The following is a 135814-nucleotide window of genomic DNA, read 5'->3' as shown; positions in this document are numbered from 1 at the left end:
GTGGCGACATCAGGTTGCTTCAGTCGCTCTAGGTCGTACCGCGGCGGTCGTCGGTACCGAACATTGTTGATGACGGATAGTTCTGGGCGCAGTTTAACCATCACCAGATAGTGGTCAGAGTCGATGTTAGCGCCACGATAAGTCCTGACGTCGATAATGTCGGAGAAGTGCCGTCCATCAATCAGAACGTGGTCGATTTGTGATTCTGTCTGCAGTGGCGATCTCCAGGTGTACCGATACGGGAGGCTGTGTTGGAAGTAGGTGCTGCGAATGGCCATATTCTTGGAGGCGGCGAAATCAATTAGTCGTAGGCCGTTTTCGTTCGTCAGCCGGTGAGCGCTGAACTTTCCAATAGTCGGTCTAAACTCCTCCTCTTGGCCAACCTGAGCGTTCAAATCTCCTATGATGATTTTGACGTCGTGGCTTGGGCAGCTGTCGTACTCACGTTCCAGCTGCGCGTAGAATGCGTCCTTATCATCATCAGTGCTTCCGGAGTGTGGGCTATGGACGTTGATTATGCTGAAGTTGAAGAACCGGCCTTTGATCCTCAACCTGCACATTCTCTCGTTGATCGGCCACCACCCGATCACGCGCCTTTGCATGTCGCCCATCACTATGAAAGCTGTTCCCAGCTCGTGTGTGCTGCCGCAGCTCTGGTAGATGGTATGATTACCTCTAAACGTTCGCACCATTGATCCCTTCCAACAAACCTCCTGCAGCGCTACGATGCCGAATCCACGGTCCTTGAGCACATCGGCGAGTATGCGTGTGCTCCCGATGAAGTTGGGAGATTTGCAGTTCCACGAACCGAGTTTCCAATCGCTAGTCCCTTTTCGTCGCAGTGGTCTTCGCCGATGGTTCCGGTCCGTACTCTCTTGTTGATTGTTCGTTGCTTATGATTTTTTAAAGGCTGGCTTGCAGGGCCTGACACCAAACCCCCTAAATTTCCGGAGGACCATTCCTCCTTATTTCCGGTGGACCATGGTGCACAGTTTCACTGAGTCCCTCGCTGGCACTCGGACGATGATCAGCCGCCCCTAACATGGAGAACAGACGCTGTTGTGAGCCGATCCTGACATGGAGAACAGACGCTCAATAAGATTTGCACCTCCGGAGAGGAGCAAACCCCCCCCTTCCCTGTCAGCATACGACCATAGTTCCCACCGGGGTTGGTTACCCGATCTTCCCTAAGGTTGCTCGTATCCCGGCCTGCACCACGGGGAGGTAGGGATAGGAGTTGCTGGGTAAGAGGCTAAGGACCGCGAGATGGGGTCTATTTTATTCCTTCAGGTACGCGAAGTACCAATGGTACGCTTTACCCAGCATTTGCCGTGCCATATTCGACTTTTATTCTAGTCTAATTAACCTTCCCCGTCATTTTTTTATTCCCTCAATCGATTCTTTATTTTATTTAAGGTTTTATTTAGGGGCCCTCCTTAGCCGTGCGGTAAGACGCGCGGCTACAAAGCAAGACCATGCTGAGGGTGGCTGGGTTCGATTCCCGGTGCCGGTCTAGGCAATTTTCGGATTGGAAATTGTCTCGACTTCCCTGGGCATAAAAGTATCATCGTGTTAGCCTCATGATATACGAATGCAAAAATGGGAAACCTGGCTTAGAAACCTCGCAGTTAATAACTGTGGAAGTGCTTAATAAACACTAAGCTGCGATGCGGCTCTGTCCCAGTGTGGGGATGTAATGCCAATAAGAAGAAGAAGAAGAAAAAGGTCAACTTTCCCTATAGGGAATATCGTATAGGAACCAATATTTTTTTTATATTTTTCAAGATTGGCCTAACATCCGCCAGATTTTGAACGAGCATCGGATGAATTTTTTAGACCGGTTCACATGTGCAGCACCTTTTCGGTCTTTGTCTTCGATTTTTCAAATAAAGGCATAACAAATATAAGTGTTTTTGGGAAAGTTGACCTTAAATAAGCCTAAGAATCAAGTTAGACAATGAAACGAGATACAATTTTTGAGGGGAAAGGTCAATTTAACATATTTACACAATTCGAAAAAAAAACAATATGATCTTTTCGACGTGTTTTTCAGCAAAAATCTTGTGATAAACAGTGCGCTATAAACAAACAACAACTCAGACTGTTGTTATACATTTTAAACATAGCGTTTTTTGTGTGGATTGTCTCCAAAATAAGTGAAAACCATATAAATTTGATTTTTTCAAGAATTTCGTAGTCTTACTTTATTTACGATTTCTGCATTACTCTCTTTACTTTTCGACTCACTGACAACTCTAATCACTAGGCGACATAAGTTTAAACCTATCGACTATAGTTCATGATTTCTGCGCTCGAAACATAACTCAGCTGCGCTTCTCCAACAGGAAATCACAACGATTTTGTATTACATACTCTACTCGCGAAATTGTACAAATATAAAACACGGTTGAATCATTGAAAAGAGGCTGTTTGGATTATGGTCGAACTAACTCGCTCGCTGATAACACGGCGAACCAAATCATGTGTTGCACGAATCATCTGCTTTGACTATTGTTTTGTAATTTAGGAATTCGATATCAGTCTTTTTTTTTTCAAATTCAAAAAAAAATGTTCCTATAGAATCTGTAACGTTGCTGAAAAGCTGCCAAATGATTTGAAAATGGATCGCTGCGTAGAAGGATCCGTAATCTAATTCGTACTGTTCAGCAAGTTGACATTTCTTGGACGTCTAAACTCGGAAAGAAAGGAAACTTGCTTCGATTCGTTGCTGCGGCATAGGTCGGAAACCAAAATAATATATATCTTTTGAATAAATTGTGGCAGTTTTGATAAACGCACTCAGAATGTGCGCTCCTGTGTTCGAGGGTTGCGTAGGTGTACTTCACTTATACTTATCAACATCTCATCCTACTAATCCAAAATCTAACAAAGATTGAAAGCTTACCGAACTAGGAAACAATAGAATTTACAAATGTTAAGGAAGGGAGCTGTACAAACTAGATCAAGGAACGTGTCGGCTACTCCCGGAAAATTCTCCGCATCTTCGGGTTGATTCGACGCACCCGACCGCGACTACTGACGCTGGTGAGAGCTTCGTTATCTTCGCTATTGGCATCGCTGTCCTCCTGACTTGCGGCGCCGCCGTTTCCATTGATCTGAGGATGGGCGGTAATTCTTGCGATACCGAACATGGTCGGGCGTTTGGGCGGGCGCTGCCGACTCGTTGGATCGTCATCGTCGCTTTCCTCGTTGTAATGCGGTCGCTTCAGGTTACGGGTGTTGCGCAGAGTGGATGGACCAGGACCCTGATATTAGAAAAAAAATATTATTAGCTCATCATAATATGTCAGAGATGTGTGATTATTTTCGGGAAAAGGGGGTACGATTGATTTTTCCATATAATTTCATAATTTCCAAGGAAAATCATAAGTCTTTATTTTCCTAATAAAAAATTTCCTGTTTTGCACAGAATGTATAATAGTTTGGAAAAAATAACTTGATGAAACTTACCCCTAGATCATCCTCGGAAGAGTAGCGATCCTTTTGTCGTGTTCGACTGCTTACACCGCCACCTCCCCTATCGTTTCTTGAAGTCTGAGGTCTACTGCTGTTGCTTCTGCTGCTGCCGCCACCGCCATTATTGCTAGAAGCGCCCATTTGAGATCTACTATTTTTGGACTTGGAAGTCGCAGCTAATGGGACGTTGTCAGAATCGTCATCCGTGCTGTCAACGGTGGCTTCTTCTTCTTCGGAATCCACTTCCTCCGGATCGTTGACAAACTCTTCATCGGAATCTTCCACTTGTTCGTCGTCATCGGACGTGGCTGAAGGTTTTTTCCGTTTTTCCGGCGAATTCGTTTTGCTGCGCAAACGGGAACTTATTTGAGTGCAAGCACGCGGTCTAAGTGGGGCGTCGTCATCGCTGAAGTCTTCATCATTGTCGTCACTGCGATCATCCGGCGTATGGTCCAGTTCATCTGCGTTTCTCTGATGGCGGGAGAGCTGTTGACGGTTCCGAGTTCTGCGTGATGACGGTTCTCCATAATTATGATCTACTGTGTGAGGAGGCGGTGTGACGGAAGGTTCACTCCGGGAGATGTTTCGAAGACGTCGATTGTTGTTGTTGGGACGAATTTCTGCTTTTCGAGTAGATTTGGTGGGTCCGTTGGTGGTGCGAATCATTCGGGCTCGCCCTGGAACGGAGGAACTTGTACTTGGTTGTTCAGGAGATTGCAATTGATGGTCATTTTCGCTTTCGCTGGCTATCCAATTTCGTGGACGGTTGCTGCTACTGCTGCTTGCTGACGGTGCGGTTCTTTGAGTCGAGCCTCGCTTGCTGATATTACTCGTTTCTTCTTGACTGTGCTCTTGGTCGGATATTCGATTTCGAGGTCGCATACTTCGACTAGACTGCTGAGATGTAGTTGGTTGTTCCTCTGCATCGGGAGGTTCCAGACTGTCTTCGCTTCTACCCCATTCCGCTTGGGCTCTTCGGATGCTACCTCGGGTGGACCGCGGCGACTCTTCTTCGTTGTCCGAATCGGAAAGAATTCGAGAATTTTTCGGACGTGCCATATGATAGCTGTGATCCGACTCGTATCTTTGATGCCGCTTCAGAGGTTTTCGCACATTACTTGGACCTTCTCCAGCATCATCACCTTCACTGTCACTTCCAGTATTGTTTCGGGCACTCCGGAGTGTCCGGCTGCTTCCCGCACTTGCACTACCGTTGCTCTTTGGTTTCTCAGTCTCCCGCTCCCTGTTGCGCTCATCCCGTGACTCTTCCTGGAGCACATGTGGCCTCACTCTAGATGGACCTGGAATCGGCAGGGTAGGGACATTGCCATTTCTCGGCCTTTGTGACTGTGCCTGTCGAGCCGGCATGAAATGTTCTCCTCTTGTTGCACTTGTACTGGGAGGTTTCTTTCTAGGCGTTGAAGAACTAACTGCACTCTTTGGAGGATTTTTCTTAGCTTTCTTCGGTTTAGCCCTCTTCCTTCGTTTCTTCTTGTACGGATCGTATATTTCACCGGAGTCATAATCTCTCTTATGGGACACCGGCACTCCAGTGCTGTCATCGCTACTATCACTAGAATCACTGGAACTCTCACTCTCACTGCTGCTGACCGTTGCCTCTTCATCGTCTGCTTCCTGAGATCGCCGCGTGGTGCGACTTGAACTAGCAGTTGGTACTCCTGCCGCTGTTGCTGTTCGACTGCGACTCGGTCCTGGTTGTGACTCCGAGGCGACTGCGTTGCTGCTAGACGAAACGCCATTTGTCGGCGGCACTCGTCTGGAAGCAACCGCTCCGTTTCGGGTAGGTCTCTTTGGAGGACTCGCTTCATCATCGTCGTCGTCGTCATCGTCATCATCTGATGGATGCGACCTGGCTGAGCTGGTGTTTTGGCTTTGATTCGATCGTCGGCTAGATGGCCCTGCCCCACCACTACGACCACTGCGATCATCTCTTCGATTCTTGGCTGCCCCACTACCACTGGGTCCACCACCAGCACTGCTTCCGCCTGCACCACCTCCTGCCCGCTTGGCAGCATTTGCTTTGCCACGCCTTCGGGCAGATTTCCAGTTATAGATGATCGGTTTAATGTGGGCCTCGAATAGCGTACTTAACCGCAGAGTCATCGAATAGATCTGGAAAAAATCAATGTTTAAATTGAATTGTTATAAAATTAACGCACCAGAACTTACTCTTGATCGCTTGTTTGTATTGTAGTTGCGAGAGTTCTGGAATATCAGTTTCATGTCTTTACAGAAGTCTAACGGTGATTCGTAGTTGCCACCCAATAGATCCTCTTTGATTGTCCTCAAGTCCATTGGAGTGTCCACTATTTGTAGGTAATCTGAAAATATGAACGAATTTAGTACGACATAGAAAACAAGAGCTTAACAACACGAATGATGCTTCCGGTTTTGACGTTGGACAACGTCTTTCTCGAAGGTACAGGGTGTCAAACCAGAATCTTAAATTGGGAACCGTCACGAAATCATGTAAGATTTTGAACGTGAATAGTAGAGCCTTTATCTTTCGACGGATTTTCGAGATTTATATATCAAACGACTCGGAAACTCTCCAGCAGTTTGTCAATTTCATTGAAACTTTTGATTATTTACGATAAACTATTGAAAACTTCAAACTTTGTCCTACACTCCTACCCAGTAAAAAATATCAGAACCAACCAATCCCGTTCATGCATTCCCAACACGGACATCAGAATGATGTAAGTTACGGGCCTTTTGACCCACCGTTTTATTTTCTCTGGGTATAAAAAGACCCATGTTTCGCGCTCGCACGTCATTTCTGTTCGATGAACCACGGTGAATGGTCACGGAGAGCCGACAGAACGATGGCGTTGGTAGCGGTCCCCAGCTTCGTTGACGGTGGTTTCTGTATCTGTAGCGGTTCAGCGGCAAACTATCGAATGGCTCTAGTCGACGTCAGCGGCACTCCATAGAAATTTTCGCATTATTGAAAATAAATCGGTTCTTTTCAGAACCTCAATTTTATAGAAGAAAAATTTGGGCCGAAACGAATTTTCATCATAGTGCAAATCATCATCGCATACATCGGCTTATTGAGTAGTTGCTGTTAGTGATTCGGAAGGTGCATTATTGGAAATAAATCGGTTCTTCTTAGGGCCAACATTCTATACAAGGGAAGGTTGAGCTTGGATGAATTTGGTTCAAAGTAAAAATTAATCGCTTGGCGACCGCAGAAAGTTGCATCGTTGTCCAACGTATGCCTTGCGATCGTGTCTTGTACACAACCCTTCTGATTTTTTTATATACAATGCATGCAAAAATTCGATACAAAGTTTGAAACATCAGTACGAATTATGCTCCAAGCAGAATGAAATCAACCAAAGCAAAATTACCTGGATGCTGAAGAGTATCTACCGGTTCCCGGAAAGGTTCTGAGTCATCGCACAGCCATATCATTTCTAACAGCTCACGACAATCGACACGCCAATCGCCTTCGGGAACCAATCTGCGGGACCTATAAAATAAGAGAATTGTTACACTCCTGATAAAACTGTTTCCTCTTGCCTAGCGCAAAAAACATACCTTCTAGAACCGGCAGGAGGCCGCCGATTACTGCTGCTGTTGTTGTTGTTGCTACTGCCAGAAGAAGGTCCCGGTCGATTACTATCACTGTCCGAATCGGACGAGATGTACGTGTCCACCAACTGATGGTACACGGCAGGAACATCCACGTCATTAATTTCTCTACAAGAAAATCAATATCAGTTTGAACCTTAAAAACCCGTTTTAAGTACTTCGTACTTACCCTAATATTCTCAAACACAAATCCGTTACAATCCTAGCGTGTTTCACGATATTGCTGTGCGATTCGTTAAACTTTTCCGCATTCGTCGCCAAGTAACGTACGTCAAACTGGGCCGACGTGATGCGCCGATAGAAATGATTTTCGAACCGCGCCTTGATTGTATTCAAATCGATCGGATATTCCACCACGAATGCATATTCTGGATATATATTCAGATCGACCGGCGCTAGAAACAGATCTGCAATCGCGAGACCCATCACCTGTTCCAGACCTCCAATGATCCGTCGACACGACGCATCTCGATCACCCCTTGGCCATTCTTCAGTCTTCGGTTGGTACAACGTAGCCCTCAACTCTTCCGGCAACACCGGAACGGCTCCTCCAACCTCGATCGGCAGGCGGCTCTCATCTACCGGTTCTAAATCCCAAGGGCTCATAAACTCATACTCGCCATTATCCCATCGGACGCGGAAACACATAAACAACGAATCTGGGAAGTCCGCCGACAGTTGATTGAGAGATTCGATTTGACCCAGCCACCAGACATCTTCGATCATGCAGCGGAACCGATCTCCCGGACCCCAGTTACGCCGCACGGAAGTATCAAAAGTTTGCTTCAGCACCAAGAAATCCAACACGTCCGGCATGTCGTGATACTTGATGACAAATGAACGACCCGAAGGGACATTGTCCTCGTTCAGGATGGCCAGTTTCAAGCAACACAACCGTGGAGGACGAATTTCGTATTTGATGCCAATCACTTTGCAGAATTCGTGATCTTCCAGCTCGATTGAACCCCAAGGTTCGCACTTGTTCCCAGGATTGTAAACGTTTTTCGTTCGCACAGCTTCAAGATATCGTGCATGGCCTTGACGGAAGTAAACCACTTCGTCACCCATTTGTGGATAGTAGGGAGCCTTCCTTGGGATAACTTCCGACAACCATTCCGGGGGTCTGTAGGGTTCTGGAATTTCTCCATCGCGAGTGATGGGAATTTTTCGTACCTTTGTCCGGCGATTGTTGCTCGGTCCTGGTTGATCTATCTCCGGCGGAGAATACGCTCTCCGTTGAACGTGCTTTCGCTTAGATCTTTTCGGTGGTTCCAGATTGCGCCCAGGTTCGTGTGACACCCAATCGGAATAGTCCGAACTATCAGTATCGGAACTACTAGAACCGGAGAGGTCCAACTCTTCTTCAATAGCGGTTGAATCATCGCTGTTGCTGCTTTCACTCGTAGAAGATTCCTGCTGCTCTGGAGGAACTTCTGGTTCTGGCTCATTATCACGTACAGCACGCGTGCGATACGCAGGCTGTCTCCCATTGACTTCCCCGTTAGGTTGAGAACGTCGTGATGGTCGGCTTGAATTGTTCCGCCCTCCAGAACGTCTATTCGCTTGATTGCTGTTTGAGCCACTGTTGTTCGATGTGTTGATCATAAGTGGACGCTTTCGCATCTCCCGTCGATATTTCTCATGTTCTTGTAATCCTGCGGCGTATATCCTTTGCTTGAGATTTTGAAGATTAGAATGCTCCATGGGACGTACGTACTGACGTCTATGAAACTTGAAAGCTCCTTCGCGGTGATGCCAATTTGCACCAAAACGTTGCACTCCTTGCTGGGGCCGCCCGTTGAGGCGGTTTGCATCGATTAGCTGATTTTCGTCGTTTCGATTGCGACCAGGATCATTATTCGAATCTGGAGCTTGTTCTGCCCCATCTGGTCCGGCTTGACGGTTTGCCAGGGCTTCGATCATTCGATCTATGTTGGAATAAGCATTGCCATCTGGTGCCAATTCTCCCTCTGCATGACCAATTCCAATGTTCGGAATCAACTGATCAGTAGGACAATTTTCTCGACCCGGAACCAATCGCTGCATGCCCGGTGGATATGGGTTGCCATCGATATCTACTAAAAATGGTGGCGGCATCAAATGTGGCATGGTTTGCGTTTGTTCGTCCATTACATGGTGAGACGAATCCCGTATAAGAGGACGGTAATCCGTATGGAAAAATAGCTCCTTTGGCAGAAGCGTTAACCTTTCATGACCGGTACCGTAGCCAAACATCAAAATATGACCATGAGAATCCGTAGCAGCTATCATGTTGCCATCCGGGGACCATTTTGCATCAAAGATGCCCCCATCGCCTTGACCATCAATGTGGTTCAGGAAATTAGCCAAAGATACTCCTTTCACAATGTCCCAAATAAACAATTGTCCGTCGTGTCCGGCAGATAGCAATACTCCGGAGTCTTTTTGATGCGATTCCAAGACGTAAATCTCGTTGGTATGGCCACGCAGCACCTTGTGTAGCTTTGCAGTGTGAGCATTCCAAATTTTGATGGTGAAGTCATTCACTGCCGTTATAACCCAGTCGTCCGTTTTGTCCCACGAAACCATCGTCACCTTCGGCTTCGTAGAACTCTCCTCCGGCGTCTGGGGTGGACAACTGGGCAAGCGTTCAACCATACTCAGGCGAGTTGATTTCCATTGCTGCGTTTCAAAGTGCCACAGAAGCGCCGTGCCGTCTTTGCTTCCGGAGATGAACCTCAAGCCATTGTGCGCCCACTGAATGGAATCCACTGTATCCGAGTGTGATTCAGTTTCCAGTATTCGCTTTGGTCCATCCTCCGACATTAAATACACTCGAACATGATGATCGGCTGATCCAGCCGCAAGGAATATTCCGCCGGGCGAGAACGATGCACAAATCATTTGCGCTTGACCAGGTCTGAGTTTCTCGTGATACATGACTGGCTTAGAATTGAAATTGGCCTTACCACCTCGTGTAGAATATTCCCAGAAAGCAACCGACCCATCTGTGCTGGTAGTTACGAGGTAACGCAAATCTGCCTTAGGTGAGGGGCAGAAATTGACCGATGTAATCATTCCTGTATGTCCGGACAGCACTGCAATTGGGCCACCATATTGCATATCCCATACTCGTAATATCCGATCCAGCGATCCTGCGGCCAACATTGTGTTGTCCAAATTTATGGCGATGTCGGTAATTTCAGCGGACGCGCCACGGAATGTTGCCAACAGGCGTCCATCTATCGCACTCCACAGTTTTACCAGCAAATCATCCGCACCAGTTATGATGTACTTTCCGGTTCGATCAAACAGGACACAATATACCGCGGAAAGGTGGCCCAAAGTTCGTCGTTGGAGTGTTTGCTTGGAGTAAAATGAGGTAGGGATCGCTTGTCTGCGAATAAGTGGACCGGCGCTTTCCCGACCGTATAGCACTTTGACTATGTTGTGAGTGTTGTTCCGGTGGACCGCATCTGCCAGTGGCATATGATGCAGCCGGGTATAATAGTCGGTTAATTGACGGGGGCGAGTCACACTTTCTTTGGTGCGCAGGCCGCTTTGACGACCTGCTCCAAGAAGTGAAAGTACACCAGGAACGGCGGGAGCCAGTTCCTTGTCCAATAGTGGTCCAATGCGGGCACATAGCTCTACCAAATGCTGCGGTCCGATGTGAGGGTATTTTCGTTCCTGAAATAGAAGAAAAAAGGCATCGTGTTAGATGCGAACTCAATTACATTGAAAAGAAACGAACAATGAGCATTTGAACGTGTAGGATGTGTTTTTGTAATCCTCGACGTTTTTTGTAAACAATGAAGACTGGATGAAGGAAAAGTAAAATTTCAATCGACTGTTCAAAGTAATTGATCGTGAGCGCAATACATGGGCGTAGCCAAGGGGGGGCAGGGGGGCGCCGTCGCCCCCCCCCCTAAATTGTGGAAAGATTGAACGGGTACTGAAATGAATTCCCTCAAACATATGCACTTTACGATCCAATCATATACAGAAATAGGTGGTTGAAATTCAAAAAAATCCCAAAACTTATTAGGGCATCCAGGATCCATAATATATGAAAGTTCAAAACAACTCGAAACATTTCGGGCTCAAAAATTCTCCTTGAAATCCTTCTAGAAGGGGGAACCTCTAAATTCCTCCGGAAAGTTATCCACAAATTCCTCTGAAAATCGTTCGAAAATCCTTCTCATGTAATTGTAATTCCTCCTTATCTAGAAACCCCCACTAATTTTTTTTTAGGAAATTCACGAGGGAATTCCTTGAAGATATCTTTTCTTCTCTTCAAGATTTACTTCTAGATATTTCTTCGGCTATTCTCTCTTCAGGAAGAATCCGGCATTTCCTTCAGGCATGCATTCGAGAGTTCCGTCAAGAATACATACGGAATTTCTTCCCAAAATTCTACCAGAAGTTTCTTCCAGGGTTACTGATCCCTACATAGCATCATCTTTCGCTTGAGATGCCGCTCAATTGGGAATGCTATAGCTTTCGTTCGTATGTCTTCGTCACACGTGTGAGCACGATACTCGATGAACCGATCCATAAATTTAGAGTTTCCCTTTTCATCCGTGCTTCAGCCAATCTCTGAGTTACCAGTTTCTGCTATTTGGAAACAAATGGCACTCACCAGTTATTCGCATCGGCACGGATTCATGCTTTGCGTATAAAGTGTTCATCGTATTCCTTTTTGATTGCATCACGAGTGATGCATCGACAAAACGAATCGCGAGTGATGATGATTGGGTATGATTGGAAGTATTTGGGATGTTGCAGTTTACATATATGTTTAGTGTCAAATTTTGCTTACCACTCGTTAAAAAAATTACACACTAGGTCAAATTGTTCAAAATAATAGCAGTTGTTTTGGAAACAACTGAGAAAAAAAAATTGGGCAAAACCTGAGCATATGCGAAATTGTTAGATCCTTATATAAAAATGTAAGCTCACAAATAAATATTGTAAGAAAAGTTTGCAAATTGTAAGGTCTCATACAATATTTTATAACAATTTCGCATATGCCCACTTCTTATACAGGTTTTGGAAGGTTCTTATACGGAACTGTTAGAAAAGCTAACAATCACCGCTTGGATGTAATGATAAACTGATTTGATGTAATTTTCAACCTTGGCTTGCATTTTAATTCAAATTTGTTTTAATTTTAATTTCAAATAGATATTGAATTACTGCACGTTCGTTTCTTCTTGCGTCTATTTTCAATCTCCAAATATGTATGAGCAACAAAATAAACGTAAAATTAAATTGCATTTCTGGCTGTGTACTGATGCGTTTGGTTTTCAAACTGTACTTCCATCACAATTTTGATCACACGAACAACTTTAGTAGAAGACGGACACTTACTGAATCTTACAGATTACGAGACATGCAACCTAAAAAATTGCCTTGTACGATAAGAACAATCACGACAGAGTCCAAAATGTTTGCCACAATTGCCGTCCTAGCCTTCACCTCGCGTTTATCCTTGAACAATCTACAATATAGAAATAATAAGCACATCTGAAATCCATTTTTTCGTGTGTGCTGCAAGAGAGCATAGGTAAAAAACTGCTTCTCGCTACTGCCTATCTCTTGCTTTTGGAGTTACGTTCCCCTGAAAGCGCTATTTGGTTTTGAAATATGATTTCAACGCAATTCGACACTTTAATGCCACTAAGCGGTTGAAGTTCAAACTAATCTTGCCTTAATAGAAATTGTATTTATATAATAAACAACTTTGCAGAAGAAGACTTTTTTCTTAATCTAACAGGCTGCGGGATATAAATTTCTTAAGAAAACACATTTGGAGATACATTCTTTCGGAAATTTCTTTGGAGAACCCGTCCGACAGTATTCTGAAACTCAAAATTGGCGGAACATCTTTGTTTTTCAGAATGCTTAACTACTGTTCTATGCTTAACTGTACCATCCCAAGTAACAATCTCAATGCTTCGAAGATTTATGCTAGTTTTATAGAGGTTTTATTACGGTATGTAGAAATGCTTAAAGTTTTATTTTGGTTTTATTCAGTTGTCATTTAATTAGATCCGCAAGAGTACTTGAGAACTACGTTTTGAATTCCAATATAAAACCACAGCTCTTTAGGTTTTATAATGCTCCTGTGTTCCTCCTTAGAGCTAAAAAATGGAACTGACATAAAGCCAGCAGTTAAGTTATATGTTGGTTTTGATCAAGACTTATAAAAGCTGCCAAGCTTCGTAGAGTCCTGTATAAAACCCACATATAACCTTTACTCCTGAAGAAGACCTGCATAGGAATACGAAGCTTGAAACTACTAACTACTATGGATAGAAACTAAATTTTTGGCACAAATTGTTTTACCCACGGAAGTTTTTTCATTTCGCTTTTAGTCGAAATTGAAAAAAAAAAACATTAGCAGTTTTTCTATGTCGCGAATTATGTAGGGGAACTGTTCCGATCTCCATCTCACTCACTGAAAATACATTCATCTTATCGGGAAGTAAAGAAATATGGCACCAATTTCTTCGCTTCTTTTTGTCAACATGCGAACTCCTGCTGAAAAAAATCACAAATCAAATACCTTTCCATTGCTCTGCTTTCAATGGAATGAACATCGGAGCCATGAGTTGAAATCCAGGAGCAGTTCCCTTATATATTTAAGTCGTTGAAAAAACTGTTCAAACAGCATTTGCTCATGAGGGGTATGAAAATATGTATTTAATCCATACATGCTTTGCCAATTTAACACGAGTAAAACACTTTTATGGTACAAAATATACCATTTAACAATTGCCACTAATATGCTTTTTAATTGAAATACTTATTTTTAAAAGTACTTGCATTCGATGCCGAGGGCAGAAAAAGTTTGTTTATGATTTTTTTTATATCTGTCTACATTGTCATGTTGTCATTATATATAAAACTACCAAGCTTTAGGTTTGACCAAGATAAAACTTGCTAGTCGTAACATGGTCTTGAAAAAGGCCAAGATAAAACCTCTAGGTGTTTGAAATGCCCAGATAGGGCCATTTCAAGAGTGATGGTTATATAGAGGCATTTTTTATGCAATCAAAGTTTTATTCGAAAAAATGTCGCCGATATGAAAAAAATAATGAATTTCATAATCGAAATATCATGCAAATTTCTGTTTCACCTTTTAAACGGTAAAATTGGACATCCTAATAAGTTTTAGGAACAATGCTTTGATTATTTGATCAACCAAAGTGGTTATTCATTGAAATTATTTTTAAAGTAATTAACTAAGGAAATTAACTAAATTTGAAAAATTCTAAATAATAACAAATTAACGAAGTGCATTGTTAAAATACTGATTATTTATCATGGTTTCACCATGAAAAATCCCTGGCATGCCTTCAAACATGCATAGAACACTCAAAGCCAGATATTAACTTTTATTGAACTGGCTGATAATAATTCTTTTATTTTTGTTGTTGACATGTAATCCATGTATTGCAGGAAGAAAAGCATATTTTTGAGTACAAACAATAAACAAATAATCAACCTGAGAGTTGACAACTGTTTCATTATCGGCTTATTTGTTGTTGTATCATAGTCATGAAGTGGTTGTATCATGGTTATATAGTGGTTCTCAAAACCACCAAGTCTAGAGGAGGTTTTATGTTGCATGTTTTATGTGAGACTTGAAGTATATTATAAAACCGTTGGTTCTGAACTGGAACGCATATTAGGTTTTTATGATTGCAATAAAACTGGGCCAACTGGCTGTAACATGGTTATATAGAAATCTACAGGAGGTTGTGGAAACTGCGAGGACTGCTTGAAAGGTTTTGAAGAACGCTATAAAACTCTGATACAACCTCAATTGTTACTTGGGATATTAACTTTGTAAAAAAAAAATAAACTAGCGTCAATTTTTCCCACCAATTTCAGATTCGATTGGATCTAAAAATTTTGCCAATATTTTTGGAGTGTAATGAACGTAGGCTACGCTTCTCCAGACTATGAAACGAATTACTACTTATTTTGACGGTTTTCAGCCTCCATTATCATCAAACGACTACTTCATTTTTTCAGTAGGATAAATGGACGAGAGCTTAGTTTTTTCCTTAAAGGTGACATGAGACAATTTTGCGTAGAAGGGCAGTTGAGGCGTATATATTAAAATATCAAAATAAACATTCAATTTGATAGGTCACGTGCACCCGCTTAGCTTCACCAGTGTCTATGCAATAGGGCCGCCAAATTATTGAATTTCAAACTACACTTACTTTCATTATAATGGTTCTTACCCGAATAACTTTGGAGAAGGTGGTGAATTTCTAATTTCACAGATTGTAAGATAAGATGCCTATGGGTGATGGAAATTTTCAACTTTCAATCTGGATTTTCAACTCAATTGGTTTGTTGAAGGTTGCCTTAATAAATTGTCGATACGGCCAAAAAAGACCGAAAATCATTTTGTTGGCTGCAGGATAAGTTATTTTAGGAATACACGTTGGTTTGATACCGATATTTGACTTGGGTTGAACATGATCATTGTCATTGAGAAGACTATCACTATTGATTGAAATCATAGGTAACACCAGTATACATATCTCGAAAAATAGCAAAACTCCAGGACAAACTTTAAGTTTTGGCCTCTTCCAGAGGATTTCCGATGACCGCTCCGTAGATGAAATTGCTAGAAAATGATACACCCAAGATTGCAAATATGATCGGAATCACCAGAACACATATCGTAAAATGTTGTATGTTTCATATCCTACAAACCAATTAACTACCTACTGCCCCCTTTTTAGGTTTTTCGAAGACAAAAGAGTAGCCATTAAATAAATCACTCCAGGGCCCAATTTTAGAAGGCTTCCGTTTGGAGCCAACATATCAAAAATCGAATAATATATATATGAATATGATTTTTTGTGATCGTGTTCAAATGTTGGGTAATTTTTTCCCAATTCACAATGCGTAACTATTTCTTCAATGCAAAAACCAATGTTAAAAAAAAAGACGGAACACCGTCTTCGAACAGAGGTCGTACAGACTGAACATTTAACACCTAGCATGAGAGCACATGAGACACAACGAACAAGACGCATAACACCCAGTGGACCAGTGGAGAATTTTTTGATCACGAAAAGTTTCCTCCTTACCGGGGTGGGAATCGAACCCACTCTCCATAGCACATGCATGTAGAAGATTGACGTCGCTAACCGCCCGGCCATGAAGTCATGTGGTATGCTGATGGACACTATGTTCTTGTTCGTCATAAGAAATGCGTAAAATGCCAAGCCATGTTTGTCGGTATTTAATATATCCGCAATACAAACTCATTATGAAATTTCATAAATACGTAGGCCAATAGAATTTTTGGTCTTTCTGAATGGTTCCTTATTTTAGTATGCATATTATTGATTGATTTTGATTGGCTTTTCGGTGAAAATCAGCGATGAAAGCCAATGAATAGGAACACGGCAGGTATTTCCGTCCATCGTCATAGGGGCTAAAACCAACGAAAGCAACGTACATTTGCTAGAACTCCACTATAGCAGAACGTTTCTCCTGAGCTTACGATTTGGTACGTATGAGTTTTACAAAAAAGCATGTTTTTTATTGGTTTTCGAGACTATGACGAACAGACGAAAATACCTGCCGTGTCCCTATCAATCTATAACTTTCTCGCGGTGCGTTGATGCAACCACATAAACAACTATTATAGGGTGTCGTTTTCCAAGAGGAGTACCGCGTATAATTATAAGCAAATGCGTTTTGCTTATTTCAATATGCAAAAAACACATGGAAACGACGAGCAGCAATGTCGAAACCATTGAACCTCACTTCATGCCAAGATTATTTTCTCGGTCGGCATCGCTCGCTGTCCGTTTGCCGGCCCATCATGATGATTCAATTTTTCTATCACCACTCATCACCAATCATCATCGCATCTGATCACAAATCTCCAAATTCTGATGGAGATGAATCGAGGCCGATGCAAAAACAGTACGAAGAGTACGAAACATATTCACACACCGGAGTCACTCACCACATGGCGATGAATCGGAACCGAAGCTAAAGCAGTACGAATAAAACAAAACATATTCATAAAGGAGTAACTCGGCCGCTTTGGGAAGATAGATATTGTTCTGTTCATTCGGGATGCATCGTTCATCGTTCTGCTTCGATTCCTTTCGCCAAATATGAGTGATTGCGAGTTACGTGATGCGATTTCCAGTAACCCTGGTTTCTTCAAAAATTTCTGACGGAAATCCTCCGATTTAGCTCCATAATTCGACTTGTAAATCTATAAGAAATTCCTTCGGAAATTCATCTAGGAACTTCTCCGGGCATTCCTCTCGGAACTCTTCCTTTAATTCCTACGGGATTACTTCCAGGAAATTTTCCGGGAATACTTCTAAACATTCAATAGCGAAATCATCAAGCATTCCAATCTGGAATTCTTTTGGCAATTACTTCAGAATATCCTTCAAGAAATCCTCTAGAAATATCTTCATGAATTTTTCCTGGAATTCTTACAGATATTTTTTCGGGAGTTTCTTCAGGTATTTCTCCAGAAATTCCTTCAGGAATTTCTCCGGGAGATTTTCTGCGGAAGAGTACTAGAATTCCTTCCGGACTTCACTTGGAATTTACTCGGATATCTGCCAAGAGTTCTTCCAGAAATTTCTTCGGAACAATCCGCAGAGATTTTCTTCAGCAATTAATCTGGGAATACTTTCAGGATTTCATCTGGGAATTTCTGCATTAATTCCTCCTGGTATTTTTCTGGGAATTCCTTCAGATATTTTTTCGGAAATTTCCTTTAGGAACTTCTCTAAGAATTATTTCAGGACTTCCATGTGGGAATTCCTCCGGAAGTGCTTATGGGAGCTCCTCCGGGAGTTCTTCCAGGAGTTTTTCCAAGAAATTTTCCGGTAATACCTCCAGGAACTTCAATAAATTCCTCCAAAAGTTCCACCGGCAGTTCCTCCGAGAATTCCTCTGATAATTTCTTCGGAAATTCCTACAGAAAATCCCCCGGGAGTTCCTCCGGAAATTACTCTGGGAGTTCCTCCGGGAGTTCCTTTTCAGAGAAACACCCGGAGAAACTGCAGGTGAAACTCCCGGAGGGATTCTCGTAGAAACTGCTGGTAAGATCTCCTGTAAGAACTCTCGGAGGAATTTCAGGAGGTACTCCTAGAAGAATTCCTAGAGGACCTCCCGGATGAGATCCCAGAGAAACTATCTGAAGAACTTCAGCAGGAATTTCCAGCTTAATTTTTGAAGAAAGCCTAAATGATTTCCTGAAAAAAAAAGCCTGAATAATTTCCTGAAATAGCTTCTGGTGGAACCCCGGAGGAATTTGAACTTGAGCTTGATTGACTGCTCGTAGTTGCTACTCCATTATGACCAGATCAGCTGTTCTTGCACAGGGAACCAACAGATGTTTGCTTGGGACTAGCTCACATCTTCAATGTACAAGTACTGGTGATCTCATTTGTTAGGTCATACTGGCGTCTGCCACGTCAGAATGCAAGTCAATGTAGGGAAGGGGGAGGAAATGATGATGCAATCACTCGCCCACTGCAAGCCGAATATACCTCTGCACTTGCCACGAGTTCATGCGGAATTTGTTGGAATTTTTAGGATAGGTTCGAGAGGCAGAGGTCCGTCTTGGTTAACGAGCTGCCAATGTGATAGATAGGAGAAAGCAACTGATGGAATTTCTAATTGGATTGTTTGGAAACGCGCTTTATAGTTCATTTCCAATTCTAGCAGATTACTGTTAGAATATTCAAGTTGAAGGTATAGGAATTGAGATGGAAACGGTATGGAAGTCCATTTCCAGTTCTAGCGATTGCTAGAACATGAGAAATATAGAGAAATATACAAAGTAGGAGAATGGAACGGACCTGGGATTGAACCCACGACCTCCTGCGTATGAGGCAGAAGCAGTAGCCATATGACTACCAAGCCCGCTTCTGGTGGAACCCCGGAGGAATTTCCGGATAAACTCCCGGATGAATTGCTGATGGAATTCCCGGAGGAACTCTCGAAGAAATTTTCTGGAAGAATTTCTGAAGAAACTCCCGGGAGAATTTTCAAAGGAACCCCGTGGAAACTACCAGAAGCATTCTCGGAAACAAGAGAATTCATCTTATAGACAAATCTCGTCTAGCTGAAACCTTTGTTGGGGTTTGTAGCTGGACCATCATCATCATCAGAGGACCTCCCGGAGAATTCCCTGAGGAGCTCGCAGATAAATTCTCGGAGGAGCTTCTGGTGGAAAATCTATATAAATTCCTGAAGAAACCTAAATAAATTCCAATTCTGCCGAAATTTCCGGAAGAATTTTCAGAGGAACTGCCGATAGAACTACCGGAATAATTCTCGAAGGAAATCCTAGAGAAATTCTTGGTGGAAATGCCGGTGGAACTCCTGGAAGAATTCCAGGAGGAATTTTCGAAAAAACCCTGGAGGATCTCGCAGTGGAAATCTTGAAGTTTCCACCGGAATTCTTTCAGGATTTCATTGCGAATTAATCTAGTAACTCCTCCGAAAATTCCATTGTTGATTTAATTTTCGGTATAATTTCTGTATAAATTTCCGGTGGAATTCCTGGAGAAATTCATTGAAATTTTCACAAGAAATTATTCGAAACAATTCACGGAAAATTTTATGGAATTTACACAAGAAATTCGAAGATTTTTCGTGAATTTCTTAGGAATGTTTTCTGCGGAATTTCCACGGAATATTCTTATTCTTTTAAATTATGGGAAATAGCACGAAATTATTTGAATTATTGCAGGGAATTCCGCAGAACTTATAAAGAAGTTCGTGAAGATTTTCTTGGAGTAAATAATGGTGGAATTTTCGGATCAATTCCCGATAAAATTTATGGTGGAATTCCTGAAGACACTGCCGAAGAAGTTGCTGGAGGCATTCCTAAAGAATCCCTGATAGAATTTCGGATAGAATGCCAGGAGCAATTGTCGAAGGAATTCCTGGATAAAGCTTGCATATTGATTTTTCTGCCCATTTTATAATAAATATTATTTCAGAGAGGATTTGCTTAGAAATTCAGATGTATGGTTCTAGTTTTCTTAAACTTATGGAAGAATGCAGGATTTTTATAATAATTGTTATAGCCGATTTAATATTCTTTCTGAATACTAAGTTCATTCATATTTTTCTCACTTTATTTAAAAATATCTGATGAGCAATAAATCACGCATTTTTAAATCCATTATTGTTTCAATCATTATTGTTTCGATTTGGTTTGGATTTGGTTTCATGTGTTAATATTCATGTGTTTTTATAAAACTACGATTTGGAAGACCAAAAAAGTTGCCCCCCCCCCCCCTTCTCGAAGTGCAATACATGGTTAAATGAAGGTCCGAAACTTCGCTCAGGATCAATTACGTTTTATACTGACGGTTCAAAACTGAACAACCAAGTGGGAGCAGGAGTTACTGGCCCTGGGGTAGACATATCGATTCCCATGAGAAGTTGGCCATCCGTATTCCAAGCGGAAGTTCACGCAATTCTAGAGTGTTCTGTAATATGTTTGCGTAGAAATTACAGACACTCAAATATATGCATAATGTCCGACAGCCAAGCAGCTTTGAGTGCTCTAAAGTCGGCAACATGCACTTCAAAACAAGTTTAGGCATGAATTCACTCCCTCCAAAAATTGTCTTGTCGCAACCAAATCAATCTATATTGGGTTCCAGGACACTGTGGAATAGATGGTAACGAAAAAGCCCAGGAACGGAACCTTTTTACAGCTTACCAACTTCTTCTCTTCGTATGGAGCTGAAGGTATGGGAATCTATGAAAAAAGAAACCAATTTTAGGAACACAACCAATGCCAGGCAATCGAAACGCCTCATCACTCCAAATATGTCCATAACTGGCAACATTTTAGAATTATCTAAAAGAGACCTAAACACTTATACGGGTCTCATTACAGGTCATTGTCCGAGTCGATATCATTTGAAGCTTATAATATAGGGAAACTTCAAAATGATCTGTGTCGCTTCTGTGACATAGAAAAAGAAGATTCGGAGCATCAGTTATGCCGTTGTTCGGCAATTTTTTTTAACAAGACGAAAGTTCTACACTGCTCATGATCGCATATTTGTAACATTTACATTTTGGTTGATTTTGTAAATCATTTGTCAATCCTCTCCACAAACTCAATCATTTCCAGTTTACCACAAATAAGCAAGACAGTAAAGTCTATTTTACTGTTGTGGAATTAGATGCAGTAAATTGAGCTTTCTGAACGATTTGCAGGCTTTTTACAAAATGAACAAAAATGTGAGTGTTACAAATATGCGGTCATGGGCAGTACACCAAGGGGCTTATAGAACCACTTGAGGTTTTTTTGTCTTTATTTGAGAGATATTCAGCCCTAGGGTGGCTCACCTCTAACTTTTTTGGTTGGTAGAAAAAATCCCAATTCGGTGATGCATTTCATTCGAAAAGCTGAGCCGTGCTGAGTAGAAGCTGTTAGTCAAACAATGGCGCTCACTCCCAATAGCGATACGCCATAATGACATAGCTAGAAAAAATGGGAATATATTACAATAGATTAAAAAAATGGTCGTTGTGATAAAAAATACCAGAAAAAAAGCCTCGATGGGATCAGAAGAGAAAGTTTCTTTCTCCCTGTTATCAGTACGGATTACTTTAAATTTTCATTCCGCTGCCAATGGTTTATGTCATTTGCTACTGTTGAAGGGATGGCGAACATATCAACAAACACACTAAGTGTGTTGATGTTCGCGTCAACGCGTAGTGTTTTGATACCCTTCACCCATTTCACTAGCTTCGAGTCACTGCGAGCGTATCGGATCCCAATCCCAGACTAAAACACCTACACTGTGGAAACTGGTCGTAAAAATTTCGAATTACGCCACAAGAAAATGCATTGATTTTCATACGATTGTTCAATGAAATGCATTCAAAGCAGAATCAGAATCACGAAAGTCAGAATTTCATTGGGCTGTTTCAACTTAGAGGCGGACTTTTTGAACCACCAGATCAAACAGCCCAATGCAATTCTGCTTTTCGTGATTCTCCTTTTTCTATAATGAGATATCCTTTGGCCATACTTTCTTGTTGTTTAGTGGGGAGGAGACCTTTCGTAGCCCAGCGATAAGGCATTTGGCTTTGTACGAAGCAAACCATGCTAAAAGTGACTGATATCGAATCTCTATACGGTCTGAGAAGTTTTTGGGTGGGAAATTTTCTCGCCTTTCCGGAACATAGAAATCGCACACTTAATAACTCTGGACGTGCTTAATGGATACTAAGCTAAGACGCTGCTAGTCTTTCAGGAATCTATGACAAAAGGTCGAAAGGACAAATTGTCGAAAAGACAAAAGGTCGAAAACAGGATGCTTTTATTGGGGGGTGATCTGACTAGCCAATGTCTCCAAGTCAGGTCGAAAAGGACGAAAGGTCGATCACGAACAAGTTGATAACAAGTTGGGTGAATTCCAAAGGAATTTGTGAAATGCTTTCAACTACCGTGACCTGCCCTAATTCCGCGCATCGCCTGATACCGTGGTTTAAATCAAAAATCAGAATCTGACTATCATGGACATCGTATTATTTGGTGAAATGTTTAAACATATTATGTTTGAACATTTCACCAAATAATGTGATGTCCATGATAGCCAGCTTCTGATTTTTTATGAAAACCGCGGTATTATGCGATGTGCGGAATTAGGGTAGATCACGGTACAAGCAGAAATAACACACTCATCTATTTATCAAAGTTGAAGAATGAGCAATATTCGAAGAAAGGGTAATCACTATGAACAATATTATGAATATCTGGATAGTTCTGTTAGAGATAAAAATATTGTTGATTTAAGAAATGAATAAAACTTGTATTGCGCGAGACGAATTGTCCTATACAGTTGGCAAAAAAATATGTGCTCTTTTATTTTTAGCTGTTTTTAACAAATAAACAAAATTCTTTCAATGACTGCAAATAATAGATGGATATCTAGGTTTTTTAAATGTCACTTCGATCTGTGAAAATAATGCTCGCCGCAGCCACGCAGGCGCGTTCATTGAAAATACCAAATACCGTGTATTTGGTGTGCGGTGTGTGCCATTTTGACAGATCGAAGTGACATTTAGAAAACTCAAACATCCTTCTATTCAAGTTGTACTCACTGAATGAGTTTTATTTAATTGTTAAAAATTGTGAAAAATAAAAGAGCGGAGTTTTGCCAATCTGGTGCGAGATTGATTCTCTCCGTTTCAGTCTCTTGTCTATTTCGACCTTTTGTCCCTTTCACTTTTTTGATCTTATTGATCTTTTGTTTTTTTCGGTTCCCGTTCGACGTTTTGTCCCTTTGACCTTTTGTCTTTTGACGTTTTGTCCTTTCGACCTTTTGTCTTTCGACCCTTTGTCCCTAACCTGTGTCTCAGTTGTGAGGTGAGGTTTCAATAGATAAAAGTAGACAAATATACGGAGGGGCGTGCTTTTTAAGGAATCATAACCCTTTTAACTTAGACCGGGCAGATGCGAGTCCTCAATGCTCTCCCTTACCTCAAGCAGACGCCTGTGTAAAACTAAGAAATGACAAAATTCTGCCTTTCGTATTTCTGCCTTTTGTAATTACGCCTTATGATATATTTCGCCTTTTGTTACATGTATAAAAAGGTCTGCCTTTTGTGATTCTACTTTCGTTAGAGTCCCTTCCCTTCAAAACATGAACGTCGTGATTAGGAGACATCTACAGTCCGTGCCCAAACACTCCAATCCAGTCCATGCGCAAACACTTGGTAACACCCGAAAGGCGACACTTTTTCCCAAACAGACCACGATTTGACGATTTGATCGTTCTTCTGCTCTCTTTGAGTTTTGTTTTGTAATCATTCGAGCAAACAACATTATTGGCCATATGACAGGTTCAGCAAAGCACAACGATATGTTCGGCCAAAAGTCCTTTTAGGCTATAATATGATCTGTTTAGCTCATCCTATGACCAGTCCTTTTCGACCGTATGACCAGACCCGTTCGGCCAAGTGACCTGGCCGACCAAAAAAGTGTTAAGCGTTAAAAGTGTTTTGACGTTGGACAAGTTCTTACCCGAAAGTACAGAGTATTAAATTAGCATCTGAAATTGCGGATCATAACGAAATTATGTAAGATTTGTTTATTTTGAACGTTAATAGCGTCTATAACGATGAATTTTGAAGAATCATGCATCAATCAATCGACCATGAAACTCTACGTCAATTTACCAATTTCATTGAAACGTTTAACTATTGAAAATTTTATTTTTTTCAAAACCCAGTAAAAATTTATTAAATTTTAACTAACCCGTTCATGCTTGGCGACGCAACGGCAGGGAATTGCCGTTCAAGGCAGAACAGAAACGACAGCAGTGGAAATTACAAACGCAATGCTGCACTGATGTTACTACAAAGCAGTTACGCAGCTTCGTAGGACAGATCTCATGTCCCGACACCGGATACCCAAATTGCAGTACTCCTGACGAGTGCAGTAAGCTTCTTTAATCAGGATATTTTACCACAGTACATACTTGGAAACCGTGGAGAACCTTGAGGCACTGCAGTTTATCGTGTATTCGGCTACTGCTCTGAACAAGTTGAGATAGCGAACGCGCCCGCAAGGCATCCCAAAGTACAAAAACCCACGTGGATGCTAGCTACATCGCATGGAGCCACATTGCCACACTACTATGGTCAAAGATCAATCGAATCATACAGTACAAACAAGGGAAATCGATCAATGAGGCTAGTACGAAATGTTGATGAAATTGTGAAAGCCACAGAACTCCGTGTTCTCACCGAGGCATACATAACTGAGAACCCCAACACTCATGTACAGCAATTGAGTGCTCTTGCTAAAAGATTGCGACGTTAAGGAGAATGTTCGAATAGGAAGGAGCAAGATTTGCAGAAACTGTTCCGAATCATAACAAGCCATGAAAACAAATTTATCAAGTGCGAAAAAACAGAATCAGTAGGCAGCCTCCACCGAGAAGTGATGATTCTTGCTTTGATCTCGTTCATTTTGTGTTGGGGACCGTACAGCTGTGAACAAGTTGAAATGCATCATCAGAACCAGTGCCCCCGCGTTTGAAGCTTTTGAAAGGAAATCATGAGGTATAGTTCGTTATCGTGACTGCTTGCGAAAAAAGCTCTCACGATATGCTACATATCGTATATGTATACAGAGATGATAAGTGAGAGACTTTTTCATTCTTTTTTAGATTCAATCCCTGGGAAGGAGCAAAACCGAATGTTCAACATCAATGGAAGGCAATTTTACAACCACATCCGAAGCGATATAGCCGACTTTGTCAAAGGTCTTCCGGAGATTGTAGATATCACGCAGTTTTGGTCAAATTGGCGAGAGAACCCCGTCATACACAACGGCAAAGGGGTATGCGCAGACCTTAGCTCATTCCTATCTCGGTCAACATAATGAAGTAGCCAAGAATGTGTGCCAACAGCTTGCGATAAAGCATAACTTGGTGGACCAGTTTGTCGCCTACTACAAATATGCGACTGTCCCGGTTCTGTAAAATAGTTTCGTAAAGATGACTGGGATCATGAGATAATATAGGATGGTCTCATTCGTGCCAATTGGCTCTATATTGCGGCATTGCGGTCTACGAAAAAAGGATTAAACGGGTAACCCTCGTTGACATTGCTGTACCGCTAGACCATTATGTCCCAACAACATTCTCCAACAAGATATCAAAGTACCGCGACTTGGCAGAGAAGTTGAAGCAGATGTGGCACCTGGAGGACGTGCGTGTAATTCTGATCTGGTAGTCTTTCCAGCAACCGGAATCGTCCCGAAATTCTTCCAAAATCCTTAGGAGAGCTGGAACTATTTCTTAACCTCCATAGCATCCAAAACACAGTGATTCTTAAAACTTGCAGCATCGTTATAAGATTCCTGAACCACCCCAACTAGTACATCCGGTGCAAACGCTGTTATAGGATTTTAAGTCAATTGGCGAATGAGATTCACAGATCCTGGCATTCAGATTGCTCGGGGTAGGAGAAAATCCCCAGCATTTTCGCTGAGGAAGTGCCAAGTGCTAGTGTTTACTCGGGCGGTGGGTTTGATGCCTGGTCTAGTCGAAGGGGTGTCTTATTGAAAATTTACTCGTTTTTTTGGGAATGGAGTATAATTCTCGAGCAACATATGATTAGGGCCGAAAAACCAACAAAGTTGAACCGAGAAAAATGAGGTTCAAATTTTCTATGACTAATTTAATTCATTTATTGAAGTAGAAACTCATTTCATTGCCAAAACCATGTCAATACTATACGTAAATGGTTATATTATAACAGCAGATCAAGATTATTTGAAAACCCATTCTAAATCTACAAAATTTTAGCTAAAACAAAAATCGCACCGTTTACTCGCATCACCTGCAACACGTCTTGTTTTTAAGCCGTTTGCTCAAAGCTATTAACACCATCGGATTTGTTTAGATTTGTTAGCCAGAGCAGTTCTGCTATGGGATATATCGAAAACCTAGTAAGAATATACATTTTAAAATAACTTGAAGCTAGTTTTCCTAAATAAACAATATAAAGTGAACGGCCTAAAACCAAAGCAAACATTTCGCATGGTAGTTAAGGGCGCCAACAAAGGACTTAAAACCACTATGGTGCAAATGGTTCATGAGACGTTCACTCAAAATAGCAATTAATGTGTTTCTTAAGCGAGTTAAGTACGGAGTTTTAACTAGCATGAAGAATAATTTACAAAGCAATCGTTCATGCCAGAAAATCAAAAATCATGGTTTTGGTTTATACTCCGTACTCATATGTTACGCGAGAATTGTGCTTTCTACACAATGACGTCGAATGTTCTTGATTAATAACTGTGTAAGGGCATCTGGAACAATAGGACCTATTAGGTTTAGAGCTTCTTTTTCCTCAATAAGCATTACATCCCCACTGGGACATTGCTGCCTCGCAGCTTAGTGTTCAATAAGCACTTCCACATGTATTAACTGCGAGGTTTCTAAGTCAAGTTACCTTTTTTTGCATTTGTATATCATATCGTGTTGGCGATGATACTTTTATCCCAGGGAAGTCGAGACAGTTCCCAACCCAAAAATTGTCTAGACCGGACCGGGAATCGAACCCAGCCACCTTCAGCATGGTCTTGCTCTGTGGCACAGCTAAAGAGGGAGGTTAAGAGCTTAGAAAAAAAGGAAGTAACAGCCGTTTTCTGCCTTGGCCACGACTCTGCGAATGCTGAGGAGCGGGCAGAATGGTGAGTGCAGAGATATCTACGACCTCTCATAGGTATCACTAGAGGTTTTGGAATCATTAATATAAATGGTATAAACTAGTAGTAAAAGTGTAGTGAAACGTGAAATACAGATAGAAAATTACCATAGTCATAGTACTAATTTTGTTCAAAATAGTTTTGTTACTTTACGTAAATTAACATGTAATATAAAAAAAAACATTCACATTGAAGAATGTCTCATACCACATCTCTAGTACAGAGTTTTGGTACGGTTCCTACGGAGCTTAGCAAAAGTATAGCAAAAACATGTTTTCCGTTGTTGCGAAAGGTGGAAAAACCTTCTTTTCGGATGTCTCTGTGGTTTGTGGAACCTACATATTTTTATACTGGTGGCCTCATCGACAAACGCGCAAAGAACTGCTTGCCGCTAGCCAACAAACAACACGCAGCTAAACAGTCATTGAAACTGGGTAGAAGGTAGCGCTCTTTCAGAGTAGGTAGTTGCTCTGTATTTTGCTTCGTACGTTGGATGTGTTGGTTGTTCCAAAGTACGAGTATCAGAGACGTAAGGTATGATAGGGGAATATAATCATATCATTCATTTCATTTTTTGTTTCTTCTGTTATTCAACGTGGATGTTCTAATTAGCATATTGTAAAGTCATTAATTGACCTAACTAGAGAACTGCCATCAAACTGGTAGCGCTATGTAGACGTTATTTTATTCGTAGAAGTAAACGTTTGTCTTCAAAACAATTTCCATTACAGTCAAATGAAGACCGTCGGCTCATGGAGATATCGAGATGTGGAATAAAATATCCTTGGGAAGCTGTTTGAAGGGACCTTCAGAGTAACCCACAAAAGATTTTTCAATATGACATAATTTGCTTCCATGAGTCGATATCGAGTCATAGAACATCGATCATGATCTTCTCTGGAAACGCGCGATACAACATTATATTTTTTCAATGTTTGTTCGCAAAATCAAGTACATACGACTAATTGGTTCCAATTAGAGAGAAGTGTTTTGTTATCATAAAAAAAAACATGATTTCTTGCCGTAATTTGAAACTCTCTTTTAATAGTCGGTTTTCAATAATTAACCACTTTAACTTCAACGAAAAGAATTTGTTTATGTCTAGCTAATCGAAATTAGGGGAAGGTGGGCTCGGAGTAAAATTAGTTCCATTTCATAGGGTCATATAAATTAAATGTAGAGATCATACATTTGTGAGGCGCATCCACCTAGCGGAATTTTTGCCATTTCCATTAATTAATAGCAAAAAGATATTCAACAGATTTTTTTTATCCAGAATGGAATGGAAAAAAATACCAAAAATGCTGCGTGGCAGGGGATGGGAGATATTGATAATTAAACGCGTGGCGTACTTTTTAGACAATCCTTAGGAGTAATTTTATTAGAACAGACTGTGTCCCGTCTTTCCTCTTTTTACTTTATTGAAAATTTGAGAGCGCCACTTTTTTTGTTACATTTAAAATTTGTACCAAATTATAGTTAAGAAATCGAAGTACTGTATATATAGTCAATGTAATGACATTCTCGATGTAAATTCTGGCTAATTTGCACCATACTAATTTTCTTGACTGAAAATAACCTGACCATTATGCATGAATCCCATTTCCGGTAAGAACAATAACATTCCAATCTAAAACTATTTTAAGTCTGCCAATTTGAGTTTAGTTAGTTGTTTAATTTTAATTTGGTTCTTTTAACGATTACACTGCTTTGCTGAGCATTAAGCTCTGCTTTCAGTTTGTACTGATAAGCTAGTTTGTGTTGGAAGCTCAAAAGTTGAACACAAATTTGACATAAGTAAGAATCTAAAAACTACTTCACGATTACAGAATATACATAAATGTTACAAATATTCTACGGTTATCATAAAAAATCTACATTTTTTTAATTTCCACTTCTAAAAAAATGAGGACCGCTATCCCACCCGTCCTACCTTACAGACAAATACATTTTCATACGAGCTCGGTTATCTGCTAGTTTGAATGTATACGCTCGAGAGTCTTCATATAGCTAGCTGCTTCATGTGGGCACTGTGCTGTGATGGTGTTGTGCTGCCGCGCAGAGCTCTCGCAGGGTGAAACGAACAACGAGAACGCTCAAATATGGCGACGTGCCATTCCTCAGTCCGATGTTGCGGTGATGAAATATGTTTGTAATTTTTGATGATTTTGATGAATTATGTCAATTTTGACAAAATTTACATTTTTGAAAAGCTGACGATTCGTTGATTACGAAAAGTTAAGTATTTTCAAGTTCAGAAATGTGTCCAAAAAGTTGCTTGGAAACAAACGAAAAGCACCTTGATGCGTTCCGTATACCTGTAGGAAGTCATTTATAAACAAATCAAAAAGATTGACCTTCAATTAGCGGTCCTTTTGACAGGACAAAAATATTGTTCTTCAGCAGCATCTTGCAAAGTGGCAGAAAAATTGAATTCAACCAACTACACAGCGCTGTAGCTGCTTAGGTAACATAGCGAGGCGAGTAGCATTAGCAAAAGCAAAGGGAAGGTTTCTCGTCCGTTGCTATCGTACATCGATCGCCTCTACCAACAACACATTCTCGAGTGTAACAGCCAGCAGCTGCTGTGCGTGTGTGAGTCGGTATGATGGTGAATTAACAAGGAATGAACGACGAACGGCAGAAAATAGGTTTCCACTGAAAATGGCGTCGTATTTAATAAATGTTTTAAATATCTGCTAGCAGACTACGAACATGAAACATACTGTAGAGGGAATATTAATAATCACCCAAAGAATGGATAGGATAGTAAATTGTTCATAAATGTACCATGTATTGATGGTTTTTGATTAATAAATATCAACTATTGAAAAAGCTTAATAAAAATTATAGAACTCTAATAAACATTTTAATATGAATAGACCAAATTACTCCAAAAACACTGAGGGCAACACATTTGCACCGACTAACAGCCTAGCAGCGCAAAGAGAAAATAGAAAGAAAAAAATCATTCACCGGAAAACAACTCCTCCGACAGTAGGAAGTGTACCGTGTTCCAGAATCGAATCTTAACATTGCACTCGACTCACTCCACTTTCGCAATGCAAGCAGCAAAATCAACCGCAGTGGAAGCATCTTGCCGCATCATCATCACCATCACCATCGTTCGTCGCAAGCAATTCAAGATGGCTGGCCTGCGTGAAAATCGATACAAGCGCTCGTTGGAGGGCTGACGCTGGATGGAATTTTTCTGCCGACGAATCCGGCTTATGTTAGAGATTGTGGCCAGGGTAGGTTACTTTTACGAGCCATGGATAAACGTTTGACCTCGAGGTATACTATACAGAGGCGTGACGTAACTAAATAGCGCCGTTATGTAATAACACCGGAAAGCATTTTTCCCCGGATGTTCCGGGTTAGTTCCGGTTTCTGGGGATTATCAAGTGACCATAAATCCAAATTTCAAATTGGAAAAAGAAACAAAAACTTAAAGTTTATTACACAAAAAAATGTAACATACACCAAATTTGTTTTTCCGGTGACTAGTTTCGAAGTCATTTCCGGTTATAAATCGCCGGACAATTCCCCGGAATCCATTTCCAGCCGAACGCCGTTCAAGCGGAGCACAAAGCACTACTCGAATCAGCTACGCAGAAGCGCTGTTGCAATCGCAACGTGCGGCTGGCCATCGTTGTCGTCGTCTCGATGCTTGTTGTGTGTGTTAAGAATGAGACCGGCGGAAAACGAAAGTGGTCAATTGCGTGATTCATCATCGCATCCAATAATGACTGCAAGCAAACATCCACATCCTGCAAGAACAGTCCCGTTCAATATCACGGTCATAGGTACTTACCAACTCATCAAGCGTTTGGCGATGCTCTTGGCCGGTCCAATCCAAACGGCGGGGCAAGATCTACACAGGGGCGGCCGGGTAGTCAGTGGCGGGAGCAGTGGAAAGGAAGACAAGATCAAAACAAAACTGAGTATAAGTCAATGAACTTTTCAATCCGGCCCAGACGGTTTGGAGGCTTGTCTGGCGCACTGAGTCTAGGTGTCTACACTAGAGTAGGGCAAGGTCAAGGTCACACACGGTGCTTTAGTCGTCAATTTCCTCTGGTGTCGACATTCGTATGCTTCTACGAAAGACCGTTATTCTACCAGTGGGATTTGACAGTTCGGACCGAGCACGTGTGTGATCCTAAACAAAAATATTTTGAATCGAAGAGTAGGTATTGCGCCGCGGCGCTCCCTATATGGAAAGACGCCGTCGTTTGTATACAAACCAACGAAAACTTACATTTAAATGCTCCAATTCCTGGGCCAAAACCTGGAACGAACGGAATGAAAGTTAGTCAGCTGATGCTCCAAATCGATACTGCATATCCCGAAGGAGCTTTTTTTACCCACCTTGGCAGTTTCCCGCAGCGGTCCATCGGCCAAAAACTTGGAAATCAGGAAATATAATTCTGCAACGAACGGAGAAAAAACATTGGATTTTGAGTCATTTGCACCACTCTCGGTATTCTTCATGCTGTTTTGCTGTTTACTACAGACTAGGGCATCAAAGCAACTTTCTGTACATACTGTGCTGAGTCAATCGCTACGCGACGAGCTGCACGGGAGGAACGAATAACGATGAAAAACTGTAAAAATAACCCACTCATGCACGCACACTCTCGCACAGTGATAGACGAGCTGATTTGCAAATGCGATTGCTGAGTGCCGGCCCGTTCGTGAACGGTCTCTCTACGTGCACTCACACTACCATTATGATCAGTGCTGTCAGATTCAAAATCCTCTCAAACACAAAATGCAAATCAGCTGATTGTTTGATATAGCTGGTATGATTGTGATATGCGGGATTTAGGTCCATCGTTCTCGTTCTTATAGCCATTGTCGACAGACAACTCTAAAGAAAAAAATATGATAAATCCACCTTGCGGCAATGGTGCTTGTCTCGTGCTTTATAAAAAATAGTATTAGGCCATACTTTTAAGGGGCAAGCCAGAGTAAACGCGACGTGCGATGCGACGCGACGCGACAGTGCAATTTGACAGCTTGTTGATAATGATTGTTATTCCTTTACGTGAGTCGCGTCGCGTCGCATCGCTCGTCACGTCTACTCTGGCTTGCCCCTAAGTCTGATCTTAAACATTTTCAATAGGAAACGATGGTGGATGGGTCATTTAGTGTATGAGAAAAGGCAAAAATGGTTTCGATATAAAATCATGCATATCTTTTCTTTCTGATAAATCACATAACGTGACAACTACAAGCAATTCTGTAAGGAAATCTCGAAGAGTTTGCGGAGAATTTCTTGAAGGAATTGAGAATCATTTCAGGAAGAAATTGCAAAAAATTTCACGAGGAAACTTTCGAAAAATATTCCCAAGAAATTTCAAACGAATTTTTTGAGAAATTTTTCCAATCCAAGAAAATTCTGATTAATTTGCTTATGTAATTTCGAATGCATTGTTTGGCATTTTACAAAAGTATTTGCTGAGAAAATCCCGAGGAATTTTAAAAGAATTTGTCATAATTTCTCGAGGAAATCCCGTTAATTTTTCTGAGGAAATCCAGAAGAATTTATCGAGGCAGGAAAGTACGTAGATATTCCGGAGCATATTTTAACACGGCAAATGCTGGGTAAAGCGTAAAATTGGTACTTCGCCTACTTGAAGGAATAAAATAGACCCCATTTCGCGGTCCTTAAGAGCCCCGCACAAAGGATACGTTTGCGTTGCGTTTGACACATTTCCCATGGGAAAACGGTCAAATGCAACGCAAACGTATCCTATGTGCGGGGCTCTTTAGCCTCTGTTAGGGGCGGCTGATCATCCTCCGAGTGCCAGCGAGGGACTCTAAACTAAACTGTGCACATCATGTTGCATCGTGTCAACATCGAGAAGGCAGCCCCTTCAACACGATGTAGGTACCGCAACCCTGGTAAGGTAGCCTACCGTAGATTCCGTAGATTCTACAGTTACCAAGAAAGGCAAAAGTAGAGCATACGGATTGATTCAACGGAAACAGACCCGAAAGCAAGGCAACGAATAAAGGACAACGATTGGAAAGTCGGATCTTGGAACTTGAATGAACCCGCACGTGTTGGGCTCCTGGCTCGGGAGCTACAGCAGGTCGGCGTGAGTGTGGCAACAATTCAGGAAAAACGGTGGCCTAGAACTGCAGAACGTGAATTCTGGGCGGTGGATCCCATAGCGAATACTTCATTCAAGTACCACATCTACTATAGCGGCGGTGACAGAGCAGAACGAGGAGTTGGCTTCATGGTGATCGGGAAGCAGATGAAGCGTGTTATCCGGTGGAAGCCGATAAGCGACCGTATTTGCATGTTGAGAATGAAGGGAAAATTCTTCAACTATAGCCTGATCAGCATCTATGCCCCAACGAACGATAAGCCTGATGACGTGAAGGATGAGTTCTATGATAGCCTTGATAAGGCCTACGGAGAGTGACCAACATGATGTAAAGATTATCATCGGGGATGCAAATGCGCAGATCTTTCGCCCTGTCATTGGTACGGAAAGCCTTCATTCCGCTACCAACGATAATGGTCTGCGAAACTTTGCTGCTGCTAGAGGGATGGCAATCAGCAGTACCTACTTCGCACGTAAGAATATCCGCAAACACACCTGGCAACATCCGAGTGGAGACACTGGCTCACAGATAGACAACGTGCTGGTTGACGGACGACATTTCTCGGATGTTATAGATGCAGAAGAGAATCGAATCCACCGCAGGAGAAACGATATGCGGAGATTTTACGCAACTGTCAATGATGTGCGGCATAAGACTGCGCCAGTGCCCACCATGTGCAATGACCGAGAAGGAAATTTGCTGACAGACACGACTACCCAAGTAACCGTACGCATTAAAACGTTGCTTTAATATAGCTTCAAAGCTGCACGTAATGCTATCCATAAAATGCTTACCAGCATTTGGTGCAGATATAATGCTAATATAATGCCGGAAAAGGCGAATTATCGTGCTATTAAAATGCAGAGATAATAGCTCCATTACTGCATTAGTGATGCCAATAGAGGGCTACGAAGAAAACGTCAAATCAATTTCGCCCGTTGTTTCGGGCGAATTTTTTTCGTGCATAATGTCGATAATGGAGATCTAACAAATGATGTGACTAGAGAAATTCGAGCAAAACAAAATATTGTTTTTATCTACAATTTGATTATTTCTAAGTCATTCAATTTTTTTATTATGTTTATTATTTTTTTTATTGACTTTATTAAGGAGACTTTCAGCCCGAGGCTGGCTCGTCTCCAGTTATTATGTTTATTCTACAGATGATAATGTTTTGAAAATTTCCCTGGAAGTTGATGGTAGGAATGTCCTCATATGGGTCTCGAACCTGGAAGCATAGCACAGCGATCGCAAAGTTGTCCTCCTTTGCTGTTTCGGCTACAAATTATATGTTATACCTTGCTGCCGAAATGTATATTTAAACTATTGTCTTTATATTTCATGATAGTCTTAGCTGTGGTGGTGATGCTCCCATCCGCGAGAATTCTTACACCACTACATACAAACGCTGACCACGTGGTCAATCTGTCATTATATTTGATAGCATCGACCACTGCTATTAATACGCATATAATGCTAATGTGATGCCTATTCAATGCTTATGAACATTTGACCATGCAGCATTATCGATGCTGATATGATGTTATGTAAAAGCTTCGAAGCATTTGCAGTGCTGCTGCAATGCTTTGAAGCACCAGTAATGCTGATTTAAAGCTTGAAATTAATGCTTACGGTCAAGGATGCCAGGGGATATTTTCCAATGTCTTCACAGTCGAGTAAAAATGTCTTCAAATGTCTTCAATATCAAAATTACGACTATCAGTGAGAAATTTCAAAATCCAACAGGCTTGTAATTTCAAGCATCTCCTTGTTTCTTGTAGCATTTATTTTTTAACACTCAAGTTGTTAGAATTTATGAAAATATTCCTTCAAATCTTCACGAGTAAGGGCGGATTTTTTTAACTGAATTTCCATGTGGAATTCTTCTGAGTTTCTTTTTTTAAGAATTTCCTGAAGGGATTCGGAAGAATTTACCGTGAAATACCTGAAGAAACTTCCACAAGATTTTCTGAATAAATTTCTGGAAGAATTTGTGAAGAAACTTCAGGGTAAACTCCTGATGGATTTTTCGGAAGAATTCCTAAAGAAACTTCTAAAAGGTACGGAGGAATTGCTGTTGGAACATCTAAAGGATTTTCTGAAGGAACTTCCAGATAAACTTCTAAAGGAACTTCCGGGTGAAATGCTGATTCCATTAGCATGGAACTTGCAGAGGAATTGCAGGAGAACTTTCAGAAGGATCTCCGGAGGGATTTTCTGGAGGAATTACTAAAGGATTTTCCCGAAGAATTCGTGAAGGATTTTTCTGAGGAATTCCTGAAGGATTTTCCTGAACAATTACTGAAAAGATTTCCTCCTGAAGAAATCTTTGAAGAAACTTCCGGAGGAACTTTTGGACCACTTTTTGGAGGAGCTTCCTGAGGTATTGTTGTAGGAATTTCCGAAAGTATTCCTGGAGAAAATAACAGGAAAATTCCGGAGTATAATTTCAGAGATATTATTGGGGAATCTTTCGGCAAGATTCTTGGAGAATCATCAAGAGGAATTCCTGGAGAAACTTCCGAGGGGATTTTTTGAACAATTTCCGAACGAATGCCTGCAGTAATTTCGAGAGGCATTTCTGGAAGAACTGGTGGAGGAAGTTGTGAAAGAAACAATTTGTGGAGGAACGACTGGAGGTATTTCCGGCGGAATTCTTCATGGATCCTAGGGAGACATTTCTGGATAAACTTATGGAGGAGCGTCTAGAAATATTTCTAAACGAATTTCTGGAGAAATTTTCTGAAAAATCTCTGAAGGAATTTGCGGACGAATTCCTGGAGGAACTTCAGGTAGAATTTCAGAAAGAATTCCAGAGAGGGCTTTACTGGAGAAATTCTTAGAAGGATTCTCAGATAAAAATCTGGAAGAGTTTCCAAAAATATTTCTAGAAAATATACCAATGGAATTGAAGGAAGAATTCCACGAGAAAGTGTAACGATTGTCCCTTGAACTTTCTACTGAGTCTTTAAAAAAACACTGGCGGATTTTTTTTAATTAAATTTCTCTGATTTTTTTCATCAAATTATTTACGTGGCAATTGTAAGAAATAACCATTCAACACCAGAACAATTTCAATTTCTTGTCGACATTCGTAAAAATTTTCGACCTTGGAAGCTAAAGAAAATTTACTGAGAAAATTTAAAATAATTTCCTGTTGAAATTTAGAACTTTCTGTAAAACTGTGATACATGGAAAATCCGAAGAGACATCCCTAACATTTTAAATACAAATCCGCAGTACATCCCACGAAAATTTAGACAAATTTCTTGTGGAAATGAAAAAGAATTCATTGTGCGAGTTCAGATGATTTCCCCGCAAGAACTTGTGGAAATTGTGATGAATCTCCCGTTTAAATTTTGGAGTAATTCCTTTATTTGCCCAAACGGTAAATATTATAAATTTCCAAGATAATTTGAAAAGAATTTTCAATTTCAATTCTCTTGAATTTTTACGAGAAATTCCCCAGAATTTGCATGGGAAATTCTCCTTATTTCACGTGAAAAAATATTTCTAAAACTCACAGAAAATTCAAAGAGTTCTTCAAAATCTATTCTCATTCTCGACGGGTATTCTGGAAATACCGATTACACAGAGAAACAGACGTCTTACTCATCGTTCTATATCGTTCACCTTTTTAACGGTTGTTAATTTTTTTGTAGGTGGTTAATCGGCCCCCTATGGCGCTTCGATGGATTTTGCTAGTGTGTGACTTTTGCGCACCACCGCCATTTGGTTGCGGCTTGGCCACGCTCAGTGATTTTAACATTGAAAGGCAATGCTTCCGTGACGATGATTTTCATTACATTTTGTTCTAAGTGAGACGTCTGTTTCTCTGTGCCGAAAAGATCAGATGAATTATGAAATTTTTTTTTTTTTAAATTGTTCTAGCCCAACAGTTGAATAGTGGAATTCAAACAACGAACCATTAGGCAGAGTTGTAGAAAAACCTTCGCACTAGAAGTCCACCATACATCATATTTTGAAATTCAGCTTTTGAAATGTGTTATGGACAAACTACTAAATGATCGAACGCAGGATACTGAATGATCGTTAACATCTTTGCTTACGGTTACTTGGGTTAGGAAGGAGCAATTCGAAGATTTGTTGAACGGTGGAAATGAACCAACGTTGGACGAGGTAAAGAAGGCTCTAAACGCGCTGAAAACAGTAAAGCTGCTGGAAAGGACAAGATCCCGGTCGAGCTTCTCAAACGCAGAAGTGAGCAGCTGCATCAATGAATCCACCACATTATCCAGAAAATATGGGAGGATGAAGAACTGCCTGCCGGCTGGTTGGATGGCCTCATATGCCCAATCTATAATAAAGGGCACAGACTAGAGTGTGCCAATAACAGAGGGATCACCCTTCTGAACTCGGCGTACAAAATCCTGTCGCGTATCCTGTTAAAAAGACTGAGACCGCTTGAGGAGTCCTGCGTCGACGAATACCAGGCAGGTTTTCGTGAGGGCCGATCGACGACGGATCAGATGTTTAGTCTGCGGATGATCCTTGATAAATTCCGGGAGTACAACTTGTAAACTCACCATCTGTTCATTGATTTCAAGGCAGCGTATGATTCAGTGAAAAGAAATGAGCTGTGGCAGATAATGTCCGAACATGGTTTTCCGGCGAAATTGATTAGACTGATACGTGCTGGATTGCAGACGAAGTGTCAACCTCGTTAGTAACCTTAGACGGATAGAAGCAGGGTGATGCACTTTCGAATTTATTGTTCAACATTGCATTCAAGGGCGCTATTAGAAGATCTGGCGTGCAGAGGAACGTGAACTGTATTATTTTTTAGCAATCAACTGTGCCAAAGCGTTTGTTCCTAAAACTTTAATGTTGGATAATAAAAATTTGACGTCTTGATTCTTGCTTTGTTGCATCATGTTCAAGCCATTGAGATGTTTGGTGATATCTCATAGAAAATCTAAATTTACTCACATATTCAAGATCATTCAGCATGGACCGAGGCACGGACATGGGTTTTACTTTATCTTGTAAAAATAGTGCAATTTCTTTTGAAGATTTAAATCCTCAAGCATAGTGCAGGTGTTCATTCCGAATTGCCCCTAAATGGTAGCACCATCTTGTTTATGTAGTATAAGCTAACGCCACGTTTTAAACGAAAATTTGTTTGAGCATCTGTTCTCTGTGTTTGATCAGAGCCAATGTCTTATGTTTATTTTAGATAATGGAGTATTTCTCGAGTACTTATTCAAAAGGACGTATGTGATTTGGTAAACAAAGATTCAAACGTCGAATTCTCCAATCTGATAGCACTCCCATGCAAACCATCACCACAGATAGGTGGAAGGAGGCTTCGGCTACCTGTTCGTGTTGATGAATTGCATGTGAGTTCGATCAGATTGGATAAGTTGATGTAGGAAATTTTGCTTATAAAATCACATACGTCTTTTTTAATAAGTACCCGAGACTTTAGCAATTCATCGCTTACAAATAGTTTCCAAGATTTTTTGATTTTCTCGTATACAAAGTATATGTAAAGGCTATATGTTCGCTCCAAAAACGAACTTTTTATAGGAGGCCCGGAGACCCATTATACAGTCGGGATTCGCTGGTTGGGATTTTAATACTTGGGTCACTTTTTAGTTGGGCCTCCGCTGGTTGGGCCATGGCCCAACTAAAAAGCAACCGTACGTCAAAATTCAATGTAAACACGAAAAAAGGGATTGGGCGTCACTGGACATCATTTGTGCAGAGTCTATTATATATAGAGTGAGCGCAAAGACTAAATCTATCTATTGAACTGTCAAACCGTCTACCTATCGTGCAAAGTAAACAAATGCGTGTTGGTAAGGCGGAAGTATTGTTATCGCCTAATGATTATTATGGCGAATTGAAACGCATGAATTGAAATGTATTAGATTGGTTCTAGAAACAGCTTAAAAAAACTTCAATACACCCCCAATAAAGTAGCAACAAGAAACTCACGTCTTTGCACTCTGTGGGAGAGTTGGTTATCGAATTAAAAAGCTTTAGAAGTGAACACTCCCGTGAAGTCACTTGAAGGGTTGAACAAATATGAAAGTTGCCAACATAATAACAAGAGTATCATTCAGAATAAGTGTAAGAAGATCCTCTTTGCGTAACTCTATATAATAGACTCTGCATTTGCGAAGTTCAAGTCGAAATACACGTGCTCAAATGGCGGTCAGTTGGCCCAACTAAAAAACCGAATTCGTTAGCCGAGGTCGTGGCCCAACCAGCGAATCACGACTGTATAACAATCGACTCAGCTCGACGAATTGAGATGATGTCTGTGTGTGTATGTGAATCCTGTCCCATTGTTTCCTATTGAAAATTGGCCATATCGGACTATGGGCTCAAAAGTTATGGCCAAAATAAAAAAAAAAATATACCAAAAACGGGCGCGTAAAAATGTCTCACTCATTTTTTAGGTACTTATCCTTGACCGTTTTGCTTGTAACATATTCACTTATAAAAATCCACACATTTTTATTGGCAAAAATTTAAAGAAGTTCACAAATAAATTTTGTGGGCGTTAACACCACACATATTAAAAATAATTCAGTGGGAGCGAAAATCCATAGTATAATTATTGTGCATTTCCAATCCAACTGGGTTTTTTTGGAAACAAATAAATATTGATGGAAAGAATGAGTTTTATCTTTCTAAAGTGATATTTAGCCTATTCTCTTTATAGTCTATTCAGAGAACGATCATTCAGGAGGTATTTGACATGATAAAGAGAATCTGAGAATCTTGATGTCAAAGTTCATCCATCTTCATTTCATTTCAATTTTTATTCATACATCCATTTTCATTTAATTTCTTATTATCATTTATCACGTCAAATACCTCGTAAATGCTCGTAATCTGAACAGGCTATAATGTATGTTTTAAATAACATTTTAGAACGCACAAGTCAAGAACCATCGCCGACTGGTGAAATATAATTGTAATTGTTTAATATATAAGTTTTTGTTCATACTACCGTGGCGTGGACAAAATTTTATTCAACTTTTATTTATATTTAATATAATCAGAAATTGTAATGCAGTAGTATTTTATTCATGAAAAATCTAGCTAAGAAACTAAATCGATTTAATCGTGAATAATTTGGCAGCACTGAGTCGATTCCTTACGATTTTGTTTCTGTCGGATGCGGAAATACGCTGGTAACCAATATGATACTCACCTGGAACTAAAATATTCGTGTTCAGCACACTTTGCTCTTCCATAGTGATGCGACTTCAAAAAGTTTTGTCGGCTAATCCATCAGAATATTTTGATTTGTTTTTCTCACTAATCACAAAACGCCTTCTTGGCAAACTCTTTTTGACGGATGATATCCGAGATACCGAATGTGAGTACTGTATCCGACACTCACCACTACCACCGAACAACTTTTGTTTCAATGTAGTGTCCCCCACACACAACTAGAAAACCCTCGGTGAGTTCCGTCCTTCGCAAGAGTGCCTTCTCTTCCGTCTCGCTGAAGACCAACCAGAAAGGCGTATCGACGGCTCAAATTTCACTAGTTTTCACCATAATTCAAGCGGGGCATCCATTTTTCACCATATTCAGCACTTAACAATTACACTCGCGCCACATTTGCAACCAGGTTTGAACGGATTCACGCACTTTTTACCACAAAATAGTTTGATTTTCACGGAGCACACTCGACCGACCTGCTGCTCTGACTGGTGGTTTTCTTTCTTTTGAAAATCAGTCGTTCGGGCTCGATGGATGCATGTGTTGGTTCCGTCCGGGAAAGTCAAAGGAGAGCAGCACTGCTCGAGAAAGCGTGTCGTTGTGTTTGTGTGTTAAGGATTTCGAGCAGTTGGAAGTTGTTTCTCGCTACATATTGAAAAAGAACCTATTCACAAAAAGTTGTCCCTGATGCTACGTTTTGACAGGGCATAAGTGAATTGAGTTACTCAGTTGAATTCAATTGACTTGCCAAAGTTGAACATGTTCAACTTTCTTTTCGTTCAAGTGATTTGAATTAAGATGTTTACACGTTCAATTCGCGTTCGATTCAAGCGAATGCTTCGCGGATTTTTTCCCCATGCATTTTTGCATATGCAATATTTTCGGGATTTGGGCACGGAAAATCAAAATACCGGCCCAATTTAAAATGCACGGGGACCAAAATTCCGGCGGAAAATTTTCCTGAGGTGTAAGGTAGCCTTAAAAGGTTTCATATTAGAGTAATAAACCTTGATCTAAGTTTTTTTAACAATCTATATTTGTCAGGATTCTAATCATATTATAGATTGCGAGCAAAATTATATGTGCATTATTTCCTAGTTACAATAGATATAAACTTTATAAATTTCTATGTACAGTGATCGTTCGCTAATTGGGGCACGACCTCACCCCAACTAGCGAATGCCGTTCGCTAATTGGGGCGTTTTGACAAGCGTCAATGTTGTTTACTTTTTGCATTGAACAAAGGAAAATTGTACGCGCCAGAAAATATCGATCCCGCCAAACACAGAAACAAAACGTCAACGCGTTTTTGATATCACATTCTGACGTTTAACTGCTTTTTAATTGGGTTTCACCCCAATTAGCGAACCCCCAACTAGAAAAAAAACCCAATTAGCGAACGTTTACTGTATTCTAATTTTTTTTTTTCGTTACTTTTCGAGAATAGGCTTTTTCAATTGTTACGGGAGAGTTGTGCACTTTTGCGATGATTAATTACAAAATTTTACTCGGGTTTCAAGTCAGTGCAAAACAAACCCCTGTCATGTGAGGTGTTCGTTGTTCCCAGAAAAAGTACACTTCCAAATCGACACGAACCAGCTCAGCTTACAATCTTCGGAGCTGTTTCGATCCGCCAGCTCGGGATCAGGAAAACTGGACGTAAGAATCATTACTTACAATAAGTGTTTGTTCGTAACCCAAAATAGAATAAAATCCAAAAAGGTGAGTAGAAAAACAATACTTAACTAAAATGATTATTCCATATCTAATCGCAGATCATCAATCACAGGCAATGACCTCAAGGGAATCAGCACCACCCACTGATTGGGTGCGGGAAAGCAACCTACTCTGGTACCACCGCTGGATTATCAAAGTGCTCAAAGCTGGGCCAGTTCCTCGGCATGTCGCATTCATCATGGACGGAAATCGTCGATTTGCCCGAAAGGAGAATATTGCCAAAGCCGAGGGCCACTCAAAGGGGTTTGATAAACTGTCGGAAACGTTGCAATGGTGCCAAGATATCGGTATTCTGGAGGTTACCGTTTATGCTTTCAGCATAGAAAATTTTAAACGAACCAAAGAAGAGGTCGATACTCTCATGAATTTGGCAAGGGAGAAGTTTCGGAAATTGTTGGAAGAACGAGACAAATTACACGAACGGGGAATTTGCATTCGGATAATCGGAAATATGAATTTGCTGCCAGCTGATATTCAACATATCATGGCCGAGGCGGTGCTACTGACACAACACAATAAAAACGCATTCCTGAACGTTGCATTTTCGTACACTTCTCGGGACGAGATCGCACATTCCATTCGGACCGTTGCTCAAGGAGTACAAGATGGCCAGCTACAAGCAGAGGACATTGATGAAGAAGTTCTAACTAAATGCATGTATACGAAACACTGTACCAATCCGGATCTGTTAGTTCGCACGTCCGGTGAAGTGAGGCTAAGCGATTTCCTGCTTTGGCAGTCGACCTCGACGATAATCTACTTTACGAAAACCCTGTGGCCAGAATTCAACATTTGGCACCTGTTCGCTGCGGTTTTCTACTATCAGAGATGCCACTGGCAAAGGAGTGCGATCCAGGATGTGTTAATGGAGGAAAGTGGGAAAGTTGTTACGGAAAATCTTTCTCGTGATTCCGTGGAAAGAGTTGAGAAATTTTTGGAAAATGTCGAACATAAAGACCAAGAATGCTTGGTGAAGATGGCTAGCGCTATGGCATTAGAGTAGTAATAAAGTTTGTTAATTAGCAAGAACTTTTTATTGTATTAGAAGATATTCCGAAACTGATTTACAGAAATACTTATATGTTTAAAAATTCTATGTGAATTTAAATCGATAATGTATTGGAGGCAACTGCAATTTTTCTGCAGAAATGTTTGCTTTTTATTATGCTCACTACTATTCTTAATAGGGTCTTATTAGCAAATTTATCATCTGGTCAATCAAAGTAAATTGCCTATTTTTCAAATATTGAGCATCCAACATAGAAATTAACAACAATGTTTATTCACAGCACATGAAAGATTATATTCGAACAATGTGAGCAGGTAACCACTTTTCTTTGTTGAGGTTTGATCCTGAAGGTACTTCGGTGGACACAGCACTACTGACGAAAAGCAAAGCAGAACAAACCGAACTGTTCCTCGAGCAAGATGTTGTGGTGTTCGGCAGACTCAAGTAGCCGGTGGTGAATCGCCTTTTCAAACAGTTTGGATTTTTTTTTCCTGTTCGGGTGTGCCACTGCGACCAATTATTAGATCTATTGTAGCGTTACCCGTATCCTTAGTGTTTAAGTGCATGTCGAATTACTCCAGTGGATTGTACGACATTTCGCGGTAAAACATTCCGCGGTTAACCATTTCGCGGTGTACCAGTTCGCGGTCTACCATTTCGCGTTCAGTATCATATCGCGGTATAACATTTCGCGGTTTATATTATTTGGCGGTATACCATTCGGCGGTTAGTACTATTTCGCGGTGAAACTTTTCGCGGTCAATACCAAATTGGCAGGTACCAAATTTGCAGGTTTAATTTTACAAATGTTACAAGTAGTTAAATAATGTGTTCTTTAGCTTTGTAAAGCCTCAAATTCACCAAATTATTATGTAAAGTGAATAATCATTGAGTTTACACCAGACTAATATAAATTAAAATCCCAACAAAAAAAAAATGTTTTGAAGCAAAACATATTTGCAAATACGACTACCGCCACCGCACCGGGAGTGACAATGGGTCTGGGGGTGAGAATGGGTCATCGCTTTCGCCGACAGTCAGGAGGTCGAAGAGCAAAATCGTCTAAAAAGGTCTCTTATCTTTTAATCTTCTTGCCCTCAGATGCATTCAATCCAATCTACAAGCATTTTAAGTGGTTGAAACAGTGACCCATTCTCACCCCCATTTGACCCATTGTCACCCCCGATGACAGTATGCAAAGAATGCGAAACAACACACTTTGCCTTATACCGGGCAAATGCAAACATTTAAAGAAGGCGAAACAACAGATTTTTCGTTATACCGGGCAAATGCAAACATTTGAAGAAAGCAAAACAACACACTTTGCTTTATACCGGGCAAATGAAAATATTTAAAGAAGGTAAAACATCACAATTTGCCTTATACCGGGCAAATGCGAACATTTAAAGAATACGAAACAGCACATATTGTCTTATATGGCAAATGCGAACATTTGAAGAAGACAGCACATGATATTTAGCCTAATACCGGCTAACGTTTAAGGAAGATACTTTTTGCCTTATGAATAATTTTCTGTCGTTCCATCTTCTGAATTCTACCAGAATATCATAGCCTTTTAAGGTATTAAGACAGCGACCTTTATCATATGATATAGTGTATCTTGATGACAAAGTTCACACATCTAATATCGACAATAATGTATAATGCCCGTAACCGCATAGTTGTCCCATCTTTGCTGGGTTTCCTATTCATATGGGACAGTTATGCGATTACAGGCAGTATATGTCTTTTGAAAATAACATAAAATAATGCGTAAAAGAAAAGAGAAAAATTCTTGAAAGAGAAACGCAAAGAAAGAAACGGCCATATAAAGAAGAGAAAATTAAAAGTTGGTAGAAAAGAATGGCAAACTCTTAAAAATACAAAATAAAGTTAAAATGATAAGCTAAGCTTGAATACCGCGAAACGGAGCACCGCGAAATTGTAAACCGCGAAATAATATATACCGCGAAACGGAATACCGCCAAATTGTATAAACCGCGAAACAGATTACCGCCAAATGATACAGACCGCGAAATGGTACACCGCGAAATGGTTAACCGCGGAATGTTTTACCGCGAAATGTCGGACAACCACTCCAGTGCTATTGAGAAGCAATGCAGTATCGGTTTCGATACAGTAGTTGTTTTGTTTTCTCAAGACCACCATGACAAGGTCCCGCTATTTAGACCCTTCATAGAGAGCAATCCCATTGAAGGCGCGCCCCTTATCAATAGGAAATCAATCCTTTCTTGAGAAAACAGAACAGTAATACTGTTTTTGGCCATGCATCGGAGCCCTAGCCACATCCTTGTCTTGCTTCTAGAATATCACCAGTGAAACTCTTAAAACCCGGGATTTAGCTCTGTCTACAAGACCATTTCAAGCAAGAGAATTTGTTCAGTAATAAGAACTTCCGTGTGTTCCTCTCACTACCATTGTTCACCAGTTCAAGAAGAGTTAGTACGTATTTAAACCCCTAACTCGATTTTTCCAGCAGTCAGTTCAGCCTAGGACCGGGTACCGAGGTTTTTAACTAATTGCTTGAAAAGTTGTTTCCGCTGCATACAGTTTAGCCTCAAACAAGAGGAATTCGAGTCTTTCGACTGTCTGCAAGGTAACATTGATTGTTTTATTTCTGAGACTGCTGTTGGTATAGCGAGGCCTTAATACGATGAATCCTCAATTACCACAACTTATTGCCCTAGCTAGAACTAGAAACAGTTTGGATACTCTGAGATATGGCTGATGAGGCGATAACTTTTTGGAAAGGAAGGATCCTTGCCAGGCCTCCGAATGGGGATGACTTTGGCTGACTTCCAGAATGATGAGAAGTAGCTGAGACGAAGACACTAGCTAAAAATCAGCGAAAGGTACTCGAAGAACGAAACACTCCTTGTTTGAGCTCGAAATTCAGGATTTTGTTGAATCCTGAGGCGTTCATGTTTTTAGATGATTTTCTACTATCCAGAGCAAAGAAGGGCAAAACATCAATTCGTCAATTCTCCAGCTGAGATCTCCAACTCATCCGAGAAGTCTCTAGAAGTCGGATGGATGTTGCCATCATGCTCGTGTGGACTGGCGACGTTCCATTCAGGATTAATCGAGTGCAATTGTGCGAGCTGACGAAGTAACGACCTATTTCGTCAACTCTCTCTGCAGGAGTTGGCCGAGGCTGGAGTTATAGTATTTTGGTCAATTTCCAGTACAGATTAGTACAGTTTGCGAGAGCGCGGATCTTATTGGAGAAATTACTGTCACCCTTATTCTTGTTTACAAACGAACGCGCTTTCGAACGAAAGCTGATGCGCTTTCTCGTTTATGCCAGCAAAATCAAATGGGGAAATGGTTCGAACAAACTGCATTCGTTCGAAAGTTTCGTTCGTCCGTAAACAAGAACAGGGGTGTATTTCTAAGGTTCACCATTCTGGCCTGGGTGATTTTTGTCAGGCGATTGCTACGCATCTTAAGCGCGTCCAGCCCAGCACGTTGGCAATGCCTGCGCGTGACATTTCGCAGACTGATAATATATCTTTGGTGGGTGTTGCTTACCATCCGAACCGTTGGTACATGTTGTTCACCTAAGCGCCAATTAAATTAAGTATTGAGAATATGTTTTTGGTTAATGTTGCGTCCGCTTCTATGGAGGAGCATATAGGCTTTCAGAGTCTTTTTTGTATCCCGTGTTTGATAGTCACCCCGTACGGAAGCTTTCTTCAGATGTCCCAGGTCTTTCGGTCGATTACATTGACTCCTGCTCCTGAGTTCACTATCCATTCAATTTTAATTCCTCCCACAGCGCAAAAAAGAGGAGTTTAACGAATAAAATACGAATTTAATCAGCGCTAGATAGCTGGTAAAGCCAGTTTATTTTCCGGTTCTTACTTCTCCTTTTCTCTAATCCGAAGTACATCCCCAGGGGGTGGATAGAAACAATATATGTATTGTATGTATACGCTGAATCAAATATAACAGTTAAGTTAAATAGCAGATATGTATGTATGATAACCATTAATAAGACAGAATTATAAGAACTGTATTTTTGAGTATGTTGTTAGATTAATTACTAATGTTTTGCGGGCCGGCGAGTGAAAGCGGCCCAATTCTTTAATCTACCTTTTTCCAGACGACCAATGATGAAGAATTTACATCAAGAAAATGTCATAGTTCCGGTATCATACCTAATACTACCTACAACCACCGTCAATACAGGAAGTCTGCGTTCTCAACATGATAACTTCAAGGACAATCCCCACATCCTCTGTGAATTGCAGATAAGTATTTCGTTTATACTTTGGCTGCGGTTTAATTGCACTGAGCTCGTTCTAATCTGATCGGTGAATGAATTGACTGACTTGCCACATACTTAGACACGTCGTGAATAATCAATATCATTAGTAAATTTAAATATTTCCGTAGATTAGGAATGCAAGTGCATAAATTACTATTTTCTGGCAACATTTCACTGCGAAACGGAACCCTTATGCGATTGAGCCTTAAGTATACTGATGATACTGGTCGTATGAACATCATACGTTTCTCTTTTGAAATTTCGCCCCAAGAAAATGTATTGATTTTCATACGATTCTCTAATGGAATGCATTTCATACGACAATCTTATGAAATATTTTCAGTTTGTTCAAAAAAAGTGTAACCCGGTTTCGATCCATGGACGTCGTGATTAGGAGGCGTGCGTTCACACCACACGCCCACCGACGCTTCGAGAAACTGTCTCGTTGGATACCCAATAAAGAGTTAGAATTGATCGATAAAAGATCCTACGATTTTCATAGTTCAATTCGTATGAAACATTCTCATAAGTTTGGTCGTATGAAAATCTTACGACCAGTATCCTCAGTGTAAGATCTCGGTCGCAATCGGACAATCGGATATAAGGAGATCTTAGTGCAGTACCCACCGGACGTGTTTCCCGGTAGACGTATCGCTCAGCGGTATTTAAATCAACGCAGATAGGCTGTGGTCATAGGGTGCGATGATATTACCAGATTACCAGATAGCTCGAAAAACCATGAAAAGATAGATAATTTTAAATTCAAGTCCATCAAACTATTCAATTTATGACGCGACGCAGAGAACACATTAGGGGCTGTCCATATACCACGTGGACAGGTTTTGCTCAGTTTAATATACCCCCCTGCCACATTTGTATGAACCGTGGACATTCGCCATACAACCCCTCCCCCTTAAACTGTACACATGGTATATGGACACTGGACAGCCCCTTATTCGAGCACTTAACACCCAAAAGAGTGTTATAATGAATTTTATCCAACTCAGTAACAGTAACATGTAACAGTTATTGAAAGTACTTTGTTTTAATAAAAGTCGTCTTATCGCTCAAACACGTTACAGTTCGTGTAATATTATGACTCGAAGTTGCAAAAACAGATTTTTGCGTAACCTGATGAAAGTCCAAAAAAATCTGAAACAATCGGTGAAGCAAGCTCCGTTCTCGCTCAATAGCCATTTTTTCCAAAACAGCTGGTGTACTCTGATCAATTTCTTGACATTGTACCCAGCCTCAAGTGCCTTGGACCATGCTAGTACGCCGTATCAGATAAAAGACAACGATACTCCCGTACTATGTACTATGTACCGCCGATCCGTTGGACATTATTCGTGATAATGATTTTATCGCTAGTGATGCTCTTTGGCATGCATAATTGACGTGGATCGTAAAATTGAGCTTATCGTCACGCCCAGATGTTTTAACGCTCTCGCGGACTTTACTGTGAAGGTTTCTGCAAACAATGGCGGTTTTGCACCACCATGTCTTCCGTCTTCTGATGTGCTAACGCTAACCGTCTTAGGTTGAGCCATTCCTCGACTCTACTAATCGCATATAAAGCTTTAGGTTCAACTTCATCGAGAATGTCGCCAGTAACCTCAAGCATTACATCATCCGCGAGACCGTATTTTTTCACGCCGGCCGGGATATTTTAACGTAATACTCCGTCATACATGATATTCCACAGGATCGATCCTGTGCATAGTACCGAATATCTCTTCTATTCAAACCACGCGCTATCCTAGCCGTATCCGTTAACGATACAATTGTTTCAAGGGTAGAACGATCTTTACGGAACCCATACTGGTTGCTTGATAAGACACCAGCACATTCCATGTAAACCGACAATCTATTCAGGATCACCCTATCCATCAACTTACCAGTTGTGTCGAGCAGGCAGGTGTAACGGTTCAGTCCGATGCGTCGTGCTTCGCAAACAACTCTTCGACGATATTGGCTAACATCTCCGGAGACATTTCAGAAGATGTGCTGTTAGTCCTAGCCATCACTATCCTGTATGCATCCCCCCATAGAGTGTCATTAGTCATCCTACACAGTTCTTCAAGGCACGCTTTCTTACTGCATTGATTATCGTAGTTAAGAGCTCTGCTCATTGGCTTGAACTCCAGATTCTTTCGATCCTGTCCAACTCGGTTCTAGCACGCCGCAATCTTCTTTTAGTTCAACCGTCTAAGACGAGTTAAGTACTCTCCATTTAATTCCACCAATTATTTTCGATATCTTTGCAGATACGTATTTTGACCACAACTGTGTGGTCGTCTTCAGTGTCTCGTACTTGACTCGACTTAGGCTTAGTCGAGTTAAGTACGAGATACTGAAGACGAGCACACAGTTGTGGTCGAAATACGTATCTGCAAAGATATCGAAAATAATTGGTGGAATTAAATGGAGAGTACTTAACTCGTCTTAGACGGTTGAATACATTCCACTAAAAGACCTTAATATTGTAACGGTCCACCCTACAGCACCGTATGAATCGTGATAGAGAGGGTAGAGAGAGGAGTTTTGACCTAGACAGGTGAGTGATCGGTCGCTATTCGGTATTCGGTTTACTAACCATTAGTAGATATTATTTTTCGAACGTATATTCGGTCGAGTGCGGTAAAAGTATAGCTAGTAGCGGTACCTAAATAATATCGTTACATCTGGGGGCTCAACCGGGATCTTTGAGGCCATCCCGAGAGAAACTATTGTGGAAGAAGCAACGCGTGTGGTATTTTTACTATGGCGGGAATCAGTAGTGATGAAGGCATGTGCTAATCGGTTGATGATTAGTGAAGAATGAGAAGTGTAGTTGATTGGGAAGAGTTGGAGTGATACGTGAGGAGTGAAGCTGTTTTGAAGCAGTATGGTACGAAGATAATAGTGGAGAAATATTAGTGGGGACGAATATTGGAAGTGAAGTAAATATTAGTAATAGATGACACTAATGTGATTGTGGAAGAAAAAGATCTTAGGGTAGTGTAAAATGGATGGAGTAAATAATGACTATTCTTGGCTGAATTTTCCACCAAATCAACCAAGTATGCCGCGTATCCATAGGGTGCATTTCGCATCTACGCCGCGCTCAACGATGGAGGAAAACGAAAATAATGGTGCAAATGGAGCACCAGAGCAAATGGCAAATGTGCTGCCCACCTTATCCCATAGTGCAGGTGATAATCGTCAGCCCATCGAGACGAGAGGCCCCCCACAGAACGAGGATAGTAGAGAATGCGAACTTGTTGGCAATGAGGCATGTGAAATTTCGGGAAACAATTAGGCTATCCATGAGGACATTCAGCGATGGGACTGACAATCGAAATCAAAACAAAATGTGTATGCAGTTGAACGGAACTCACTTCTGGTGTAAACCGCGCTTAACAATTTCTTTTGAATTGTTCTGTCAGTCCGGTCAGAATCTGTCAAAAAATCAAGGTAAACAAAAATCGTCAGCTGTTTGCAGCTGTCTTATGGATTGCCTTATACTGCCGAGCTGCTGGAAAGAAACATACAGAGTCAAAATACGTTAGTAGAGATGATAAAAACTTTACACCATCGGTTAGATGTGTTGGAAAGGAACGTAATGGAAAATAGACCGACCAGCCAACAACAAATTCCAGTTGCACCGAACGGTGGAGCATCACAAAATGTGGGACCGTTATTAAACGAAGGGCCACAGCCGGACATAGTACATCGAGAGGGTCCACAAATGCCAAATCCAGGCCCAGTGTTTATGCACCACCACCCGTTGGAGACTGATAATCACCCTTATTCTTGTTTACGTACGAACGCGCTTTCGAACGAAAGCTGATGCGCATTCTCGTTTACGCCAGCAAAATCAAATGGGGAAACGATTCGAACGAACTGCATTCGTTCGAAAGTTTCGTTCGTCCGTAAACAAGAATAGGGGTGAATACATACAAGATTTCCTGCTACTAATTTAACGGGAACAATTCTACCTTCGAGGGTTCCTCAAGCTTATAGCACGGCATTTGGAGATCCAGCATACAACATGTACAATAGGGTGGCTCAAAAAACACTTTTTCAAATTTTTTGATGGGCCGCCCTCTTATTCGGTTCTATTTGATGCCCTGATGCTCTGGACAAAATTTCAGCCAAATCGGTCAACGTTTGGGCAGTGCTAAACTCGTTGGAAGTTTATATGGAAAAATGTATGCAGAAATATCCAAAAACAGTGATTTGCAGTTAGACGGTACAATTTACGATCAAGAACCATGATACTCATTCAGATCTTGTAGAATTAAATACAGAATGTTATGCTGAAAACCGCGAGAAGATTAGAGTTTTTTAGGCAAAGATATTAGCATTTTACTGGAGTGTTGTAGGGGTGAATTTATTTCTTTTCAAAGGTAAAAGAAACGAAATTTGCTCAAACCCCACTTCAGAGAAATGCTAATAACTTAGCCGGGCAAACTCTAATCTTCTCGCGGTTTTCTGCATAGCATTCTGTATTAAATTCTTCAAGATCTGAGAGAGTATCATAGTTCTTCATCGTAAGTTGTGCCGTCCAACTGCAATTCACTGTTTTGGGATGTTTCTGCATACATTTTTGCATATAAATTTCCAACGAGTTTAGCACTGCCCAAACGTTGACCGATTTGGCTGAAATTTTGTCCAGAGCATCAGGGCATCAAATAGAAACGAATAAGAGGGCGGCTCATCAAAAAAATTGAAAAAAGTTTTTCCCATACTAATTTGAGCCACCCTAATGTACAATGCACCCGGAGTAACATCTGGGCGGGTTGCGGCTCCTTTGAGCATAAACTACACTGGTAGGGTGGGATTGAGCACTGGGTGGCCGGGAGGAAATTGTTACCCAAACCATTTATCGGGTCATATGGGCGGAAATGGTTACCAAGCCGGCTCGCCGTATCACCCGGGCAGTCTTCATCATATGCAAGGTCAGTATGGAAATGGGCAATTATACAATACTGGATCAACTTACGTGGCACCGACCGTTGTACAAGACGGCCAAACATCCCGTAATGGACTATTCCCGAGGCCATCTTTTCGAGGCGAGAACGATGAACGCCACCCAATGGAGTTCCTGAACGAACTTGATCGGTTTTGTTACCATCAAGGATTCCCGGAAGGTGAAAGACTACCAGTGGCTTTAGCCTGTTTAACCGGGGAAGCAAAAGTTTGGGCCCGTGGATTTGAGTATTTATTTCGAGACTATGCTACATTCCTGTACCATTTCAAGGAAAATTTCTGGGGCCATACTGCCCAACGTCAAGTTTCAGAAGAAATCGTGCGTGGAAATTATGTGCAAAGAAATGGATCACGTATGGCAGAATACTTTCTGGAAATCGTAACTAAAGCGCGTTATTTGATACCACCACCTACGGAGAGAGAGCTGATTCAAAACATATCACGTCATTTCCCAAGGAATATTCAGCACTTGCTAGGGTCATGTATCGATATTGGTTCGGGCTACAACATTCTTCAGGCAGAAGATCGTTTTATTAATGGATCTTTTTTTTTTTTAATTTCTTTATTAACGTGATTTTTTAAGGTTTGACATAAGTTCATCACGGATTATTAATGGATCGCTACGGTACAATAGTGGACAAGCGAGAGAGTTGAATCAAACCAGTTGGCGAAACAGAGAAGGCTTCTTACCTAGAAGTCCAAGAGGAACGGCAAACGCTAATGGAGGAGGGAGTGCAAGCACAAGTAACGTTAGAATGGCCGTAGTTGAAGAAGAAGAGGCGGCCAGGGCGGCGGATCCTGCAGTAATGACGGTGTTTGTGGGCAGGGAAGAGCTTTTGGAACTCGACGAAGAAAGTAAAACTACTGTAGTTGGAAAAATTAGGCGATCCTCGTATATCACTGTTGGTTTGCAGTGCCTACAGCTAAATGCTCTGGTCGACAGCGGATGTGAGTTATCCTGCATTTCTGCTGATCTCTACGATCGATTAAAGACGAATGATGTTTACATGCCCGAGCTACCTTTGAAAACCATTTCCTTGCGGGGTGCTTTTGGGAAGAAAAGTAAAAACGTAACCTTGCAAGTTCTTTTGGAAATTCACATTGGAAAGCGTTCGTTTGATGTTCCATTTATCGTTGTTCGAGAGTTGATCAACTCCATGATTCTAGGAGAAGATTTTCAAGATATGTATGCAGTTTGGATCCATCAGGATGAGAAAAAGCTCCGGCTACTGCAGGGGGGCGCCGAAATATGGGTGGATTTCAGTGAAAGTAGTAAAGGCACTGGATGTATTGAACATATTCGGTTATGCGAGAGCATGGTCAACTACGAGGTCGAGCTTTATGGGGCTTACCAGCTACGTGGCACGTTTTACACCAAATTTTTCATTGAAGGCTCGACCTCTCTATGATTTGCTTCAAGCAAAAACTCCTTGGATTTGGGGTTTTCAACAAGCAATGGCGTTTCAAGATCTGAAGGATTTGTTCTTAGCACATACCTTGCTTTGCCATCCGGATCTCAAACAACCGTTTTACGTACAAACCGATAGCTCAACTAGAGGGATCGGAGCAGTTCTGTTCCAAAAAGATGAAGGGGGAAATAACTGCATAATTTCATATGCAAGCCGTGCTCTTAAACCTGCTGAAACAAACTATACGGTAACCGAATTAGAAGCTCTGGCAATTATCTGGGCGTTAGATAAATGGCGGCAATATCTGTTAGGAAGACCCATTAAAATAATCACCGATCACAAGGCTCTCATTTTCCTTAACCCTTTCCTTCCCATGGTAGCTGTAGAGCTCCATCAAATTTTGCACCTTCCTACATTCATCGAATTATTTCAACAACAAAAAGCAGTATTTGGCACAACTTTATGGTTTCATTAGACTGCAAATATAATCAATTTTGTGTAAAAATAGTTAAACTATTGAAAACAATCAAGTAACTATTGATTTACAATCAAAAACTTTTTTTTCGTTTTCCACTAATTTTAGCTATGCCAAATAACTTTTGTTCTAGCATTTTTTCCCTAGATGATTGCTTCCTATTGAAAACTTTGAAAAAAGTCGTGGGAAAGAGAGGGTTAAGCAATGTAAACTGCTTAACGGGCGTTTAACTCGTTGGATACTATTTCTACAACAATATGATTATGAGATAGAGCATATCAAGGGTACAGCAAACACAATTGCAGATGTTCTTTCACGATACCCGGTGGATCAGAATCTCGACGGCATGAGGGAAAATGACACATCCTACGTAGTTGCGCCCATTAAAAGTCGTTTATCGCCTTTAGAAAAAGAGTTTAAAATTTCCATGAAAGATTTGGCAAGACTGCAAGACCAAGAGGTACATATTAGCAAAATCAAGCAAATCGTTCCGCTATCGGAAGAGTGGCTGAAGGGGAAAACTAAGTATAAAATACAGGACAACATACTATTTATACGAGCACGAAAGGATGAAGACTGGCGAATCTGGATACCAAAACCGTTAATTCAATCAGTGCTAAGATTCTACCATGAAGAGAGAGGACATTTCGGAGTATTTAAAACAACCAATGCCTTGAAGCAAACTGTGTACTGGAGAGGTCTACGTAAGGAAGTAAAAGCTTTTGTGAAACATTGTTTAATTTGCCAGCTGGCAAAGAATAAGAATTTTAAGATGGTAGGAAAGTGTCGAAGCATCCTCCCTCAGTCTAAGAATCAGATTTTGTCTTTGGACCTATATGGCCCACTTCCCACGAGCACAGCAGGCGTTAAGCACATTCTGGTAATTTTGGATGTCTTCACTAAATTTGTGACCTTGTGCAGCATAAGGAAACCAACCTCTCGCATACTTTGGCATCGGGTCGAACAGTACATCAGCGACCATGGAAAACCCGAAGCCGTACTCTGTGATCAGGGTACTCAATTTACATCGAAGTATTGGATGGAAAACTGTAAGCTTCAAAATATTCGATTGATTCATACGTGCGTACGGCATCCACAAGCGAACCCAGTTGAGAGAGTTATGCGAGAGATTTCCAGGTTGTGCCGTACTTACTGTCAAGCCAACCACAAAACTTGGGCCTGCAAGCTAGGGAAGTTTGCCGAACTAATGAATGCGGTTTGCCATGAGTCCACAAATTGTTCGCCATATGAACTGCAATTTGGGAAAAAACCTACAGAATATCTGCGAAGTTTAATCAACTATCCACCCAGTGAAGCAGCGAGCGTTAATCTGGAGGTAGTAAAAGCAACAATGCGGAAAAAGGCTGAAGATCGAAATCGGAGAGCACCGCAGCAAACAAATACCTTCAAAGTTGGGGATTTGGTGCTCATTCGCGCAAATCCAGTATCTTCAGAGTCAGAGGGAGAAATTAAAAAGTTTTTTATGGTGTACGAAGGGCCATATAAAGTTGAGAAAATTTGTCATGATGATGTTTATGTGCTAACTCACCCACAACATGGCAAGGAAAGAGGAAGGTTTCATATTAGTACAATGAAACCATACTTCGGACCCACCGGTCCAACACAGTAAAAAAACAGACAGAACCAAAGAGTGGCAAGAATTTTTTTTTTTTAATATCTTTATTAGAGTGATTTTTCATATGAAATATAAGTTCATCACTAGAGTGGCAAGAATTGTTATGAATCACGAAACTGCAGAATGTGCCATTCTTTGTAATCGCTGGAGGGGGGTGTTGTAACGGTCCACCCTACAGCACCGTATGAATCGTGATAGAGAGGGTAGAGAGAGGAGTTTTGACCTAGACAGGTGAGTGATCGGTCGCTATTCGGTATTCGGTTTACTAACCATTAGTAGATATTATTTTTCGAACGTATATTCGGTCGAGTGCGGTAAAAGTATAGCTAGTAGCGGTACCTAAATAATATCGTTACAATATACTTTTCTTTTAGTTCCAAGACCGGTTCAAATTGCCGTTCTCAGAATTGTTGCAATGCGGGTCTGGCAGGGCAACATCAGTCTTGTTCTCATACACCGACCGTTGTAGCAACTCTTGCGCTGCCTCGCAGTGGTTGAGATTCAACTGAGTTACTTGCATGTCCGAACCCGTTTGAAAACCGGACAGGCCGGCCCGCACCGGATGGGTGTTTGTTGTCAATGCCAGGAGTGTATGCCAGAAACCTCGGTGCAGCCTGGGAGGTGAGAGCTTTGTGTCCTTAAGCTCCACACCTCTGGCATAGCCTGCTCCGATCTGGACCCCTGCAATCCTATGACTTATGTCCAAAGTTGAAGCACTTAAAGCAGGCCTGAGTTTGTTTGTTTATGCTCATCGAACATACTGACCAACCAATCATCAACTTGGCGTTTGCGCTCGATCTTTATTTTACCAAATCGCGCTATCCTGGATTTCGACGCCATACTGATCCCTCAGTGCAGCCACCAGGTCTCCGCCTTCGGTTGTTTCATCCAGGCCCGACACTAGACTACTTCTACTGGGAATAAGGTCTTAATATGCACCCCATTGCCCTGCACGTCTTCTCTCAAATTTTTATACGCAGACTCTTCTACCCAGCCAGCACTTCTCATGAACCTCAGCTTTGACAATAATTGCTTCGCGCCTCTGTCCCTTCGACTACGGCCATTAGAAGGTAAGCCCTTTGGCCCCTTCTTGATCACCACTCCTTTCTCCCTCAGCCGTTTCCTTTGCGGCTTCCTTTTCCGCTCGTTTCACTTTTTTGGTGTTCACGACCTACCCCATCCTTGGAAGGCGATCCTCCATGCGAACTTCAGCACCCTTTTTTGGTGTCTCCATGCCCCCGCAATTCATTCACACTTAACTCATTTCACCGTATTCGGTAAATTTTACCGAAATCTCAACAGCAGAACTGTTCGGTAATTCATTTTACAGATTTTTTGTAATTTTTTTCATTGCTCAACTGTCAAAATCACCGAAAATCAGTTAAATTATTTACCGAACAGTTCTGCTGTTGAAATTTCGGTAAAATTTTATCGAATTCGGCGATTTGTTTTAAGTGTGTAGGGTTAGCCGTTTTCCTGAACTTCTCCCGACCTTTGGCCATATCTTTTCTCTCTGGTGGTACTAACTTGGAACAAGCTCTTTTCTGATCGGCTTCCAGCCCGACCTTACTGAGCTTAGGAGTTGCACCGGTGACGGCTATGCGCCTTCGGAGTTCTGCAATTTGGTGTTCCACCAGTTGGTTTTCCACAGAAAGGTGCCGGCCTCCGTAGCCTGGCTCACTGCCAACTCCTTCTCATCAGTAAGTAGGCGGATCTTTCGTTCTCTCTCCTTACTACCCATCACAGCCATCACAGACATCTTTAGATCCCTGCTGTATTTTCCGCGGTTATCCAGAAGATATTCACGATCAGCTCCTTTTTCGGGCCTCCGACCTCCTGGTGGCTGATCATAGCCTCGTTAATGACCTCAGAGTGGCGCCATCGATTTTGATCTTGACTCGCGCTTCCTCTAACTTACCACGCTCCTCTATGTCGCCTACGCTTGGCGACCGATTAAGGCCACCTCGTCTGGCAAAAGGATCCACCTTGTTGTCGGACGCTCCACTTGATTTTGTGTGGTCTATAATATGTGATGATCTGTCTTTTGTTATCGTTGCATTGTGCAAACCCTGGATTCTCGTCTATAGCTTTTAATAGCGATATGGCTGAGATTTGGGGTATACTGCCGTTCTACGCATAATTGTCCCATGTTACCTTTGATGAAAAAATCCAAACTGGAGTCAATTTGTTCCACTGAAAAAACGAAATTTTCAGATCTTAGCTATTCGGAAATTAGTTGTTAAATTGACTCGAGTGTGGATTTTATCATCAAAGGTAACAGGGACAATTATGCGTAAAACGGCAGTATACCGGATGTTACTACGCAAGGGTAATGTTCGGATCAGAAAACAGATAGTTCTACTTTACATTTTTATACCAGATTGTTGTATATATTTGCAAATTGTAATAATAACTTTTTGTTCCATTTTTCAGTATAGCTTTCGATTACCTATTTAGTTTTTTTTTATTATAGACATTTATTTACTTAAATTGTTTCATACTTTTATCGTTATTTCAAATAATAGATACTTTCGCAAAAATTCCACATTTCGTTAAAATTTGTACAAGATCGTGATAAATCCCAACTGGTGGTGGTTTTCACTTATAATATCATTTTTGTCCAACTGTTTTTGCGTTAATTTCAATTTGTGTGGTGTTCTTTCGCTAAATGGAGCGCAAATGAATGGAAGCTGTTAAGGATTTCTACGATCGTTCAAAACACCTAGAAGTCCAATCGAAATTATATATTTGGAAGAGAAATTTAACTAAATGTGGATGATTTTAGATCACATAACAATAAGACAGTTGCGGGAAGACTGGCAAGAGACAATCCTTGAAAGTACGTACCGGATGCCAAAAAAGCGCTAATTGGTTTCAATGCAGATTGACTCGGGAATGGTTGTGTCGGGTTCATCACTGGAACTAGTAGGACTGGTAAATAAACATCGAACGATTGTTTCTCCATCATCTCCATAACATCAAGGAAGACCTGTGCTTTTGAATGTGCGAACGGTATGGTTGAGATCGGAATAATATTATTCCTATGCAATGTAATGAGAGTAACGAAAAAAAAAACTGACTGAATGGAAATCTACGATGGACACCCCTACAATCTATCTAGTTATTTCGAGCTTGGTCCTAGCAATATATTTAGAGAGTAGAGTATATATATGATGCAAAGCAAGTTTGTATATAAAGTCGAATATCACATGTGACAGGTTTTGCTGTGGAAACAAAAAATTAAGGAAATCAAAAACTGGTGAAGCTTATTGTTGTAAACCATTATGAGTTAGGCTTGCAGTATTCTCTCAATTACCTAATGCATAATATTTGAGCTGTTTCTTCTCACACATCCTCTAATTCTTAGGAATTAAAAATCTAACAAAGAACTGATTTCAACACTTATAAACGATAAACTATAACTACTACTAACATAAACATTTTTACATATGTATATTACAAATAAGCTATATAAAAAGCCTCCCCATCTAGCACAGTGCAGTATGTTTTAATTACTATTTGCCAAAAGGAGAAACGCCATATAAAAAGCAATAAATTCTTTCTAAAAGAATTCAATTTTTCCTTAGTTTCAATGGAAAAAAGAATAAATGCGTTCAAACACTGAAATAAAAGCATACGACAAAACATCTTTTGGTATATCCTTGCAGGTTGGGGTGGGCCAAACTGTCAATGTTGTAAAATTAGTGCTAAATCATAAAAAAAAACAATGGGGTACCTATCGTAATGTTATTTTCATATTTAACATCACCATCTCACTGATTTATTTTTCAAACATTGACATCCCTGGACACCCCAATCCAAAAGCAGTACAGGATTTCACGTAATAGTTATCTTTCTTTAAGAATGTTCCAATGTTTTAATACACATACCTTGTAATATGACACTAGTCTCTAGTCGATCCCGTGAAAGTTTCTTTACCTATTCCGAACATTAGCGAAAATATCACGTAAAATATCGAGTTTCATCTAACAATGACTGAACAGGTGAACGAACACTTAAAATACTTTTATTAAGAATATCCTTCGCTTCGCTTGTCGTAGGTCGCCTTTCTGTGCTCTGTTCGGTCGATCAGAAAACTATTCAAAGAACAAACGAAGCAACGCACAGTTACTAATTCATTCCGAATTTATAATTCGGACGTTCATGTTGATATGATTTTTTTCTGTTTTTTTTTTGTTTAAATGTGGGTGTTTGATTGATTCTATTTTTCTGTGTCTTATTTTAGATGAGTATGTTCGCTTACTGTTCCACTTTCGAAATCCGTTGGGAAAATCTTTAGTTTTTTTTTTCATATTTTGTAGTGATTTCCTATTATAGTCTACCATTTTACTCCATTAATGTATGTTTCTACCGCACACACGGAAATACGAAATATGTAGTCTGGTAATACCGCTTTACTGCAGACAGGCCTGAATTTTTTCGATCCACTCCTGGGCGCTAGTTGCGTCTGCCGCGTAAAAATTGTACGTCCTACGGCTTGTTTTTAGCTAAAACGAAATAGGAGAGCAAATTAGTAGTGAGATTTATGGGCAATTGTACTTTTAATTTTTACTAAAATTCAAAGAATAAATCACCTATTGGCGAAGGTGCCTATTTAGCATCGCTTTGGGGGAGCTAATGTTTTTTTTTTTTTTTTTTTTTTTTTTCTTGAGCAAGGGTAAACGGAAATCTGCAACCAGACACCTGAGGAGGTACTCAGGTAGTGTGGGGATGGGTATGTCATGTAACTCTTACCCGACCCACTAAAACCAAAACCCTTTCGCCAGTCCGTACCCCGGCCCGCAATTAAGCAATACATCAGGGGGGGACTATTGAGAACGCTCACGCCTATGCTAACGCACTTGACGTCAATACACACAACATCGACTTCAAGGGTGGCTACCTCACCACCCGTCGATCGCAAGCTATGATGGTAACCTAACGGTCCGTATCATAATCTCACGTTGGAGACGAGCACCCCGACAACAACCACCGCGCGTGAACCGCAATGACCTCTATATCTACATACTGAGGTCCCTGCAGCCCACCCGCGACATGTTGGTTGTCGGGGTGAGCAAGGTGTTCACTGCATCACAGGTGCCCTTACTGCACTCGTTGGTTTTGTTCAAGACGCCACCACCGCTGCAGTTTCGACATGATCTGTTGAGATGCTGTGTTCACCGCATTCCATATAGCTTCTTCCCGGCACATCCTCTCGACGAGGTTGTCCGGGGTTGTATCCATACCACTAATAAGCAGCATGGTATTGCGTTCTACCTCGAATCGCGGGCATGCGAACATCACATGCTCTGCCGATTCTACCTCACCTACACATTCAGGACACTCCGCAGAATCTGCGAAGCCAAACCTGTGTAGGAATTTCTTAAAGCAGCCATGTTCAGACAACACCTGTGTTAGGTGGAAGTTGACTTGACCATGCTTCCTATCAACCCAGTTGGACACATCTGGAATCAGTCTGTGGGTCCAACGACCTTTGACTGCGGTGTCCCATGCTCTTTGCCATTTGAGCAACGAAGCTGCTCTCTTGACACGTCGCACTTGCACCGAGTCCCTTTCGTTGTAGCACTCCACATCCTCCTCTAGGAGTGTGTCGATCGGCATCATTCCAGCTATAACGCACACCGCCTCATATGATATGGTGCGATATGCGCTCGCGACACGTAAGCACATCAGCCGGTGTACTCTGATCAATTTCTTTACATTGTACTCGGCTTTTAGTGCTACGGCCCATGCCGGCACGCCATAACGGATGATAGACAATGCTACGCCAGTTATCAGCCTACGCACTTGACTATGCACCGCCGATCTGTTGGACATCATTCGTGATAAAGATTTTATCGCCAATGAAGCCCGCTGACATGCATAATCGACGTGGCTCGTAAAATTGAGCTTATCATCGATCATCACGCCCAGATGCTTGAGAGACCTCACGGAGTTAACTGTGCAGGTCCCTACTCTTATCCTCGCCTGTTGCAGCCCATGACGGTTATGCACTACCACAACTTCTGTCTTGTGATGTGCAAGGGACAACCGCCTCGAGTTGAGCCATTCCTCCACTCTGCCAATCGCGTATGAAGCCTTCAGTTCGACTTCGACGAGAGTGTCACCTGCTACTTCTAGCATTACGTCATCCGCGAAGCCTTCTATCTTCACTCCGGCCGGAAGACTTAGGCGTAATACTCCATCGTACATAATATTCCACAGAACCGGTCCGAGGATCGATCCCTGTGGAACACCCGCGGACACTACGATCGACTTTTGACCGGCATCAGTGTTGTATAACAGCACCCTATTCTGAAAATAGCTTTTCAGTATCCTGCACAGGTAATCCGGAACTCTCAATCGGTGCAGGGAGTCAGCAATTGCTGCCCAGCTAGCATTGTTGAACGCGTTTTTACATCGAGTGTAATCAACGCGCAGTACCTAATACCTCTTCTGTTTAGACCTCTCGCTATTTTGGCCGTATCCGTTACCGCTCGAATTGCTTCGATGGTAGAACGGCCCTTACGGAAGCCATACTGGTTGCTAGATAAGCCACCAGCACACTCTGTATAGGCCGACAATCTATTCAGAATGACCCTCTCTAGCAGCTTTCCAGCTGTGTCGAGTAGGCAATTGGTCTGTATGCCGAAGGATCCCCGGCTGTTTGCCAGGCTTCGGTAATAGCACCAATTTCTGCCGTTTCCATCGATCTGGGAAGTTTCCTTCGTCCATGCATCTCTGGAGGCAGCTCCTGAACATATCTGGATTGGCAAGAATGGCGTGTTTAAGGGCCAGGTTTGGAATACCATCCGGGCCTGGCGCCTTATTGAGCTTAAGTTTTCTTGCGGCTACGATAAGCTCTTCGTTAGTCACTAGCGGTACCACGTCGACTGACTCGTACGGTGTAGCGGGCCAGTCCGATGGTTCATGTGTCGGAAACAGTCCCTCTACTATACTGGCTAACAGCTCTGGGGATCTTTCAGGAGGTGTGCTATTGGTCCTAGACATCACTATCCTGTATGCATCGCCCCACGGGGTGTCATTCGCCATCCTGCACAGCTGTTCGAAGCAGGCTCGCTTGCTACATTTAATCTCGTAGTTCAGGGCTCTGCTCGCTGTCCGGAATACCCCTCGTCTATCGAGTCGCTCAGCGTCTGTTCTAGCACGTCGCAACCTTCTTTTAGCTTTAAGACAGGTTCTACGAAGATCTGCAATCGTGTCAGACCACCAGTACACTGGTTGTCGATTTCCTGGGGACTGGGTCTTCCTTGGCATCGCCACGTCGCAAGCACGTGTAAGTACTTCCGTCAGGTCGTTACCGCTTAGTCCTGTAGTCCTACTCTCCCAGCGCAGCGCCTCCACCAACAGCTCTTGATTGAACTGTGACGTGCGCCATCCGGGATCCGTTGCACCACCTCTTCTCGTCGTAGTTCTCCGGGTATACTCGACCATAAAACGTACTTCCTGATGGTCGCTAGAAGTATGACCCTCGTGGACCATCCATCTCGGTTCTTCAGTCCATCCTGCGCTGCAGAAGGTGACATCGATACATGAATCACCGCTCGGTCCTCTGAACGTTGGCACTTGACCTTCGTTCAGCAGAACTACGTTCAATACCGCTAGTGACTCTAACAGGATATGACCTCTAGCGTTAGTAAACCGGGAACCCCAGTCCACTGCCCACGCATTGAAGTCACCTGCTACAACTACTGGTTTAAGGCCAGTTAGCTTCGCCGCAAGAGTATCAACTACCCTAGTGTACTGCTCTATACTCCATCTAGGAGGACAGTAGCAGCTACAAAAGTAAACACCGTTTACCTTTGCTATGACGAAACCCTCATCGTTAGGCGAAGATATTATCTTCTGGATGGGGTAGCGCCCACAAGTCCAGATTCCCACCATACCGGACTTGTCCGCAATCCAGCTGCCGTTTCCAGCAGGGATGCGGTATGGGTCGGACAGCAAGGCAACATCAGCTTTACACTCGATAACCAGGGGCAGCAGGGACAGTAGGGACAGCATGGACCATGTCCAAGGGCTTGACGACCCCTCCCCAGCTGTCTGCGAGTCAGGGAGAATTGCCTAGGGCGTGGTGGGATTTAGCAGTGGGCTCTGCTAAAATCCCTCCCAAAAAACCACAAGTGCCCGTAAGCAGACTCTATCAAAGCGACTGTGTGCCGCTTCAAAAGCACAAGCCCAGGGAGTGCCATTGGCACATCAGGATTGATCCCAGTAAGATCCTGATTATGGTATACTGGTTGCATGTTATTGGTCTTGTTTTTGGATATTGAGATATTGTGAACGCAAGGGCTGGTAGTCTGGTTATTCTATTCTCTTAGTAAGGCCGGGTGACACCGACCTGAAACGGCGAATGGGCTAATGGCCAGGCTGTCTTCCGTCCCCTAAAACCGTGGCAGGCCTTGTGGCACGCGGTACAATCCTGTGGCTCAGCTGGTAGCTGAGTGGGAGTAGGCTCAGATGCTCCTTCCTGACTAGCGCTGATCTGGCTCTGAACACGAAAGTGTCAACCCTCGCATGGCCTCCCTGCATGCCGCAAGGTATGTATAGATAACCATGGGATCGCGAAGGCGACTACACCAACAGGATTCGACAGCAGCCGCAAGGGGACCCAACAAACATGAGTTTCCCATTAAAAATTTCAAAAACGACGAAGGAAGGAGGTGAGGCGAATGGCGACAAGGAGAACCCTTTCGCCAGGCGCAGTGGCCTTTGATCGGTCACCCCAAAGATCGCCGGGGAGGCGATGGCGGAGCACGTGGTGGGTCGGAAGAGGTGCCGGTGGATGTTAAGATGGACGGCCCCACTCTGACCAAAGTCATTAACTCGGTGATGACTAACCACGGTGAGGATGGAGTCCAGACGATGGAGGTGATTACGGACGTTTCGGACGTAATCATGTCCTTCCTGGGCAAACCGAGTGAATTATAGTAAGGACTTAAAACAGGCCGTACTAACCCTCTGCGCTCTAGTCGTGGAGGCGAAGTCGGAGTGGAAGTCCTTGCTGGAAGCCAGTAAGGAGGCGGAGCACAAGATCCGTCTTCTTACTGAAGAAAAGGAATTGGCGGTTAGCCAAGCCAAGAAGGCCTCGAAGGAGGCCGAATCGAAGATTCGGCTCCTTGCAGAAGGGAAGCAGCTGACGGAGAGCCAGACTGCAGAACTTAAACGACGTATGGCTAACAGCGGAGCAACTCCTAAGCTTAGTAGGGTCACGCAGGAGGCGGACCTGAAAGTAGCTAATAAAGCCTCGGCACGGACCGCAGAAAAGGTCCGAGTGGAGACTGAGAGGAAAACCGTACCTCCACCTAGGAAGATACCAGAGGACCGCCGGGAGGAAGATCTACCATGGACAAAGGTAGTGAATCCTAAAAAGGAGAAAAGAAGCCGCCAGCAGGTCGCAAGGAGTGCGACCAAGGGAAAGGATCCAGCCACCGCCAAGAAGGGTAGAGCCCGTGAGGAAAAGGGTGCGCCTTCTAGTGGGAGTGGCAAGCGGAAGGATAGAGGTGAAGCGATCATTGTCAAGGCTGACGATAAAAGCTACGCCGAAGTCCTAAAGACTATGAGAGGCACCGAGAAGCTCTCTAGTCTAGGAGGGGATGTCAACTGCATCCGAAGAACGCGCAAAGGCGAGATGATTCTCGTCTTGAAGCGGGATGCTACTCGGAAGAGCTCCGAGTATAAAAAGTTGACGGAAGAGGTCCTGGGTGACAGGGTCCAGGTTAGAGCCCTGTGCCCAGTCCTGAACATCCAGTGCAAGGGCATGGATGAAATAACCGAAGCCGGAGACCTGGTAGACGCACTGAAGGATCAGTGTAATGTCGAGATCCAGGAATCCGCGATTCGGTTACGCAAAGGCTTTGCGGGAATGCAGGTTGCCTCATTCCAAGTACCTATGGCTGAGGCCAAGAAGGTGCTGGATAAGGTAAAACTGAAGGTGGGTTGGTCGGTGTGCTCGCTGAGCACAAGCCAACCCAATCAGGCCTGCTACAGGTGCCTTGGCCACGGTCATAAGTCCTATGACTGTAAGGGACCTGACCGTAGTAAGCTGTGCCGTAGGTGCGGAGCCGAAAACCACCAGGCTCGCACCTGCCAGGCTGCACCGAGATGCCTGATCTGTCCTACGGGGGCAGACAACAGGCATCTCACCGGTGCGCAGGCCTGTCCGGCCTCTAGAAGGGTCCAGACATGCAAGTAACACAGCTAAACTTGAACCACTGCGAGGCGGCCCAGCTGCTGCTACAACAGTCGGTTATCGAGTGGGGGAGCTAATGAGAAGGACAGGAATCGACATGGTTTAACGATTTTACAGAGTCCTTTAGCTACTTGGATTTGTCCATGACATTGATATTTTAGTCGTAATGGTGAGAAGATGGAGACTAAGGAGGGAAGCTTAGGAGATTGCACTAGTCATCAACACGTCGATAAAATGATAGTGAGATGCTGAAGAAAAGACAATGTTAGTCGTCCGCCACGAGTTTGTATTGAAATGGTTGATGAGTTCGTGCACTTCGAATACGAGTCGTGACAGGAAATGCTACATACACTGACCAGTGACAACAGTTTTCTAATATCAACGTGAGTTAAGTTGGCTAGTCCAGCGGTTCTCAACCTTTTTCTTGAGAGGTACCCCTTCAAACTTTTGCATTAATTGAGGTACCCCCTCTTGAAAGTAGCCTTCCGCAGCTCTTGATAAGAGGCTTTCGAGTCTATTGAATGGCGGCTTTTGAGTCACTTAAAAGGAGGTTTCCTTTGCATCAGAAAAGGACGCTTCTGAGCCTATTGAAAGAAGAATTCCGAGCTTCTTAAAGGGAGGCTTCTGATCCTCTTGAAAGGAGCTTCTTAATCTCTTGAAAATATGCTTCCGCACCTCTTGATAAGAAGCTTCTAAACCCCTTGTAGAGACGCTTTCAAGCATTTTGAATGGTGTCTTTTAAGCTACTCAAAAGAAGGCTTCCTTTGCATCTTTGAAAGATGCTTCTGAACGTTTTGAAAGTATGCTGCCAACCCCTTTGGAAGAAGCCGAGCTACTTGAAGGGAGGCATCCGAAGCTCTTGAAAGAAGGATTCCGATTCACTTGAAAGTAGGCTTCGAGCCTTTTACGGCTTTCTGCCTCTTAAAACGAGGCTTCCGGGCCTCTTGGAAGCAGGCGTCCGGGCCTATTGAAAGGAAGATTTTGAGCCTCTTGAGAGGAGGCTTCCGAGCCTCTTAAAGGAGGTTTCCGAGCCTCTTGAAAGGAGGCTTCCAAGCCTCTTGAAAGGAAGCTTCCGAGCCTCTTGAAAGGAGGCTTTCGGGCCTCTTGAAAGGAGCTTTCCGAGCCTCTTGAGAGGAGGCTTCCTAGCCTCTTGAAAGGAGGCTTCCAAGTCTCTTGAAAGGAAGCTTCCAAGCCTCTTGAAAAGAGGCTTTCAAGCCTCTTGGAAGGAGGCTTTCAAGCCTCTTGAAAGGAGGCTTTCAAGCCTCTTGAAACGAGGCTTTCGAGCCTCTTGAAAGGAGCTTTCCGAGCCTCTTGAAAGAAGCTTTCCGAGCCTCTTGAAAGGAGCTTTCCGAGCCTCTTGAAAGGAGGCTTTCGAGCCTCTTGAAAGGAGGCTTTCGAGCCTTTTGAAAGGAGGCTTTCGAGCCTTTTGAAAGGAGGCTTTCGAGCCTCTTGAAAGGAGGCTTCCGAGCCTCTTGAAAGGAGGCTTCCGAGCCTCTTGAAAGGAGCTTCTTGAAAGGAGGCTTCTGAGCCTCTTGAAAGGAGGCTTCTGAGCCTCTTGAAAGGAGGCTTCCAGCCTGTTGAAAGGAGGCTCTGAGCCTCTTGAAAGGAGGCTTGAGCCTCTTGAAAGGAGGCTTGAGCCTCTTGAAAGGAGGCTTCTGAGCCTCTTGAAAGGAGGCTTCCTGAGCCTCTTGAAAGGAAGCCTGAGCCTCTCTTGAAAGGAGGCTTCTGAGCCTCTTGAAAGGAGGCTGAGCCTCTTGAAAGGAGGCTTCTGAGCCTCTTGAAAGGAGGCTTCCTGAGCCTCTTGAAAGGAGGCTTCCAGCCTCTTGAAAGGAGGCTCTGAGCCTCTTGAAAGGAGGCTTGAGCCTCTTGAAAGGAGGCTTCCAGCTCTTGAAAGGAGGCTTCCTGAGCCTCTTGAAAGGAGGCTTCCAGCCTCTTGAAAGGAGGCTTCCTGAGCCTCTTGAAAGGAGGCTTCTGAGCCTCTTGAAAGGAGGCTTCTGAGCCTCTTGAAAGGAGGCTTCTGAGCCTCTTGAAAGGAGGCTTCCTGAGCCTCTTGAAAGGAGGCTTCTGAGCCTCTTGAAAGGAGGATTCCTGAGCCTCTTGAAAGGAGGATTCTGAGGCCTCTTGAAAGGAGGCTTCCTGAGCCTCTTGAAAGGAGGCTTCTGAGCCTCTTGAAAGGAGGCTTCTGAGCCTCTTGAAAGGAGGCTTCTGAGCCTCTTGAAAGGAGGCTTCCGAGCCTCTTGAAAGAAGGCTTCTGAGCCTCTTGAAAGGAGGCTTCCTGAGCCTCTTGAGAGTAGGCTTCCTGAGCCTCTTGAAAGGAGGCTTCCAGCCTCTTGAAAGGAGGCTTCTGAGCCTCTTGAAAGGAGGCTTCTGAGCCTCTTGAAAGGAGGCTTCTGAGCCTCTTGAAAGGAGGCTTGAGCCTCTTGAAAGGAGGCTTCCAGCCTCTTGAAAGGAGGCTTCCTGAGCCTCTTGAAAGGAGGCTTCTGAGCCTCTTGAAAGGAGGCTTCCTGAGCCTCTTGAAAGGAGGCTCTGAGCCTCTTGAAATGAGGCTTCGAGCCTCTTGAAAGGAGGCTTCCTGAGCCTCTTGAAAGGAGGATTCTGAGCCTCTTGAAAGGAGGCTTCTGAGCCTCTTGAGAGAAGGCTTCCGTGCCTCTTGAAATGAGGCTTCTGAGCCTCTTGAAAAAAGGCTTCCGAGCCTCTTGAAATGTGGCTTCCGTGCCTCTTGAAATGAGGCTTCTGAGCCTCTTGAAAAAAGGCTTCCGAGCCTCTTGAAATGAGGCTTCCGAGCCTCTTGAAAGGAGGCTTCCGAGCCTCTTGAAAGGAGGCTTCCGAGCCTCTTGAAAGGAGGCTTCCGAGCCTCTTGAAAGGAGGCTTCCGAGCCTCTTGAAAGGAGGCTTCCGAGCCTCTTGAAAGGACGATTCCAAACCTTTCGAAATGAGGATTTCGAGCCTCTTGAAAGGAGGCTTCCGAGCCTCTTGAAAAGAGGCTTCCGAACCTCTTGAAAAGAGGCTTCCGAGCCTCTTGAAAGGAGGTTTCCGAGCCGCTCGAAAGGAGGCTTCCGAGCCTCTTGAAAGGAGGCTTCCGAGCCTCTTGAAAGGAGGCTTCCGAGCCTCTTGAAGTGAGCCTTTTGAAAAGAACCATCCGAACCACTTGCAAGGAGGCTTCCGAGCTTTTTTTCTTGCGAACCTCTTGAAGGGATGCTTTTTGAAAAAAGGCTTACGACTCTCTTTCCACCAGGCATCCGGCCATCTTGCAAGGAGAAATAGGCCTCTTGAAAGGAAGCTTTCGAACTCTTCGAGAGAAGATTGCATATAAAATTTGCTCATTCGACATTTGTCCGTTTGATCTTTTGTTCCTCAGTCCTCCATACGCTGTTCTAGTTGAGGAGAGCAGGGTTCAATTATCTTTGATTTACTGATCGCCATGCATATTATGTACAAGACAAAGTATTGAAATGAAAAAATCACAATTATTAAAACTTTATCAATAAGCTCCGATTGGAATTGTAATACGTCCGCCATTATGCATTTTTATCCGAGGTACCCCCTAGGGCCAGCGAAGGTACCCCCAGGGGTACATGTACCTCAGGTTGAGAACCGCTGGGCTAGTCGAATAAATGAACTACAATTGAGGCTGATGCTAGTTAGGTCTCAATTATGGTTTTAATAGCCGTATCATTGGTAGTGTTTTTTGATATTGTTATCTTGTGAACGCGCGTGCTGGCAGCCGAGTTATATTCTACTCTCTTAGTAATGCCGAGACACACCGTCTCGAAACAACTAATATTCAGACTGTCTTCCGTCTAATAAACCTTGACCGGCTTTGTAGCACGCCGTCCTAATCTTGTCACCTAGTTTTACCTACTGGAAGTAGGCTCAGATGGAATTACCTGACTAACGCTGGTCTGGCTCTGAACACGCAAGTGTCAACCCTAGCATGGCCTCCCTGCATGCTCGCATGTATGGACAACCATGGGTTCATGAAGGCGACTACTTCATAGAGACGCGATAAGCGCAGCGGTAAACCTATTCGCAAGGAGGGATATGATAAGGTCTAAACACCCAATAGTGGAATGGAATGATGAGAGCTGATAGCCAGGCTCTGCGATAATCGATTTCATGGGAGGTCGTAATAACATCAGCAGCAAGAAACTGCAATAGAACCTTCGGGCCCTTCAAGAAAAAAAACGCGCTCGTTAGGCGGCATGCTAGAAGCGAGAAGGCAAAAAAGGAGCCTAGTCGAGCCCTCCCCCTTCGAAGCAGGTGCGACGATGACACAAAAAGCGATTGACTACGCCATGCGTGTCAACGAGGAGAGAACTAGGGCACGTGCTCCAAACGCGCCAGGCAGCGGTAGATAGAGAAAGCCTGAGCAACTTGTGAGCAGATTTGGGTTTTGATTCTTGCCAAGATTACTTCTATTTTTTATTCTTTCCTTATCGCCCTATCCGTCTTCTTTTTCTTTTTTTCTTCCTACTTCCTTTTCCATCTTCTATCATTTCTTTATCTTTTCCTCTTTTTTTTCTTCCTTCGTTTCTCTTTTGCTTCTATTTTCCCGCCTTTTTTCTTACTTTATTGTCCCTTCTTCTTTCTTCCTTCTCTCATTTTTCATCTTTCTTTCAACTTCCTTTGTTTTTTCCTAAAACCTTCTATGTTTCATAAACCTTCGTCTTTCTTCTTCTTCCTTCTTTATTCCTTCTGTATTCTTCCTTCTTTTTTATTTTTCTTTCTCTTCCCTTATTCCTTCATCCTTTATTCTTCTTTTTTATTTCTTTTTTTCTTCCTTTTTTATTCTTTCTTCCTTTTCGTTTTTCTTGCTTCAATTTTTCATCTTCCTCCTACATTCATCTTCCATCCTTCTTCTTAATTCTTTTTCCTCCTTCCTTATTTTTTCTCTCGACTTTCGCCTCCCTTCTTTCTTCTTCCATCTACCTTCTCCCTTCTTCCGTTTCCTTTTACTTCTTTCTTACTCATTCTTCCTTCCATCTTCCATGGTACGCCATCATACGGTTGGGATTCATTGCAACCCACCTATTTCAGCCTTTCGATAGATTTCATCCTTATGATACTTAACTTTCAGCCTTTCATAGAACACCCCTCCAGAGGATGTGTCAAGCGGTAGAAAAGTTGAACGCCATTTCGGCTGCAACTACTCTTATTGGCTTATTGTCTACTTGCCCAACAGGCGTGCAGACAGCAGGCAACAAGTAGCTAGTAATGGCAATAACGAAGTAGTGCGTAGTCGAAAAGATCGCTCTCGTAAGTAATGTCGAAAGGTGGTAGTAAGGCGAAAGGTCTGTGTCAGGGTTGATGTTCCAACCCCGTCCTCACAATTTAGGTGCCTGGTTGCAGACTCCCATCTTATTGCAATCAAAAACAGAAGTTGAACCTCAATTTCGTTAAGGATATCAAGGTATGGAAAATTTGATTTGTAAGAAATCAACCAGAGTATAAAAATAATATTTGATAGTCACGATGGCATTGTGTTGTGATAATTAAAAATCCCATAAATTTATTACTTACATCGAAGAAAGCTTTCTCGTCAATTTTCTTAGACGGCACCGGAGCTGCCTGAGGTGGTGCCTGCGCCACTGATTGCACTTCGGCTAGTTCTAAAACGATATGTGTGTTAATTAAGTATTGGTACAACAAAAAACCGAAGTATGCAGAAAACTCAAATCCTTACCAATATATCCCTTGCAGTTGCTGTCCTCCATTGCATCGTAATATCTCAGCTGATGTTTATGCGAGTCCAACACAAACCACCTTTGCTTCCAGTTCTTCAGTATTGCACCCCGTTTGTACAAGTACCTATGAATAAAGAGGAAACAAACCATTCGAATCGAATTACACGAGTCACAATCATCTATCTAACTCACCCCTCATGCGTTCGGTCATCCGCCACATTACTGCTGTACTGCTCGTAGTAATGCTGACTTGTCGTGTTCGTGGTGTTCACGCTAGATGAAACGCTATTGTTGTCTCCCTGATTCCTCGCCAACGTTGGCTGGGTACCTTCGACCGCTTTGTACTTGGTGCAATTCTTCGGCACCGATTCCGCACATTTTTCGTGGTAAGTGTTCCCACAATCGACACATCTGAAATGACCCATCAAGGCTTGTTATGAGTTTCCAACAAGAGCACAGTCTCTATATTACCTCAAACCATTAAGTAGTGGACCCCACAGAACATTGCCACAGTGATTGCAGTTGATCGGTGCTGAATAGGCATGTTTTTCGAAGCGATGTGGATGCAAGAAATTCTCCTGATGATATCCGACCTGACGACCGCGCATGATGATCTCCAGAGTAGATCTACCAAACGAAATCAAAATTCAATATTTCCTTATTACTCAATTTTATAATTTGTTAACATTTACCTTTTGTGCAGCAATCGGCCGTGCGATCTGACCAGCGCACTACTAAACGAAGCATGCCTCGTCAGTGAGTCCGAGTGTGGCAGTTCAAGTTTGTCCCAAACTTGGCGCCACTTCTGCGGTAGCAAGCCCCGTTCTGCTTCAGCATTCTTCAACTCTTCCAATAAGCGCGTGAAAGCATCGGCGTCGTACTTGTTCAAACTGTCGTAACCAACGGAGACCACCTTCCGCCGAGGATGCTTGTTGGTCATGCTTCCCGCACTAGCATAGTCACTGTCCTCATCCAGGTTGTCGTTGTTCAGAAGTTCCGGATCGTACGGTGGTCCCTGAGCTAGCTCTTCGTCTAAGTAATACGACCAGATCTCCAACATTGGTATTGAACTTTGTGGTCGAAGCACCTGCCGGTCTGGGTCCGGAGTGTACATAAAGTTGTAGAAACTCGGATTCTTGGCGTGCTGTCGCTCGATGTAATCGAAGAGCGATGGTCCGAATTTTTGAGTATTGGATGCGTGGTTACCGCGGCCAACTCCACTGCCGCCCAGTCCTCCAGGGTAGATGTTATCGTCATCCGAAACAGTAAGGGCTTCTACGACGTGTTTGTGGTGCGAGTTGAGTGATCCACGTTTGTCGTCTATGGCTGTGATGCCGTAATCGACCCGTTCCAGTTCGCAATCGAACAGGAACGTTCGAAAACGGCAACTCACGTGATGGTACGCCAGGAAGCGAAGGTAGAATTCATTGAACTCAAATGCGAGAGGAAATTGTGATTGGATTTGATGAACAGCGTCGAGGAACTGTAAAAAGGTAGGAGCAAATGGTGAACCCGAACTGCTGTTCGGCTTGAGATTACTTCGATGGCCAAAGCGATGACCGAAGGCTAGCCATTCTTTTTCGATCAGGACCCGGAACCCGTCGATGGTTCGATAATACGGATCCAGACACAATTGAGCAAGTGAGGAAATTTGGGCAGTTACGTCCCAACCGTCTTCCAAGGCTAGAGTCACGCTGGATTCTTGGAGGTCCATGAGATCTACGACGGCGCCGGACAGTTGCAGAAGTCCTCGAATTTGCTGGAGCCACTCAGATTGTTCTACAAGCTTGTTGAAGGTTTGGTCGGGTTCCGTGTTTATGCAGGAAGGAAGACAAGCTCGCATCAGCTTTTTGAAAGCGGTCCGCGAGTGTCGTACATCGGTATAGTCAACAGGGATAAACTCGGCGTACATTTCCGACAGCTTGGCTGATTTGGATTGAGATTTTTCACCGAGGAAGTATAATGGCACACGTTGGATGGTATATTGTTGGGGCTGATCCCAGTTGCTGTAATCTCGCAAGGTGGCTGCACTCGTATGGCCACCAGGTTTCAACGAGCCCCATTTATTCTGTTTGGGGGTAGGTCGTAGTGCTCCAAAGCTGGAGAAAGATGAATTGTTAATCGAATAGAGACCAACGTTATTCTTACGGCTTATATCTGGTGTTAGAGTCGAATTATCCGTCCGAGTCATCAGACCGTTAGCTGCCAAAGCTAGCGAATCAAGAGAAAGGTTTGAATCGGAGAAATTTCCCGTATGCCGAATCGGACGAGTGTGGGGAGTAGTTTTAATAACACAAACGAAGTAACGGTCCTGTTCGTGGAAGCTTGCAGAATCCGCTGAATTATTCGACGAACCTGGATGACCCTTGAGCATTCCCATAACACCTTTGGCAAGGGGTACTGCACCTCTTAATAACGTTGCTCCATTTTTGTGACGCCACGTTGCGACCGGTATTCGATGGTGTTTGTAACAACGGGAGAGATTTCTCAAACTATCATCTGACACATCCTTTGGACATACCAACATTGCTGGGTACGTTCGACATAAGCTATAGTTACAGTTTATCGAGCTTATCCGGTATCCTGCTTGAACATCTCCCAAACCAACCCGGAGCCAATCCTTGACATAGCTTCGTTCTTTGAGTCTTTCCACATCCTTGGCCGTCACACGTGGCATGGTGTCTGCCCCGTCATCAGATCCGTCTTCATCCTCCGGATTTTCATTGATTCCCATTGCACTACTTCCATATGTCTCCTCGAAATCTGCGCCAGGAAGAATGTATTTCCGCTTTGTCGCACCTTTCTGCTTAAAACCTGCCTTTTTAGCGGTCCTCAACAAAGTTTTCTTCGCAAAATCTTTCAATGTACCGTTCTTTTCCTTTACTTTATGCAAAGGCGTCGGATTCGTTATTCCATGGGTGGTAGCAAACGCGAAATGTCCAAACTCATCCTCCGGATGTCGCACTCGGTTGATCGTTTTTCGGAACGCTTCGATCGCATCGGCAATCACTTCCTCGTCGAATGCTACCTTGATCAGCTGGAACGTGCACGATCGCAGTTGCATGCCTTCCTGCAGGACTTGCTCCAGATGCTGTAGGTAGATCACCGTAAGGCGCTTTTCTTTGGTAAGCGAGGAAATCGGGAACGCTCGTACGACGCTTTGCTCGCAGCAGTACGGATCGCAGGGACTTCCCTTGAACACGATACGGTAGTTGGTCAGGTAGAGAGCACCCTCCGCCGGTAGAAGATTCGATGTTCCGACTTCCTTGTCTTCGCGACCATCTGCGAGCAAGTAAACTCGCATCGGGTCTCCGATGAGTTCTTCACCTTGGAGGAAATTAGGAAACTGCAGCTTGGGTTTTTGGATTGGAGGTATTCGCTTTGCTTCTCGATTCACGGCTTCTAAGGTTTCAATGTGCATTTGTATAACGCCGGGGACCATTTGGTGTAAATTTCGCAGATGCTCTGGCGTCACGTTCCCTTCGTTGCAGACCCGATCGATAAATTTGCACACCATTTTTGCGACTTGTTGCCCTACTTCGCTAGGATCGTTATCCTCGAAACCTTCGTCACTGTGATCGCTATGACTATGGGATTCTATCACACTATTTGAAACACTAGCGTCGTCATCTGCATGTGAGTCTAGTTTTTGAACTCTTCCACCCTGATTGACGTCCTGTGGTATCAGCAGAAACACCATCCTATTGGCGTAATGTATCGCTTGACTGTACAGAGTTTTCTCCTCGGAGCTGATGAGCTCCTGCTGTTTATCCAGATCAACGGTGGGCCAGATTCGCATCTGATCAGCGGCGATCTCTAGAGCAGACGGTTCTTGAGCACGTGACAGTAACGTCGAACGATCCAGTTTATCACGAGAAACCGAATGCACAAGGCCATTTGTATCAGTTGCCCAACTGCTGTAGGACTTTTCCGAAATCTGTCGGGGGAGATATAGTTCCTTGATGAAGTTTTGCACGTCATGATAGAAAGCGTCCTCCCAGAACTGTTGATTTTTCCACACGGGATGATCTTGGATGCAGGTGTACGCAAATTGAATAACTCCGGTGCAAAGTTTCCGACAGAATGTTGTCGATAGCGGAAGTAGTGCTGCCGCAACTCCGTATTCATCCTTAGATGAATCATCCTGTAGGGCTCGATTCATGAGTTTAACCACTAAGTCGAACTGCTGATGGTCTAGTTGTTTGTTCCCATGAGCTATCTTTGCTAGCTCCCTACAAAGCGTTAACCTAGCGTCACGTTGTTTCAGTATCCTTAATACGGCCGGGAAACTTTTCCTTGCCTCCGTAATTTTGTTGTCGAAGATGCAGCTAATGCAGTTTTTCAACACTTCCAACTTTCTAGCGCTGTTGTTTACCACTGGTCGCAGTTCAAGTACAGGTTTCAGATATGGTCCCATTGGCACTATTCTCTGTGGCGGTCGAATGGTCTGCAATCTCGCCTGCAGATCATTTGCTGCTAATCCTTCGTTGATCACGTTTTGAACTTCTTGTGAATCGATCAAAGGCATAGGTGGTTGATGTATTCGAGCGAATGCCCCTTCCGGCGGCCGCAGTACCTTTTGCTGATATGGCTGCGGACTTGGATTCTCATTGGTATACAGCTGTTTACCCAGCTCCTGGATGTGTACCAAAACTTGGTGGGGATCTTGCGCCTCCTGCTTGAGCAAATCGTTCATTGTACTGTACAGCTCATCCCATGCGTCGCACGGTCTCCAAGGTGGTCCTCGCTCCGTCACGAATCCCGTGAAGAACATACTGTCCAATACCCGTGACAAGAAATCACAATCCACCAGATCTCTCGCTCCCAGGAAACCCGCCCGGTGAAACTGAATGATTGGCTTAGGATTTATCCTGATTAATGTCAGACAAGAACGATAGCCTTGTAGTAGTTGAGCAAACAACCGCATGAACACCGCCCGTATTTCCTTGTCTAGAATTTCATCGCTCTTCTGTTCCCGAAAATTATACCCGTTATTGTTGATGTTGTTCGGTGGGAAGGCCAAATCGGCCCGCGTCAGCTCCGGGTGCAAAACTTGCTGGAGTGCGTTTTCTGTGGATTCCCGCAGTGCCTTGGGTAGTTCGGCCGGTGGTGGCACCAAAGATTGCGGAATGTGGATCGATCCACCATCCAGATCAGCTATGATCACATCGAGCACCTCGGTCACTTCCGTTTGCATCGAGCTATGGATACCCATGATGAAAGGCGTCGGTGTGGATAATACTTCTACCAGCGACGCTGGCAGGATAGGAATGTACACATGACTGTAGCGGAATGGATACATCAGAGCGGTCAGAGCTCGACAGCTATCGGTAAGCCGGGAATAGCTCGTTGAATGGAAGAGAATTTTGTGCTCGGTCATGACTGCGCAGAATAGCAGCATCACATTTTTTATCCCAAGCTGATGAAAGAGAAGGCTAACGCAGGATCCAGTTACGGGGATGGTTGGTGAAACGGGTGGTTGGAGGACCTGTTTGTCGCCTGCGCCTATGGAGAAACGGACCTGTGGTCCCCCGGGCGGAGGAACCTGAATACATCCCAATATACTCCCGATAAGATGATGCAAGTGGAACTTCAGGCTCTCGAGGTACACTGTGTAGATCGTTCCGAGACAGTTTCGGAACGTCTCGATATAGTCCAACCGGGAGACTATCACCAAACATTTCGGTGCATACATGATACTGTGGTGCGTTATGGACGGTGGTCCACTGGAGGTGGCTAACATGGCTCTGCTAGTAGGCGAAAGGTTCTCATCTTCCTCTTCCTCATCAATGGGCTTACTGGGGGTGATGGCGATTGTCTCATTGAAGCAAAGACAAGCACAGTAGTGACGGTTCGCATCGATGTCCGTAAGGACCGAAGCAAAAAACTGGGGCTCCTGGCGAACTGTGGACAGCGACCAGCCTTGAGGTTGACAGAACTGAAACCAGGGAGTTGACGCAGATTTAGATTAAAAAAGAGAACGGAGGAAACACTTTTCATAATACGTACCCATTCAATGCCTTCGATGAAGGGAGTATCAGACCAATCCTTTTCCGGGAAACGCTGCAGGATTTTTCCAGTGCGAGATCCAGTCCCTGTAAGGAAGAAAGAAATTCGTTATTGCGATTAGTTTACTAACGTATTCATGGAAAGACTGTAGATAGGCGTAGCTTGATAGGCAGTTTTTAACCATATTTAATCAAATTCATTGATTAAAATTTCTTCACAAAGTCGACGGAGGTCCTTTGTAGCTTAGTTGGTTAAAGCACCAGTCTAGCGTACTGTAGGGTCATGGGTTCGGGTCCCATCGAAGGGAAAGTGGTTACCTCCAATACATTTTCCAAATCAATATCTTCCACATAACGTAGGGGAACTGTACCGATCTCCATCTCACTGTACATATATCAATCTCATCGCTAAACAAAGAAATACGACACCAAATTCGTCGCTTCTTTTTGTCAACATGCGTGCTCACTGCTGAAAAAAATCACAAAAATAATAAACAAACCAAATTCATTTCCATTGCTTTGTTTTTGATGGGATGGAAATAGGAGCTATGAGATGAAGTGGCGAACCGTTCCCCTACATATTCACATATGAGTTTTCACAACATTGTAAATTCACAAATGTTTTAAAATGAACCCCTGAATGCAATCATTTTATAAATTGCAACAGATTTCAAATGCTAATGACATCACTCCTAATTAATGCACAATATTGAATCAGTTTACATTTACATTAACCGGTATTATACATTTATCAATGCGCTCTTTTGGGAAACAAAAGGACTATAACTGGAAACTTGTTACCTGGACCCCACGACCAACACTGCATTCAAGTATACCATCTATCATAGCGGCGGCGGAAAGGCAGAGCATAGAGTTGGTTTCGTAGTGATGGGCAAGCAGATGAAGCGAGTGATGGTGGAAACCCATTAACGAACGAATCTGTGTGTTGAGGATATGGGGCAAATTCTTCAATTACAGCCTAAAGCCTAACGTTTACGCACCGACAAGCGATAAATCCGATGACGTAATAAAGGACACGTTTTATGAATGTCTTGATAAAGCCTATGGAGAGTCCCCAAAGCATGACGTGACAATTGTTATCGGAGAAATGACGATGTATCGATAAACAGAATAAATATTGGCGACGATGGACAAGCTGTGGAGTCATCTACACTAGATGAGGTTAGAAAAGCTATTAAAGAGCTGAAAAACAATAAGGCTGCGGGGAAGGACAGCTCCCGGCTGAACTTCTCAAACATGGCAGTGGACACAGTCTGGAGTGCGCCAATTACCGAGGAATAACCCTCCTTAATTCGGTAAAATTATGTCCCGTATACTGTTCAACAGATTGAGACCCCTTGAAGAGTCCTTCGTCGGTGAATACCAAGCAGGTTTTCATGAGGGCCGATCAACGACGGATCAAATGTTTACCCTGAGACGAATCCTTGATAAATTCCAGGAGTACAACTTGCAGACACATCATCTGTTTATTGATTTCAAGTCGTCGGACGATTCAGTGAAACGGAACGAATTATGGCAAATTATGCTTGAACATGGTTTTCCATCGAAACTGATACGGCTGATTCGTATAACGTTGGACGGATCGAAATCAAGTGTAAGGGTTGCGGATGAAATATTAACGTCATTTGTTGCCTTAGATAGATTAAAGCAGGGTGATGCGATGCACTCTCGAATCTACTGTTCAGTATAGCGCTCGAAGGAGCAATTAGGAGAGCTGGCGTGCAAGGAAGCAGTACCATTATCACAAGATCGCATATGCTCCAGGGATTTGCGGACGATATCGATATTATCGGGATTGATCGCCGTGCCGTGGAAGAAGCTTTTGTGCCTTTTAACACTAGGATTCATTCGTTCAGAAAATCGTTGTAACTAAATTTTCAAATGGCTATATCTCTGTGGTTTTTCAACCGATTTTCTCAGTTTTTTCACCAACCTCTTAGCCATCTCTTCTTGGACATTACAAAATATTGTATCTAGGGGTGTTCAATTTTCCACTAGAGCTGTGGAAGTAAAGCAACGAATCTAGAAAAATGCAATTTTGGAGATATGTTTATATTTCATTACCAAAAATTATATCTATTCATATAGTGATGATGGAAATGAAAAAATAGCACATAAAAGACATCACCTGGAAAATAAGAACATATTTTGAGCATCTCTACTATGCTTACGATGATAATTCGGTGCCTGTTGCAAACTGCAACAGAAAGACAGTTTCCGATTTCTTGAACGTTTATTTGACTTCAACGTTATAAAATTCCTACCGAAAAAATAGATCGAATGATCATATTAGCCATGCTTATGTTTAAATCCCAATTGTAATATTAAGTAGCCTTAAGTACATCTTTTTATCTTTAGTATCTTATAAACAAAATATAGTCATGGGCTACTTACGTTTAGTATCCTTTCTGTTTCCTTTTGCGCTCAATATGCTGATTGGGAGTAGCAAAGCTGTAGATTAATTTTTTTTATTATTAGAGTTAGTGTTTATACTATAGCAACATCATTGATGGTTTTACCTTTTTAACGTGTTTAATGTTTGTGGTTCACGTTTCTAGCTTGCATGAATTCTACGGTAACTGCTATATTTTAATTTCAATTAATAAAGCGCTTCGATTGTAATATAACAAAACTAACCTGTATCTACTACACCGTACTATTTTATAGAGAATTCAACGTTTCTTTTAATCAAATTCAGTATTTACCATCACCAAACTCTTAAGTAGTTAAGTAGCTGTAATTATTTGTAATTTTAGGTAAGAGTATGCTAAATTAATTATCAAATTCGATAAACTGTGCCTCACCACGCTACACATAGCAATTATTGCCAGTTGGGATTGTTTACTTCGGTTGTACCTGATCTATTCAATTGTATTCGATCTCCCTCGCCTTATCATCAATCACAGAGTTACGTTCTGATAAGAGCTTGTTCACGCGGACAAGGTAAAAGGTTCCGCAGAGCTGTATCGGTAGTGGTAGCACGAGGTAGGCAGATACTCAAGAGGTACGGTGAAATGAAACTATACGTTTCCATGTTGGTTCGTTGCAGCTACAGTTGCAACACTCCCCCTCAGTACGTCGCGATCCCTAGTCCGACTTACTCTCGATCGAACCAACGTCCAGAATTGCCAACTTAACTGCTGGCCTCTCAAGTATCCCGTTAGCTGTTTGTACAGACGCTCGACGGACCTGACCGTCTTTAGAAACAGTGACTCCAACAACTCGTCCCTTCGGCCACGTGTTCCTGGGTAGGTTGTGGTCTACCACGACTACGACGTCCCCTTCTGCTAAGGGCTTTACAGGCTGGAACCATTTCGTTCTTCTAGTTAGCGTTGGTAGATACTCGACGACCCAACGTCGCCAGAATTCGTTCGCGTACACTTGGGACATCTTCCAGGAGCGTATCACTACGGCAGCACTGTCGTTAAACGCGATCGGGGGCTTGGAACCGTTTGATGATCCGATAAGGATGTGATTAGGAGTAAGTGGTGAGGCTTCTTCGTGTTCCAGTGGTACTTCGGTCAATGGTCTTGCATTTATGATTGCTTCAATTTCGGTTAGCATGTTTCGAAGCAATTCATCGGAGGGCGTTCGTTTGGGCTTGATTTGTTGTAGCGTCTTCTTAACTGACTGGATGAGTCTTTCCCAGCATCCTCCGAAGTGTGGCGAAGCGGGTGGATTGAAAGACCATTTCGTTTGGGCGCTGACGAAGCTCTCTGTTAACTTGTTCTGGTCAATTTTCAGCATAGCGTCCTTGAGCTCGCGACTGGCACCTATGAAATTGGTCCCACAATCGCTTATTATCTCCAGTGGCATACCTCTTCGCGCGATAAAGTTTCGTATGGCAATTATGCAGGAGTCTGTCGACAACGAGTGGGCAATCTCTATGTGGATTGCTCTGACGGTCATGCAGGTAATCAGGACACCCCAACGTTTTTCTACCCGGCGGCCTACTGTGACAAGCATGGGTCCAAAATAATCGATACCGATGAAGGAGAATGGTCTAGTAAACGCTTTCAGACGCATCGGTGGCAGTTCTCCCATCATCGGCGGTTGAGGTTGTGCGTTCCTGATCCTGCAGAGTTGGCAACGGTTACGGACGCGTTTGTAGATGGTACGAAGACATGGTACATAGTACTTCTGCCGAACTTCATTCAAGGCAGTTTGGTGGTTTAGATGACAAAACTTTACATGCATATCAGATAAAATTAGGTCGGTAACGTGATGGCATTTTGGAAGCAAGATCGGGTGCTTGGCATCACCTTTCGCGAATTCACAAGCATCTATACGCCCGTCCATGCGGATTATCTCCTCGTTATCGAAATGTGGGCTTAGCTTGTACAGAGCACTGTGCTTGGGCAGACTTCGTTTGTTCCTCCACGGTTCTCGAGCTGCTTCCCGAAGAATCTTTATTTCTTCCGAAAATGCATCCGCTTGGACAGTTTTGAATATGTAGTTCTCTGCTTTCGCTAGCTCTTCTTGTTCGAGTGGACCAGTAATCAGCATTTTCTTCATTAGTTGCCGACGAACGTTCATTGGGAACCTCCTGACGTAAGCTACATGTCGCACTAATCGATTCCATCGCGAGAATTTGTTTACGTCAATTATGGGTTGCTGGCATGTATGGTGCAAAGTATGAGTTCGTAATTCTAGCGCTGTTGATCCGGGATCAGACTTAATAATAGGCCACTTCTCCTTTTTTTCCCAGAGAAAAGATGGGCCTCGGAACCAGCGTCCGTTAGAAGAAAGATTCGGGAGTCTTTGCCACTTCGTTGCGTCATCGGCCACGTTGATTTTTGTTGAAATCCAGTTCCATTCAGAAGCTTCCGAAAACTCCAATATCTCCCCTATTCTGCATCCTACGAATTGGCTGTACCTGCGATGGTCTGAGTTCAGCCAGCAGATAACATCCCGCGAGTCGGACCAGAGGAACCTCTGTGAAGGCTTTAATTTATGTGAATCCGCTATACAACGCGCGAGGCGTACTCCTATCACTGCAGCCTGTAGTTCGAGACGAGGAATTGAGACGAATCGCAACGGTGCTACTCGGGTCTTCGAGCCGATTAGTGCACACTCAATGCTATCTTTTTCCTCGAAACGTAGATAGGCAACAGCTGCGTACCCATTTTCGGACGCATCAACAAAAACATGGAGTTGGATGTTATTCGACTCTGTTGCTGTTGTGTGGTTCCGGTAACATCTAGGAATTTGAACGGACTCGATTCTTGGAAGGACCGTCAGCCATAACTGCCATTTATTCCATTCCTTGTTTCCTATAGGTTCATCCCACGATACACCGGAGCGCCAAATTTCTTGGAGCAAGATTTTCAGGAACATCAGGAAATTTGCGATGAGTCCCAATGGGTCATAGATCCTCATTAATGTGCTCAGCACTTGTCTCTTCGTTGGAACAGCTCGGCCTGACAAAAGATCGGAGTCATGTCGAAGTGAAACTTTGAAAGTCAGCATGTCCGTTGCGGTACACCACCACATTCCAAGTACCTTATCCGTTGCGTACTCATCTGTTGTGTGTAAACTTCTCTCATTTCTGACTTCCGACCCCAAGCTTGTCAATACATTACGGGAGTTGGATAGCCAATTGTGAATTTTGAATCCTGCTTGACCATGAATGTATTCCACCTCCTTCGCTAACTTCTCTGCTTCAACTTCCGTCTCGACGCTGGTGAGAATGTCATCCACATAATGCTCATGAAGTATCGCTTCAACCGCACTTGGGAACTCATTTTCGAAACGTTGTGCATTGCGGTTTTTTACGAACTGGGCACTACTCGGTGAGCAGCTTGCCCCAAATATCATGACCGTCATGACATAGACGTCCGGTTCACGGTTCTGTTCGCATTTTCTCCACAGGAACTTCAGAGATTGTTGATCATTTTCATTCATCAATACTTGATGGAACATTTCGACAATATCACCGGCCACGGCAATCCGAAATTCTCTGAACTTGTAAAGTACTTCCACTATAGATACCAGAAGATCCGGACCCGTCAATAGCGCGGAATTTAACGACACGCCGTTAACTGAAGCGGCTGCATCCCAAACTATGCGGAGCTTGCCGGGCTTATTTGGATTTTGCACGGGAAATATGGGAAGATACCATGATCGAGGGTGTCTGGGTTGAGTCTCCGCATGGGACAGCCGTTTGATGTATCCCTTCTGTTCGTAGTCACGAAGCTTCTCAATGAATGCTTTCGCCAAATCCGGATCCTTTGATAACCTTTTCTCAAGACATATTAATCTCTTCATGGCCATTTGTTTATTGTTCGGCAAGCGCACGTCCTCGTACTTCCACAGTAATCCTGTTTCGTATCGGTTCCCTTTTAGCTTGGTTTGTGATTCCAGGATATGAATCGCCCGATCGTCATCCTTCGATAGCAGCTCTTTCTTTAGGTTCAGTACCCCTATGCTTTCCAGGGAAAAATAATCTTTTACTGCCTTATGCAGGTCCTCGTCGCTATGCTCCCTACAAGAACAGATGTGAAAGCTATGATATGCCGAATAACTCTTGCTCGGCGATCCCGCTGCTGTTGAGCACGGTCCGTAGACTATCCATCCGAGTCGCGTCCGACTTGCCACAGGTTCACCTTCTCGTCCTTCACGACTGTTCAGCGCGTGGCCCAGCCGACAATTGTCGATCCCGATGAGTATTCTTGGAGAGATGTTTCGATAACACTCAATAGGCAGCCCGCCTAGATACTTATACTTTGATGACAGCTTGTCCATATTCATTGTCTGGCGTGGCAATGCAAGACTACGAACAGTATATGCACCTCCGGAATCCGATACCGCTTATTTTTTCCTCCACCTCCTGAAATCTCAAGTGCTAGCTCTACTGACTGCTTTTCTTCTCGATTTTGCTCTGCTGTCCAGTTAGGCAGAGAGGGTGTGGTTTTCCCTCCAATTTTAGCTCCTTCAGAAGGCTATGCTCCATAAATGTGGTTGACGAGCCATCGTCAAGAAACGCGTATGTTCTGACGGACACGCCATACCCATAAATGATAACTGGAACATATCGGAACAGAATTGTACCCGTCTGGCCTTCGTGCGTGTTGCAGTTCTGTGCGGAAACTTCATTAGTATGAGTTGTTTTCGGAGAGACTGTATCCTGGTACCTTGTATCATCATGAAGCAGCTCGTGATGCATGTAGAAACATCCATGTTTGCTGCACGGATTCTTCACCTCGCAAGCACCAAAATGTTTATTCAGGCACTTGCGACATAACTTTACTTACTTAAGTATTGACCATCGTGCACGTATGTCAAGATGCTGGAACTTCTTACAAGCCGCTGCACTACTGCAGCTTCCTTGGCAGATTTCACATCCCTTGTTGATCTTCTTTTGAACCGGTTTCAATGTTGTGACTTCAGTTTCGAAATGCACGTTCAAATCTTCTCTCCTGTTACGTCTCTCCGTCTTCATGGTACTAATCGGTGCGCTAGTATGGTGACTACAAATGCTGCCTCTACCAGCCTTTCCAACCAAGTTCAGAAGTCTGAGAGTTTCACGGATCGTAACGTTTGACGATCGGATATAGAAGTCGGCTTCGAACAGATTCTAAAGCTTTCCCCTTTAGACTGCGTTGCAAGCGCAGTAAGTTCTCTTCTTCACTATATCCACACATTCGGGTGGTATTCTCGTAGGTAGCAATAAAAAGTGGCCACTCCTCTGGCGCACCCGCGAATATTGGAAGCTCCTTTGCTACTGCTTGACGTGCAGCCAGTTGACTCCTGCTTAGATCTTGGCAGGAGTACGCAAACGTGATTGGGTTATCCGATGGAGAGAATTCCTGCGCTCCGGGATTTAAAACCCGGACCCCGCCATCAGGTCTTGCAGGATCCCCGCTGCTCATCTGTAGAAGCTTCAGCCGCTCTTCAAGATGCTTCATCTCAAGCGCCTGCTTCTCAGCCAATAGCGACAGCTGCAACTCTACACTTGACCTTGCTTTCTCCAACGTTGGCTGACGATTTCCGGCTGCTGTGCCGTCGATCCCGCTAAAGGTTGTCGAGTTTGCATTCGGAGTTGTATTCGATTCAGGTACTCGAGATGTAAACTGCTGTTCCATTGCTTTCATCTGATTTTCGAACCGTTCTTGCTGCTGTTTCAAAGCTCTCTCTTGTTCCTGGTCCCGAATATGCAGCAAACGCTCGTACGACGACTTCTGCTCATTCATCAGCTCTTGCATATCCTTCATTTGTTGGTGCAATGCCTGGAGTTCTCCGGAACGCTTTGGAATTGTGCCCAGTGATAGGGTGTTTGTGTTCGTTGGCACTGTCGACGTTGACGAGCTAGCTGTACTTCGAGCCACACGTTTTGCTTCGCAATCCTTGCAGTTCCAGTCCGCATTTTCTATGCTCTGATCCACGCCCACACACTCAAAATGACACCATTCACCACACGTATCACAACATACCATCCGACTGTTTTCCGAAGAGCCGCACACTTTGCATTTATCACTCAACATTCCTGATGAATCGCCTCGCCCTTGATCAGAAGCCTCACCCGATTCCTTTTCCCGGTTTGACCTTGGCATACCACTAATTGACAGCCCTCCCGATCGCGTAAACGAATTTTATAAATTGTTGCAAACTGCAACAGAAAGACAGTTTCCGATTTCTTGAACGTTTATTTGACTTCAACGTTATAAAATTCCTACCGAAAAAATAGATCGAATGATCATATTAGCCATGCTTATGTTTAAATCCAAATTGTAATATTAAGTAGCCTTAAGTAGATCTCTTTATCTTTAGTATCTTATAAACAAAATAAAGTCATGGGTTACTTACGTTTAGTATCCTTTCTGTTTCCTTTTGCGCTCAATATGCTGATTGGGAGTAGCTGTAGATTTTTTTTTATTATTAGAGTTAGTGTTTATACTATAGCAACATCATTGATGGTTTTACCTTTTTAACGTGTTTTATGTTTGTGGTTCACGTTTCTAGCTTGCATGAATTCTACGGTAACTGCTATATTTTAATTTCAATTAATAAAGCGCTTCGATTGTAATATAACAAAACTAACCTGTATCTACTACACCGTACTATTTTATAGAGAATTCAACGTTTCTTTTAATCAAATTCAGTATTTCATTCATTTATTTAGTCTACATCTATACAGATAACACTGAATCAACAATTTGACGCCACAATACACGGTTCGAGGCCGCATCTCTCCATCCTCGAATACGCCCCACGCTCGCCAAGTCGTTCTGCACCTGGTCTGCCCATCTCGCTCGCTGCGCTCCACGTCGTCTCGTACCTGCCGGATCGGAAGCGAACACCATCTTTGCAGGGTTGCTGTCCGGCATTCTTGCAACATGCCCTGCCCATCGTACCCTTCCGGCTTTAGCTACCTTCTGGATACTGGGTTCGCCGTAGAGCTGGGCGAGCTCATGGTTCATTCTTCGCCGCCACACACCGTCTTCTTGTACACCGCCAAAGATGGTCCTAAGCACCCGTCTCTCGAATACTCCGAGTGCTTGCAAGTCCTCCTCGAGCATTGTCCATGTTTCATGTCCGTAGAGGACTACCGGTCTTATTAACGTCTTGTACATGACACATTTGGTGCGGTGGCGAATCTTTTTCGACCGCAGTTTCTTCTGGAGCCCATAGTAGGCCCGACTTCCACAGATGATGCGCCTTCGTATTTCACGACTAACGTTGTTGTCAGCCGTTAGCAAGGATCCGAGGTAGACGAATTCCTCGACCACCTCGAAGGTATCCCCGTCTATCGTAACACTGCTTCCCAGACGGACCCTGTCGCGCTCGGTTCCACCCACAAGCATGTACTTTGTCTTTGACGCATTCACCATCAGTCCAACTTTTGTTGCTTCACGTTTCAGGCGGGTGTACAGTTCTGCCACCTTTGCAAATGTTCGGCCGACAATGTCCATGTCATCCGCGAAGCAAATAAATTGACTGGATCTGTTGAAAATCGTTCCCCGGCTGTTACACCCGGCTCTCCGCATGACACCTTCTAGCGCAATGTTGAACAACAGGCAGGAAAGTCCATCACCTTGTCTTAGTCCCCGGCGCGATTCGAACGAACTGGAGTGTTCGCCCGAGATCTTCACACAGTTTTGCACACCATCCACCGTTGCTTTGATCAGTCTGGTAAGCTTTCCAGGGAAGCTGTTCTCGTCCATAATTTTCCATAGCTCTACGCGGTCTATACTGTCGTATGCCGCCTTGAAATCAACGAACAGATGGTGCATTGGGACCTGGTATTCACGGCATTTTTGAAGGATTTGCCGTACAGTAAAGATCTGGTCCGTTGTCGAGCGGCCGTCAACGAAGCCGGCTTGATAACTTCCCACGAACTCGTTCACTAATGGTGACAGACGACGGAAGATGATCTGGGATATCACTTTGTAGGCGGCATTAAGGATGGTGATCGCTCGAAAGTTCTCACACTCCAGTTTGTCGCCTTTCTTGTAGATGGGGCATATAACCCTTCCTTCCACTCCTCCGGTAGCTGTTCGTTTTCCCAGATTCTGACTATCAGTTTGTGCAGGCAAGTGGCCAGCTTTTCCGGGCCCATCTTGATGAGCTCAGCTCCGATACCATCCTTACCAGCTGCTTTATTGGTCTTTAGCTGTTGAATGGCATCCTTAACTTCCCTCAAGGTGGGGGCTGGTTGGCTTCCATCGTCCGCTGAACTGACGTAGTCATCTCCTCCGCTGCCTTGACTTTCATTGCCTGTACTCTCAGCGCCATTCAGATGTTCCTCGTAGTGCTGCTTCCACCTTTCGATCACCACACGTTCGTCCGTCAAGATGCTCCCATCCTTATCCCGGCACATTTCGGCTCGCGGCACAAAGCCTTTGCGGGATGCGTTGAGCTTTTGATAGAACTTGCGTGTATCTTGAGAACGGCACAGCTGTTCCATCTCCTCGCACTCCGCTTCTTCCAGGCGGCGTTTCTTCTCCTGAAAAGGCGGGTCTGTTGTCTCCGCTTCCGTCTATAACGTTCCACGTTCTGCCGGGTACCTTGCTGCAGCGCGACCGCCCTCGCTGCGTCCTTCTCCTCCAGAATCTGTCTGCAGTCTTCGTCAAACCAATCGTTCCGTCGACTTCGTCCCATACATCCGACGTTGTTCTCCGCTGCGTCGTTAATGGCTGCTTTGACTGTATTCCAGCAGTCCTCAAGAGGGGCCCCATCGAGCTCACCCTCTTCCGGCAACGCTGCCTCGAGATGCTGCGCGTATGCAGTGGCGACATCAGGTTGCTTCAGTCGCTCTAGGTCGTACCGCGGCGGTCGTCGGTACCGAACATTGTTGATGACGGAAAGTTTTGGGCGCAGTTTAACCATCACCAGATAGTGGTCAGAGTCGATGTTAGCGCCACGATATGTCCTGACGTCGATAATGTCGGAGAAGTGCCGTCCATCAATCAGAACGTGGTCGATTTGTGATTCTGTCTGCAGTGGCGATCTCCAGGTGTACCGATACGGGAGGCTGTGTTGGAAGTAGGTGCTGCGAATGGCCATATTCTTGGAGGCGGCGAAATCAATTAGTCGTTGGCCGTTTTCGTTCGTCAGCCGGTGAGCGCTGAACTTTCCAATAGTCGGTCTAAACTCCTCCTCTTGGCCAACCTGAGCGTTCAAATCTCCTATGATGATTTTGACGTCGTGGCTTGGGCAGCTGTCGTACTCACGTTCCAGCTGCGCGTAGAATGCGTCCTTATCATCATCAGTGCTTCCGGAGTGTGGGCTATGGACGTTGATTATGCTGAAGTTGAAGAACCGGCCTTTGATCCTCAACCTGCACATTCTCTCGTTGATCGGCCACCACCCGATCACGCGCCTTTGCATATCGCCCATCACTATGAAAGCTGTTCCCAGCTCGTGTGGTGCCGCAGCTCTGGTAGATGGGGTGATTACCTCTAAACGATCGCACCATTGATCCCTTCCAACAAACCTCCTGCAGCGCTACGATGCCGAATCCACGGTCCTTGAGCACATCGGCGAGTATGCGTGTGCTCCCGATGAAGTTGAGAGATTTGCAGTTCCACGAACCGAGTTTCCAATCGCTAGCCCCTTTTCGTCGCAGTGGTCTTCGCCGATGGTTCCGGTCCGTACTCTCTTGTTGATTGTTCGTTGCTTATGATTTTTTAAAGGCTGGCTTGCAGGGCCTGACACCAAACCCCCTAAATTTCCGGAGGACCATTCCTCCTTATTTCCGGTGGACCATGGTGCACAGTTTCACTTAGAGTCCCTCGCTGGCACTCGGACGATGATCAGCCGCCCCTAACATGGAGAACAGACGCTGTTGTGAGCCGATCCTGACATGGAGAACAGACGCTCAATAAGATTTGCACCTCCGGAGAGGAACAAATTCAGTATTTACCATCACCAAACTCTTAAGTAGTTAAGTAGCTGTAATTATTTGTAATTTTAGGTAAGAGTATGCTAAATTAATTATCAAATTCGATAAACTGTGCCTCACCACGCTACACATAGCAATTATTGCCAGTTGGGATTGTTTACTTCGGTTGTACCTGATCTATTCAATTGTATTCGATCTCCCTCGCCTTATCATCAATCACAGAGTTACGTTCTGATAAGAGCTTGTTCACGCGGACAAGGTAAAAAGGTTCCGCAGAGCTGTATCGGTAGTGGTAGCACGAGGTAGGCAGATACTCAAGAGGTACGGTGAATTGAAACTATATGTTTCCATGTTGGTTCGTTGCAGCTACAGTTGCAACAGTGCCTTTAGGAACCACTTTATACTACAGGATATATGAAGCTTCAGAAAATGTTTTCAAGCATGTTGTCTACTGTGAACTTGTTAAAATAAATGTAAACTATATACGAAACATGTGTGATAATAAATTATAATGTTCTAGGATCTCCGAACTGTACTGGAATTTTAATCAAATGGTCTACCGAATCAGCCAAGGCTTCCATGATGCCCCCAGCCGCAGTATCAACCCAATTATGTCCTCCGAGTATTTGTCTTTCACTTGCGTCTCGCAGCAGGGACTATGTCCAAGGGCTTGACGATCCCTCCCCAGGGCATCTGCGAGTTGTGGCGCCTGCCTAGGATGTGGTGGGGTTTGACAGTGGGCCCTGTTAAACCTCTATAAAAAGCTGCATGTATGCGCAAGTAGGCTCCGCCAAAGCGACCGTGTGCCGCTCAAAGCGCACAAGCCCAAGTCCTGGTGTTAGGTGGGACGCTAAACAGCCCTGACACGACGGCCCTCCGACGAGACAGGAGGTTTGCGCAGGCCCAATAAGCCGCCTTTAAAAACAACTATTACGAACGACATAGAAGATAATACGACTCGAAACAATCGGCAACGACCTAGGCGACGAATAAAGGATCACGATTGGAAGCTTGGAACATGGAACTGCAAGTCGCTAGGCTTCGCAGGTTGCGATAGGATAATCTACGATGAATTACATCCCCGCAACTTCGATGTCGTAGCGCTGCAGGAAATCTGCTGGACAGGACAGAAAGTGTGGAAAAGCGGGCATCGAGCGGCTACCTTCTACCAAAGCTGTGGCACCACCAACGAGCTGGGAACCGGCTTCATAGTGCTGGGAAAGATGCGCCAACGCGTGATTGGGTGGCAGCCAATCAACGCAAGGATGTGCAAGCTGAGAATTAAAGGCCGTTTCTTCAACTACAGCATCATCAACGTGCACTGCCCACACGAAGGGAGATCCGACGATGAGAAAGAAGCGCTCTATGCGTAGCTGGAGCAGACATACGATGGATGCCCACTGCGGGACGTCAAAATCGTCATCGGTGACATGAACGCTCAGGTAGGAAGGGAGGAAATGTATAGACCGGTCATCGGACCGGATAGTCTGCATACCGTATCGAACGACAACGGCCAACGATGCATAAACTTTGCAGCCTCCCGCGGAATGGTAGTCCGAAGCACTTTCTTCCCCCGTAAGAATATCCACAAGGCCACATGGAAATCACCTAATCAAGTAATGGAAAACCAAATCGACCACGTTCTAATCGACGGTAAATTCTTCTCCGACATCACGAACGTACGCACTTACCGCAGTGCGAATATTTAATCCGACCACCACCTCGTCGCAGTATGTCTGCGCTCAAAACTCTCGACGATAATCAACACGCGTCGGAGTCGTCCGCCGCGGCTTAACGTTGGGCGGCTGCAAGACGGTAGACTAGCCCAAGACTACGCGCAGCAGCTGGAAGTGGCACTCCCAGCGAAAGAGCAGCTAGGCGCAGCATCTCTTGAAGATGGCTGGAGAGATATTCGATCCGCCATTGGAAGCACCGCAACCGCTGCACTAGGCACGGTGGCTCCGGATCAGAGAAACGACTGGTATGACGGCGAATGTGAGCACTTAGTTGAGGAGAAGAATGCAGCATGGGCGAGATTGCTGCAACACCGCACGAGGGCGAACGAGGCACGATACAAACGGGCGCGGAACAGACAAAACTCGATTTTCCGGAGGAAAAAGCGCCACCAGGAAGATCGAGACCGTGAAGAGACGGAGGAACTGTACCGCGCTAATAACGCACGAAAGTTCTATGAGAAGTTAAACCGTTCACGTAAGGGCCACGTGCCACAGCCCGATATGTGTAAGGACATAAACGGGAACCTTCTTACGAACGAGCGTGAGGTGATCCAAAGGTGGCGGCAGCACTACGAAGAGCACCTGAATGGCGATGTGGCAGACAACGGTGGCGGTATGGTAATGAACCTGGGAGCACGCGCGCAGGACATACGACTTCCGGCTCCGAATCTCCAGGAAATCCAGGAGGAGATCGGCCGGCTGAAAAACAACAAAGCCCCTGGAGTTGACCAACTACCAGGAGAGCTGTTTAAACACGGTGGTGAAGCACTGGCTAGAGCGCTGCACTGGGTGATTACCAAGGTTTGGGAGGATGAGGTTCTGCCGCAGGAGTGGATGGAAGGTATCGTGTGTCCCATCTACAAAAAGGGCGATAAGCTGGATTGTAGCAACTACCGCGCAATCACATTGCTGAACGCCGCCTACAAGGTACTCTCCCAAATTTTATGCCGTCGACTAACACCAATTGCAAGAGAGTTCGTGGGGCAGTACCAGGCGGGATTTATGGGTGAACGCTCTACCACAGACCAGGTGTTCGCCATACGTCAGGTATTGCAGAAATGCCGCGAATACAACGTGCCCACAAATCATCTATTTATCGACTTCAAAGCCGCATATGATACAATCGATCGGGACCAGCTATGGCAGCTAATGCACGAAAACGGATTTCCGAATAAACTGATACGGTTGATCAAGGCGACGATGGATCGGGTGATGTGCGTAGTTCGAGTTTCAGGGGCATTCTCGAGTCCCTTCGAAACCCGTAGAGGGTTACGGCAAGGTGATGGTCTTTCGTGCCTGCTATTCAACATCGCTTTGGAGGGAGTAATACGAAGGGCAGGGATTGACACGAGTGGTACGATTTTCAAGAAGTCCGTCCAGTTATTTGGTTTCGCCGACGACATTGATATCATGGCACGTAACTTTGAGAGGATGGAGGAAGCCTACATCAGACTGAAAAGCGAAGCTAAACGGATTGGACTAGTCATCAACACGTCGAAGACGAAGTACATGATAGGAAGAGGCTCAAGAGAGGTCAATGTGAGCCACCCACCACGAGTTTGTATCGGTGGTGACGAAATCGAGGTGGTTGAAGAATTCGTGTACTTGGGCTCACTGGTGACCGCCGATAACGATACCAGCAGAGAAATTCGGAGACGCATAGTGGCTGGAAATCGTACGTACTTTGGACTCCGCAAGACGCTCCGATCGAATAGAGTTCGCCGCCGTACCAAACTGACTATCTACAAAACGCTTATAAGACCGGTAGTTCTCTACGGACACGAAACCTGGACGATGCTCGTGGAGGACCAACGCGCACTGGGAGTTTTCGAAAGGAAAGTGTTGCGTACCATCTATGGTGGGTTGCAGATGGCGGACGGTACGTGGAGGAGGCGAATGAACCACGAGTTGCATCAGCTGTTGGGAGAACCATCCATCGTTCACACCGCAAAAATCGGAAGACTGCGGTGGGCCGGGCACGTAGCCAGAATGTCGGACAGTAATCCGGTGAAAATGGTTCTCGACAACGATCCGACGGGAACAAGAAGGCGAGGTGCACAGCGGGCAAGGTGGATCGATCAGGTGGAGGACGACTTGCGGACCCTCCGCAGACTGCGTGGTTGGCGAAGTGCAGCCATGAACCGAGCTGAATGGAGAAGTCTTTTATGTGCAGCACAGGCCACTCCGGCCTTAGTCTGATGATAAATAAATAACGATGCTCGTGGAGGACCAACGCGCACTAAGAGTTTTGGAAAGAAAAGTGCTGCGTGCCATCTATGATGCGGTGCGTACCATCTATGATGTGGGCCGATCACGTAGTCAGAATGTCGGACAGTAACCCTGTAGAAATGATTCTCGACAACTATCCGACGGACACGAGAAGGGAAGGTGTGCAGCGAGCAAGATGGATCGATCAGGCAGAAGATGATTTGCGTACCGAAAATCGTTAGCTTCGTAGCCATCTACATGGAAGACGTAATTCTGGCATTTTACGTTGCGTCTTCTGTAATTTTTTTGTCGTCACGCTTTCAATTTTTGGATGTGCGTTCACACAGAATGTGACAGGAACAATGGCAACAGAGCGAAGCAGAAATTAGTACAAAAGGAAAGACGATCTTCAAACGTTGATGGCAGGGTTTTTTTTATATATTCGCTACTGAATTCGTTATAGTTTTGAATAGTGAGAAACGAAATTTTTGTGTAAAAAAACAGATTATTATACCAATCGACTCAGCTTTTTGATAAGCTGCATCCTTTTTGGCTAGTTATCTAGTAGGATCTGTCGTTGCGTTCTGGACAAAATATTGTTTTTTTTTCAAGCGTCTCCACACACACATTTTTATACAACATTATGGGTCTACGAGCCTTCTATTAAAAGTTTGGTTTAGGAGCAATCGTATTGCCTTTACGTACGCTTAGTGTACGGGGAAGCCACAAAGTCAAACTAGAGCCTGGCGCTAATGTATATGCAAACCATTCGTTACCAACTGACACGAAATCACAACACATTAGTAATTAGGGGAGAACAGTGCATAACGCAAAATAACCTCACTCATATAATCTTTTGTAGAACATTTATGAACGATTATTTCCATTACAATTCAATATTAGTTATTCATTATTGAGCTGCAATGGAAAAAAATGGGCAAAATCCTTTAATTTTCACCTAAGCTTAACGATTAGCGAGTTATTCACCTTACCCGTAAGATGGTCGTTCAATCCATTAAGACAAAACAAACAACCATTATTTTACATGTGTCTTCTTCTTCTTCATTGGCATTTCATCCCCCACTGGGACATTGCCGCCTCGCAGCTTAGTGTTTACTAAGCACTTCCACAGTTATTAACTGCGAGGTTTCTAAGCCAAGTTACCATTTTTGCATTCGTATATCATGAGGCTAACACGATGATACTTTTATGCCCAGGGAAGTCGTGACAATTTCCAATCCGAAAATTGCCTAGACCGGCACCGGGAATCGAACCCAGCCACCCTCAGCATGGTCTTGCTTTGTAGCCGCGCGTCTTACCGCACGGCTAAGGAGGGCCCGCACATGTACATGTGTAATTCAGTCATTTTACACCACCATTCGGAAGTTTTGCCCTAGGCCCATCTTTAAAACTTATTTTTAAATGCGTTAGAAAGTCATAAAACCTTGTTGCTTTCAATAAGAGATCATTGTGAAATGTAGCTAGTTTTGTAAATTTTGCATCTACACGATGAAATGGTTCGATACTTTTGTTTATATTGGTGGAAACATCAAAAAAGCATAAGGGGTGCATTTTGAACTGTTTTCCCCTACATGTATCCAAAGCGCTACCGCATCATCATACATCATTTTCAACCTTGACAGAGCAAAAGACCCACCAATGAGCAGGGGCCGTGCCCTGCTGATTGCCGATAGGTAAGGCAAAGTGAAGCCAACGCGAAATATTCGTGATATAAATGTGATCTTTTTGCTCTTCTCGTACCATACACCAAGGTGTAACGAAAATTCAATCCAAAAACGAATTTTTGATAGAAGCCCAATCGTCTCATTCGGACGAATTAAGGTAATGTGCACAAAAAACCTCACTTGTCTTTTAGGCATTATTCGTGCACGGTACTGACCATCTTGCCTTACCCTACTTATTACCGTTACAATCTAAATAACTTTATGAAGATTTTTAATAGACTTGCTTTTCACTCCACTTCACGGTAGACGCTTTTCATTGTTAAGGCAGCCCTTGTCCATGAATCTGGTCTATAACATCATCGTCATGGGGTCACCACAGCACAGAGGCAAAACCGAGCGTCAGTTCCGTATTCTGCTCTAGCGTTCAGCCCAGCCAATCGCTGCCGTGTGGTATGGTAGGCAGATAATTTGTCGAATCTACAAAGAAACGGCGCCATGCATGCAAGAACATAAACGATGACACACATAATGCACAAACCTCGGCTGATGACCGCGCGTGCTGCCATTAATGAATTTTATCGCACATCATCATCTTCGTCAACGCTTATGGCTAAATGGATTTTTCTACCGATAATGAACAGTACGTACTCGGGAGAAATTACATAAAGCATAAATGCCTAGCGCGACATTTGAAGCAGCACAAAATGTGATTGCCGAGTTGATGACACATATGAAGACATGTTCATCTGATTTGATTGGTATTTGACATTTGGCATTCCTGGCCCTTCAGTGCGAGAACTAGAATTGGTGATTTATGTAAGCTTTCTCTATAGTTTAAAACTATTGTACCGTACATCTTATCTCACCTTGAAAAAAAACAGAAAAAATCTTGTGACTCGTGACAATTGTGGAAAAAGCAGAAGTATTTTCGTAATAACTGCCAGTAATAACTGCCTAAAGGGTATACACGCTAACTTTCACCTACTCAGTGACTGAGTAAAATTGTATTGCTCTCTCTTTCTATCCCACGGAAATTTTACTCAATTTCCGTTAAAAGCAGGACAACTCAAAACTATGAGTAATCCTGCTTTTGACGGAAATTGAGTAAAATTTCCGTGGGAAGAAAAGAGATGGCAATACGATTTTACTCAGTCACTGAGTAGGTGAAAGTTAGAGTGTAGAAAATTATTTCGAGCCTTTTAGTAAAATATCGTCACCTGTGTTAGTACTACCCCATTTAATTCCAATACGTCTTCAGTGTAACTCGACTAAGTGATAAGAACATAGTTTGTAGGAGAAACGGGTTGCAAAGTTGTTTCGATTTTTCAAATTTTAAATCATCCTCAAACACTTCCCATATGTAGCACTAGAAACGTTTCAGCAGCATGGAGCTACTTGCTCAAAATTTATTACCCTCGCATTTTTTCCTACAGACCCTGCCTTCATCCCTATCGTTTCGTAGATTGTCCGAATTTAGACATTTTCTTCACCGAGCGACGCTGTTCGGTTGCTAATGGTGCTTATTGGGTTGCTCGTGCGCCGAGCCGACGATCGTGCCATATCAGAGAGTGTAAACTTCGTCTTTTTTCAATTTTTTTTCCTAGTGGGATTTACCACTCTAACTCTGAATTATTGTTGTTTACTTCACTTTCGCTACTATGCCATCCATTACCTCACACTTTGCTTCTTCGGCGTCCAATTGCCGGTACGGTTCGATACGTATCGATTGCGGTCACAGTTTGCCACATGATTGGGTATTTTTGTGAATCCAAGGAATTTGATAAATTATACCATTCTGAGCGGGACCAAACAGAAACGTGCCTTGCGAAGCATTTGACAGCATTAGAGGATTTGTGGGTGAATTATGACCCGGGGCGCATTAGATAGAAGAAGAGTGTTCCACCTAGTGGTGTTGTGATTTTTCTCTGGTCTTCTTCTTCATTGGCTCTACATTCCAACTAGAAATTGGCCTGTTTCGTTTTAAAGTACAAGCCTCATGGAATTTAGAACAAAATTCGTGGAATAATAAAAATGACATTTATGCGTTGCTTCCGTGGTGTGCCCTTCAAAACGCGATTGCATTTAATTTTGGCCGTAATCTGGAAAAGTGACGTAACAGCCATTTTACAACATGCATGTTTTCCATTTTTCTGTTGAAGAGCTCGATGAGTACAACTCGTTAACACCATTTTTGGAAAATGGCGTATACGTCACTTTTTTAGATTACAGCAGTCCGGGAGGCCTAGTTGAAAAGCTATTCTTCTTCTTTTTGATCTATGACTCTGAATCCCCATAGGCACTTGGCCTGTTTTTCAACTTAGTATTCTATTAGCATTTCCTCAGTTATTAATTGAAAGCTTCTCTATCGCTATTTTCTATTCTGTATGAGTAGGTGGGGGTAAAACGGTCAAGGGTCCCATTTGAGCTAAATCGTTACAAATTTGACACTATCAAGTGGATCTTATTGCTTGTTTCAAATTATGAGTATGACAAGTTTTACTACATTCAAATAATGAAAATTACTCTGTTTATTATTGATTGATTGTAAAATATGGCTGACATGCCAAGGTGATGCATTTTTTGATGTGCAGTAAAGATTGTGTACGGGTTAAATTTATGATTTCTAGACCAACATTTGAAAAGGGCGTAACAGCCAAAATTTATTCCTTCTGATTCTTTGTCTACATATATTTATTTATTTATTTATTTATTATTTATTAAATCCATCTGACATTTTTTTGTCTTAATGAATATCTTAAAACTATTGACAACAAATCGTTTTAAATCAACTTTGGACTGAATCAAATAACACTTTTAACAAAATCACAGCCAATACAAAACAATGTAAAAAGCGACAATCAACATCAAGAATACAAGAAACGAGTAATAAAGAACTTTTAAGTATAGATTTTTACAATGTTGGTCTCCAAGTGTTGTTATGCACATTAACGAATTCTCTAAATTTAATGTTCACAGGCCACGTCAATGGATCAAGCGCTCGAGATTTCCATTTTTTATTTACAATAATCTTGAAAGATATAAAGTCTGGCCTTCTACCGTTCCAATATTTTGTTAATTTGATAACATCATTGCGCTCGGGTTCAGTAGTCCCAAGCGCTCGAGAAACCAAACCATGAATATCGCACTCTGTAACACATGGATCAATGTTCGAGAGAAACAGAGAAAAAGTATCATCTGCGTTATCACTGTTTGTTGTGTTTTTGGACCGCTGCAGGTTCTCCGCGTGACGATCAGCATCGCTTTCATTCGCTCCGGCGGAAAGTGAAAATGGTGAAACAGAAGTAGAATGCAATAAATTTATATTGCTCGCAGAAGTCGTTATCGGCATCATTTTAGACAGTGAGTCTAGAATTCCTGCAACCACGCATTTCAGCTCCTTTACGTCCTCCTCCAATGGTTTTTCTGTATCCATTTCGTCCACCGTGACAGGTAAAATACCTTCCCTCGCCTTGCGAAACTTATCCACACATGTATCGCACATCCAGATCACGTTGTTCGAGAAGACGTCCAGATCTTTCTCACTCAACCCAACGCAATTAGCATGGAAAAGACACGCACAGTCGCCTTCACACACAGTGAACAGGTCAACACGATTGTCAATAGAGATGGAACACTTTTTACACGTTTTGCAATTCTCCATTGTAATGCGATAACAGCTGCCGTTGAATATAAATCGATTTCCTGATATTTTGGCGCAACCGACAACGAATTCTCGATAAACAAACGAAGAATGAACGAATTTTGCTTCAATGCGATCGAACTGGCACTTTATTTCGCGCAACGTACAACAAATATCATCAATCGAAACGGAGCAACAACGATGGCTATTCTATATATATGCCATAGGTAAGCAACAGCTATTCAGCAACAGCAACAGCTATTCTATATATATGCCATAGGTATATATGGGACGAAGAATCAGAAGAAATAAATTTTGGCTGTTACGCCCTTTTCAAATGTTGGTCTATATTTATAATTCGATTTTTTATTGTTTTCTAAGAAATTGGATCATGATGGGCTACAACGGACACGTTTTGATGTGGATAGTATGGGCCATATGAAGTACATACATTTTTTCACCAATGTTCAATTTTGAAAAGATTGTACAGTGATCGTTCGCTAATTGGGGCACGACCTCACCCCAACTAGCGAATGCCGTTCGCTAATTGGGGCATTTTGACAAGCGTCAATGTTGTTTACTTTTTGCATTGATCAAAGGAAAATTTTACGCGCCAGAAAATATCGATCCCGCCAAACACGGAAAAAAAACGTCAACGCATTTTTGACATCATATTCTGACGTTTAGCTGCTTTTTAATTGGGTTTCGCCCCAATTAACGAACCTCTAACTAAAAAGCGCCCCAACTAGAAAAAAACCAATTAGCGAACGTTCACTGTATTGGTTAACCGCCGAAACGGTAAGCAATAATTTAGAAATTCTAATTTCCGAGTCATATTCAAACAAATGGCATTTTTAAGTGATTTTTATTGATGTGAGTTGCTTTGTTCGTAAAGTCATTGTAGGGAACCAATATATCAATCATTATCCAAAATTTTTATTTCAAGAGACACATTTTATAGATGCTTAGCCTATGTATACAAATCATTAACTAAACTCATTGTTTTAAGCATAATTTAATTTCATACCATGTCCGTTTTACCCACACACTATGTCCATTTCAGCCGCAAATCTGATTGTTTTCCACTATCACTAAGTTTTACCCCCAACCCCCCTATCCTATGTGGCAAGTACAATGGATACACTAAGCCCAGGAAGTCGAGAATGTTTCCCACCCGAATACATCCTAGACCGGAACTTGAATCGAACTCGCCATCTCCGGATTGGCAATCCTACGCCGTTGCTTGCAAGTCTAACTGGAGACCCATAAAATCTATTCTATATATGCCATTGCATGATTATGTATAAGCACAAAAATACATTTAAGCATAGGGAGTGGAGAATGTTTCCCACCCGAAAACATCCTACTTCGAATAGAGAACTGAACTCACCATCTCCGGATTGGCTTCTCTTATCATGAAGTAAAAACTAGGAAAGCTATACCAGTTATGGTGATTCTTGTAGATAATTGAAGAACAAACTTCATGGATCTTTCTACGTAGGGGTCCTGAGTATTCCACGTAGTGCAAATCTTTTTCAAGAATGGTGGGAATACATAGTAATTAATGCAAAAACATGCAAAATGATAGAAAATATGCGATCTATCCCCCTAAAGTGCTTTTTTGACCTTTCCTATGTGATTTTTTCAGTACATTTTACGATGCACGAGAAAGGCATCATCGCCGCTAGGTGGATTAATCTGGGTTTTTTAATTTATTATCAGACTAAGGCCGGAGTGGCCTGTGCAGTGCGTCTAGTCTTCTCCATTCAGCTCGGTCCATGGCTGCACGTCGCCAACCACGCTATCTGCGGAGGGTTCGCAAATCGTCCTCCACTTGATCGATCAACCTTGCTCGCTGTGCACCTCGCCTTCTTGTTCCCGTCGGATTTATTTTCACCGGATTACTGTCCGACATTCTGGCTACGTGCCCGGCCCACCGCAGTCTTCCGATTTTCGCAGTGTGAACGATGGATGGTTCTCCCAACAGCTGATGCAACTCGTGAAGGCTACGTGGTTATTAACTGAGGAAGTACCTAATGAACACTGAACTGTAAGGCAGCAATCATCTGCACCCCGAAAATAGTTATATCGCATTCGCTGATTTTATATACAAAATGGTCATGTTTGAGGATCAAAATCTCGATTTCAAGCGATTAGATTGAGGATATTTTTGGCATCCCCAGCCGAAAATGACCTAAATTTACAATTAATGATTGTTTTTGTATACATGTTCAATGTAAAGGCACTTTTCAGTTGGAAATAATAATTATAAAGCTACTTCACTTGTATGGAGCTTCATATACAAGTGATGGCTTTAAAATTATTTTCAAATAAAACGTCGTCTTTCAATCAACATGCATACAAAAACAATCATTAATCTAAAATTTAGGTCATTTTAGGCTGGGATGCCAAAAATATACTCAAACTAAACACTAGGAATCGAGGTAAAACATGACCCTTTTTGTATGAAAATCAGCGAATGCTTTATAATTTCTGGGTGTGTAATGGGTTATGGCAACAAATAAGAGAAAAGAATGAATATTACAAAACTTTTATTTAATAACAGAGAAAGTTTAAAAAAAAATCCAAAAAATAAAACTGGCAAAAAGGGAACCTTTACAAAAATATTAAAAAATACGAGTTCAGTACTTATCCACGTATTACGGCCTCAACTGTAAGACCGTCTTCAGTGTACTTGACTTGACTCGAGTCTCCTATTAAAAGTTCGATTTTGGATTGCTTCAAATACTTTGTACCGTGCTGTGCCCTTATTCCGTTCACCTAAGACAATGCGCTATGTCTAAAAGCTCTAAAAAATAGCCGTTTAGTATTTTGAAGCTGCAATTTCGCTACATAGTGTCATTTTCTATATACAATTGAAAATAAAATATGTTGGGATGCATTCATAGACTTGGGCTCCACTAGTGAAAACAAAATTGACCAATTATGTGGTCCTAATACCAATAATCTGAAATGGGATTGTTCCTAATTCCGTTCATTCGTGTTCCTATGTTCGTGTTCGTGTTCCAATCACCCGAAAAACATTTGATTTCTTGGAGATGCTAATACCAGGCATAATTTTTCTCACAAATCCATCTTTTCATTTATTATAATATTGCAAATAAAAAGCTTAAAACGTAATTTCCTTCCGAATGCAAAATATAATGAATGATATTTCCTTAGTATAGCCAAGTTGACTGTTTTTTCGTTAGTTTCACTTACCATTCGAGGTATATTCAATATGAACATTGATGCTAGCTGCCCAGTTGCATTAGATACCACAGAAAAGGACAGATACGATTCCTTATCGGAGTTTTACACCTTATCTTCAACGTAATTTTGACTAGAGCCTGGATACTAGGCCTTTAATTCTGACCTGAACCTTCCAAAGCAATGTCTCTGTTTGGAATTGTTAGTACCACTATTGCGTTCAAATTGAATATTCTTTAAAGTTCCGGTTCTTTATAGTACAGGATAACCCTATTTCTACGAAGTAACGGATTTCGGTAAAACATAACCTTATTTGCAGCTCAGAGAGAGCAGTTTTTTTTATAGAAATTCGCCAAGAAATTTCCGGATAAAGCTTTTAAGGTCACTCCTGACGGAATCCAAGTTTGAAAGTGCTCGCGTTTTCGGAGGCACACCACTCGATACGGAAGCAACGCACAACTGTCATTTTTGTTGATTTAGTTTTGCTGCGTCGCAGCATGCGTGAAAAAATAAAAATGACAGTTGTGCGTTGCTTCCGTATCGAGTGGTGTGCCCCCGAAAACGCGAGCACTTTGAAACTTGGATTCTGTCAGGAGTGACCTTAAACAAGAACGCCGCTCGGAGGTGATCTAGCCTTGGGCTAAAAACCTCTTTAATAAAGATTATAATAATAATAAGAACACCGCTATTATGAATTGTGCTGTTTAAATCTGTCCGTATTCTCCGGAAACCCTTTCTTAACATTGTCCAGCATTCACTTTATAAATCATCATTAAATCATTAACTGAAAAAACTGTATTTTCCCGGCACGAGTTGAAAAAGGTCCCATAATTTTTTCGAGTAGAGTCGTTAACGGAATTCCTTTCGGTCTGCCTGCTTGCGGGATAGAATTTCAAATGTTCACCATTCATATGGCTTCATGTACGATGTACCTTTTCTTGCTCATAGATTATATTCTCAAACACGGAATTTTCGGAATCCATCCTCCAAACCCAATGAACGGAATAAGGAACGAGTAGATTTAGATGTACCCTTATTCCGGTCAAGATATTTTTAACTTTTCAGCATTTTCTATCGGGAAAATACAGGCGACAATTTGATAATACGCTATAATGTAACCTGTTTTGTCTTGTTATGCTGCAGTGTTTGAAATCCACTGCAAATTTTCATCTAAAAATACTTAAATTTTAATGCAGACGTTCTTAGCAAGTGGGTTAATGAAAACAGTCAAAATGGCGCTCGTAGTGACGACCAACAAATTTTGTTTAAATGTTCACTATTAATCGCTAAAAATGACGCTGGTTTTCATTTCATTTCATGCATACATAACCATAGAAAAGTACGAGAATATTTTTCTGTTGTTTTTAGACAAAAACTCTTTATTATTTATCATTTTGTCTTGCGTGAACGGAAGTAGGCGATTATTGGAATAAGGGCACGGTATACCAGAATTACAAAAATAGGAAACAATGCGACCAAATTCCCCGTCGAATTTAAATTGTTGCGAACGAATCGATTTCAGAAAAATGTATAAAAGACGAGTGGATTTTTCTGCGCACATGCATACACACACACAGACATCACTTATATTTATCGAACGAAATTGATTGTTATATAAAACAATGGGTCCCTGAGCAATTTCTCTTACACGTTGGTGTACGAGAAAAGTAAAAATATTCAACTTTATTTGGCGCATCGGAATGCGGAATTGCTCGTTATTCTTCCGTCGACGGGCAATCATGTGTGGGGATATTTGGAATTTGCTAACACTGGCGGAGTCAGCGTTCTGATAATGATGGGGCACTAGCAATTTTGACGTAGTTGGTTCATTGATAATTTGGCGTAAGCAATAGGAACTATAATGGAAGGGGTTAAGCGATTAATCAGTTAAAAATATGTAAGGCAGTTTTAAATGTTACGTAATTTGTGTTATTTCACAAATGTATCTAAAAATTCTTTCGGAAAATCCTTCTTTCATTTTTTCGGAAAAACTTTAAATAATTCTTGGGAAAATAATAAGTTATACAGGAATGCCGTCAGGCATGCCTTCAAAATGTCTTCGGAAAATCTTGCGCAAATGAATTAAGTAATTCCTGCGGGAATTCCCTCAGGAATGTCTTTGGAACTTCTTCCGTGAATTCCTCTTGAAAATACTTTACAAAAACTGAACTGAACATTTCATAGGAAATTCTTTTAGAAACTCCTCCGACAATTCCTTTGGAAATTATTTCCGGAATTCCTCCAGGTATTCCATCGGATGACATTTCGATGAGGAGGAATGTCCAAAGAAATTCTTGAAAATTTAGGAATGCAGATATTCCTAAGAAGTTATTTTGGAAATTTCATTTGGAAATTCCAAAGGAAAATTCAAAAATATCGTCCTGGAATTTGGGAGGAATTCAGGAAGGAAACTCCGAAGAAATTACTGTAGAAAATTCTGATGAATTACGGAAATTGCTAGAGTAATTACTTCGCAATTTCCTCCATGAATTCATTCCAAAATTCTAGGACGAAATTTCCTTAAAAATTTCGAAATGAAATTTCCAAAAGAACCTATGAAGGAATATCCGACATTCTTGAGTTTCTCCAAGAATTTGTTTGGAAATTCCTCCAAGAATTCCTCTGGAATTTCCTCCTAGAATTCATTCAAAAAAGCCTCCGGAAATAAATTCGGAAATAAAACCAGTAATTCCATTGGAAATTCCTTCGAATATTCAAAGATTTCCTTCAGAATATACATACGGAAATTGTTTTAAAAAACATTTGATTTTTTTAAAACTTATTCAGGAATTTATTTGAGAATTATATTAGGAATTCTTTTAGCAATTATTATAGGAATTTCCATGAAAAATTGTTCTAGTAATTTATCATGTAATTCATCGTCAGCATCAGCAGCACTCAAGTGAAATTTCTCGCAACATTCGGAGTATTGGTTGGCTATTTCGCTACGAAGGCGTCTGTGACGGTAGTGGCAGCAGCGGTGGAGTACATTTCTGCAACGGTGGCTTCTATGCTTATTCGTCTATGGCGCTAATTCCCATCATATCAAATTCTAATTCGTTAAATACTCACGAATGGTAATCTAAATCTACAACCTTTTTATCTGGCGAAAAAGTGTACACTATGACTTGAAGTAATTCATTCGCATTCCGGGTTCATTAACATGAAGAACAGCTCAATCATCTGCAATTAACGTTATTTCTCGGGTACTTATTCAAAAGGACGTATGTGATTTTGTAAACAAAGATTCAAACGTCGATTTGTCCAATCTGATGGCATTCCCACGCAAACCAACACCACCCACAGGTAGCCGAAGACTTGCCCTATCTGCCTGTGGTGATGGTTTGCGTGGGAGTGTCATCAGATTGGACAAATCGACGTTTGTATCTTTGTTTACAAAATCACATACGTCCTTATGAATAAGTACCCGAGATTTACAACATTTCCTAACACAACTTCAAAAAGGCGTTATAATGATATTTTTTTCTAAACTGTAGAAACATTGATTTTTTTCTTCGTCACTTAGTTTACAGTCGAAGAACCCGTTGCCAAGCTGACGAATCGAACTGAAATAATCTTAATATGGTACACATCTGATAATTCATCATGCAGTCGATAAAATTCATTTATTGAATTATTTTCCATTTGTGTAAGAAAAGTGAAGTCTTCAAAATACATTTTTTTATCATCCATACTGGTTTTGTATACCAAAATTTTTCATTATTCCGGAACCTTGAAAAATGGGAAATAATTTCAGAAATTCAATTCAATATATTAAAGAATGCTTAGTCGAGAGATCGACAAAACATTTCTTTAAAGTACAAAACGGAATCGCTTAGTGAAAGCAGAAAGATCAATCAAAAGGATGGCCTTTTGATTTCCAACGTTTACCTTGCGATCGTGTCTCTCGTACACAACCTTTCTGATTTTTTAGAGCAATTTTGGCGTATATATATATACTGGGAAAATATTAAATTTGGTGGGTCACGTCCCCTATCGTGCCTCATTCTAACACCGCCAGTGTTTGCTGATCTTGGCTAGTCTCTAGCTAGTCCTCTCCCGAACACAACAGATATTGCTCAAACAGCTGATGTCTTCTTCTTCTTCTTATCGGCATTACATCCCCACACTGGGACAGAGCCGCCTCGAAGCTTAGTGTTCATTCAGCACTTCCACAGTTATTAAATGCGAGGTTTCTAAAGCCAGGCTTTTATGATACTTTTATGCCCAGGGAAGTCGAGACAATTTCCAATCCGAAAATTGCCTAAACCGGAACCGGGAATCGAACCCAGCCACCCTCAGCATGGTCTTGCTTTGTAGCCGAGCGTCTTACCGCACGGCTAAGGAGGGCCCCATAAACAGCTGATGTAGCAACAGTTAAATCATAAAAGGACTAATAAGGACGTAAAGTGCAACAGTGGCATTTTTAAAACCAAGGCGAAATTCTAAATTTTGTAATGTATTGGGTAATAATATGAACTTGCGAGATTGTAAAATGACATTAGAGGGAGTTCGTCATTCAACAACGGAAAATTGGAAATGCTAATATCATCTTCAAAACATAGACGTGCATTTTCATGATAGAATTAGAGGCGAATGTATAGATTTGACAGTTCCTATGATCAATTAGGAATTTTGCTCATGGTTCAATAGTAGACACTGGATGGTGGTTAGTAATGAATGTTACTCAATATATCTGGAATATTTCATGTGTCGTATATATCCCAACTAACATAAATTATTTGTGCAATTATGTCACATAATTAACTAAACAATCGCTTGACACATTGTACGTAACTGGTCCACGAAACCGAAATGAATCAAATCAATTGTTATCGGTTCGGGTCATCATCACCGTCACCGCGATCCACCATGCGAAACACAAATGCCATTAATCTGACTCACCGACTGTGTATTAATAACAGTCAACCAAACAGAGCCAATCTTTCCACAACGACATCCCGATCGTTTGCTCTCAATATGTATTCAGATGGACACATGCACCGGCACGGAACATATAAATCATAAAAACCGTATCTCTCTTGCGGACGCTATTGCGGACAAGGAAAAGTAACAAAATCCACAGCATCATAGCTAAAGTAATTAATACACAAGCAATATTAAGGAAAAATCTGTTTCGAATACCAATGGCACGACGTAATGGAAACCATATCGATCTTCAATCATCGTTACCAGCTGATCAAGTCAGATTTGATTGGTTGCAAACATGGTTAGATAAAAGTTAGCTGGGATCTTCGATCCCAACTATAAGGTCGACGAGACACTGAAAGCAAAGTAACAGATAGGGTTGAAATACGCTGATCTGTACGTACCGTAATGCACAATTCACTTGATATCTGGAATCAAAGTTTATTTTCTTCCTGCGTTTCTTGTGGTCCGTTTTTGCATGTTTTCACAGCAAAATGTTCGTCGAGCTGAGTCGATTGATATATAACACTATGGGTCTCTGATGCTTCTATAAAAATCGTTTTCGGAGTAAAATGATAGCCTTTCGGTACAACTTCGTTGTACGAGAAAGGCAAAAAGTTTAAAAAATCGGCCAGTCGCGTGATAGTTTCACCCGGTAGAAAAGAAATCATTTGGATGGTGCAGTTTTTTTCACGTCAAGTGTGCTCATCATTTTTAGGACTAAATGGTCCGGTATACAATCACAAATTCGAGGTAAGAAAATTATTAATCTCTTCTAGAGGAATGTCTTTACTTGTCGTAAGACGAGTTTAGTACTATTCCATTTAATTGCACCAAGTTGTAATTTTACAGATACGTTTTTCGTCCTCAACTATAAGGCCGTGTTCAGTGTCTCGTACTTGACACGAAGACGGCTTTACAGTTGAGCTTAGCTAAGCTTGGCTTGATTGACTGTACCCATCGTAGTTGCTAGTCGTGAGACACTCATTGCTACAAGAGACCGAGGAATCCTCTGCATCTCCATGAGCGCACTGGAAAGGAATAGTATGTTAGTTGGGAAGGAAATATATTGGAAATCGCCTTGGTAAGCGACTAATTATTTCTTTTGAAGGACGCCATATTCATGATGATACAAAAACGGAAAAGCAACGCGTTTCTTACGTATTTTCCCGAAGACTGATTCGATATCTTAACTACATCGCGACGACTAAAACACGCACTGCACAACGCTTGCTCGATGGCTAATCCGAAAAAACACGCACTGAGCTCCGAAGACAGCTTTACAGTTGAGGTGAAAATAGTACTAAACTCGTCTTATGACAGGCACAAAATTGATTGAATAATCTAACTATCAAACGTGTATGACCTTATATGGTTCAACCGGATTGGCAAGGTAGTCCCGATTTGGCACCATGCAAAGCATAGTTCCAACAAGCATAAGTCCAGACAGTATAGCAATATTTTGGCTGAGAGATATGGCATCTTCGACTGCTTCCTTCACGGGATATAAAGCAGTAAGTCAATCTGAAAACGATTGGGTGGATGAATACTTCGAGAGGTGCACTGCAAGGTAAGTACCCTTTCGATTAATATATCTATAACACAGAACTATCAGAAGAGTTGAGTCTAGGCACTTGAACCTAGGCTAATTAGCCAGGGCAAGTTTAATAGCTTCGTCCCATCACAGGATAATCATGAATGTTGGGACATAAATTTGTTAGCATGATAACTTCCAAAGTCTGTACAAATTTATTATATCATTTGCCTATGATCATGATGATATTCCTAAACTATATTCCCTATCAGTCGTCTAAATTCTTGACATCTATGACAAATGTAAACAAACACGTTTTCAACAGCATATGGCATCGAATTCATCGAAAAATATGTATATCTTCAAATTTTCTTGGCACGGCAAATGCTGCGCAAAGCGTACATGATGGAATAAAATAAACCCCATCTCGCGGTTCTTAGCCTCTTTCCCATAGCAACTCCTATCCCAACCTCCCAGTGGTGCTGGCCGGGATACGAGCAACCTTAGAGAAGATCGGGTAACCAACCCCGGTGGGAACTATGGTCGTATGCTGACAGGGAAGGGGAGTTTGCTCCTCTCAGGAGGTGCAAATCTTACTGAGCCTCTGTTCTCCATGTCAGGATCGGCTCACAACAGCGTCTGTTCTCCATGTTAGGGGCGGCTGATCATCGTCCGAGTGCCAGCGAGGGACTCTAAGTGAAACTGTGCACCATGGTCCACCGGGAATAAGAACGAATGGTCCTCCGAAAATTTAGGGCGTTTGGTGTCAGTCCCAGCAAACCAGCCTTTGAAAAACATCTGCAACGAACAATCAACAAGAGAGTACGAACCGGAACCATCTGCGAAGATCAATGCGACGAAAAATTACTAGCGATTGGAAACTCGGTTCGTGGAACTGCAAATCTCTCAACTTCATCGGGAGCACACGCATACTCGCCGATGTGCTCAAGGACCGTGAATTCGGCATCGTAGCGCTGCAGGAGGTTTGTTGGAAGGGATCAATGGTGCGAACGTTTAGAGGTAATCATACCATCTACCAGAGCTGCGGCAACATACACTAGCCGGGAACAGCTTTCATAGTGATGGGCGATATGCAAAGACGCGTGATTGGGTGGTGGCCGATCAATGAAATAATGTGCAGGTTGAGAATCAAAGGCTTCAACTTCAGCATAATCAACGTCCATAGCCCACACTGCGGAAGCACTGATGATGATAAGGATGCAATCTACACGCAGCTGGAACGTGAATGCGACAACAGCCCAAGCCACGACGTCAAAATCATTATAGAATATTTGAACGCTCAGGTGGGCCAAGAGGAGGAGTTTAGACTGACCATTGGGAAGTTCAGCGCTCACCGGCTGACGAACGAAAACGGCCTACGACTAATTGATTTCGCCGCCTCCTAGAATATGGCCATTCGCAGCACCTACTTCCAACACAGCCTCCCGTATCGGTACACTTGGAGATCACCACTGCAGACAGAATCACAAATCGACCACGTTCTGAGTGATGGACGCTACTTATCCGGCTAACATCGACTCTGACCACTATCTGGTGATGGTTAAACTGCGCCCAAAACTATCCGTCATCAACAATGTTCGATACCGACGACCGCCGCGGTACGACCTAGAGCGACTGAAGCAATCTGATGTTGCCACTGCAACCGCGCCGTATCTCAAAGCAGCGTTGCCGGAAGAGGGTGAGCTCGATGGGGACCCTCTTGAGGAGTGATGGAATACAGTCAAATCAGCCATTAACGACGCAGCGGAGAACAACGTCGGGTATATGGGACGAAGTTGACGGAACGATTGGTTTGACGAAGAGTGCAGACAGATTCTGGAGGAGAAGGACGCAGCACGGGCGGTCGCGCTGCATCAAGGTACCCGGCAAAACGTGGAACGTTATAGACGGAAGCGGAGACAGCCGACCCACCCTTTTCAGGAGAAAAAACGCCGCATGGAAGAAGCGGAGTGCGAGGAGAAGGAATAGCGGTGCCATTCTCAAGAAACACGCAATTTCTATCAGAAGCTCAACGAATCCCGAAAAGGCTTCGTGTCGCGAGCCGAAATGTGCAGGAATAAGGATCGGAGCATCTTGACGAATGAAAGTGTGGTGATCGAAAGGTGGAAGCCGCACTACGAAGAACATTTAAATGACGCTGAGAGTACAGGCAGTGATAGTCAAGGCTGCGGAGGAGATGACTACGTCAGTCCAGCGGACGATGGAATCCAACCAGCCCAGCCTTGAGGCCTTATTCTCTCTACTTGACCATTGAATTCAGGCGTCCGAACAGCTACTTTAATATGATTTATGCAATGGGCTTGAACAAAAGTTTCGAATTTATTACTTGTAAAACATGATCCTCTGTCAGCAATAATACTTGTGGGTCTGCTATAATATTGCATATAACTACTAACATGTTTCACTACTTCATCTGCATTAGTTGTTCGAGTTGGATACAACTTTGTGAATTTTGTAAAAGCATCAACTACAACTAAAATATATTTATAGCGATTTGATGCGGGTAACTGAATTGGACCATAATGATCAATATGTATGGTATGAAAAGGTTGATCACCTTTTTCAATAATTTTCAAAAATCCTTCTTTCTTCTCATTCGGGCTATAGAAGATACATGTGAGGCAGTTTTGGAGATACTTCTTCACAATTTTTTTCATGTTACTAAACCAAAAATATTTTTTAATTTCATGAATTGTTTTTTCTATTCCAATGTGACCACATTTGTCATGGTGTATTCTGATCACATTATCTATCATTGGTTTTGGTACAACAAGCAAATGTTTTACTCCATCTTTTCTAAATAATACACCATCAATCAACAAAAAATTCGGAAAATTAGATTGCTCCAAGAGATTTTTAATGTTAGTTATTTTACTATCTTGTTCTTGAGCTATAATAATATTGTGCTCAATATCAGATTCATTCAGAACATTAATTGTTTCTATATCGTTAGCAGGTTTATTTGTATTTTTATTACTCATATTTTTTCGGCTTAAGGCATCAACATGCTTCATTTTAGATTCATCTCTGTATTGAAGTTCAAAATTATAGCTTTCTAAAAATAATGCCCATCGACTTATCTTTGGATTTAGCTCTTTTTTAGAAAATGTTTGAACTAATGCATTACAATCAGTAAATATTTTGAATTCAATGCCTGCTAGGTAAACATGAAAGCGTTTAACAGCATGAACAACAGCTAACGTTTCAAGTTCAAAACTCTGTAATTTAGACTCATACTGATCAGTTATTTTATAACTCATCGGATGGAAACTACCATCACCCTGCTTCTGAAGTAATATTGCACCAAATCCATAAGAACTCGCATCACAATGTAGTTGTGTCTCTGCATTAGGATTATAGATTGCTAATATTGGAGATGAAATCAACCTTTGTTTAAGTTCCTCAAATGCCTTTAATTGTTCTTTACCAAACATAAATTTCGAATCTTTCTTCAAAAGATTGTAAAGTGGTCGTGCAACTGTAGCAAAATTGTGTACAAATTTTCGGAAATAACTAGTAAGTCCCAAAACCGCTGAATATTTTTGGCATTGGAAACTCATGTCGAATTCGTTTTTAAAAAGTTCCAACCTAGGTTGGAACCAGTTCCAACCTAAGTGCTGTCAAAGTGTTTTTTTATTCGCTTAGGTTGGAACTAGGTTCGCACTAGTTCCAACCCCAAAGCTGCCGGGTTCGCACTGTGTTGTTTCACGGTTTCGCACCAGGTTCACCAATACAACTGCACTTTAACTGTCAAAACCATATGGGTGGAATAAACAAGCCGAAGGCAAATACAAACCAGAGTAAAAACGAAACTGTTTGTGCATTTAATAAAGAATGCGCATCGAAAGCCGTTTTACGGAAATTTTTTATTCCCTATTATATTTGTCAACATTTGCATTATATTTAAATTCCCTTAGGACTTTTTTTCAGTAATCCCAGGATAATTTGTGAGCATTATTTCAGGCATTCCTTCATAATATTTTTCCAGAAGTTCATCTGGAAATTCCTCCAAGAGTTCCTACGAAATTTCTTCCAAGTATTTCTCTGGAAGTTCCTCCAGGAATTCCTCTGGAAGTTCCTCCAGGAATTCCTCCAGAAGTTTCTCCAGGAATTCCAGGAGGTATTCCTGGAGGAACTTTCGGAGGAACTTCTAGAGGAACTTTCGGAATGAATTTCTGGAGGAACCACCGGAGGAATTCTTGCAGGAAAAGCTGGAGCAATTCCTGGAAGATCTTCCGGAGGAATTCCTGGGAGAACTTCCGGAGGAATTCCTGAAGGAACTACTCCAATAATTTTCTCGGATGTTCTTTTGGAAGCTCTTTCAGGAATTGCTCCGAAAGCTCCTCCACGTATTTCTCCGGAAGTATTTCTGGAGGGACTTCCTGAGAAATTTCGGGAGGGACTTCCGAAGGAATTTTTGGAGGGACTTCTGGAGGTATTCCTGGAGGAACTTTCGGAGGAACTTCTAGAGGAACTTTCGGAATGAATTTCTGGAGGAACCACCGGAGGAATTCTTGCAGGAAAAGCTGGAGCAATTCCTGGAAGATCTTCCGGAGGAATTCCTGGGAGAACTTCCGGAGGAATTCCTGAAGGAACTACCGGAGGAATTTATGGTGGAACTTCCGGATGAATTTCTGAAGAAGCTTCCGGAGAAATTTCTGGAGGATCTTCCGGAGGAATGGGAGAACTTCCGGAGGAATTCCTGGAGGAACTACCGGAGGCATTTATGGTGGAACTTCCGGATGGATTTCTGGAGGAGCTTCCGGAGGAATTTCTGGAGGAACTTCCGTAGGAGTTTCTGGAGGAACTTCCAGAGGAATACCTGGAGGAACAGCTGGTGGGATTCCTGGATGAATTTCCGGAGGAATTCCTGGAGGAACATCCTGAGAAATTCCTGAAGGAAGTTCTAGAGGAATTCCTAGAGGTATCTCTGGAGGAACTTCCGGAAGATTTCCTGGAGGAACTTTCGGAGGAATTTCTGGAGGAACTTTCGGACGAATTCTTAGAGGAACTTCCGGAGGAATTTCTGACGGTACTTCTGGAGGAACTCCTAAATGAATTTGAGTAGGATTTCATGAATGAATTTCCAAATGATTTACTGAAGGAACTTCCGGAAGAAGTTTTGAAGTATTTTTGGAAGGAATTCCTGAAGGAATGTTCCAAAGATTTTCTGAAGGAACTTCCGAAGGAAATTATTAAGGAACTTCGGAACTTTCCTAACGTACTCCCGAGCTCCAAATAGATTCCTGAAGAAATTTCCGAAGGAATGCCTGAAGAAACATCCGGAGGAATTCCGGAAAGAAACTCCGAGTAAATGCCTGTAAGAACTTGCGGAGGAATTCCTGAAAAAGCGGAAAGGAATAGAGAATCGGGGGTCGATATATCCATCCAAAAGTAAATTTCGTAATTCGCGAAAATCAGAGCGCGTACTTGATCATTTTTATCATGATCTGATTCGTTGTGGCTCACAAACTGCCAGTGCACTGGTAAAGTCCGGTATGGTGTCGATCATATGTTTCGAATCAAAACAAACACGATGCCACGCACACCACCATATCCAATGACAGATGGAACTGAAAACGTTTTTTTATTCAGGGTTCGGGTTGGCACTGACCCAGGTTTAAAAACGAATTCGACATCAGAAATACTTTCAATATGTGCTTTATTTGGCTTTCTGCCATTTTTGTTTAACGTATAACCCAAATATTCAATTTCTGTTACAACGAATTTGCATTTCTCAAAATTTAATTCTAATAAATTTTGACTCAAAATTTCAAACACTTCTTGCAAAATTTGCATGTGCTCTTTGAAACTTTCGCTTGCAATCAAAATATCATCAATATATACTACCATTTTACCACTATCAATTAGGTGCCTAAAAATTTTATTTATAAACCTTTGGAAAACAGCCGGAGCATTGCATAAACCAAAAGGGACTCTAAGATACTCATATTGTCCACTTGGAGTTACGAATGATGTTAATTTTGTAGATTGTTCTGATAATTTTATTTGATGAAATCCTGATTTAAGATCCAAAATTGTAAAATATGTTTTATTCCTCAAATTATCAAATATGTCATCAATTATAGGTAAAGGAAAATTGTCACGAACCGTATCCTTATTTAATTTTCTATAATCTACGCACATTCTAATGTCATTATTTTTCTTTGGAATTAATACAATAGGACTTGGGGACCCTCCTTAGCCGTGCGGTAAGACGCGCAGGCTACAAAGCAAGACCATGCTGAGGGTGGCTGGGTTCGATTCTCAGTGCCGGTCTAGGCAATTTTCGGATTGGAAATTGTATCGACTTCCTTGGACATAAAAGTATCATCGTGTTAGCCTCATGATATACGAATGCAAAAATGGTAACCTGGCTAAGAAACCTCGCAGTTAACAACTGTGGAAGTGCTTAAGGTCTGAGGGAAGCTCTCTCGCGGTAGAAGGCTATTTTCATACTAAAATGTCTATAACTCGGAATTGGGAACGAATTTCGCTTATCCCAACTGACAATCTCTTTGAAATTTATCAAGGAATGTTCCTACAAAATTTCATGGACCTACTTTTTCCCAAATTTGAATTAAGCTCTAAATACTGAACTATTGTAGAACTGAAATTTTCGCTTCTCAGTACCTCTCTCCGATGATTTGAGGCACAAAGGAACCGAATTTCGCAAAACCCAACTGACAAAAGTTTTGAATTTTTCCAACGATCATTTTGATGTAATAAAAAGTATATGTCACCGCAATAAATTTTGCAGGAAGCTCTTTTTACTTCAACCAAGTTTTTTAAATTCCATACAAAATTTACCATTTCGGGAGAGCAGCCAACAGCATATTTTATTGTGGCGCACGGCAGGAAAGGAGCGATGAGAGCGATAGAAAGTCCGTCAACTTTGTATCTAGCGTGACACTAGAAAAAAGCGTATTCCTATTTGTTAACACGAGGATACCAAATATATAAATTGAAATCAATTATAGGAATGAGATGAGATAAACAATTGAAAATAAATAAGACAAATAAGACAAATAAGCAAAATAGAACAAATAAGACAAATAAAGCAAATAAGACAGCATCATTAGGACCTAAGTTGTCTGTTGATGAATCAAACAATAAAGAACAATAAAGAACAAGACAAATAGGACAAATAAGACAAACAAGACAAATTCCTAAAGAAGTTCCTCATGGAATTCCTCCGGAAGTTCCTCCTGGGAATCCTCCGGAAGTTCCTCCGGGAATTCCTCCGGAAGTTCCTCCAGGAATTCCTCCGGAAGTTCCTCCAGGAATTCCTCCGGAAGTTCCTCCAGGAATTCCTCCGAAAGTTCCTCCAGGAATTCCTCCGGAAGTTCCTCCAGGAATTCCTCCGGAAGAACTTCCGAAGGGATTCCCGGAGGAACTTTTGAAGGAATTTATAGAGGATCTTCTGAAGGAATTCCTGGAGGAATTTTCGAAGGAAATCCTGAAGGAACTTCCGAAGGAATTCCTGGAAGAACTTCCGGAGGAATTCCTGGAAGAACTTCCGGAGAAATTCCTGGAAGAACTTCCGAAGGAATTCCTGGAGGAACTTCCGAAGGAATTCCTGGAGGAACTTCCGAAGGAATTCCTGGAGGAACTTCCGAAGGAATTCCTGGAGGAACTTCCGAAGGAATTCCTGGAGGAACTTCCGAAGGAATTCCTGGAGGAAATTCCGAAAGAACTCATGGAGGAACTTCCGAAGGAATTCCAGGAAGAACTTCTGCAGGAATTCCTGGAGGAACTTCTGAAGGAATTCCGGGAGGAACTTTCGAAGACAATTCCTTGTGGAACTTCCGAACGAATCCCTGGAGGAACTTCCGAGGGAAGTCCTGGAGGAAATTGCTTTATTTTTCTTCTTAGTCTTAGCTATCTTATTCGTCTTATTTGTATTATTTGTCTTATTTGACTAATTTGTATAATTTGTCTATTGTCTTATTTGTCTTATTTGTCTTACTTACACCAGCACCACTGACATCACCCAAATACTTTTCAAAGCTCACGATATTTTCTAATGTTGTTCTAGAAACGGCTCATGTTTTCATTTTCCAAAACCAGCTGGAGTTTGTTTATTTTGATTTCCTCATTGCGTGATTGGTCGGCGCTGCTGCTGTTCTCTCGCCGAACCACTGCATGAGTGATAAATTTCTTCCCCATTGTTGCCAATTCCTTTTGTTCTCCGTTTACGGCAAATTCTCAAGCAATTGTAAACTGCATAATGATGAAATAATTTTGGCGACACTGACAGCGTCATTCTGGCGGGCTGAATTGGGCAATTTTCTCTCTCAGAGAGTGCTACCACGTGCTTTTTTAACGGAAAACCCTTCCCTCAGACCTTAATGAACACTAATGTCGTTTTCGGTTATTGCTGGGTCGAACCTAGTTCTGCCCCGGATCCGCTCTAACAGCTGTCAAAACGTTCGGTTATTCGTTCAGGTTGGATCGCGATCCGCACCAGATCCGACCCAAAGCGAATGAGGTTCGCTCTGCCGATTGATCGAGATCGAACCTAGGTTCACCAATACACTCGAACACAAACTGTCAAACAGGTGTTTATGTTTACGCTAAAGGAAAATGAAAACATGAAAGACACGGAAGGGTGCGGATGGGTATTTGACTTTTAATCGTTTTTGTTTCATTTGTTGAATTTATCAATTTTGTTGCTGTCTTCCACGTAAAAATAGATTATTTTAATTGTGTGTTGTCTTCAAGTTTCTCTGATGGTGAAATGGATTCAGATACCGACATATTTTTTGCTGATTACTTCAGACGGTAGCTCAGTTATAAACAAAATGAGGGTTAAAAATTTTGTTGAAAATGTGATTGATAAATGCAGTGACGAGAAGGTAGCTGTAGCTGCTATTTATTCACTATTACGTTGTGTATTCGATGATATGCTTTAGGTATAATTGCTCTCTTAATGGGAAAATAGCGTGCCGGAGTATCGGAGTATTATTTATACCAAAATGTTCCAGGGTGTCTACTCATCTGCAAAAACAAAATTCCCTGATTTTTCCAGGTTTTTTCCAGGTGTTTTATATTAATTTCCAGGTAAAAACAAACTTGCCATATATAGATTTAAGCAGCGGAATAATCGATTCAAACAAGTAAATTTTGCGAAAAACTATTTTAAAAAATTTGGTTGCCTCACAAAACAATGTTGTAAATTACTTAAGAAATTCTTCCAGGAATTCCTTCGCAAGTTCACACAGAAATTACTTCAGCCATTCAATCAAAAATACCTTCAGGAATCGCATAGGAAATTCCTCCAGGATTCCTTCAAAAATTTCTCCATAGATTCCATCGGGTATTCCTCCGGAAATGATTACAGAAATTCCTTCAAAGAGGGAACATTAAGAATTGCTTCATAATTTCCCCTAGAACTTCCTCCAGGATTTCATTTGAAAATTTCTTTGCAAAAACTTTAGAAAACATCTCAAGGAATGGTTCCGGAAATTGCTTTAGAGATGCATTTGGCGATTCCTTTACAATTTTTTTTAAATTCCTTCTTTGGAAATTTAATTAAAAATTCTTTCTTAAATTTCTATGAATTTTATTTCAACTATTTGAAAAGAAACGCGACCTAAAAAAAGAAGAAATTAAAAAAAGAAGCGCGACCCCCTTTCCAAGGAAGAAATCCTCTTAAGAAATTGTTCCGGACATATGTTTGGGAATTTCCTCAGGAATTCCTTCAGAACTTCTTGCGAAAACTCCTTCAGTAAATGTGTTGATGCAACAATATGAGATTGCTGGGTCCATGACGTTAGCCATAAGGATGTTCGGCGTAATACTACCCTTTTTATGTCGTGGTCTGTTTTTTTGGGCATTTTATGCTTAACATCCTTTATGCCTAACGTCCTTATACCTGACACGGGGTATACCCGAGATTACTATTGTGGTTCTTGTTCGCGTAACCAACATCTAGTTTGTTCTAGTTTGTGACCAACATCTAGTTTGTTTAGACCTAGCAGCCCAGGTACCGGTACTATAAGTGCCAAGCGGTCAATTTATAGCCTATTCAGATAACGCCATTTATGATCATAAATATCATGATAAACAACAACCTGATGCCATCTCCATACATTCAATTCTCTTTCTCCACTTTAACACGATATTTATTACGATAAATAATCTAATCGTAATCTGAGTAGGTTATTAAGCTTATTGAAGCATATTTTGGCAGAATAATTTTAATGGTTACAGCGCCACTAGCGTTCTATTACTTATGGCTTTACTGTAAAAACCTTCGGAAAATGCTTCGGGTATTCTTTTGAAATTCCTTGGGATTTTTTAGGAACTCATGCAGAAGTATCTTGAGGAAAACTTTAGAAAACACCTGGAGGAGTTTTTCCGGATATTTTGCTTTTAAGAATTCTTTGGAAATTCGTCGAGAATACCTTTAGAAACTCCTTTGAAAAATCCATTCGGGATTCCTTCGGCTATTCTTTCAAGAATTCCTTTAGCAAAAATTCTTCACAAATCACTTACACTTTTTTTTCCAAAAATCCCTTCAGGTGATTTCTTTGAAAAATCCTCCGGATATTCCTTGGAAAACTGATCCCGAAATTCCTTCGGAAGTTCCTCCTGCAATTGCTTTGAAAAATCCTAACTAATTTATTATATTTTATTATATTCCTAAAGAATTTCCGAGGGAATACTCAAAAGAATTTACAAAGCAATGTCTAATTGATTCCCCGAATAAGCTTCGCTTCGGAAATTTTCAAGGAATTCTTTTGAAGATGGCAAAACGTTTTTTGCGGAACAACGATCCATTAATGTTCACTAAATTTTTAATAGATTTGATTGATATATTTATTCAAATATTTGTAAGGATTTTTTTCATCTTTTGATAGAATTTCACTCATGATAACCGGGTATTGAAATTTCCCTGATTATGTCAGGAATTCCCTGATAATTCCAGTTTTTTCCAGGTGAGGAGAAATTCCCTGATAATTCCAGGTTTTCCAGGTTTTTCCAGGTAGTAGACACCCTGTGTTCATACCATTATTTTATTCGTTATTGCAGTTCTGTGAATAATTTGTTTAAGGTTACGGATTTGAAGAATATAAACATAATGTATTAACCCTGATATTAACCCTTTATAAGTTAGTGATTACTTTATTGCCATCAACAAATGATACGCTTTTCTGATTATTTACAATGGTTTTATTAATTATTCGACTTGCAGAGGGTATATTTGCTACCTAGTAACACTCCAGATGATACTTGGCCAGAAAACAAATTCAAATGTAAATTTAGGAACAGTTTTATACTAATTGAGCATAATTTCAGAGTGGAAGAAGGATTTTTAGTTGTAATTTGTTGAAAAATCGACAAAGACATATTTTACCCCGTTGATATTTATTATGTTGAATCTCCTGTTATGTGGTGGAAAATTATGTAGAGAAAAATTATTTGCCTTTCTTGTATATTTGGTTTTTGCAGTTTTGGCGAAATCGCGGTTTATCCCAAAGGGCCCCCTCTTGGGAGGAAAATACCCAAAATGCTAGTCAACTCTTGTGCGATTTGATTGTTTGTTTTAAAATAAAAGGCCCAAATCTCAATAAATTTTCTATTGGATGTTTTACAAAGTGTTTCCATATTTTCTTGTTCTATTCCATTTGAATGGCATAATTGATCATTCAAATGTAACACAATCACTGTTACCCAGAACGCCACATAGAACCAGTATAACAGTTTATCGGGGAACACGGATTAGCATAATTACCGGAAATGTTCCAGAGCGCCAAAATTCCTTCACGGCAATCCACATTGCCATCGCCATTCATCATAAGCTTCTAATCACATAAATTTATTGATGGATTAATTGTCATTTTTAAGATAAACAATTAACAAAAGAAAAATCTGACTTCCCCATTTAATTTATATAATAAGAAACAAAATAACACTAATAACAAAATTAAAAAGATAAAATCTGTATAAAATCTAATAAAATATTTATATTTCTGCCAGCTGATAAGGCTCTATAAACCGTAATCAATCCGATAATGACGATGATTTTATTCGAATCCGCACTAATACTAATAAAGTTTTGAAATAAATTCAATATTTTGGGGCTATTTGCCGACTTACCTCCATCATTACATATTCATTACATTTTCATAATTATTTTCCACTTATCCAAACTAACAATTACTTAGGAATTACTGGAAAAACGCTGGAAACTGCTATCGCTATGCGACAATCGTATTTTTATCGAACGCATATTAACTCCGAACGGTCGGAGCAAACACATACACACTCACTTGATTTTTCACTTGATCTTTTCCCACTGTTTCCTTGATTAAATCACTCCTAAAACATATTCACTAACTGAGCTTCACATTTTTCTTCAATATTGACTACCAATTCATTCACTTCGCGTCCAAAAACTGTCGAAAACTGCTTTCCAAAAATCGAAGTGAGAGACAAATTTGACGACCGTATTGTGAATGCAATAAAATGCGGAAGACTCAAATTCATTAGCGCAATAAGTGAAATGGTGAGTACAAAATCTACGCGATGCAACTTCATTCAATCCGAACAATACAGCGTATACGCCAGCCAACACGCAAACAAAGGTGTGCATACACAAGAAAATAATCATCTCTTCACCGTTGCCAGATTTGTTTATTGGAAAAAATCATTGCTGTTTGTCGGATTGAACAAATATACCAGAAATAAATAATTAAACATGTTATTTAAGCTTCTGTTAAATTCCAAGTGGTGAATAACAAATTTTAAAGCGATAAATACCCATATATTTGATACACCGTGAACATATGTTATGATATAGAATAAACATTTCGTCAAGTCTGGCAACATTATGCATCAGCTGGCATATTTTTAACACCCCATTTCCACCCACCCCAGTTGTAAACAAAATTTATCTATCGCTGCTGCACTTTTCCGTACCAATTGCCTCACTATTACAAACAAGCGATACAGTCATTAATTCTCAAAACATTGTGATGGAGTCTTGAGCCATAAAAGTGCGAAATGAAAACAAAACAGATGATAGGGCTTGAGTTCTCACTAATACCATCATACTGACTCGATCCCGATTCGTTTTTCGTTCGGTTATTCAGAGTCGGGGTCGGACCTGACCCAGGTTTAAAACCGAAAACGACATAAGCTGCGAGGCGGCTCTGTCCCAGTGTGGGGATGTAATGCCAATAAGAAGAAGAAGAAGAACAATAGGACTTGCGAAAGGTGAATTGCTTTCCTTTATTATTCCAGCATCCAAAAGTTCTTTTATTTTAATTTCAACTTTCTTTTTCTGATCGAAAGATAATCTACGTGGCTTATAATGAAAGGGATCTCCATTTTTCAAAATAATCTCCATTTCATACCTAGTTTCAGGAATTGACGGTTTATTATAATATAAGTAACTTTCACAAAAAATATTCAAAAATAGTGCCAACTGATCTTTTGTTATTTCTCCAATGTTTCGTTTAACAACATCAAGAACATCTGAGCTAACATTGCATATTAATTGTATATTTACCTTTTCATTAAGTTTGGTTTCAGGGTTCGAGTTAAAATTGCTAATTTGATTAATTTTAATATTTCGATTAATTACTGTCCGAATTTCTGAACGCATAATGACATCTCGTCCAATGATAGCATCAACGTGACCAAGCACCCTATCTGGTACTACAGCGAATTTAATTCTGAAAAAGATATTTTGATTGTAATAATTTTAATGCATTCGCCTAATGTCTTGAGCCTTCTCCCACCTATACCCTGATAACGTTTGCTTTTGCAATTTTGGAAAATACATTGTTTATCAATTAAACCACGTCGTATAAGTGAGATAGGGCTCCCAGTGTCAAATAAAGCTTTAAAAGAGTTATCAAAATTGTCAAATTTGAATTCTACCAGTCCATTATGTCCTTCGTCAGTAAAATCGTCTTTCGAGCGCTCATCATTTATAACTGCGTTGATAACGGGCCTGTTTGCTGCTAGTTGTCTTTTGATCTCGTAGTTTGGCTTCCGAAAGGTTGATGTTGATACAGATTTTTGACCCGAAAAATGCCTGCAGTTAGCAGCAAAATGACCTGGTTGATTGCAGGAATAGCACACATTTGGTTTCTTCGAAAACGTCCTATCGTCTAATCTGACCATCCGGAACGCTTGCATGATGTCTGTAACCGTCTTAAAATTTTGAATTCTGGCTTGATTTTTTAAAATTACGTCTCCAATTCCTTCCACAATATATTCAACAAGTTCTGCTTCTTCTAAGTTTAGCTTTTGTGCGATTAGCTTCTTCGATTGACAATAATCAGCAAACGACTCACGACCAAACCATCTAATTTTCTCCAATCGTTTCCGCAATTCAAACCCGTTGACCGACACTCCAAACGTCTGGCGAAGATCTTCCAGAGTTTCCTCATAAGATTTCAACATGAAGTCTGCTCGTGTGTGTAACCAAGTTCTTGCGGTACCTTTCAGTTGCTTGATGACAACTAATTTCATAGTTTGACTATCCAACCCAAGTGCACGCTTCGTGTTATCTGCGATTGCAATAAAATGGTTGATATCTTCATTCTCACGTCCCCAAAATAACGGTAGGAAAGTTGCAACTTCTTCAAGACGATAACTATTGATTGATGGTACTAGTCCAATGCTTGATACATTCGGTTGGCATTCACACCTTCTTTGCACATCATTTCTTGATAAATTGCGATCCGGAAACGAATTTGCTGTAAATCCATCACCGTGACCACCACTTGTATATGCTTGACTGGGTTGTAATGACGGAATTGTAGCATTCATAGTGCATTGAGCAGCGATACCTACAGATTCTTGTCGAACATCAGCCTGTAGTATTCTGTCAGCAGCTTCAGAGGAAGCATTACAATGATCACCGGAAGGATCCAGTTCATTTGATGTCTTCTGACTTCGCAGGAACATCCCACTTCTGATAATGTGGAGACTTCAATAAATACAACCAATCTGATTGAAGTTGTCTCATAGAATAATCTTTATTAGTCCTCATATTGTCAAATGTTCAATGTCTCAGTCCATTGCCTACCATGATCGAGTTAGACAGATACATTAATATTATTTACTACATGCTGAAAGCTGCGAGAAGTTTAATGTTCGTCCGGCAAACTTATCATTATTTTACTGAAGTGTTGTATGAGTGAATATATTATTTTTCTAGTGTAAAAGAAACGAAATTTGCACATAGTACACTGCGAATTATTTCCCGGGTAAATTCTAATCTGCTCCTGGTTATCAGCATAACATTATGTATTGATTTCTGCAAGAATGAATGTTTTGATGTTTCTATATAAACTTCCAATGAGTTTATGTAGCACCGCCCAAACGTTGAACTATTGGCTGAACTTTGCCCAGAGCATCAGAGAATCAAAAAGAGCGGAATAAAACAACAACCTATCAAAACATTTGAAATATGTTTTTTTGCATACAAACTAATGTACAGTTGAAATTTATGCAGTCGAATTTTACACTTACGCACCCGTGCACTTCACTAGTACACTTCATGCACTGATTTTACTGTTGTCGCCATCCCAAGCATAATTGTCCATGTTATTTTTAAGCGATGGTTCTCTCGATGCACTGGCGATCACCTGAAGTATTCATCAATTGATTTAACATCTAAATAAATAGATTACTGGCAAGATTAGCCATGATGTCTGATTGAGAAATAACTTTTGTGGTAAAGGTGCCACCACCAACACCGTGGGAATGGCATCGCAGAAAAAAAAACATGGGACAACTATTCTTAGAACGGTAGATTTAATGAAGAAAAAAAACTTCTATTAAATATGATAACCGTTGTAAATTTTTAATTTTGGGATTCACGATTTTTTTTCCTGGCCACATGCGGAGTTCTCTGACTAAAATGAAATTATCCAACTCTCCAGATTTTTCCAGCTGCTTCACTTCTTACATACCATTGAGATGCATTTTTTTGGAAATGTTGCCGAAGCTGAATATAACTTGACTCAATTTAACCCCTCACATTATTAAAATTTTACATATCCGTGCTGCTTTTCAAAGCATTATTTTTTCATTTTCTATTTTTATAAATCCCACCCTGTCTCATAGGAATCAGTAGTGATTTGTTATTGATTACCGTAACATATCGATCGTCAGCGCCAAGTACACTCCAGTGCTTCGTTCCGCTGGTTGTAGAGGGCTCGTGAAAATCATTAGCTCGTTCGGAGTGCGTTCATTAACGACGCATCGGCAGAGGGTGAGATCCACCCTCAAACGCTCCAATAACGTAATCGATCCAACAGGTGCATCGACCAGCCCGGCCAATCGGTTGGTGCGAGGGTTCGAGATATTAGTCGTTGTATCAATTACGTTTGAAACCGCTTTCGGTTACACGCCATTGTTTACACTGTGCATTATCAAGCGATGCATGGAGCAATAACGGAACGGAATAGAATTTGACAAGTATAATCGATGTGGGTATCCACCGAACCGAAAAGTTATTACGAATTGCGTGATATGATACAAAGCTATATCAATAATCGAATTGAACATAGCTGTGGAGTGCACTTTATCCACAAAAGTTGATGCCAAACTGCGATTAGATACCAAACACAGTTCAACAAAGGCTATGTTTGTTATGGATCAGCCAGTTTCTTTCTGCATTCGCATCGAAAAAAGTACCTATACCTATTACAAAATAAAATAATCATTGAAATTCAATTGAAAGGAACTTGAAATGTATTTAAGTTCTCCGTACACTGTGATGCTAAATTCATCAAACAAATTCCAGACATAAACTAATAACGCCAATTGCGCGTTCTAACCGGACCGACCAACGATCATCATCTAGACCCAGAGCATGTGACGCCCTAGGAAATAATCGCTACAACAATAATTGATGTCTATGAATATGAATGTTCTCTCTCGGTGTTTAGATCTCCAATTTTGAAACTGGCACGTACGCTACTACGCCTATTACCCACTACCTAGTAATTGCTCTACAATGAATACCCATTCCGTTTGTTACTTACGTTCTTTCTCGTGATCGTATCCGACAATCACAAAGTAATCGGCAAGCCGTGACATTTCTGTGGTGGACGGAGATTTCTGTTTCTCCCTATCGAAACACGTCTACAATCTCGTCCACCGCTGCCGCACTATGCTACGCGCTTTGTAATTGATAGTGCGTGCCCGTTTGCCTCTTCCTTCGGCTATTCCACTTGCTTTTTTCGCTGGATCTTCCACACTGCAGAGCACTCCGAATTCGTTCTTCTCGGTTTGTGACCTTCTTCTACTTTTTTTTCTCTCGTGGGTCATGAAATGATTATGCTGTTAATTCCTCCTGCACATACGGCACATGAACGGCGACGACGAATACATTCACCATCGAAGAATATGTCAACGGATATCAACCATCTTTTTCATGATCTAACTCACTCCGATTTTTTCACTGGTTCTCCAGCAGATCTTCATCGATTTGATTGAAATTTTTTATACCACTTGAACTGCACACCCGGACGAAAGCCATTCGATTTTAATCACTTTTGAAAGAGCTGATAATCAATTTTGAACCGTCTCAATTCTGCAGCGCTGTATCAACAAACGAAAATAATAATCAGTTGTAAAAGATACCCACGATTACATTTCTAATGCAAATTTTGCAAGAATCCGGATGGTATGGTGGACATTTCTTGGCTGAGTAGAATGTGTTATGATTCCGGTTTTCTTAAGTGTGCAACATAATTTTTGTAAAACAAGTGTCATGTACAAAATAAGATGGACTCTTCGATATCTGTCAAAAGCAATCTTGCTCTGCGAGCAGGGATAATTATTGAAAAAATGTCTGTTTTTTTTCAAGTTTAATTTTAGTTTAATTCTCCAAATGATACAAACCCTAAGTAGGTACGTGAAGTACTTTAAATTTGAGCTTTCGCATTTTTGACGACAATCATTCCAGATATGACTGAATAATCTAATTGGGGCATGAGTAACTGGTTTATGAATAAACTTGTCCATAAATTCTCGGAAGCCTCCTTTCAAGAGGCTCGGAAGCCTCCTTTCAAGAGGCTCGGAAGCCTCCTTTCAAGAGGCTCGGAAGCCTCCTTTCAAGAGGCTCGGAAGCCTCCTTTCAAGAGGCTCGGAAGCCTCCTTTCAAGAGGCTCGGAAGCCTCCTTTCAAGAGGCTCGGAAGCCTCCTTTCAAGAGGCTCAGAAGCCTCCTTTCAAGAGGCCTCGGAAGCCTCCTTTCAAGAGGCTCAAGCCTCCTTTCAAGAGGCCTGGAAGCCTCCTTTCAAGAGGCTCGAAGCCTCCTTTCAAGAGGCCTGAAGCCTTCTTTCAAGAGGCCGGGAAGCCTCCTTTCAAGAGGCTCGGAAGCCTCCTTTCAAGAGGCTCGGAAGCCTTCTTTCAAGAGGCTCGGAAGCCTTCTTTCAAGAGGCTCGGAAGCCTCCTTTCAAGAGGCTCGGAAGCCTCCTTTCAAGAGGCTCAGAAGCCTACTTTTAAGAGATTCACAAGCCTCCTTTCAAATTATTCTTTCGGAATTATTCTTGCAGGAAGCTCGGAAGCCTCCTTTCAAGAGGCTCGGAAGCCTCCTTTCAAGAGGCTCGGAAGCCTCCTTTCAAGAGGCTCGGAAGCCTCCTTTCAAGAGGCTCGGAAGCCTCCTTTCAAGAGGCTCGGAAGCCTCCTTTCAAGAGGCTCGGAAGCCTTTTTTCAAGAGGCTCGGAAGCCTTTTTTCAAGAGGCTCGGAAGCCTTTTTTCAAGAGGCTCGGAAGCCTTCTTTCAAGAGGCTCGGAAGCCTCCTTTCAAGAGGCTCGGAAGCCTCCTTTCAAGAGGCTTGAAAGCCTCTCTGCAAGAGGCTCAGAAGCCTTTTATCAAGAGCTGCGGAAGCCTACTTTTAAGAGATTCAGAAGCCTCCTTTCAAATTATTCTTTCGGAATTATTTGTAGTAGATAAGATCTGGTCTATAAAGTATCGAAAAAAGTGATTCACTGTACTGTATTGTGGTATTGGCAATCAGTTGATTTTTGTAATTTGAATACGCTCTTTTGGTATGTATTTCTTTTGGATGGGTAGCAAGCTACCTTATTTTGAAACATGTCGAATGATTGTGTCAAAAGCGAAGAGCGGATCAGTTTGCTGAGTATTGTTGCGATGAACGGACGAGCCTAGCAACCCCGTCTAGGTCACGACAATGACGCAGCCGGTAGATTTAAATTCGAACCTCGTGTTTTTGTTGATTTTGATTTTTAGTGCTCCGGGAAAAGATGTGATACGTAGTGAAGGGTGGAATCAGAAAACGGTAAGAGAAAAATGGAAGAAACAGCGGAACAAAAATAAAATATTAATATAGACGAATCCAAGTAAATATAAGAAGAAGACACACGACGGTGTTAACTTTGACAGATTCTACATCGCAGCATAGGAAGATCGTTTTAAAATGCTTATAATAAATTCTAGACAAGGTGATGGACTTTCGTGCCTGTTGTTCAACATTGTGCTAGAAGGTGTCATGCGGAGAGCCGGGTGTAACAGCCGGGGTACGATTTTCAACAGATCCAGTCAATTTATTTGCTTCGCGGATGACATGGACATTGTCGGCCGAACATTTGCAAAGGTGGCAGAACTGTACACCCGCCTGAAACGTGAAGCAACAAAAGTTGGACTGGTGGTGAATGCGTCAAAGACAAAGTACATGCTTGTGGGCGGAACCGAGCGCGACAGGGCCCGCCTGGGAAGCAGTGTTACGATAGACGGGGATACCTTCGAGGTGGTCGAGGAATTCGTCTACCTCGGATCCTTGCTAACGGCTGACAACAACGTTAGTCGTGAAATACGAAGGCGCATCATCTGTGGAAGTCGGGCCTATTACGGGCTCCAGAAGAAACTGCGGTCGAAAAAGATTCGCCACCGCACCAAATGTGTCATGTACAAGACGCTCATAAGACCGGTTGTCCTCTACGGACATGAAACATGGACAATGCTCGAGGAGGACTTGCAAGCACTATAAGTAATCCAGAACTTTCTCCGTATCGTACATCAATCAGATTTTAAATACAATTTGTCTAGAATTTATTATAAGCATTTTAAAATAACCTTCCTATGCTGCGCTGTAGGATCTGTCAAAGTTAACACCGTCGTGTGTCTTCTTCTTATTTTTACTTGGATTCGTCTATATAAACAGAAATGTCCTCGGTAGGCTCCCTGACGGAAGGGCAGAGGAGTAGGCCGGGAGGAAAAAAAGTGCAAAAAGAAAGCAACCAAAACAAAATGCATATGATGAAATCTGGCGTCTCCGGTAGGCTCCCTGACGGAAGGGCAGTGGAGTAGGCCGGGTGACAAAAAAAAGTGCAAAAAAGATGGCATCCAAAACAAAACCAAAACGCAAATGACGAAAGCTGGCGTCTCCGGTAGGCTCCCTGACGGAAGGTCAGAGGAGTAGGCCGGCGACAAAATAAAGAGTAAAAGAAAGGCAAAATAGGGCAAACAAGCAAAAAAAATGACAAATGTTAATAAAAACAAGATGACGAGTTAGATTGTTTGCTTCATACAAATCTAAAACTTTAAAACATAAATTCAAGATTGCATGGAAGGATTGGTTTTGGAATTTGGTTTCAAATATTATGTTTGCAGAGCTCTTATTCGGAAAAAGTTCCTAGATTTGGATTACTTTTGAATTTTAAACTTGATTTGTGTTCGACTTGGATTGGATTTGTATTGGATTTAGACTTGATTTGAATTGGATTTGGATTGGATTTGGATTGGATTTGAAATGAAGTTGGATTAGATTTCGATTGGATTTGGATTTGATTGAATTTGGATAGGATTTGGATTGGTTTTGGATTTGATTTGGATTAGATTTGGAGTGGATTTTGATTGGATTTGGATTGGGATTTGGATTGGATTTGGATCGGATTTCGGTTAGATTTGATCTAATTCGGATTTGAATTGGATTGGTATTGGGTTTGAATTGGATTTGGATTGGATTCGAATTGAATTTGAATTGCATTTGGATTGGATTTGGATATGATTGGGATTAGAATTGTATTGGATTTGGACTGAATTTGGATTAGATTTGGATTGGATTTTGATTGGATTTGAATTGTATTTGGATTGGATTGTATTTGGATTGAATTGGATTGGTATTGGGTTTGAATTGGATTTGGATTGGATTCGAATTGAATTTGAATTGCATTTGGATAGGATTTGGATATGATTGAGATTAGAATTGTATTGGATTTGGACTGAATTTGGATTAGATTTGGATTGGATTTTGATTGGATTTGGATTGGATTTGAATTGTATTTGGATTGGATTGGATTTGGATTGAATTGGATTGGGATTGGATTTGGATAGGATGGATTGGATTTGAATTGTATTTGGATTGGATTTAGATTGGATGTGGATTGCATTTGGATTGGCTTTGGATTGAATTGGATTGGGATAGGATTTGGATTGAATTTGGATTGGATCTTGATTGGATTTTATTTAGATTGGATTTGGATTGGATTTGGATTGGATTTTGATTGGATTTGGATTCGACAGGATTTGAATTGGATTTGGATTTGATTTGGATTGGATTCGGATTGGATTTGGATTGGATTTTGATTGGACTTGGATTAGATTTGGATTGGATTTGGATTCGACTGGATTAGAATTGGATTTGGATTTGATTTGGATTGGATTCGGATTGGATTTGGATTGGATTGGATTTGATTTGGATTGGATTTGGAATGGATTTTGATTGGATTTGGATTTGGATTGGATTTGGATTGGATCTTGATTGGATTTGGATTCGACTGGATTTGAATTGGATTTGGATTTGATTTGGATTGGATTTGGATTAGATTTGGGATGGATTTGGACTGGATTTTGATTGGATTTGGATTGGATTTGGATTGGATTGGATTTGGATTGGATTGGGATTGGATTAGGATTGGATTTGGATTGGGTTTGGATCGAATTTTGATTGGATTGAAGTTGCGATTGGATTTGATCTGATCCGGATTGGTATTGGTTTTGAATTGGATTTGGATTGGATTCGGATTGAATTTGAATTGTTTTTGGATTTGGATATGATTGGGATTAGAATTGTATTGGATTTGGACTGAATTTGGATTCAATGTGATTTGGATTTGATTTTTATCGGATTTGAATTGTATTTGGACTGAATTTGGTTTGGAATGAATTAGGATTGGACTAATATTAGATTCGTAGGGATTTGAATTGGATTTTGATTGAATTTGCATTGGATTTGGATTGGATTTTGATCGGACTTTGATTTTATCCGTATTGAATTGCATTTGGATTCTATTTTGAATAGGATTTCGATTTAATTCGGATTGAATTTGATTTGGATTTGGATATGCCAGGAATTAGAAATGATTTGGATTTGGATTGAATTTGAATTTAATGTGGATTGGTTTTCAACTGGATTTGATTTGTATTGGACGGGATTTGGTGTAGAATGAATTTGGATTAGATTGGTATGGATTTGATTTGGATTTTGAATGAATTAGGATTGGATTTTGATTTGATTTGGAATGGATTTAGATTGGATCTGAATTGAATTAAATTGCATTTAAATTGGATTTATATATTTCATTCCTTTTGAATTGGATAGATGTAACATTGGACTGTAATTGGATTTGGCTACGGTTCAAGCCGTAGATTGATTGTATTATATTTAAATTCTTTTTGAAGAATTGAGAGGGGTATTTTGAATTTCAATTCATTGGACTATAAAAAAAGTACTAAGAATATATATGATGTATATATGATGTAAATAATATTTGTTCAAGGATCAACAATATGAAGTTCTAAAGTCATTCTACATTTATTACACATCTGGAGAGTAGAGGTGGAGAAGAATGTAGTAGATAAGATCTGGATATTTTGCTTGAAACTCGCACATTTCCTCCCAGTGTTCACTGTACACGTTACGATTTTCTCACATTGAATTATCATTATGTTGATCTTTATAAAATTAATTGCAAAGATTTCGTCAATTTACCGCATCGTATATATTAAGGTGTCGAATGTTAAATTAATTCATACCCTCGAGTTATGTTGAATCCGTCGATATATTGAAAAGGACGCCAGTAAATTGAAATTTGTTGAAAATGAGCTATATTTAGTATGAATTGATTTATACGTGTACTCTCTCGTCTACGCTCAAAATGCACAAAACCTCTCTCGATGCGATGGATACTTTTTGACAGCTTACTTTGGAGATTTCTTGACACTCGTTTCGACTCTATCCGCAGCTCCCAGGTTCGTACCAATTTCTGTTATCGAGGTCTTCGCTCCTGCACGGGTTATAAAAACATTGTTTTTATGATACTATTTTATGTTATTCATGAATAACGTAAGAATAACAACACCTGAGAGAAAAATTAGTTATTATACCTCTACCCGGGATAGCAACCAAGTTTCAACTGGACCATGCCAAGCAGTCTGCAATACCGATGGATCCTGGATACCGTAGCATCAAGCAAAAAGGGGAGATAATGGATAATGCCTACCAAAAAAATAAGCCTTGTAAGAGCTTTTCTATATCTGGTGAGCACCAGACCTGACATCGCTATTAGTTAGTGCTTCAACATGGTGTCTACTCATCTGTTAGAACAAAATTCCCTGATTTTTCCAGGTGCTTTACATTTATTTGAATCTTTGAACCAGGTAAAAACAAACGTCCCATAACATGAATTTTTGCAGCAAAATAATCAATTCACTAGAAAAAATTGCGAAAAACGTTTTTCAAAAGAAATAATTGCTGCCTCATAACATTTTTTCTCGTAAATTATTTAAGAAATTCTTAAGGAAATTCCTTTACAAGTTCATCCAGAAATTGCTTCAGCCATCCAATCAAAAATTCCTTCATGTCTGCCTACGAAAATTCTTCCAGGAATTCCTTCGAATCGAAAAGGATGAATTAATTCAGTAATTGCTTCAAAAAGGGAATTCTAAGAATTGCTTCGGAATTTTCTTCAGGAATCAATTCAGAACTTCCTCCAGAATTTCATTCAGAAATATTTTAACAAAAACACCTCAAGGCATTGCTCCGGAAGTTCCTTTCTTAAGTTTTTTTTAAGAAAATTTCTTAAGATATGCTATTGCCAACCCCAATTTCCTAAGAAAATCCTTTCTTGAAGAATTCCTTTAGACATTTCTTTTGAAATATTTTTTAGACTTTTTTCGAAAATTTCTTCAGGAATTTAACATTTAAGATTTTAATTCGGTAATTTCTTTAGAAAAACTTCAGAAAACGTCTCAAGAAATTGTTCCGAAAATTTGTTTACGAATTTCTTCGGGAATTCCTGCAGAACTTTTTACGAAAATTCCTTCAGAAAATTATCTGGGAATTCCTTCGTAAATTCCTCTACGAGTTCCTTTAAAAATCCCTTTAACAATTTCCTCGGAAATGTTTTAAGGAATTATTTTGGAAACTCCTTCAGGAGTTCCTTTGGAAATTACTTTAGAAATTCTTTCGGAAATACAATTGATGCAAAAGTATGAGATCGCGTAGCTAACATGTTTGGACCAAAGTACCGGTATCGGTAGTGTTAAACCAATGTTAATGATGAAATCTAAACATTCACATAGTGAACAATAAATGGCCAAGCTAAGCTTTTAGAAGCATATTTTGGCAAAATAATGTTAATGGTTATCTAAAAAGGAATCTTTTATGCCGGAAGATTCAAAGTAGTGAGTAGCTACCAAACGGTTTTTAATTGTAGTCAAGTACTTTAAGAGAATACGTTGAAAATCAATTCTGAATTCGATTGCGACATTTTAGGTGAACCGGAATAATGTGACGAATCTTGTACTGTTTCAACCGAAAATGACATTGATTTTTGATATCCGTGAGAGTTCCATCCTTATTTTGCATGACAAAATTTGAGTTAGTTTGCCTAAGCAATATTTTTAAGATCAAATTTCCAAAATAATTTTTCATTATTTTTTTTAAATATCTTAAATAAAGAATGTCATCACAATAATGAACATGTTCAAATCACCGCAACACTGATGACGAAACGAAAGCAACATTCAACCCTGAAGAATCTGTCAACCACTGTCCACCATTTTTATGATTTCACTTGCTCGAGTTTCTTCACTGGTTATCCTCCAGCAGCTCTTCGTTTGGTTGCTATGAGATTTTTTTCTTCACTTGAACCATCTTTTTCATAGTAGATAGGAAAACACTTCCAGTGCCCTCAGACAAAGACCATTATTTTTAATCACACTTTAAAGAGCTGATAATTCTTGAACAAAAAATATTCTCACACAAGCACTACCATCAGTAATCAAGCAGTACAGCATTCAGGAAGTAACAAACCGCAGCAACAGGACAATTTCATTTCCCTCCTATACACAGTCGCGACCGGGATAGCCCCGAAACACGGATAGCGATACGTTCTTATTTTTGGGACCGCACCCCAGAAATGCACACCGAAAATCTAAATATTAAACCACTCCGTGTTGCGCCCGCCACCGCTACCGCAGTCGTAAACCTCCCACAGGAACGTTGTCGACAGTGACGGCGACGACAACAACGCAACGGCAGGTGGACGAATCGGCGGAGCACCCCACCCAAACACAAGAACCGTCAGCCAGCTAAATGCACTCACAAAAACAGCTCCCGCAGTTTTGTGGGGAAGGGTGGTGAGGGAAACAATCGCCTTTCTTTTTTCACCCGTTTTTCCTTTCTTGTGGCAAACTTCTCAGTCCAATACCTAATGTGCGATGGATTGAAACTTTGGGTGCGAATTTTCACGCAAATCACACGATTCCGATGGCTACACAATTAGCAATTTGAGCACTGCGGGTTCGAGGACATTTTCCTGACGACACGGCACAGAAAAACGACCGATTTGCCTAGTCACACAGCACTTTTCAACGACCGACCGAATCGCTCATAACTACTTTTCTTTCTGCTCTGGCTCCTTTTGATTTCTGATGGCTTCCTGGCGGACACTCGCGTTCAAAAAAAGTTTTGACGTTTCTTCAACACACTCACCTTCGTTCTCCGTCACGTCACTCGCATCGAACCGTCAAATGACAATTAACTGATTAGTTTTTGGGTTCTGTTTCCGGGAAAATCGATCAAGTTTAAAAATTTTAATCTTTTGTGATAGGCCCTTTCACGAGACGATTTAAAAGGTTTAAAATTATCTGATTTTACCGTAAATTGACAGCTCTTCCATGAAATTGATAGCTTCGGATAAATGCCTTTTCACGAGACGTTTGAAAACATAAAGATAAAGATTGTCGCTGTCGTCGCTGTCCGGAACAGCTTTTGCTGGCGAGGATAGGGTGCTAAATGTCAATGAAGGAAAAATATTGTCAGATTCTCTGGATGTGATACACTGCGCGGCGTTTGTAATGTTCCCAAAT

The 135814-nt window shown here is 41.9% G+C and overlaps 5 protein-coding genes across 13 annotated transcripts; 1 reads left to right on the top strand and 4 right to left on the bottom strand.

The window, feature by feature from the left end:
- Positions 1-2172: 2172 nt before the first annotated feature.
- Positions 2173-41183, bottom strand: LOC134225013 (bromodomain and WD repeat-containing protein 3). The gene is made up of 10 exons (XM_062704748.1): positions 40665-41183; positions 31724-31782; positions 31614-31643; positions 31170-31229; positions 7265-10764; positions 7042-7203; positions 6852-6973; positions 5668-5819; positions 3472-5610; positions 2173-3266 (listed from the first exon to the last, which is right to left on the bottom strand). Exons 1-10 carry the CDS (start codon positions 40705-40707, stop codon positions 2979-2981), a joined length of 6555 nt encoding a protein of 2184 aa, XP_062560732.1. The 5' UTR covers positions 40708-41183; the 3' UTR covers positions 2173-2978.
- A 996-nt stretch (positions 41184-42179) lies between these two features.
- LOC134226743 (dehydrodolichyl diphosphate synthase complex subunit DHDDS) lies at positions 42180-43447 on the top strand. 3 transcript variants are annotated; one of them, XM_062707709.1, is made up of 2 exons: positions 42180-42340; positions 42457-43447. In XM_062707709.1, exon 2 carries the CDS (start codon positions 42474-42476, stop codon positions 43419-43421), a length of 948 nt encoding a protein of 315 aa, XP_062563693.1. In that variant the 5' UTR covers positions 42180-42340; positions 42457-42473; the 3' UTR covers positions 43422-43447. The 3 variants fall into 3 exon arrangements, with proteins under 3 accessions (XP_062563693.1, XP_062563692.1, XP_062563691.1); XM_062707708.1 differs by having other exon boundaries at positions 42180-42403; XM_062707707.1 differs by having other exon boundaries at positions 42181-42403; positions 42471-43447.
- A 15939-nt stretch (positions 43448-59386) lies between these two features.
- Positions 59387-135387, bottom strand: LOC134220230 (myotubularin-related protein 13). Of its 6 annotated transcripts, none has more exons than XM_062699224.1 (9): positions 134705-135387; positions 126459-127017; positions 78118-78203; positions 72801-78046; positions 72580-72735; positions 72301-72519; positions 72108-72232; positions 71945-72033; positions 59387-60720 (listed from the first exon to the last, which is right to left on the bottom strand). In XM_062699224.1, the coding sequence occupies exons 2-9, from the start codon at positions 126511-126513 to the stop codon at positions 60628-60630; spliced, it is 6069 nt and encodes a 2022-aa protein (XP_062555208.1). In that variant the 5' UTR covers positions 126514-127017; positions 134705-135387; the 3' UTR covers positions 59387-60627. The 6 variants fall into 6 exon arrangements, with proteins under 6 accessions (XP_062555208.1, XP_062555207.1, XP_062555209.1 ...); XM_062699223.1 differs by having other exon boundaries at positions 134716-135387; XM_062699225.1 differs by having other exon boundaries at positions 134757-135387.
- On the bottom strand, positions 80326-84887 carry LOC134227602 (uncharacterized). Its single transcript, XM_062709194.1, has 4 exons — positions 80775-84887; positions 80657-80719; positions 80532-80588; positions 80326-80397 (listed from the first exon to the last, which is right to left on the bottom strand). Exon 1 carries the CDS (start codon positions 84885-84887, stop codon positions 81225-81227), a length of 3663 nt encoding a protein of 1220 aa, XP_062565178.1. The 3' UTR covers positions 80326-80397; positions 80532-80588; positions 80657-80719; positions 80775-81224.
- Positions 122890-124412, bottom strand: LOC134221179 (uncharacterized). 2 transcript variants are annotated; one of them, XM_062700372.1, is made up of 2 exons: positions 123195-124412; positions 122890-123128 (listed from the first exon to the last, which is right to left on the bottom strand). In XM_062700372.1, exons 1-2 carry the CDS (start codon positions 124369-124371, stop codon positions 123112-123114), a joined length of 1194 nt encoding a protein of 397 aa, XP_062556356.1. In that variant the 5' UTR covers positions 124372-124412; the 3' UTR covers positions 122890-123111. The 2 variants fall into 2 exon arrangements, with proteins under 2 accessions (XP_062556356.1, XP_062556357.1); XM_062700373.1 differs by having other exon boundaries at positions 123337-124412.
- Positions 135388-135814: the final 427 nt, after the last annotated feature.

Source organism: Armigeres subalbatus, chromosome 3 (genome assembly GCF_024139115.2).
Source record: "Armigeres subalbatus isolate Guangzhou_Male chromosome 3, GZ_Asu_2, whole genome shotgun sequence".
In the NCBI taxonomy this organism is placed as follows: domain Eukaryota; kingdom Metazoa; phylum Arthropoda; class Insecta; order Diptera; family Culicidae; genus Armigeres; species Armigeres subalbatus.
This window is presented reverse-complemented; position numbering and strand designations above follow the sequence as displayed.

Coding starts and splice junctions, on each gene's coding strand:
- LOC134225013 (XM_062704748.1), bottom strand. CDS start 40,707: ATGGAAGAGCAAAGTGTGCTGAACACGAATATTTTAGTTCCAG. Junction 31,644..31,723: donor CGCTGCGGGAAACTGCCAAG/GTGGGTAAAAAA, acceptor CGTTCGTTCCAG/GTTTTGGCCCAGGAATTGGA. Junction 31,230..31,613: donor AGGAATTGGAGCATTTAAAT/GTAAGTTTTCGT, acceptor GCCCCTGTGTAG/ATCTTGCCCCGCCGTTTGGA.
- LOC134226743 (XM_062707709.1), top strand. CDS start 42,474: ATGACCTCAAGGGAATCAGCACCACCCACTGATTGGGTGCGGGAAAGC.
- LOC134227602 (XM_062709194.1), bottom strand. CDS start 84,887: ATGAATATGGACAAGCTGTCATCAAAGTATAAGTATCTAGGCGGGCTG.
- LOC134221179 (XM_062700372.1), bottom strand. CDS start 124,371: ATGTTCCTGCGAAGTCAGAAGACATCAAATGAACTGGATCCTTCCGGT.
- LOC134220230 (XM_062699224.1), bottom strand. CDS start 126,513: ATGTCACGGCTTGCCGATTACTTTGTGATTGTCGGATACGATCACGAG. Junction 72,736..72,800: donor GGCCGATTGCTGCACAAAAG/GTAAATGTTAAC, acceptor TTCGTTTGGTAG/ATCTACTCTGGAGATCATCA. Junction 60,721..71,944: donor ACGAGAAAGCTTTCTTCGAT/GTAAGTAATAAA, acceptor ATTTCGTTTTAG/CTAAAAACAAGCCGTAGGAC.